The 144,179-nt window shown below is 43.4% G+C and overlaps 2 protein-coding genes and 1 non-coding gene across 5 annotated transcripts; 1 reads left to right on the top strand and 2 right to left on the bottom strand.

The window, feature by feature from the left end:
* Positions 1-22,779: 22,779 nt before the first annotated feature.
* SRP14 (signal recognition particle 14) lies at positions 22,780-25,703 on the top strand. The gene is made up of 5 exons (XM_039232701.1): positions 22,780-22,872; positions 23,013-23,085; positions 23,604-23,716; positions 24,802-24,834; positions 25,312-25,703. The coding sequence occupies exons 1-5, from the start codon at positions 22,849-22,851 to the stop codon at positions 25,399-25,401; spliced, it is 333 nt and encodes a 110-aa protein (XP_039088632.1). The 5' UTR covers positions 22,780-22,848; the 3' UTR covers positions 25,402-25,703.
* Positions 25,704-31,393: 5,690 nt separating this feature from the next.
* Positions 31,394-129,288, bottom strand: EIF2AK4 (eukaryotic translation initiation factor 2 alpha kinase 4). 3 transcript variants are annotated; one of them, XM_039232828.1, is made up of 39 exons: positions 129,096-129,288; positions 115,685-115,797; positions 110,726-110,828; positions 106,433-106,585; positions 103,716-103,796; positions 101,937-102,085; positions 98,788-98,903; positions 95,144-95,301; positions 92,823-93,358; positions 90,413-90,519; positions 89,655-89,812; positions 85,366-85,814; positions 84,777-84,843; positions 82,153-82,236; positions 79,788-79,910; positions 77,679-77,783; positions 75,207-75,261; positions 73,591-73,670; positions 71,126-71,227; positions 69,772-69,825; positions 66,540-66,776; positions 64,846-64,921; positions 64,230-64,351; positions 60,311-60,360; positions 59,189-59,357; positions 57,827-57,943; positions 56,603-56,668; positions 53,357-53,527; positions 52,650-52,784; positions 48,894-49,001; positions 48,153-48,281; positions 46,283-46,369; positions 39,767-39,879; positions 37,271-37,329; positions 36,314-36,411; positions 35,072-35,140; positions 34,517-34,561; positions 32,114-32,232; positions 31,394-31,625 (listed from the first exon to the last, which is right to left on the bottom strand). In XM_039232828.1, the coding sequence occupies exons 1-39, from the start codon at positions 129,237-129,239 to the stop codon at positions 31,568-31,570; spliced, it is 4,965 nt and encodes a 1,654-aa protein (XP_039088759.1). In that variant the 5' UTR covers positions 129,240-129,288; the 3' UTR covers positions 31,394-31,567. The 3 variants fall into 3 exon arrangements, with proteins under 3 accessions (XP_039088759.1, XP_039088760.1, XP_039088761.1); XM_039232829.1 differs by having other exon boundaries at positions 31,553-31,625; positions 32,110-32,232; XM_039232830.1 differs by lacking the exons at positions 31,394-31,625; positions 32,114-32,232; positions 34,517-34,561; positions 35,072-35,140; positions 39,767-39,879 and having other exon boundaries at positions 36,327-36,411.
* Positions 129,289-137,026: 7,738 nt separating this feature from the next.
* LOC120232313 lies at positions 137,027-137,133 on the bottom strand. Its single transcript, XR_005528539.1, has one exon. It is a non-coding gene; the product is annotated as a U6 spliceosomal RNA (small nuclear RNA).
* Between the last annotated feature and the right edge of the window lie 7,046 nt (positions 137,134-144,179).

The following is a 144,179-nucleotide window of genomic DNA, read 5'->3' as shown; positions in this document are numbered from 1 at the left end:
GAGCTGAACATCGCTGGGGAAAATTCTCAGCGGAGCTGACTAGCCGCACTTTACATTTCTGACCACAAACCTCAAGTGGGCACTCAGCTTGCCCAGCGATCCTATTGCGTTTCTCTACTAAATTCACTGCCCCACTTTCCAGATGAGTGTTTCACATCTTCTTCTCTCTTCTCCAACCCCCAACGCCTCCTCTTTGTTCCCCACTGTTACTAACCACCTCCCTTCTTACTTCACTGAGGAAATAGATGCGAGCGTATGAAAAGTACCTGTCTTGTCACCGTCGCCGCACCTGCCTTCCTTTCTCACAAAGGGCAGCCTCCTCTCCGATTTCGGGCCAGCCCCTCTACCGTGCACCAGATTCTAATCCCTTCATTCCTCCAGGACTTTGCCCCAAATTACCCTCCTCCTGCCTGTGCTCCCCAGCCACCCTTCTCTATCAGATCTTTCCCCTCAGTGTACCAGCATGCTGTCATCTCTTACACCTAAAAAAACAAATTCTCCTCTGACCCTCTTTTGCTACTGCCCCATTTCCTTCCTCTGCACATCCTCACCCCCATGCCCGCTTAGCCCACCCCAGCTAAGCTTTCGTCTCTGTCATTCCACTGAAACTGTCCTTGGCCAAGTCACCGATGGCCTTCTTGTCGGCACATCCGAGGGTCGGATCGTGTTATTCAGCCCCTCAGCAACATCTGCACCCTATAGAAATCGCTCCTCCTTTAAACCTTGGTGTCCAGTGTTCCACAGAGTTCTGGCTTCCTCCTACCTCGATAGCACCTCTTTCTCAAGCTCCTTCACTGGTTCCTCCTCTTCTTGATATCTCAGTGTTAGCATGGTGCGGGAACTTCTTCCCTATTTACCATCTCTCCTTCGTTAGATGCCATCTGAGTCTATGTCTTTAAGTTTTTTGGTTTTTGGGTTTTTTGATAGTGAGAGTGTGAGTGGGGGAGGGGCAGAGAGAAACAGGGACAGAGGATCTGACAGCAGTGAACCCAATGCAGGCTCAAACTTATGAACCATGAGATCATGACCTGAGCTGAAGGCAGACGCTTAACTGACAAAGCTACCCAGGCGCCCGAAGTTTACGTCTTCAAATACCATCAAGATGTTGGAATCTTTAAGAAGCCATGGGGAACAGGGTAGAGAATGACACAGCAGCTCCAGTTCTGGAGTTCTTGCCTGGGTGTGAATCCCTGCCCCACGATGATGTGCTATGTGACAAAGTTGTTCAATTATCCTCTGTGCCTCAGTAAGATGGAAACTTACATAGGCTCTCCTAAAAGCAGAGTCTGAGACAAAGACTTAAGTATGAGTAGTTTATTTTGGGGGACAGACCCAGGGAATGGAAGTGAGGGAGAGGAAGAGTGAAACATGGATAGAAGGCTGCTGATCAAAGGTACGGGGACAAGGTGGCCTTCTCTATTGGGTGACTGTTGCTTAATCCCGTGGGGCCTTCTGAGAAGCTTTACGAAATGTTTCAGAACCTGTGGGCAGAAGGAGGGTTACTTACCCATAGGCTCCTGCCAAGTTGCTCCATGGACATTAACTCCTCTGTACTTCTGGGTGGCTTAGGTGTCAATGCCAAGTGGGTTCCATGGACATCCCTCACACTATGGAGTCAGTAGGCAAGAAGCATGTGCAGGGACACTGTAAAGCTGCATTTGCACGACACTAGTCAAGGCCTGTGCAAAACTGGTGAGTGTAGCAGTGAGTGGAAACAGAAGTGACACAGCAGGGGATCTGAAGTTGTACCCAAGACATGCCCAGTACACAGAGGAACAATGACGAGCCCTTCTCATCGGGTTCCTGGCCCTTAACATTTGGCCATCTCTATGGGGGAGACTCTGACCCTCACACTGCCCCTGCCTGGAAGACATCTCAGAGGTCTGTCTCGTCCAAAGAGGGCTCTGATTCTCCCAATCCAACTTTTCTTCCAGTCTTCTCCACTGAAGTTTGTTTATTTGTTTGTTCGTTTTTATTTTTGAGAGAGAGAGAGAACACAAATGGGGGAGGGGCAGAGAGAGGGGGAGTAGAGAGGGATTTGCAAGCAGGCTCTGCACTATCAGGGCAGAGCCGGACAAGGGGCTCAAACTGACAAACCATGTAATCAGGACCTGAGCTGAAATCAAGAGCCGGGTGCTTAACAGACTCAGGCGCCCCTCCACTGAAGTTTAAATGACCTGGTTTCATCTCCCTCCCTCACTTCTCATGTCCAATTTCTTATCAAACCGTAGCTTTAAAATATACCCCCGTCTGACCTCCTCATTAACTTCGCTCACAAAGCCACCAGCCCAGGCCAAGTCACCATCCCCTTTGGCTGGCCTCCCAACTGTCTCCCGCCTCTGTTCTTGCTCCTTTACGGTTTATTCTCCCACAGCAGACAGAGCGATAATGTTACTCCTCTGATTAAAGCACCCCTTCCATTATCATTTTTAAATAACAGCTTTATTGAGATAAATTCACATACCATATAATTCACCCATTTGAAGTATACAATTCAGTGGTTTTTTAAGTATATTCACAGGATTATGTGACCGTTACCATAATCAATTTTAGAACATTTTCATCACTCCCCTCCCCTCAAAACCCTGTGTCCATTAGTAGTCACTGTTCATTTCCTCTTGACCCTTCTGGCCCTGGGCTAATCCACTTTAGAGACTAATCTAATTTCTTTCTTTCTTAAAAAAATGGTTTTTTAAATGTTTATTTATTTTTGAGAGAGAGACAGAGTGCAAGCAGAAGAAGGGCAGAGAGAAAGGGAGACATAGAATCTGAAGCAGGTTCCAGGCTCTGAGCTGTCAGCCCAGAGCCTGACATGGGGCTTGAACTCATGAACCGTGAGATCATGACCTGAGATGAAGTCAGACGCTTAACCGACTGAGCCACTCAGGCACCCCTAATCTACTTTCTATCTCTACAAATTTGCCTATTTTGGACATTTCACATAAATAGAATCATGCAACATGTACCTTTGTGACCAGTTTCTTTTTCTGGTTATTCTTAGGTTAAGACCCAAACTCGTTGCTGTGGTCTGGGGCCCACCTGAGGCTCCCCAGTTTGCTGTCTGCCTCTTCTGGCCCACCTCTTCCATCATCACTAATTGTGCTGTGAACAGGCCCCACTCCTTCACCCTCAGGAACCTTGACCCCTGCCTTGCCTTTGCCCCAAAATATCTTCTCAGATCCGTGAACAGCCTGCTCATGATCCAGTTGCCTGCCCACATGTCACTTCCCTTTTTTCAACAGCACCCACCCTTCTCCATTTCTACCCTTTCTCCTTACTATCTGAAGTGTTTACTTATTTGTTTTTCTTACTTGTTTACTGGCTTTCTCCTCCTCTAGACCTCCATAGTTCAGGGATTTTGTCTTGTTCACGCTTGTACACTCAGCACCTATAACAGCGCCCGGCACGCAGTTGGTGTTGGGCTTTTGCTGCACAAATGATTGGATAATGCTGAGGTTCCCACTGAGAGGTTCCCACAGTTCCTTACACTCACTAAAACTGCATGAGATGCCTTCAAAATTACAAGTTGTTCCCTAGGTCTCATGAAAACCCAGCATGCTGTAGTTTACATTTATTCTCTTTCTGCTGGGTCTTATGGTCCTCACTCATGTAAACCCCCCTCCTCATGCACACATGCCAACTAAACTCACTCCCCTCAGGCTCTCCTCGTGGAATCTCTTCCTGGAGTCCCTTGTTCTCCTAGAGAAGAGTGCCCTTTGTGTTGGCTGTAGGGGTTGTTCCTCCAACACAAATAAGGCACCACACGGCCTGGGCCACCCTGCCCTCAGCTATATGTGCACCATTGTTGGCCAAGTTTAGTGCTCTGGGCTCCTGCTCTGGACTTGGCCTTCTCCTTGCCTCGCTGCTTTAGTGTTCTGATATTGACTCCTTCTTTTTTATTTACAAATCTCAGCCTGGTGGGAAAACAGGCCTTTTTCCAAATTGCCGGCAGGAATGAAAATGGCACAACCTCTATGGAAGACATTTGCAATATTTCTCTAAATTACAAATGCACGGACCCTGGTACCGGTGTACGTCTGAAGGGACACATCTGTCACTGACTGACAGCAAAAGATTGGAGACTGACCACCCAGTGCCAGTAATAGAGAAGAGGTTTAGAACAAGAAACATTTGGGGCACCTGGGTGGCTCAGTCAGTTGAGCATCCAACTCTTGATTTTAGCTCAGGTCATGATCTCATGGTTCTTGAGATCAAGCCCCGCCTCAGGTTCCGTGCTGTTGGTGTGGAACCTGCTTGGAATTCTCTCTCTCCCTCTGTCTCTGCCCCTTCCCTGCCCACACATTCGCTCTTTCTCTCTTTTTCAAAAAAAATTAAATGAACTTAAAAAATAGAATAAGGAACACTTTGCAGCTATAAGAAAAAGATGGAGAGCCCTCTGTGCATGGATATAGTGCAATCCTCAGAACATATTATCCAGAAAAACTATGATTATACAGTAGTAAACTACCTATTGAATAATAAAGAGAAAGACTAAGAAAGTATATTTACATAAAGAAATACTGGAAGGATATGCAAATTTTTGCATGAGAAATAGGAACTGTTAGGGGAAAATTAGAAGGAAGACTTCTCATTGAGATTTTTTATGTCATTTTTATAGTAGAAACATATGAATGTATTACATATTTTAAATTAAAAAATGTTTATTTATTTTTTAGAGAGAGTTTATTTATTTTTTAGCACGAGCAAGGGAAGGGCAGAGAGAGATAGAGAGGGATAGAGTGATCCAAAGCAGGCTCTACACTGACAGCAGTGAGCCTGATGCAGGGCTGGAACCCATGAACCTCGAGATCGCCACCTGAGCCAAAGTCAAATGCTTAACTGACTGAGCCACCCAGGCACCCCTGTATCGCATATTTTAAAATAAAATCAATACATAAAAATGTATTGAAAAAAATCACAGTCTTATTTGCGGGGGGAAGTTCTCATCTAAGGACTTTAAGATCTTTTTTTTCAAGAAACTGAAAGTGCTCAGTAGTCATATTTGGGTGCCCATAATAACTTCCTCCGATGTCGGCTGTGACGTGAGCTCACCAAGGACAGGTCTTGTTTCAGTGTGTTCCCAACAGCGGCACAACGGCTGACACACAGTAGACACTCGCTCAATATTTGCCGAGAGAAATACAAAATAAACGCACGAAGAGAAAGATCCCTAACTCAGCGAAGGAGCATTTTGGTCTTGGAGAAGGGTCCAAATGAATGACTCGGAGCAAGGTGAAAAGCAATGCCGTTTACGTCAGTGGTCAGAAGGTGGCCCTCCAGACGTGTGGCGTAGTGCTCTCAACAACAGATTGTCCGGAATGTTCCTGACGCCTGGGGTCCGGATGCCAACGTGAGTAAACGCCGAATGGAGTGTAATAACAGCAATGAAAGCATCAGTCAATGAATAATGACCCAGTGGAGGCAGGACCACCTCATCATGGGCCTTCTCATGCCAGCTCCCTCTTCTCAGCTGAGTTCTCTCACAGGGCCTTGCCTCCGTATGCCCGAGGGCAAACCACAGTGGGCATCTGAGTCCCAGCCAGAACTCCCCGCTCGTGGCCACGTGGCGCTGCAGCCAACCGGCCAAGCGTGAGTCTGGAGCACACGATGGACTCCTGGCACGGGCATGGGTGGTTGGCACCGGCTATACCCTCTTAGGAGTGTCAGGTTACGAGAGAGCCAAGGGCAAAGCTTGCCTGGTGCCTGCCCGGCAGTCACCCTCACCTCCTGCAGGCCTGGCTGTCACCTTCCAGCAGGCTTCTCCCCAAGGTGGGGGACTGAGGGCCAAATTTGGGCTTCTTCTGGGCCCTCTGTTTCCCTCCCCGCCACGTCTGACTCAGGGGTTTCTGCAGATGGGTAGCTCTGTTTCCTTTCAAGCCTCCTTTGCCAGATAGCCCTCCCTCTTTCCATCCTGGGTGGAGGAGTCGTCTCCGAGGGGAAGCTGGGCCTTTCTGCAGACTGGAGGCCACAGAAGCCCTGAACCAGAGGCCACAGGGCCTCACAGGAAAGTGTCGAATTGAAACAATTTGCCTGGAGCTGGACGTGAGATAAGCCAGAGCCCTGGGTCCTGTCCCCGCCTGTGCCTATCAGATTCCTACCTTCCCATTCTTCCATCTGCCCAGCCTTGGCTCTGGACCCCAGCGAACAACTCTCAGCAGTTACCTGGAGTGGAGCACTCCATATGGCGTCAGCCAGATGTCCCCCTGGGATTTGGGTACATGCCCAGAGGCCAAGGGTAGGGCATTGGGCAATTGGGCAGGCTGTTAGCTCTGGGCTGAGCCTCTGGACCTTCTTAACTTGTCCTGGGAGAAATGTTCTAGCAGGAAAGCTCCCACACTTTTTGCCTTGTTGCCTCGCGGAGTCACGTTCAGAGGCGTCCCTTGAGCACATCTGTCTGGCCGAGAGGCCAACTGGGTATCTTCCCAGGTTCTGTGGCAACCTGCCCTTTTCTAGCCTAGAGAGAGGACAGGGACTGTGAGAGCCCTGGCATGGTGGGTTCAAGGCTGTCTTGACCAGCGGAGGCCTGGCCCTGCCAAATCTCACTTCCTCCTCTTCCTTCCTGTCCTTTCCTCTCACCTCTCACGCTCAGCTCACCCTGTCCTGCCTCCAGAGGGACTCTGCTCCTCCCCGCCCCCAGGGAGAAGGCCACGCCCACACTAAAGAGACCATCAGCTTCTTCAGGAAGTCAGTGGAACTGAAGCACGGGGAGGGGCTGAAAGTCCCTGTGGAGAGGCTCTTGGCCACCTCCCAAACTGGAGACCGTCCGTCCGTGCCTTTGGCTTTCTCGGGAAGCCCGGCAGACCCCTCCCAGGTTTGGTCACTCAACCAGAGCGGTCAGAGGGCTGCAAGACCCTCCCATGCCACCCCCAGCAGCCTGACCCAGGGTGAGGAGCCCCTCCCAGGCGCCTTAGGCCAGGGGCCTCTCAGGTTCCCTCCAAGGGAGGGGGCTGCTACAGAGCCAGCTGCAGCTGTGGGAAACCACACACCGCAGCCTGCAGGTGCAAGGGGCCTGGGGGAAGGGGAGAGGATTAACTATTTCTTGGGAGCAGGCCTTCTCTGTTCATTCCATTCCCAGACTGTGGCTTCCACAACATGCCAGGTACCATGTTTGGGAGCATGCGGTGGGTACACGATCACACAAAGCTCGAAGAACTTGTGATCCAGGGGCGCAAGAGAAAAAAACCCTGCCTCAGAGTCCTGGCACCCTGCAGAGCGAGGCCAATGCACCATCACTGATCTGGCCCAGCTTCAGAGGCCACTGAGAAACCTTGGGTATCATGTCCCTTTTCACATCGAGCTTCCTATGTCACGGGACCCTGCCTGGGGGGAGGGGAAGGGGACCCTCATCCTCCAAGCATGGCACACAACACCCCCAGCCTCTGGGTCTGCCTCAGGGAGCATTGGGCCTGGCCTCAGGGGAGGGGCCGGTAGCTGAGCTGGCCTGCTCTCTCTCAGCCCCGGGGTGGGGGTGGGGGGTCCAGTGGTACCCATTAGTGTCGAGTAAAACCATGGTTTGGACACTGCTCTAGGGTTGTCAAAGGGGCTGGAAGCCATTCAAGGGGAAAGCTTTCACGTGGTTCCCAGAAGGTTCCTTGCAGCTACCTACGCCTGCCTCCAGAGATTCGTGTGGTGCTTCAGGGTGCCTCTCTGGCTGCCCGCTTGCCCCGGTCTTCCATCCTGCCAGCCCCCCTGGCTGCTGACGGACGGAGTGCCCAGCAGTCTTCGGCCAAGAAGCCCAGAAGGTGCAGGATCCTGTGGGAAAGTCCAGCCTGTTTATAAGGCCCCTTCCCCCTTCTTCCTGGTATAGCTCATCCCTCTACCCCGTTAATCTTTCCTAAATCTGAGAAAGGTGACATTTTCTAGGAGGAAGTGAACTCATTCTGCACACAGGTCTGAGCACCTGCTACTGGTTAAGATGTGCTAAGGGTTGGGATGCAGAGATATATCCTTGTCCTGGAATAGACATTCATACTCTGTCATACTCTATTTGGAGCGATAGACATTCACACTGTCTTCACAGAGACAGGGCTCTTCAAGGGAAGGCACCCAGTTCTTCAGGGAAGAGGGGTGAGCGATGATAATGAATGTCTACAGGGAGCTCACAAATGTTATACAGGACACATAGCGCTGGTTGAAGCAGAAAGGGGTAAGGCAAGGTGCTTAGGATCAGACTGGGGAAATTATAATTATGTCATGACATAGGGCAATAGGGGACTGAATGACCCAGAAGGCATTTGGGATTCAGAGCATTGGGGAATCAGGGAAGGCTTCAAGAAGGAAGTGGTATTTGTTTTTGTTTTTAATTTTTTTTTGTTTTTAAATTTTTTATAGTTTATTTATTTTGAAACAGAGAGAAACAGAGCATGAGTGGGGGAGGGGCAGAAAGAGAGGGAGACACAGAATCTGAAACAGGCCCCAGGCTCTGAGCTGCCAGCACAGAACTCGACACGGGGCTGGAACCCACGAACCACCAGATCATGACCTGAGCTTAACCGACTGAGCCACCCAGGTGCCCCAAGAAGGAGGTGGTATTTGAACTGGGGGGGGAAGACAATAGGCTGAGTTGAGGGAAGGCAGACCTATGTCACACAGTCCTTGGTACCAGTGCAGAGACTGGAGGATGCCTTTTCTTTCTGGATGAAACACATTCGGGTAAACTAAGCTTATTAATTAAATAAGGTGAAAGATTGTCAGGATACTGAAGTCAGGGAGATGTCTCTCCTCCTTTTCCTCTGCCTCCACTTCCGTAGGAGGGAAGTGGGCCATTACTCCTCTCGTACCCATCAGTTTCTGACCTTATAAAAGGTCTGCCCCTTCCTACCTTTCCATCCTTAGCTCCACCTTATTTGCCCCACAGGAAAAGTCCATTATGACCTTGGTATAATAAAAAATATATTTTTGATCTTTGTCCCCCTTTCCTGGCACAGAGCTTCAAAACCCTTTTTACTTCCTGAGTAATAGGAGTGTCTTTTCTTTTTCTTAAGGAGCCCTTTCCACCATCCCTGTTTGTGCTAATAAGATGACTTAGGGTGGGCTCTTGGATAGTTTTCAGGGAGAGGCTCGGCTTGCCGGAATTGACAGCGGGAAGACCAAAGAGGTGTGACTAGAAGGCTGGAGATTTCACCCCCACACCCCCACTCCACTCCCGACCTCAGGGGAGAGGAAGGGCCTAGAGATGGAATTCACTCATGTGGTTAATGATTAAATTCGTCAAGCCTATGGAATGAAACCCCATATAAAAACTCTGGACACTGAGTAGCACCTGAGTGGCTCAGTCGGTTAAGCATCCAATACTTGATTGATTTCGACTCAGGTCATGATCTCACAGTTGGTATGATCGAACCCGGAGTAGGACCGTGTGCTGATAGTGCAGAGCCTGCTTGGGATCCTCTCTCTTCTCTCTCTGCCCCCTACCTTGCTTGCTTATTCTCTTTCTCTCAAAATAAATAAATAAACTTGAAAAAAACAAAAAACCTCTGGACACTGAAACTCAGAGAGCTTCCTGGCTGGTAGTGTGACACACCTGATTCCATGGAGGACTGCACCCCCACCCCCACCCCTTAGACCTTCCCTATATGTCTCTTTCCTTTGGCTGGCACTTTCCAGTTGTATTTTATAACAAAACTCTAATTATAAGCATAGCACTGTTAGTTCTGTGAGTCATTCTAGCAAATTAAGTGGGGTAGTGGGAACTCTGAACTTTTAGCTAAGTCCTACAAAAGTGTGGGTAGCCTGGGATCCCCGTTTACATCTGGCATCTTTGGTAAGAGCAGTCTTTGTGGACTGTGCCCTTTTTTTTTTAACTGCTTTTTTGTTTTTCAATGTTTATTCACTTTTGAGAGAGAGAGAGTGAGTGGGGGAGGGTCAGAGAGAGATGGAGACACAGAATCTGAAGCAGGCTCCAGGCTCTGAGATGTCAGCACAGAGCCCAGTGTGGGGCTCAAACTCACAAACTGCGACATCATGACCTGAGCCGAATTCGGATGCTCAACCGATCGAGCCACCCAGGCTCCCCAACTCTGCTCTTTAACTTGTGGGATCTGACGCTAACTCTGGGTGGTTAGCGTCACAACTGACAGACACTGAATTGAATTGTGGGACCCCCCCCCCAGTTGGTGTCAGAGATGTGTCAGAACTAAAGGGGGCTTCTTATAACCTTCCCTATAAATCACGTGCATTCCCAACCCCTCCTCTCGCCTGAAATGTCGCTCTCAGGTCTGGCTGTAATAGTCCAGGACTCTTTGTTTTCCCAAAGGCTTTCTTCCTTGGGAGTCCACCTCCTTCACACCTTGGTACTGGAGGAGCTGCCCAGAGGCCACCCTTGTAGCCGAAGTCTTCCCTTCCTGAAAGACAGCAAATATTTTGAGGTGGTGCTGGTGAATGCCTCGGGCAAAGGAGGGACTCAGTAAACGCTGCTTGGTGAATAGGTGAGGGCTGTACTGCAGTGAGGAAGGCTGCTGGCCTGGCCGGTAGTTCTAGAAGACTGAAGCCTCTGCTGCAGACCTGGTTACCTCGCTTCTTCCTCTGTTGCTATGAGAAGCAGTATTTGGGGATAGGCAGGAGCCTGGCCGCGGGAGGCTCTGCTCTGGAGCCCCGGGCACCATTGGCCTTGATGGTGAACGCAGTTTTCGGTATCTTCTTTTCTGTGATCACCAGTGCACACCCAGATGAACAAACACACCCCCTCTTGTTGTGCACGTGTGCACACATGTGCCTGTGTGGACGCACACGTGGATGCGCGCACACACAGGTGGGAGCATGCCAAGCCCATGTCTACAGTGCTCTGGGCCACGGTGGAGAAGCATAACACATCATCTTGGTTTGGCCTTCCTCCTCTCTCCCTTTGCTTTTTGCCAACATCGTTCTTGGCAGCGTGCGTCCCTGTAGACTAAAGGCCAGTAGAGAGTGGCGTGTCCCCTTCTCCCACCCCCTCGCCCCTTCCCTTCCACTGCACACACTCTACCCTGTGCTGAAGCTGCCTTCTTCAAGGGCCTAGGGTTGTGGTTCCTTTTGAAACAGCCCCAGGCAGAGTCTCTTGCACCTAAGCCACATAGGTGATCTGATGGGAGGCCAGAGAGCAGTGCTACCCGCCTCTCCCCAACCCCCCACTGGGAGCCAGCGGGGAGCAGACTCGTGGGAGCTCAAGTGGGCTCTTCTCAGGGGCTGCTGTGGCCTGGGAGGTACATTGTGGAGGGTCAGAAAGCAAACCAGACACATTTTGGAGGCCCAAGGCCTCTGCCACGTCACTGTCCACAGGGAACTGGTCTGAGCCAGTGGGCCTAGATCTGGCTTCAGAAAAAGCATGACTTCGGTGATATTTGGACCTCCCCTTCTCTTCCTCTTCAACTCTTCACCTCCTCGTAAAGCCTCGAGCAGCATACCCTGGGGCGGAGAAAGGTAGGTTCTTGTCAATTACACCATCATGAGAATTTAAATGCTCCCTGGCAAGATTTAGCTGGAACTGTGGCATGAAAGGATTGGTCCCCAGTTGAAGGAATCTTAAGGAGCAACTTATGTGGGGAAAAGCAAAGAAAAGCTGGGATCTTTACTTTCTGGTATCTTCACACCCCATCCTCTGCTCTCAAGCTGCCCCTCCTCCCAGCTCCTTCCTTCCAGATTGGACGTGAGGGGCTCTGGCACAGGGAGACCCCAAATTTTCTGGAAAGATTCTAGCTCTTCACCAAGCGTTGGGGAATCTTCTATCAAATTAGCTCTTCTTGAGGTATTCTCAGCCCAGCAGACCCACATCTCTTTATCATGTGGATCTGGGGAACCCAAACCATCCTATCTCAGGTCCTAAATTGAATCCGATTCCATTTTATGTAGGCCTCAACTGGATTCCCCTCCTAGTGTCTCTCCTAGCACCCCCAGCCCCAGTCACTACAGGAAGCCCACAGCCGTCTCGGGGTACCAGATTCTCATCGTTTAAAACTGAAAGGACCTCAGAGCTCACCAATTCCAACTCCACACGTTACAGGGAGGAGACTGAAGTCCAGCCAGGGGCCCTGACGTGTCCATGGTCACACAGCTACTAAGCGGCAGAATTAAGATTTGAACTAAGAGTTTTGACTCTTAGCCATTGTTCTTTCTGCAGACACTCAATTCAGAGTTGGGGACCTAGAGTTTAGGTCCTGATTATTATTATTATCTTTTTTTTTTTTTTTTAGATCCAAATTTTAGAGACATCTCTGGAAGTTCCAGGATGAGGGCCTTATTAAGAGTCAGTCCTGTTTCCCCACAAAGGTCTTGTTCTGGGTTTTGTTGCCTCAGTGAACTGCAGCGGGGCTCCAGGGGCAGGAGGCAGGGTGAGGGGGGCCGCTGAGCCGTGTCATGGCTCTGTGGAGCTCCCAGCCGGGGCTGATGGGGGCCTGTCCAAACCGACCTGGGGAGCAGGTGTGGGCCCTCTGTCCCTAGAGCGTCTCAAAGAACAGTTTGTTCTGCAGGGGCTGAACCGGGGTGGAAGGAGAGTGACAGACACCGGCACAGCCCTGGAGCCTGCCGCAGCTGCTTCCTGTTGTCAAAGGGCTTCTCCACGGAGGGGCTGAGCCCCCGGGCACCCTCACGCCCTGGCCAAACTCTCCGCGCAGTCACCTGCCTCTGTAGGCCAGTCGCGTCCCATGGACACAGAGAAGGACTGTGTTCAAGGAGTGAGAGCGCAGAGGAAGGAAGTAGCTCATGGCCAGGCACATTTCCAGTCTCGTTACTGTGCAGACAGGGGCCTGCCCCTTGAATGTCCATGTGCATTCCTGCCTTGTCTCCCCCAGCCTGTCTTGGAGACCTCTCCCACCATCTCCGCACAGCCATTTTCCCCCAACCTGCCGGCCCCCTTGGCCTTGTCCGTAGGGACTACTCCACCAGTCTTCCCACCAGCCGTACTGGACCGTCCAGCATGGGAATGTGGCCCCCAGTCTCACACTACTTTGTTTTGTGGTTTGACATTTTACCTGAGTTTGTTTTGTCTCCTCTAGCAGACTTTGGGTCCCTAACCACTGCCTCCTTCTTTAAACAAGATCCCTTATGGAGCTGAGCTCAGAGCTGACCCTGCTGTAAGGGCACAATAAATCTCCTTTGAAGATCCCAACGTCTCTGTCTTGATTCCTGCCTGAATCGCAGTCACCCTGGACTAGGGCCTGTTGGGAGGAGAAGGAGGACGACTTGGGTTCCCTTCTCTGGAATTTTCTGTCTGGTGGTCATGATGCCTCATTACAGGAAGCTGACCTAGTCCTCGTCCTTCTCTCAGCTTGCTCCCACGTTCCCCTCTGACTAACAGGAGAGTGTTATGAGCTGGTCTGACTGGAGCACCTCCTGCCCTACAAAGAGTTTCCCCAGCATGACTGCTTGCTGGTGCCTGGGAGAAGAAAGAAGGGTGGGCCGCTGCCAGATGGTCCCCATGCCCTGCTCCAAGGCACTGCTCCCAGAACTGTACCACTGGGAGCTCTCCAGTCTCCCTTCCTTACACCAAATCTCATGAAGGGCCTGGCTTGTTCTCCCCAGGGGGTCTAAGAGGGGCTGGGGTAGGGGTGGAGTGAGCAGTCACCCGGGACTCTCAGCCCAGCGTTCTTCCCCCCATTATGAAATGGCCTTGGATGAGGGCCAAGCAGGAAGCCGCCTCCTATAGCCTCTAATCTGAGACCTGGCGCCTGGGGGTGTGAGGATGGGCCCCAGGCTCTTCCCTCCCCAAGGGAGGACCTAGACTGACACGGAGCCCACCTGCCGGGAGACAACCTGAGCGGCCCTTGGCTAATCACATGAGGGGCCCATGCCTCCCCTCCTGCCCTCTGTTCCAACACCGTGGGGGCATCACAGGGGTATAAAGGGAAGTGCAAAACACACGGGCCTGGGACTCAGGGCTTCCAGCCTCTTCTCTCCCGTTACCAAACTTTGTGACCATGGGCAAGCCACATTCCCTCTCTGGGCCTCAGTCAGTTTTCTTTCTTGTGAATAACTGGATGGTAATGGGTTGGACTAGAAAGATCTTGGAACCTCTTGCAGTTTGATATGGTGACTCACTAAAGTCAGTGATTCATTGATGTTATTACCAGGACTTGGCTCGGATCTGACAGGGAGTCTGTTCATTGTGTCTGTCTAGGTTTCCCTATATAAATCTGCATCTGTTGGTCTGTCGGAGCGGTGGAGTGGGCTTCCCTGGACAATCGAGGATGGATGATGACAGAGGCCAAGAGATGAACAGCATCTGTTACTTTAGGGAATTAAGACACCTGGGTAATTTGTGCAGAAACTCTTGCTATATAATTATCTGTCCTTGACTTCCAGGCAGGAAATTAAAAATGTTGGGACCCGTAATCATTGTGTATAAAGGGGCTCCTCCTCCCACTCACTAGACCCATGGAGGAGGAGGAAGCCTGGCTGGGACTGATTGAGCAATAACCGTGCCTGCTTCTCTTGGTCCTGGTTTCCCCTGTACGGTATGGGGAGTGGCGGCTCCTCCTTCCCGAGGTTCCGAAAGGAAGGAAATTATTGATGAGAAGGGGGGAGCCTGTTAAAGGTTGCTGTTTCGTGAGTGCCATCACCCAGTTCTATACAAAGCAGACCTTCCAGGCACGTGGACCAGGGGCATAGTCCAGGGGATACTGGGAATTCTTCTACCTGTCTCCGAAGTCCCAGCACCTGAAATCCCACCATTAGAGTCTTGGTTTAATGTTGCCCAAGTTTCTCCCAAAAATGGAGTGTGACATATGTAATCATTTGTCATGAACCTGTTAGCTTGATTTAGCTACCAGATGGGTTGCTTCTGTGCAGATAGCTGAGGTCAGTGAGAGACTGGGGTTTTGGTGGGGGTGGAGGGGAGGGTATTTTGGAGGACTGAAAATTTGTACTCAGGACACCGCCTGAGTAGGAGGGGGAAATAATGACAAAACCCATCCTTCCTACCAGGCTTTCTCACTTATGGAGTGCTTTTATTTACATTGTCTCATTTAACTCCACCATAGCAGTGTGAGGAAGAGATTCCCATTTTACTGTGGAGGAAATTGAGGCCCTGGGGATCAAAGAAGTGACTTTTTCTTTAGAGAGAGCCAGAAAATGCTGAGTTGGGCCTCGAATCCAAGGATCAAGGACCAGAAGGGAGGATTTTGCCGGTGCCTGTGGTGGTGGGGACCCAAACCAACAAGAAGGGAGGGGATGGTGAGAGGTGGAGAGTAGAGTCCCAGGTTTTTCTACTCTGCCCAGAATCGGCCTCATTTCCAACTTCTCTCTCTTCTCACCATCTCCTGCCCCCTTCCCAGCACCTCTTGGGACATCTGAAAGGCCTTACCTCCACCTGGCTGCCTTCAAGCTGTGCTCCTTTGCCTCTTCTCCTGCACAGAGACTGAGTATCAAGGTGGGTGTCTCTGAAGGTAAAGGGCCCAGATTCAGATCTCCATTCTACCTCTTCCTAGTGTGTGACCAAGGCATGCCATTTTGCTTCAGCAATAAAATGAGTATATAAAACAATTCTCACCTCACAGGATTATTATGAGGGCTCAAGAGAGAATCTGGGTAATGCACCTAGAAGTGAACCTGGCACTTAATAAATTCTCAATAAATATGAGTGAGCTATTATCTGAGAAAAAAGTAATCCCTCCTCTAATGCAGAACTTGGTCTGCTTCCTGTGCCCCCAGCACCTAGAGTAGTGCCTGGCATGAGTGTGTGCTAATTCAGTCCTTGCTCAATGACTGATGGATGTTCGTGTCCATGCCACAGACACCTCTAGCCTCAGCAGAAGTGACTTTGAGAACTTTGGATATTCTTCTGGCCTGAGGTGATGGGACCAGGACTGGGAAGTCAGGACCGCCTGCAGCTGCGCTTGTCTGGCAAGGTCAGGGCGTCCCCTGCTGGCCCCGAATTGCCGCTGCACGCAGGGCCCAGTGGGGCTCTCTCGCCCCTGAGATGCCGCCTGGAGGGCGGGCATGGTGGCAGTGCCTACTTCTCTTACCTCTCCACGGGTAAGGGGAAGTCCAGTGCTAACCACTGACACTCTGGAAACTTCCCTGGGGCCCTTAGGAGAGAAGCAGCAGCTCTCATAATTTTGGAAGTAGAAGTGACCATAGCAATCAAGTCTAAGTCCTTAACCTAATGGTGAAAAATTTTTTAAAAATATATCTTTTTGGTGCTTACCGAGTCAGTCTCTTGCAAGGATTATCTCACGGAAACCTGAAAACAATCTTTTGGGGGTAGGTACAATGCAGAGGAAACTGAAGATAAGTAACTGGGTCAAAGTCCCACACAAAGTAAGGGACCAGTTGCTGACCCAGGTCCCCTGACTCCCAGTAGAGTGCTCTCGTGCTCTCTCTTCAGGACACTAAATCCAGGACCTCCCTGGAGTAGCACAGGAAGAGCAGAAGTCCCTGGAGTCCAAAGTCTCTCAAGAAGATACACAGTGAACAGTTGCTGATGGACTGACTGAAGGAAAGAAGAAAGGAACGGTAGCTCCAAGTGTCTGGTTGGATTCCATCCAGGGCGTGTGGTTGCCATGGCTATAGGGAGGCTATTTGTCACACTGGGCTCTACACAGAGTCCCAGAACACACCCTCATCCCCCTCTGGCTACCCCTGTGGCCATGTGTAGGATGCTTCCACCAGAGCTAACCACCTCCGACAGACTCTGGGGGGCTCCAGGCCTTAGGACCACAGTCCTGTCACCCTGAACCCAAACCCACCCAATTCCATTCTCTGCTGCATCTTCATGACTCCCTCTCTCCTTCCCTCAGGCTGAACTGACCTTAAAGGCAGCGCGCTGTGCCTACGCGAGGCAGTTCAGAACCTGTGGCCCTTCCTCAGAGTGACATTGGAAAACAGTCAAACTAACACAGCATCTGGCAAGGTGGGCATGGAGTCATGCGTGTTGTGTTGTGATCTACTTCTGTGGAATCAACCCACCTTGACAAATAGGAAGAGAGAACAGCCCCAATTCCCATCTTAGCGACTGGGGCGTAATAACGCATACCTTAGCTCATTTACTCCTCCCCATGGCACAGTGTGTTAGGCACCTGAATTATATCCCTATTTTGCTGGTGAGGAGATTGAGGCACAGAAGAATTTAAGTAAATTTGGAATAAGGAGAAAAAAAATAAATGCGGTATTTCCAATGGAAAACTATGTACTGTTTAGAGGCACACCCTTCGTGTGGTTTGATGATAGCCTTCCATTGTCTCTCAGCTAGTTCACGACTCTGTAGGCTATAGAGAACTGATGGCAAAGATTCTTATCTATGGATATGTAAATGAATTCTGTTCCACCGTCCTCTCTTGTGGAAAATTCAAATTTTCTTCCTTTACAAATTCATTTCAATATTTCTGTTCTATAAATCTCTGTTCTTTGGATTCTCCTTTGAATGGGTTGCAATATCTATCTGGTCCTCTCAGTAATAAGAAGATAAGTAGAGCCTGAATATGTGTGTGAGAGTCATCACTTCCCCTCCTTTTTTTTTTTTCACTTATCTTTGAGGCACCTGGGTGGCTCAGTTCTTAAGTGTCTGACACTAGCTCAGGTCATGATCTCGCGATACATGGGTTCGAGCCCCTCGTTGGGCTCTGTGCTGACCGCTTAGAGCCTGGAGCCTGCTTCAGATACTGTGTCCCTCTCTCTGCTCCTGCTCATAGAAATAAACATTGAAATTTTTTTTTTAAAAACTACTTATAAAATTATCTTTTAACAGGGGTCATGTTATTTGCCTCATGTCATTTAGACAAGGAGAGGTAGAGCTGGGATTCAAACTCAGGCCGCCAGCATGTAGCATCTGTGGTTATCACCGTCACTCTATATTCTATGCAAAGCTTCATTGCATTAAGTAACTACACCTGTAAATTAGTCAACTTTAACCTAATTAAGGCCCTTGACCGTAAGTCAAACTCTAGCCCTTTAAAATCTAATAAATAAAAAAAATAAATAAATAAATAAATAAATAAAATCTAATAAATAAAACTGTAGTCTGTCTGAGGAAAGGACACGTGTGACCAGAGCATTTTGGAGGGATGATCTTAGGTGGCACCAGCAGGACACCCACTCTTCCTCACCCTTGGGCCCTTATGCTGTGGAGGAACATGGGGGATTTTTCCCTCCCAGGTTTTTTTGTAGCAGCTAAGGCTGGTCAAGTAGATACCCGTGTTCTGTGCTAGGGAGCTCTGTGATGCTCTTGGTGCTGCCGGGACCTTTGCTGAAGGCTCCAGAATGTGGGAGGGGATTTGGGAGCCATTTTTATTTCCCAAATCTCCTGGGGTGAGGGAGAAAGAACAGGAAGGTGTCCGGCCACGTGACTTGGGGATGGTGACCCAGCTTCCTGCCTCACATGTTCCTCTGCTCCAAGGGCCAAAAGCCACCAACTTAGTTGCACGGTAGGATTTTGGGTGCTTGAAAACATTAAAATTTAACCATGTCTTGTTGACACAGTCTCTTAACTTCATTGTTCACTGGGCTGACTTCATTCCTGACTGACCATAAACAGTTCCATTTGTTTCTCATTGAAGAATTTGTTTTCAGATATATATTTTTATAAAGCAATTCACATTATTGCTTTTATTAATTGTTTAAAATTTTTTAATCTGAAGTTTTTCAATTTAGCCACATTATTTTGTTTCATAGTACTTATTTTTGTGCTTCATTATTTAATGATACTGGTTTTCCACTTATGAATATGATATTACATACACTTGTTTATAAAATGAGTCAACTTAAAGAAAAATATTAGCCAATAATACAGGTGATATTAGGATAATGGCAGAAATCAAGATGTGGTGTCCAAATGATGGAAGGTGGCTGTAAAGACAGTAGCACTATGGTTTATTATCATTATTGAGCATTCCTTACCTCCAGCATCAATGCTATTGACATATTCTGCAGTGCTTTCCAATAGAATCTGTGATAATAGAAATGTCCTATATCTACATTATCTAAGCCACATGTGACTATTGAATCCTTGAAATGTGGTAGTGAGATTAAATAAGTGAATGTTTTCTTTTATTTAATTTTAGTTAATTTAAATTTAAGTATCCATATTTACCCTACTACAGCAAGCCTAAGGCTCTTAAATTTAGCATTGTAAAAAATATTTATAACATCTATGGGTAAGTATTATTATTGTCATTTTGCTGATGAAGAGATCTGGAAGCTTGAGAGGTTGACTGAGGTCATGTATTCAATAGGTAGCAGAGGCAGGATCTGAACCCAGATCCACTAGACTTCAGAACAGGTGCTCTTAGTCACTTCCCAACAGAAAAATAGAGCCCAAAGAATACCCTGTCAGTAGCTGAATTGTACTGGGCCAAGTGCGATGCTAAAATGGGAAGACTTGGGTATTTCCCTTTCTAGAGTGGTTTGTTCTGTCATGGGACTGGCTTGAGAGTCATGCAGGACAGATGGCAGGACTGTCGACTCTCAAGTGGAACTGAGGTGTGACTGAGCCCACAGGAAGATGAGGCCCCAGATGAATAATGACCGTCAGTGCTCCTTAAGAGCAGGGCCATTACCTTCACCTGGGTGCCCCCATTGCCAACCTCATGGCTCTAAAGAACATTGCTCAATGTTCAGTGAATGATAGAATTTCAGAGCACAGTGGTCATCATTTAGGCCAACCCATAGATCAACACAACACTGTAACTGGTTCCATGTAAATTGATGACACAAGTATCAAGTGGGCCCTCACATTCCCTGGCAATCTGACAACACATCTCAAATATGTTCACTCTCTGATGATTTCACACTTTGTTTCAAATGTCCAGTGCCCTTTGACCACTTATCACCCTGGGCTATTGATTCTGTGTGGCAGACCTATGCTGGCTTTTGGTTCTCCAGGATCTGAACCTATTTGTAACCCCCAGTATGTAGGCGTTGGTGAAAACCAAGTAAAATAAGAGGGTCAGAGAGTAATTCTCTCCCACCTGCCCCCAGGACTTGGCCTCAAGCTTAGACCTACGTTTGGCCAAACTGGAGATCCCAACTAGGACTCTGACTTCTGAACCAGTGATACCAAGACTCAGGGCTTTTTAGAGGCTATTCATAGTGGCGGTCATCACAGAGTGATCCTGTGTGGGCAGCTCAGTCGGAGGGGTATTCACCAGACTATTCCCGTCTGTTCTAGTCTCATGGCATATGAAGATGACTCCCTAATTTTTATGTATAACATTTAACGCTCTGCTGAACTCTAAACATGTATATTCAGCTGCTTATTTGATAGTTCCACTTGGATATGTATGATGTCGTGATTCATAGGAAATACATATTTGGTCATTCATATGACCAGAATATACTTCTCAGATATATTTGGCCTTCATCCACAGTTCCTGAAAACACCTCAGAGTCATAAAGGTGAAATGTGTGTCTTATTATTAACATCTATCATATCCTTTAATAAACCAATAAATATGTGTTTCCTTGAGTTCCGTGAGCTGCTCTAGCAAATTTATCAAATCTAAGGTGGAGGTTGTTGGAATCTTTTGGGCTAGTGACTAGCATTTGAAGTGGGATGTCAGGGGACAGTCTTATAGGACTGAACCCTTAACCTGTGGATTCGGATACTATCTCTGGGTAAAGAGTGTCAGAATTGCTTGGTGTTGTGTGTGGAAAACCCTCACTGGCCCGGTGACACTGAAATCAGGTCTGGGAACCCTAAAAGAACATGTAATACATATCTCAGATATTACATGACCAACACAAAACTTTTAATCTTCTTAAAAACTCTTTACTTCCCAGGTCTTTCCTTTTTTTTTTTTTTTTTTTTTTTTNTTTTAATGTTTTATTTATTTCTAGGAGAGAGAGAGACAGCGTGAGCAGGGGAGGGTCAGAGAGAGACGGAGTCACAGACCGAAACAGGCTCCAGGCTCTGAGCTGGCAGTCAGCACAGAGCCCGACGCGGGGCTTGAACCCACGAACCGCAAGATCATGACCTAAGTGAAAGTCGGACGCTTAACCGACTAAGCCACCCAGGCGCCCCTTCCCAGGTCTTTCCTATCTTAGTCAATGGCCCCACCATCCACCCAGTTGCTCCAAACAAAAACCTCTGAGTCTTTCCTGATTTCTTTTTCCTTGTGATGTTCACTTACAATTGAGCATGGATCCTGTTGACTCTACCTTCAAAGTATATCCTAATTTGATTGCAAATGTGCTAGTACCTTGACTTTTGCTGTAACCTCTGTGGTAGCCCCTCCCACTCAGCAAAGGTGTCTGTGTCCCAATACTGGGAACCTGTGAGTATGTCACCTTATACTTTAAAAGACTTTGCAGGTGTGATTAAATTAAGGATCTTGAGACGGAGAGATTATCTAGAAAGGCCCAACGTAATCACAAGGTCCCTATAAAAGAGAGGCAGTAGGATCAGAGTAAGTAATAGGAGACATATTGGAAGTAAGAGGTTGTAATGATGCAGGGAAGGGACCACAAGCCAAGGAATGAAGGTGGCTTCTGGTAGGACAATGAAACAGATTTTACCCTGAAGCTTCCAGATGAAACCCAACCTTGCAGACTCATTGATTTTAGATTCCTGACCTCTGGACCTATTAAAGAGCAAATTCGGTTCTTTTCGGTGTTTAAGTTTGTGGTTATTTGTTACAGAAGCAATAGGAAACTAATACAACTCTCTTGTCCTTCCACAGTGCATTCTCCACACTACAGATGGGGGGGTTGGATGGGAATCTTTTAAAATGTAAATTAAGTTGTCACTGTCCTCTTTAAAACTTCCTTAACAAGAAGCTTCTCTTTGGGTTTGGAACAAAATCCAAACTGACATGGCCATAGGCCCTATATGATCTGGTCACCTGCAATCTCTCCAACCTCTCCGTATCCCTTCACTCCTCCTTGTGGACACAGCGCAATTTGCTTCCCTGTTGGGGCTTCTGTTCTAGCCTTTCCCTGTGTCTGAAACACTGTGTCCCCAGATCTTTGAATGGCTGTTTACTTTAGCTTTTGGCTCAAAGTTCTCGTCTAAGAGACTTCCCTGACCCCAACCTCACTCTCGTTTGTATCACCCTGGTGAGCTGTCTTCACAGCACTCATTATCTGAAGCTATTCTTACTTATTTCCTGCCTACTCTTTTACCTCGAGTTCCAGGAAACCAGGAACTTCGTTTATCTTGCTGAATCCCCAACCCCTACAACAGTGTTTGGCACAGGCAGGAGGCCCTCAGTAACCCACCTCCCCCCCTTGCATGATTAAATGCTTGACTTCACAGAAGGCCTATGGTTCAAGCTGGCTACTGGCAGCGCAAGGACTAGAACGCAGGTCTCCTGACTGAATTCAGAGGTAAAACCAGGACTGGGTTCCAATCCCTCAGGCTAGAGCTGGGGTCAGCCTTTATGGCCACCCAGAGGGGTCAAAGTAGAGGACGGCCTCTAGGAATTTATTGTAATGACGATAATGGAAACAACAATAACAAAAAATAGCTAATACTTATCGAGCACTTTCTGGGTGCCACGCACTATTTCTGGTAAATCCTAAGAAACTCATTTACCCTTCACAACCATACTGTGAACTGGATACCATTATTATAGGCTGAGGAAACTGAAGCACAGAACTGTCGTGTAATTTGCTCAACATACACTGAATATACAAAACTACATGTTTCCATCAAATCCCTCTTCCGGGCTCCCTCACTCCCACATCGTGGCCGGACTGAGAATTTCCGGTCACTAAAACCCACCCGGCTCCCGACGGCCCGACGGCCCTGCTGCCGGTTCCTCCCCGGGGAAGGCGGCGGTGTCCTAGAGCGCAGGCGCGGGCGGAGGGAGAGGCGAGGACAGAGGCAGGGATTGGTGGAAGAGAGTTGAAACCTAATAGCGGAAGTCCCGCCCAGCCTGGGGGAAGCTTCCGGCTCCAATCACTTGGGCCTTATGCTGACGCAGGGGGGATAGCGGCGCCGGAATGGTGCTGCTGGAGAGCGAACAGGTAAAGCCAGAGCTGGCTGGCCGAGGGACGGATGTAGTATGCGGCCTAGCTCGGGGCCCCTGTCTCCTACCGCGGGAGGGACTGGGACTTGACGGGGAGATGATTTGGGACTGCTTAACGGGGCCTGGCTTGTGTTCCAGTTCCTGACGGAGCTGACCAGACTCTTCCAGAAGTGCCGGTTGTCGGGCAGCGTGTTCATCACCTTGAAGAAGTGTAAGCAGCTGTCACGCGGCACGGCCAGAAAGAAGCTGGGAGGCCGAACGATGCCCCGGTCCGGGGTGCAGGCTGTTCCCAGTTTCGGGAGCTGAAGGCGGAGTCTGTCTGCCGCGCATCCCCTCCCTCCCCTTCCTTGTTTTTCCTGTTGTGTGTAACTTTCAGGGCTGAGGGGCGGGAGCATTAGGGATTGTGGTGCCTGCGACCCCCAGCACTTAGTCACCCAAGCTGGTTCTGGTTACAGTGTGCCCCCAGCAGAGAGGACTTTTTTTTTTTTTTTTTTTTTTTGGTCAAGGGTTCCAAACCCCGCCATTAGTGAGATTTAATCTTCTTTTCTGTTACTATGTTCCCGTCGTGGAAGTAGCGAGGTTTGGCCAAGCCTTTGGTGATAGTGGATGATGTAGTTATCAGAACTAGAGCATTGGAGGTGAATTAGTTACTGTCTTCGTATGCCTTCCCTACTCAGTTTTGAGTTAACGTCTGTGGCTGTGTTCGTCAGCTTGTATTTTTCAATGCAGATGATGGTCGAACGAAACCCATTCCGAGGAAAGGTTCTGTGGAGGGCTTTGAGCCCTCCGACAACAAATGTCTCTTAAGAGCTACTGATGGGAAAAAGAAGATCAGCACTGTGGTGAGTTGGATTCCTGGTACTACAGTTTTGGAGTGAGAACACTTGAACTTCACTGAGGATGGGGCATATCTGAGCCAGGGTTTTGCTTTTGTTTTAAATAGAGGCTTGTGTTTAGCTCCCCAGCTGTTTGGGGATCGGGGCCTTCTTTAATTACCTTAGTAGGAAATTCAAGAGCAAAACGGCATTGGAAAGGTCAGACACTCTACTGAAGTTTTCGTGGAGATAAAATTAGCAGATCGGTCCTTACTCATAGTGACATCGTAAGGAGGAATTGGCATAAAATTTTGACGCCTAATTCCCTTACTGTGGCCTTCTTGAACAGTTTCTTGGTACCAGATGATTTTACTTTTAAGCTGATTATTCCCTTCTACTTGTGATTGACTTAGCAAATATGTAGCAACAAGGCTTGCTGGATTCTGAATGAATACTTCCTTGCTGGGGCAGAACCACTTTGCCCTTCACTTAAATCAGTATGGGATCCTCCTGAGAATGTAGACCTAATTGGTTTATAAGTTTCGCTTTGTCAGTTATCTTGAGAGGACTTTTATAGTAAGCAAACTTGTGGATTTAAAAAGTAAACTCAGGTATCACAACAAGCACAAACCTTAGGAATCTTCAGAAGTAGAATTTCTCTTGTAGCTTGCATTTTGTTTAAATTAATGCCTGGATTAATGGAAGTAGGTTTAAAATAAAATGGGGAGGGAGTAGTTTAAATGGATCTTGCACAAAAGTTTAAAACGAAGTTCTCTGACATCTCTGGAATTCAGGGAGAAAGTCAGTGCCATGCATGTAAGAAATGTCAGGGGGGAGAAGTATAGCTTCCTTAGGAGCCCCCTTCTACGTCTTTCTCATCTTGGTACAATTCTCAGGTGGAAAAAAGTGCAGAACTGCTTCGCTTCCTCTGCAAAATAGAGTAGAAAAATAGCTCTTGGTTTATTACCCCTAAAATTGGATGGAGATTTTTTTTTTAGAGATTATGATGTTACGTTGTTTTAATGAGGTTGTTGAGTTGTTGCCTGGAGTGAGAGAGAGGATTCCTATATGAGTAATAAGGGTAGACCCTTTTTTTTTCTTCCCTTTTCCAGGTGAGCTCCAAAGAAGTGAACAAGTTTCAGATGGTGAGTTTCTGGTGTTTTCTATATGCCCTGTCTCAGGGCAAGGGCGAGCACAAATTGAACACTGGGTTAAGAATGATATTTCTCAGTTTTTACCAGTAATTTGAGTAAAACTGCCAGGCTCTGAATTTTACTTTCAACATTGGTATTGCCTTCTGTTTTAGTCTTTTAAGGTAGATTTTGCTTTCGGCTTCAGATATGTTCTTTCAGCTTCAGATATGTTCTCTACCTGTAATATAAACAAGAAATTGCCTGCAGTTTTCCCTTTTTGCTTAAAAAATGTCAGAAGGTGCTGTCATGTGAGAGTGTATTTTCCTCTTACACCGATTTCCATAGTATACAAGTGTCCCATGGTATTATGTGCTTTATCAAGTGGGCAGGCTTTTTGGTACTGACTACCCTTGATTCTTTATGGAAATGAGGCAGCTGCTCCACCAGTTTGCAACCATTACCACTAAGTGCGTGCTGTGTGTCTTTTAGGCTTACTCAAACCTATTGAGAGCTAACATGGATGGGCTGAAGAAGAGGGACAAAAAGAGCAAGAGTAAGAAGAGCAAAGCAGCACAGTGAAGGGCACCAGGTTTCGTGCTGTCATCAACTAACTGCCGAACTACTATTTTTCTTTTGGATTTTACTTTTGGCAGCAGAGCTAGGTTCCTGGTTCCCCTCTAATAGCTTTTCCTGGGAGATTAGGGTCATTTTGGGTGGAAGAAGAGCTGCAGTGTTTACAGGGTAGTTGTAAAAAGCCAAGTTTCTTGGAGAATTGGCTAATTGGTCTGTGTTACGTGGCTGTATATCCCGGGATTATAAAGTCTCTGCAGCTATCTGTGTGAAGAACAATGGATCATTAAACTTCTACTTATCCACACTGACCATATCTTCTTTCTTTTCCCACCCCTTGTTAATCGTCTGTGGCAATGATTACTAACCTGTGTTCTAGGTTATTGGAATTAAAACCTGACAGTTTTATAAAAAGTTGTGTTATCTCATGAGTAGCCTTCCCAACTGGCCGTATAACATAACATCGTGGTTCCTTCAGCAAATCTGAATGAGTTCTCATAGCCAAATGAGACTTTGCCTAACTGCCTTAAGGATAAACATATTACAGAATAGCAGGAATAATGATTCCAGGTTAAAAATGGTATTGGATTTCTTTAAGCCCTTTGGTTTGGACATTTTCTGGGGAGGGGAAAAAGGATATTTAATTTTTTCAAGAGAGTAAGTTACATGATGGGTATTGGACAACTTCTCTTTATAAGGTTTCTTAATATTTACCTGCATCCAAACAAGAAGTTTTGTAAAAATTCCAGAATGTAACATACAGAGTTACAGTTGTTTCAGGTGTACAGTATAGTGATTCAGCAATTCTATATATTACTTAGTGCTCATTGATAAGTGAACTCTTAATCCCTTTCATGTGTTGCACCCATCAATCCACCCCAACTTGCCCCTGTCAGTTTGTTCTCTGTAGATAAGAATCTGTTTTTTGGTTTGTCTCTTTTTTCTGTTTCTGTTGTTTCTTAAATTCTGCACCTGAAATCATATGGTATAGGTCTTCCTGATTTATTTCACTGAGCATTATACTCTCCAGATCCATGCATATTGTTGAAAATGGCCAGATTTCACTCTTTTTTATGACTAATATTCCATTGAGTATGTATATGCCACTTTATCCATTCATCTATCGATTGACACTTGGGTTGCTTCCATAATTTGGCTATTGTAAATAATGCCTCAGTAAACCTAGGAGTGCATGTATCTTTTTGAATTAGTGTTTTATGTTCTTTGGGTACTCAGTAGTGGAATTACTGGATCATATGGCAGTTCTAATTTTTAATTTTTTTGAGTAACCTCCCTACTGTTTTCCACAGTGGCTGTACCAGTTTGCATTCCCATCAACAGTGCAGGAGGGTTCCTTTTTCTCCACATCCTTGCCAACACTCATTTCTTTGATTTTAGCCATTTTGACAGGATTTTGATTTGCGTTTCTTTGATAATGAGTGATGTTGAGCATATTTTATGTATCTGTTGGCCATTTGTATGTCTGTGGAGAAATGTCTGTTCATATGCCCATTTTTAATTGGGCTGTTGTTTTGGTATTTAGTTATATAAATTCTTTATTTTGGATACTGACCCTTTACCGGGTATGTCATTTACAAGTATCTTCTCCCATTCAGTAGGTTGTTTTTTAGTTTTGTTAAATTAAAAAACTTTTTTTTTTTTTCTTTTAACCGTTTGTTTATTTTGAGGAAGGGAGAGACAGAGTGCGATCAGGGGAAGGGCAGAGAGAGAGGGAGACACAGAATCCAAAGAAGGCTCCAGGTTCTGAGCTGTTAGCACAGAGCCCAAGGCAGGGCTCAAACTCTCACGAACTGCAAGATCATGACCTGAACCAGAGTTGGATGCTTACCTGACTGAGTCACCCAGGTGGCCCTAGTTTTGTTAATTTTTTACCTGTGCAGCAGCTTTTTATTTTGATGTAGTCCCAGTAGTTTATTTTTGCTTTTGTTTCCCTTGCCTCAGGGGATATAACTAGAACAGTGTTGCTACAGCCAATGTCAGAGAAATTACTAGTTGTGCTCTCATCTAGGACTTTTATGGTTTGAGGTGTCCTAATTAAGGTCCTTAATACATCTTGAATTTATTTTTGTGTATGTTGTAAGAAAGCAGTCCACTTTTCTCAACACCGTTTGTGAAAGACTGTCTTTTTCCCATTGCATACTCTTGCCTCGTTTGTCAAAAAATAATGGACAGTACAAGCATTGGTTTATTTCTGGACTATTTTGTTCCATTGATCTATAGACCTATAGGTCTGTTTTTGTATCTGTACTATACTGTTTTGATTACTACACCTTTATTAAGTGTATCTTGAGATCTGCGATTGTGATATGTCCAGTTTTGTTATTTTTCACAGTTGCTTTGGCTATTTCGGGGTCTTCTGTAGTTCCATACGATTTTAGGATTGCTCTAATTCTGTGAAAAATGTTGTTGGTATTTTGATAGAGGTGACATTAAATCTGTAGATTGCTTTGGGTAGTTTGGACCTCTTAACAGTATTGGTTTTTCCAGTCCATAGGCATGGAATATCTTTCCATTTGTGTCATCTTCAGTGTCTTTCATTAGTGTTTTATACTCTTTTCTGAATATAGTTCTTTCACCTCCTTGGTTAAGTTTATTTGTAGGGATTTTGTTATTTTTGATGCAGTTGTAAACGGGATTGCTTTCTTAGCTTCTCTTTTCTGCTACTTCATTGTTAGTGTATAGAAATGCAATGGATTTCTGTACATTGATTTTGTATCCTGTGACCTTACTGAATTCATTAATCAGTTCTAGTAGTTTTTTCGTGGAACCTTTAGGGTTTTCTATTTATACTAGCTTCGTGACATTTGCAAGTAGTGAATAAAGTTTTACTTATTTCTTACTTGTTTGGATGCTTTTTATTTCGTTTTTTTATCTGATTGTTGTGACTAGGACTTTAGTACTATGTTGAGTAAAAGTGGTGAGAGTGGGCACCCTTGCCTTTTTCCTGGTCTCAGAGGAGATCTCACTTTTTCACTATTGAGTATGATGTTAGCTATGGGTTTTTCATGTATGACCTTTATTATGTCGAGGTATGTTCCCTCTAAACCTGGTCTGTTGATTTTTATCATGAATGGATATTGTACTTTGTCAAGTGCGTTTTCTGCATCTATTGAAATGATCGTATAGTTTTATTCTCTTCATGTGATGTGTCATTTGGTCATTGATTAATTTGTGAATGCTGCACCACTCTTGCATCCCAGGAACAAATCCCACTTGTGAATGATTTTTTTTTTTTTTTTTTTAATGTACTGTTGGGTTGTTTGCTAATATTTTGTTGAGGACTTTTATATCCGTGTTATTCAGAGATACTGGCCTGTAGTTATTTTTGTCTTGTCTTTATTTGGTTTTGGTATCAGGGTAATGTTGGCCTCATAGAATGAATTTGAAAGCTTACCTCCTTCATTTATTTTTTGGAATAGTCTGAGAAGAATAGGTATTAACTCTGCTTTAAATGTTTGGTAGAATTCACCTGTCAAATCCTCTTGAGAGTTTTTTCACTACAGGTTCAATTTCATGGCTGGTAATTGATCTGTTGAAATTTTTGATTATTTCCTGCATTTTTGGGAGGTTATATGTTTCCAGAAATGTATCCATTTCTTCTAGGTTGTCTAAATTTGTTGGCTTGTGATTTTCGTAATATTGTTTATAATCCTTTGTTATTTCTGTGGTGTCAGCTGTTATTTCTCCTCTTTTTCTGATTTGTTTCAGCCTTTCTTTGAGGAGTCTGGCTAAATGTTTATCAGTTTTGTTGTCTTTTCAAAGAACTGGTTCCTGGTTTCATTGATCTTTTCTGTTTTAGTTTCTATTTGGTTTATGTTTGCTCTTTATTATTTCCTTCCTTCTACTGGTTTTGGGTTTTCTTTTTCTAGTTCCTTTAGGTGTAAGGTTAGGTTATTTGAGATTTTTCTTCTTGATATAGATCTGTATTGGTATAATCTTCCCTCTTAGAACAGCTTTTGCACACCCCAAAGATTTTGGACCATTATATTTTCATTTTGATTTGTCTCCATGTGTTTTTTGGTTTCTTGGTTGAGCCATTCACTGTTTAGTAGCATGTTATTTAACTTCAATGTATTTTATGCTGTTTCCAGACTTTTTCTTGTGGTTGGTTGAGATCTAGTTTCATAGCACTGTGGTTGGAAAAGATGCATGGTATAATTTATTTCTTTGTGGCTTGTTTGTGGCCTAAATATGTGATCTTTTCTGGAGAGTGTTCCATGTGCACTTAAACAGAATGTGTATTTTGCTCTTTTAGGATGGAATGTTATGAATATATCACTTAGATCCATCTTGTCCAGTGTATCATTCAAAACCAGTATCCTTGTTGATTTTGTCTTGATTATCCGTTGATGTAAGTGGGGTGTTAAAGTACCCTACTATTACTGTATTACTATCCATTACTTCCTTTGTAATTACCTGCTTTTTATGTATCTGGGTGCTGTCATGCTGGGTGCATATTTACAATGGTTACATTTTCTTGTTGGATTGTCCCCTTTATTATGTGGTTCTCTGGTCTCATTACAGTCTTTGTTTTAAAGTCTATTTTGTCCAATATAAGGATTGCTACCCCAGTTTTCTTTTCACTTCCATTTGCATAAGTGCTTTTCCATCCCTTCACTTTCAGTATGGAGGTGTCTTTAGGTCTGAAATTAGTTTGTTGTAGGCAGCATATAGACGGGCTTTGCTTTTTTATTCATTCTTTCACCCCATGCCTTTCTTTTTTTTTTTTTCTTTTTAACTTTCTTTTAACGATTAGAGAGCAAACACGTATGCAGGCAGGGGAGGAGCAGAGAGAGAGAAGGGGACAGAGGATCTCAAGTGGGCCGTGAACTGACAGCCTCATGCGGTGTTCCATTTCAAGAACCATGAGATCATGACCTCAGATGATAAGCCAAAGTCAGACTGACTGAAGCACCCAGGGCCCCCCCCCCCTTTCTTTTTTTTTTTTGAAGTTTGAGAGATTTTGTGCGTGCGTGCGTGCGAGCGAGCTTGAGGGGTAAGGGAGTGGCAGAGAGGGAGAGAGAATCCCAAGCAGGCTCCTTGTTCAGTACAGAGCCCAATCTCTGCAGAGCTCCATCTCACAAACCAAGAGATCATGACCTGGGCCAAGACCAAGAGTTCACTTAACTGAAAGAGCCACCCAGGTGTCCCAACACTCTGTGTCTTTTGATTGGAGCATGTAGTCCATTTATAAAGTAATTATTAATGGGTATGTACTGCCTGTCATTTTGTTACTTGTTTTATGGTTGCTTTTTGTAGTTTCTGTGCTCTCTTGCTCTCGTGGTTTGCTGGCTTTCCTTAAGTCATACTCTTTACTTTTTGATTTGTGGTTAACATTAAGTTAGTATCTAATCTCTTATGCATATAGCAATCTATATTAAGTTGTTTTCCACTTAACTTTCCCATTTACTCCTCTCTCTACATTCTAGGTATTTGGTACCATACTTTACATACTTGTATTTTGTGAATCCCTTTACTAATTTCTATAGATACTTTTAATGCTTTTGTGTTTTCTACTTTTTTTTATGTCTATGTGGTCTTTCCTTTCCACTAAGTTCCCTTTAACACACCTTATAGGGCTGGTTTAGTGGTCATGATTCCTTTAACTTTTGTTTGTCTGAGAAACTCTCTCCTAGTTGGAAGGATAGCCTTGCTGGATAGAGCATTTGTGGCTGCAGGTTTTCTTTCAGCACTTTGATTATATCCTGTCACTCCCTTCTGGCCTGCAGAGTTTTTGGCAAAAAATCAGCTGATAGCTGGGGTTTCCCTTGTATGAAACCGTTTTCTCTTGTTCATTACTGTTTTCTGTTTTAATTACTATGTTTCTTGGTGTGGACCTTCTTGGGTTGATTTGTTGAGGGGTGGTTTGAGCATATTCCTGTGCTTAGTCATTAGGATTAAGGGAAAACATGGCTGTTTTCTTGTGTTCTAGCTCCACAAAACCTTCAGTGTTAACAGATTTGCAATTAAGAAGCAGAGATATATGAAAGCATTTATTATATCCAAAAAGATAAATTTATATATTACACATGAAAAACTTACAAAGCTCAACTTTGTGGGACACCTTCTTAGAATGAAAAAAAATTACATGAATGTACAACATTTCATAGTATAAGCTCCTGTCTTTGAACAAGATAATGACCATTCTTAAGGATTAAAATAAGATTCTGTAGTAGTCATCTCTGTAGCTATACAGGAATAGCACAGACACCCTGCAAAAGAGAAAAGGTAGGATCAATATAATGGGGTAAGAACAAAGTTAATAACAGATTTAGAACACTTGACGTAAGAGTTTTGTTTAATAAAAACAAGACGGAAGGCTTGTCACTGAAAAAAAACTACGTAAGTTTTACGGAAGCAGTGAGGGGCAACGGGCTGTATGTAGTACAGGATCCTACGTGAGGGGAACACCATGCCTTTTAAGCAGCGGGTAACAGGAATGACTGGCATTCTGAGATGAGGACATAATACAGCAAAGCAGTCACAGCATTTCCCTTTCATTTAGACATTCATAGGAGTTAGCTGGGTGATGAAAATTCTAGGTGGGATCGCTACCCCTGGGTTTTGTTATCAAGGGCAATTCCAACATAATTGCTTATCAGCCATCAGAACTCAACAAGACAATAATATACGCCATTTTGAAATCTCTCCTTCAGTTTTATCCCACGTTGAAACCTGCAATACCTAGGTGATAACTTACTTTTTTTCTACTTTGATGTTATAAATTTCATCACAGACTAATTTGAGATATCTTTGCTTTGGCAGGCGTGACAGCAGCTGCTTCACAGTTGTATTAAATGCCTGTTCATCAGCATCCCACTAGGAAAAATAGATAAGACTTAATGACAGGTACTAGTGTTTATTAACTTTTTTTCTGGGTCCCTAATGAAAGGCCAATGCCATTTAAGTGTACTGCAAAAAATCCATTACAACTAGAAGGGGTGGGGAGATTATTGGGGTTTTTCCTTTGGAGCACTGATTTTCTGTACAAGACTCCTTTTTTAGATCCTGATGAGCAGTGCTACAGTCGTAGTGTGCTACGTGACTTTAGACCAGTTATTACTGATTTATTTTGTGTAAAATGGAAATAACACCTCTGTGTGCATCCATTTGAGTGGAGCCTAAAGCAATAACTGCCAGCACAGTGGCAGTGTGTGGGTTTGAGCCCCACGTCGGGCTCTGTGCTGACAGCTCAGAACCTGGAGCCTGTTTCAGACTCTGTGTCTCTCTTTCAAAATAATAAACATTAAAAGAATGCTTATTCAACTTTAAAATTTTTTTGACTATTTGATAATAAAGGCTCCCATTAAAAAAACTTTTTGCGGGGTACCTAGGTGGCCCAGTCATTTGAGCATGTGACTCTTGATTTTGGCTCAGGTCATGATCTCACTATGAAATCAGGCCCACATCAGGCTCTGCACAGCATAGAACCTGCTTGGGATTTTCTCTGCCCTGTCCCTGATCATGTGCTTTCTCTCAAAACAAAAACAAAACAAAAAAACCCCTTTATCATGAGAAGTGTACTCTTAATCCTATTGACCGATTTCACCTGTTCTCTGCCCCTCCCCACCCCCACCCCCCACCCCATCGGTTTTTTTCTCTGGTAACCATCAGTTCTCTTTAACTATAGAGGATTTCTTAGTCTCTTTTTTTTTTTTCCCTTTGCTCATTTGCTTTGTTTCTTAAATTCCACATATGAACAAATGAAATGAAATTTATCTTTCTCTGATTTCTTCTACTTAGTACTATGTGCTCTAGTTCTGCTCCTCTTGTTGCAAACAGCAGGATTTCAGTCTTTTTTATGGCTGAATAATACTCGATTGTGTGTATGTGTGTACACACCACATCCTTATTCACTCATTCATCCCTGGACATTTTGGTTGCTTCCATAATTTGGCTGTCGCTGCTGTAAACTTTGAGGTGCATGTATCTCTCTGAGTTAGTGTTTTTGTATTTTTTGAGTAAATACCTATTAATGCAATTCCTAGATTATAAGGTAGCTCTATTTTTAACTTTCTCAGGAACCTCCATACTGTTTTCCACAGTGGCTGCACCAGTTTGCACTCCCACCAACAGGGCAGAATGGTTCCTGTGTTTCTCATATTGTTGATTTTAGCCATTCTGACAGGTGGTATGGTGGTATCTCAGTGTAGTTTTGATTTGCATTTCCCTGATGATGAGTGATGCTGAACACCTCTTCATGGGTCTGTTGGCCATCTTTATGTCTTTGGAAAAATGACTGTTAAGGTCCTATGTCCATTTTTAAATCAGGTTGTTTTTAGTGTTAGCCATAAAAATTATGTATGTATAAATAGACATTCAATTTTTGACTTAATTTTTATAAAAATATCTTTCATATAATTCTAATTCTACAAATAAGCTTTCCTAGTTGTAATGAAGGTCTGAGACAGCATTGTATGGAGGTGAGGAAGACAGATCCCATTTCTGCTAATTACTAGTAGGTTGACCTCAAGTAAGGTATTTAGTATCTCTGGGCACCTGTGTGGCTCACTCACTTGAGCCTGCTCAGCATGAAAACCTGCTGAAGATCCTCTCGCCGTCTGCCCCTCTCCCCTGCTTGCATGCTCTTTCTATAAAAAGCTTGGTAGGGTGGCTCAGTCAGTTAAGTGTCCTACTTCAGCTCAGGTCATGATCTCGCAGTTCGTGGGTTCGAGCCCCGGGTTGGGCTCTGTGCTGACAGCCAGCTCAGCCTGTTTCAGATTCTGTGTCTCCTTCTCTCTCTGACCCTCCCCTACTCATACACTCTCTCTCTCTCAGAAATAAATAAAACATTAAAAAAATGGGGAAAAAAAACTTTTTAAAGAGCAAGGCCTGCCAGAGCCTGATACACAGTAAAAATATGAGGTGTTGAAATATTCTTTGAAACTTAAAAGAAAGTCACTAGAAAAATATAATTCTCTCCAAGTCTGATTCAGTAATATATGTCACATAAAAGAAACAATGCTATTAAATTCCTGGAACTGCTAAAAAGTACCCAGTATCATCAAGAAAATAATGCCATTTTTAAATTTTGTTTTGGCAAATAAAATACCAAAGCCTGGGTGTTAAAAGGCCACAATGCACAAGAGTTCATCTTGCTTACCTCTAATGATAAAAACTGTAGGATGGTTTCTTTGGGTAGATCCACCTGTTGATACACAAAAATGTAGGTCATCTCTCAAGGAACCCAAGGCAGCACATACTGACTCGTGACCATGGTGTTGAGCATGGAGGGAGCTGGCAGAGTCTGGGACATGACTGTGCTATAAAATACAGCACACTTAAATGAACCATGCAGTGGAAAGAGATCAGCTCTGGCAAACAAATGTCTCCGGTCCTCACACGTTACACCCCAGGGGCTTGATGCTAGTTCCTGCACTCAGTATATTCTTAATGAGGCAAAAGTCTGAAACATTTTAGAAAAATGGTGACTTTGTTTTTATTCCCCCTGCCCTCCATCTTTCAGAGGAAGAAAACAGGAGAAACAGACATAGAACCTTCCATTTTTTCCTGCTTTTACAGATCTAGATTGCATGTGGTTCATATCAGTGATAAAAGGCCTACATCCCAATACTGTGCACACTGGGCAAAAATGGCCTGACCTCTGAGGAAACAGCTTGAACAGGGCAATTCTCAAAATGTTAAAGAAAGGACTTACAGCCAGAATTTCAATTTCACTGCTTTTCTGATGTAAGTTGGCAAGGGAGGTCTGAAGTCGGGTTTGTACCTAAAAAAGAAGAACTATCAGAACTCAGAACCTGCCAACCCCAACCATCTTTCTTGCCATTTCTTATTCTAGGAAAAGTCACAAGTGACAAACTAAGGCCTAGAAGGGCTCCCAAAGATTATCTAAGGACTTTCTCCTTAATCCACCCCAGAAAGATGATTGCCTAGGCTATCCTGATCTCAGGGTAAATGAGATTTTATAGTCTTTTGATAACTTAATACTCCACTTATTTATCATAAAGCTCAGGGCACTAAAACTGCATGTGGAAGCAGGGAAATTTTCATATTAAGCTAACTTTGGGAAAAAAAGGAAGCTGACAGCAGCGAGGACAAGGAACTGAAGGGGGATGAAAGTGGCAAAAAGATGTGAAAATGTGTCGCTATCCAACATCCTGAGAAACAGCTGGGAGCACATACAACAATGAGGTCTTTTATATTTCAATCTCATCGCATTTCTAAATAATGACTGCTCTCTAACACTCACCCACTTCCCAAGTTAGGCCAGCGTCCTGAGGACTGCCCTGATTCTTTTCCCCCCTACCTATTTAAATCCATCAGGGATCCCCTTCCGGAAGCCTTCATCTGTCATTTTCACAGACACTGCTTACCTCGCCCCTCCCCTGTGTCTGCAGCACGCTCCTACACTCCTGTTCAGTGTGTCTAATTCAGCATTCTGTGACTGCTTTGTTGTTCTCCAACTATATACTGCATATGCTTCTAAGGTTATATACTCTTTGAAGATTGGGGCCAAGCCATATGTCTTTTAAATTTTACATGGCATTTCACACAGAATCTGGCATCTAGCAGACACCAAAAACATGTTTGCAGGGAGAAACCTACCTCACGTCTTGGAACTGATCTCATATGCTTTGTTACGCAGAACAAAACCCAACCCCGTCTGCCATTAAATATAGATCAGAAAGTCTTTGTTTAGATCTAGTAGTTCTGACAATAGGTGCTTCTAGGTGCCTGCAATGCACACAGACGCCTCTTCACAGGAAAAATGGGGCAGAATCCTAACACCAGAGAGATGCTTTGTGTTGATGAAATTTTCAGAAGCCACCAAGTTAAGGAAGTGAGAAGGAAAATATTTCCAGGAAACTCTTTCTTATCTCCCTTTCCTATCTTCTTCCTCCTTTGTAGCTTACATGAGAAAGCTGAGGCAACTGTATACCTGAGTTTCATACCGCCTCCTCGTGTTGGCTGACAGCTTCTCTGGGGCGATCACACTCACAATGGGAACAACGGCAGCTCCATGGATTTCAAACAGACCTGAAACACAGAGTTTCAGAATTTATGGTCTTCCCTGATCCCACTTTCTATAACTCAGCAAAGTGATGGCAAGGATATTAGTAGAATTCACTCTAGTGTGATTCTAAGGGCTAGATTCTGTCCAGGCATTGTTTTCCATCTCTTCAACTACCGGCCTTTGACCTGGAGGAGACCAGAACCCTCATGCTTCTGTCAAAACTACCAGGCTTCTCTCCTAAGGTGGGAGGTGGGGTGGAAGGTGACTAAGGCACAAGAAGGCTGTATGAGTCACCAAAACCACGTGAACCTAAGAAAAAGAATCACATTTACTATCTCTCCAGCTCTAAATTCCTGGCAGAAAGTCCCTGCTAGCAGAAACAAACCAGAAAGACCCAGTTCTGGTAAAAGCCAAATATGTCGTCTTGTGGACAATGCTTGGGACACTGCTTTTTCAGTAAGGCTGGTAGATACGGTGACACTAAAGATGTAAGATCACCATTATTCCCTCTTGGCTTTCAGGAAAACAATGTATACAATGTCTTTCTCAAGGGATTTCAATATATTATTCCTCAATCTTCTGTGTGGGGAAAATTATCCACATTTAATCTGTATAATAAACTGAGTCAAAGGAAGATTAAACCAGATGTGAAAATAAGGCAGAAAGACAGGGATGTATTAGGATCAGAGGAATCAACAAACTTTCAGTCATTTTCTAGGATGTGGATTTCAAAGCACAAAGATCAATTCCAGTTGGTACATTTAACAGTATATGTTAAAGTTATTTCTGATAACAACAAGGAGTCAGCACAGTTGTTAGTGCTCACCGCAAATGTGCACGCACACACCGCACGATTAGGTTTACGTTTTAATTAGTAAATACCTGAAGCATTAGAAAATGACCCCTTCAGATTTTGCACTGCAAGATTATCCGAAGCTTCTCTAAAAACAAACAAAAACAATTACAAAACATTCAATAAAGCAAAACACAGATAAAGTGAGCCATTTTTTCTATTAAGTGTAAAAACCAAATATTGGTTATTAGTGGAAGAAAAATAACAAAATTTGAACTTAATTATGCATTTGGTCAAGAGCAAGTAAGAATTATAAAGGATGTCATTTCAAATTAACAAATCCTTTTTGATTTATTCAGCCATGTCTGAAATCCTGGCTCAACATAAGAAGCTAATTTCAGTGAAATATAATGGGTGTTCTATCCGCTCCCCTCACAATACAAGGAAACATTAGCAATAGCATGCCCCACCTTTATTACGGCAGCAACCTTGGTGATCTCCCTTGGGAGAACATTTAGTAAATAAGGAGATTCTTTCAAAAGCAGTGAATGGATGTTCTTTTAAAGACTGAATTAGTTTATAGCCTTTGGGAGACACAATAGCACTCTCTCTTGGGAAAACATGGAAGTAATCATGCACATGGATGAAAGATTTTAAACCTTTCCCTGCTAAAACTGAATCCCATCTGGACTTCTAAGTGTCTTAATGTTCACCTGTACTATTAATTAGTTGAGTATTTTATGCTTTCTAAACCTCTGTGGGTTTTTTTTTTTTTTTTTTAATCAGTAATCCTAGTATCTGGTGACTTCTAGAACATAATATTCCCTCATATAAAAAGCATGATGGTTAATTTATTCCAGCTCGGTGCAGATGGGAACGAGCCCAGTGTGAGGGAAGAAGAAGTACGAATGTTTATTTTCTGTAAGCCAGGAGTTTTCACTATGGCACTATTGACATTGTGGGCCAGATAATTCTTGGTTGGGGGTCTAGGTGGTCAGTCCTGGGCACTAGAGCAACAGCACCCCTGGTCTCTCCTAGATACTAGCAGCACCCCCAGTTCTAACAACCAGACATGTCTGCAAAGAGTGCCAAATGTCCCCTGCTTGAGAATCACTGACAGAAGCCAAAAAAGGTATTTTGGATTATGAGCATATATATAAACATTACACACTTATAAAAAAAAAAAAAAACAACCTAAAGAAAATTAGGATCCTTGTAATCCCACTAACCAGAAATAACTACAATTAAAAATGTGGTACATCATTCCAGCCTATATATGGGCTATGTATTTTGACTGAGAATGGACATCCTTCCATGTCAATAAATTCAGCTTTAACTCTAATTTATCATTTAAAAATTATTTTATTAAGTAAACTCTATGTCCAGTATGGGGCTAAAACTCAGGATTCCGAGATCAAAAGTCGCATGTTCTTTTGACTGAGCCAGTCAGGCCTGGCCCCTAGAATCATCATTTTTGAAGGCTGCATAACACTTCACTGTATTACTATAATCCAAACAATCTTATACCAGTGGATTTTGTGGTATATTAACTGAGAGATTCTCAAAAGTGTGGTCCTGGGACCTCTGGAAACCCCTGAGACCCTTTCAGAGGTCTGTAAGGTCAAGACAATTTTCACCATAATCCTAAAATGTTACTTCTTTTTTTAATGTCCATCCTCTCACAAATGTGTCATAGAATTTTCTGGAAACTGTATGATAGGTGATAGTACAACAGATTGAATGCAGAAGCAGATGACAATCTAGTTTTTTCTATCAAAGTGTTAAAGAGATTACAAAAATGGGGAAAAATGCATCATCTGTAAAAACAAAGTGTTGCTCTTCTTAAATTTCTTTGGTTTTAGAAAATAGTTATTTCTCATTAAAAATGTCAGATTACCATGTAATGGTAATCTTATTATTTTAAAATAAATATTTTTAAAATGTTCATTTTAATTCCTAACAAATTCCTAATAGATATGACCCACATAAACAAAGTTCTTTGGTGCCCTCAAACAATTTTTAAGGATCTAAAAAGGGGTCTGAGGCCAAAGAGTTTGAAACTGCTGTTATAAGCAATGCCTTTATAACGTCTTTGTACATACCCGCATGGCATAAGCTTTACTATAAATTCCTGAAAGTGACATTAATGGGTCTTTTTCTTTTTTTAATTTTTAAGGTTTTTAACTTACTTTTTAAAATTCCTATCTAGAAAGTTGAGCCAGTTTACATTTCCATTATGAGTATATGATATCTTTTCCCAGAATATATTAGATCTTTCAAATATATTGATAAAAGACTATCAGAATTTACTGAATAACAGACCAAATAAGAGAATTCTGGCTCCTGAGGCCTTTCAAACTGATTAAGTATTCTCTGACATGTTATGAGAAGTGAACATTGAAAGTATGATTAGTCTTATATAGGGGGTCATATACATAAACTGTTGAGTTCTTCAGAAGCAACAGAATGGTCCATTAAAAGTTATTCTGGTGAATGCTTATTTCCCAAAAGGATCAAATTGAGTTTTTAAAAAAAGGCACGAAGTTCTGCAGGTAGTCACAGCTGGGTTTCTGGGCCTTTGTTACCTGATAGTCCTTTCATCACTGACTTTAGTCCTGAGTTTCTGCACAACATATTCTATAAGATCAGACTCCAGCACGCATTTCTCTGTTTGCCTTTCCTTCTCAAAAGACTTAACCTTAAAAAGAATGAAATAGATCCATCAATTTCTGAAGCCAACAGGCTGAACCCGAGCATAAAACTAAGTCAACAGTTCAGGTTGGTGGTTCTTAACCAGGGACGATTTTGCTCATCACAGGACAGTTGGTGATGTCTGGGAACAGTTTTGGTTGTGACATCTACAGAGGATGCTACCAGCATTTTGTGGGTAGAGGCCTGGGATGCTGTTCAACATCCTACAGTGCCTGGGACGGCACCCCCACAATGATCTGGCCCCAAATGTCACTGTGGCTTTGAGAAATTCTGGTATAGACTAGAAAAGCTTACCATTGATGACAGAGTTTAAAAAGGGGCGGGGGGGGGGGAGTGCAAGACTAATTCAGCTCCTATTTCATTTGATTCTTTCACATATTCTTCCCCATAAACATCCCCTGGTCAGTCACCAAGTTTACACACCCCTCCATTCCAAACCTAAGTCCTGTCACCCCATTTTTATGATACCCGCCCTTTCATCTTCACTGGGCATGGAGCTGCCTTGGCTTACAATAGTCTTATATTCTTCCCACAGCTATCCCTGTCTTCGGTTTTCCCTCACTCCATTCCATGCTACACGTCCCTGCAGATTGATGTCCCTTTCAGTCCAAAACATATGCTCTAGAGTCCCTGAGACCCTTTCACACATCTCTAGCTGCTACATAAAGTCCAAATGCCTTGGTGGGCATTCTGCTCTCCATGATCTAGCTAAAACCACTCTCTCCTACTTAAGTACCCTTCTTTGCAATCCTTCTGCTTCACAAAGTAGACTTATACAGGATGATACCAAAATAGTTCTTTGCTGGCCTTCCTCTGACTTTGGAACAGGTGAGTCAAAGAATTACCAGTACCTTTGTTATTCCTTTAAAAGGTCCTTTCAGCACATATATGTATCTTGCCCATCCATGAGGGTCCAGCATAAACCCCACCTCTACCCTGAAGACTTCTCTGCTACTTCTGAGGTCATCGCCTGGGGTGATGAGCCCTCAGAGAACTTTCTATGTAGGACTCTCATGGCATTTAGCATTTTCTAACTCATGTACTAATGTGTTATGTTCCCTACCAGACTATAGGATACTTGACAGCAGGGCCTGAGGCCTAAATGTCGATCTTTTAGGATCTTAAATCCATCCCTTCTACACTGCGAATACTTAAAATGCATTTGTTGAATGGGTGGAGTGATGTCTTGCCCTTCAAATATGAAGATGATACAAGATTGAAAAGAGCTGGACAATGTTCTAGAATGAACAAGATCACATTTAACGGAGATAAACATGAAGTCCTGTAATTAAAGCCTTCATTGTAGGTGGCCAGCCAGATATGGCAATAACTGTGAAAAGGCCTATGAATTTTAAGTGGTAAGTTCAGTATAAGCCCAAGAGCCCCACGGTTGCTAACAGTTGACTAGTCAGCTGCACTAGAAGAAATCTGGTATCTGGATTCAGGGAGGTCAGAGATCATTCTCTTTTAGTCACAATATGCTTACTGCTGGGTAGAATTCTAGGATCACATTTAAAGGCAGACATTAACAAAGCCTGCCTAGAGGAGCTTAACTAGGAGGGTCAAGGATTTGGTAAATCATGTTATGAGAAATGGCTTGAGTAACCAGAATGTTTAAAACAGAAAAGAGGGAGTGCCTGGGTGGCTCAGTCAGTTAAGAGGCTACTTCGGCTCAGGTCATGACCTCATGGTTCGTGGGTTTGAGCCCTGCCATCGGGCTCTGTGCTGACAGACAGCTCATAGCCTGGAGCCTGCTTTGGATTCTGTGTCTCCCTCTCACTGTGCTCTTCCCCTGCTCGCTCGCTCTCTCTAAAATAAATAAATGTTTAAAAAAATTATTTTTAACCAGCCAAGAGGATAGAGTGGCATGGCAGTCTGTAGTCTCCTAGAATTTATTTGAAGGTAGTAGGGAGGGAGAAGGAGGAAGAATTAGGCTTGTTATGGTGACTACTGTAGAAGGCAGAACTAAGCCCACTGAGTGTTAAATTTTGGGAAGGAGACTAATTCAGGTTTTTAAAATTTGCTCATTACTACAGCAGTATCTTACGACATGAATTATCCATCAGAGGCTTGATGGTCATCTCGGTAATACTGCAGGAGTAATCACTGTTCTGGAAGAGGCCTGATCAGTCGTTCTTAGGGGCATTTATAATTTTGTGACCAGCCAGCAGACTGGTAGTGGGGACTTGCAAATCTTCCCTAAAAGGATGAACTACTCCAAGAACTGCCTTCCTGCCTTCCACAGCTAGAAAACCCGACAAAACACGTAAGATTTTTCAGACATTAAACAAGCAGCAAGTCTTTCTCTCTCAAAAATAAACATTTTTTTTTTCTTATTTGAGAGAGAGAGACAGAGCAAAAGTGGCAGAGGGGCAGAGAGTGGGAGACATAGAATCCAAAGCAGGCTCCAGGTTCCAAGCTGTCAGCATAGAGCCCGATGCAGGGCTCGAACTTATGAACCATGAGATCATGACCTGAGCCGAAGTCGGACGCTTAACCGACTGAGCCACCCAGGTGATATTGCCTTATTAGTAATAGGTTAACTGAGAGTTAGACTAAAGGCTGCCCTAACAAAAGCTTAAAACCAAGCCTGGAAAGGATCAAACAATTCAAAGATTTTAACTAGACCCCAGAACAAAGCCCAGCAGTATTTCTAGGAACATAAAGCTTAGCACCCAAAAATTTAAAATTCATAGTGTCCACAATCAATCCAAAATTACTGGACATGCAAGGTGGTAGGAAATTAGGACTCACAGCCAAGAGATATGATAGAAACAGACTGGGAAATATCTCAGAAATCATGGAATTAGTAGACAAATACCTTAGAATGACTATTTTAAATTTTATAAAAAAAAGTATAAAGGAAACAAAAACCATAAGAGAGAAATGAAAGACCTAAAGATACAAATATAACTTAGAATACCACACTGAGGTAAACCATATTCAAAGTGCAGAAAACCAGTGACAAATGAAAATCTTTTTTTTTTTTTTTTTTAAATATTTTTATTTATTTCTAGGAGAGAGAGAGAGAGAGACAGCATGAACAGGGGAGGGTCAGAGAGAGAAGGAGACACAGACTCTGAAATAGGCTCCAGGCTCTGAACTGGCAGTCAGCACAGAGCCCGACGTGGGGCTCGAACCCATGAACCGCGAGATCATGACCTAAGCGAAAGTCGGACGCTTAACCGACTAAGCCACCCAGGCGCCCCGACAAATGAAAATCTTATAAGCTGCCAGAAAATAAAGAAAGATTATATACAGAGGATTAGAGCAGACTTTAACAGAAACTATGATCAGGTCAGAACACAATAAAATACCTCTTCAAATTGCAAAAAGAAAAAAACATAAATCTTGAATTTTGTATCTAGTAAAAATGTCTTTCAAAAATGAGGGTGAAGGGGCGCCTGGGTGGCACAGTCGGTTGAGCGTCCGACTTCGTCTCAGGTCATGATCTCACAGCTCGTGGGTTCGAGCCCCGCGTTGGGCTCTGTGTTGACAGCTGGGAGCCTGAAGCCTGCTTTGGATTCTGTGTCTTCCTCTCTCTCTCTGTCCCTCCCTTGCTCATCCTCCGTTTCTCTCTGTCTCAATAATAAACATTAAAAAATTTTTTAAAAAGAGGGTGAAGACTTTCTCAGACCAGTAACAACTGAGAGAACTCATGAGCAGAAATATTAAAGGAAATTCTTCAGGCAGAAGGGAAATGAAATCAGAATGATGTCTGCCTCAACAAAGGAATCAACAGTTCCAGAAATGGTAAATATGTGGGTAAATATAAAAGATATCCACCCTTATTTTAAAAACCTCCCTAAAACAAAACAAACAAAAACCTCTTTAAAAAATAAATTAGGACCAAAATAGTAACAATGTACTGTGGACTTTACAATTTATGCAAGAAAAATATTTGGCAACAACAGCAGAAAGAATGAGAGAAGGGAAATGCAAGTATTATTATAAGGTTCTTTCTCAATATCTGAAAGGCATATAGTATTTTTTGAAGGTAGAATGTGTTAAGTTAAAGGTGTATACTGTAAGCCCTAGAGAGGTCACAAAAAAAAAAAAAAACTCACCAAAAACAAGAGTAAATGGTCAGTAAACTAATAGTACATATCAATCTAAAAAGAAGGCGTGAAAAGACAAAAATGGAAAAAAAAACAGATGGAATAATCAGAAAACAAATAGTAAATGGCAGGTATAAACCCAACCATTTCACTAATTGCATTACAAATTAATGGTCTAACAATTCCAGTTAAAAGGCAGAGATTGTCAGAGTGGATAAAAAAGCAAAACTCAACTAGTGAATGTCTTTAAGAAACTCACTCCAAGACAGAGGATAGAAACAGGCATGCCATGCAAACATTAACCGGAAGACCTCAGAGGAAGAAATACTATCAGGGGTAGAGAAGAACATTTCATAATGATAAAAAGGTCTATTTATCAAACAGATATAAAATTCTAAATGTGCATTCACCAAATAACAGAGCTTCAAAATGCAAAAACTGACAAAACTAAAAGAAAAAGAGGCCTACAATGATAGTTGGAGATTTCAGTACTCCTCTCTCAGTAACTGATTGAACAAGTAGACAAAATGATTAGTAAAGATATACAAAACTTAGGCAATATCATCACACAGCATGACCTGGTATTTATCAAACACTCCTAGCATGCAGAATACACATTCTTTCCAAGTGTACATGAAACATCACAGTAACAGACCATTATGCTTTACTTTCAACCATGACTCAGTAAAATTACAAGGACTGAAATCATATAGTAATTGTTCTTTGATCACAAAGGAATTAAATCATTAGAAATCATTAAAGAAAGATAGCTGAAAAATACCCAGATATTTGAAAGTAACCTATGGATCAAGAGAAATCACCAAAGAAATTAGAAAGTATTCCCAACTATTAAAAAAATAAAATAAAAGGGGCCCCTGGGCAACTCAGTCGGTTAAGCATCCAAATCTTAATCTCAGCTCAGGTCTTATTCTCAGGTTTGTGAGTAGGCTCCATGCTGAATATGAAGCCTACTTAAAAAAAAGTATTCTGAACTAAGTGAAAATGAAAGCACTACATATAAAAATGTGTGGGATGCAACTGATACATTACTTAGAGTGAAAATTTATAGCATTAAATACTTATATTTAGTAAAGTTAAATCTAAAATCAGTGGTCTAAGCCAGGTGCTTTTTTTTTCTTTTTTTAACATGCAAAGACTCAGTATTTTAGGCTTTGCAGACCAAACAATGTCTCTGTCGCATACTATTTTTTTTTTCTTTATTTTTAAACAAAGAGTTTGAAAAAAGATTTGTAGCTTAGCACAGGCCATACGAAAATAAATAGGCTGTGTGCCAGATTTGGCCTCTGGACTGTAGTCTATCTACTCCTAATCTAAAATTCTGCCTGAAGAAACCAGAAAAGGAATAAACTAAATCCAAAATTAGCAGAACTGAAAAGAGTGGAATCAATGAAATAGAAAACAAATGAACACAAAATAGAGAAAAATCAGTAACCTAAAACACTGGTTTTCTGAAAAAAGACAAGATTGATTGATAAACCTCTAGCCAGGCTAGAGGCTTTTTACCTCACCAGTGGTTACAAAAAAAAAAAAGTGGGGGCTGGTTGGGGGGTAAGACATAAATTACCAGTATCAAGAATGAAAGAGGGGATTATTACTGCATCTCCCACAGACAGTGAAAGATAATATTGGAAAATTTAGATGAAATGGAAACATTCTGGTAAAGATCTACACTACCAAAACTTATCTATTCAGAAACAGGCAACTGGAATGGCTTTCTATCTGGGCCGTTGTGGCTTTATACTGGGGAATCTGACCAAATATTTGAGGATGAACTAATACCAATTCTACACAAAATCTTCCGTAAAGCAGAAGAGGAGAAAACACTGTCTAATTCATTTACGAAGCCAACATTACACAGATACCAAAACCTGACAAAGATTTAAAAGGGGAGAAATGTGTTAATTTTTTTTTTTTAAAGAGAAATAAAGATTAAGAGGTGGCATATCTTTGAACTTTGTAAGTTAAATGCAACAGAGTAAAACTGATTAGGAAGCAGCCAGAGGCTGTGCCAACCAGCCTATCAGTGCAGTTATTATTCTTGTTTTCTTAGATGGAAAAGAGGAGCAAAGGGAGAAAAGTAGGAAAAAGCGACTGCCACTGTTGTTGCATTTTTTTATGCTTGAAGGGAAGGATTCAGATTCAGATTCTCTCTTACGCTGTAGTCTCTCTCCCAGAATAGGCCCAGCCAGTACAATAATGCATTTCCACCCACGCCCAAGGCCAGGGCCTCAGTGGGAAGTCGGGTGCTCCGCAGTTAACACACAGTTGGGAAAATCTGTTGAACTGGGAAAGATTTCCTTGGGTCTGTACCTTGACATAGCTTCGTGCTTTATCTGAGACAAGTGCCACGTAGGTGATTTCGTGATGTCTGCAGTATTCCTGTAGTTCTTCTTGGGACTGAAACCAACAAACCACAGCGTGTGAGATAAACACAGAACACCTAGAGTGGCTTCAAGTAATTAAAGAGACTGAAAACACGGTGTTCAACTGCATTTTCAAAGTGAATTACTAAACATGCCGACTCCATGAGATACAAATATTAAGCCAGAAGAGTATGAATTCAAAGGAGAAAAAAAACCTTGCTTTTCTTAACATTCACTATGTCCTAAGGGGCCATGAACAATCAATGTGGTCAGGACACAAAAAGAGGTTTTTAAAAGCTTCAAGTCTTGATGGAAGGTGCCAAAAATTGTACAATACACGTATGCATAATGAAAAGGCCTTTGAGGAAAGCAGAGGCAGCAAGTATAGGGGACGATGAAAAGCAAGATTGAAACATCAAGTGAGCATCCAAGCGGAGATGCCTGCAGCGTATGTCACTGTGCAGGACAGAAGTCCCTGTTTCTGTAAGAGCTCTTCTCTTAACAATTTATGAAATAAGGAAACCAGTGGAAGAGGCTGCTTGGTCAAACGATTCAAAATTATTGCCCAACATATTTCTAACATGGGGTTTCTTATAACGTGCACAAAAATGGACTGCAGCAGCCTCGGAAGCCTCATGGTAGGCGATGTGCATGCAGCAGGAGTAAGGGTGGAGGCTCCGTTTCCCTGGGCATCTCTTCTCGCTCTGGGGCACCCGAGTGTGGGTGAGCAAGTGAGCGAGTGTATGACTTGATCACCTGGGAGCACAGGCCCATCTGTGATCTGCTGGTGGCGGTGCAGATGTTCTCTGAAGGCCCCCTTTCTGAAAGGCCCACAGGTTCTGGGTCCCGCTTCCCTCACTTCCATCCCACAGGGCAGGCTGCTGTGGGAGGTCTGAGGACATGTAGTGACATGTAGTGACATGAAATGCCTTTGAGAAGTGTGGTGGGCTGGGTAATGCCTCCGCAAAGATGTCCCAGCCTAATCCCTGCAAACTGAATAGGTTGCCTTTAATGGTAAAAAGGAACTTTGTGCTATGGATGTTGAGATAGGGAGATTATCCTGGATAAGGTGGGTACAATCAGTGTAATCACCAGGGTCCTTGTGAGAGAAAGACAGGATGGGCAGACTTAGAGATCTAAGGACAGAAAGAGAGGTAGAGAGGAAAGGAAATTCGACACTGCTGAGCTTGAAAGTGGAGGAAGCGGGGCGCCTGGGTGGCTTAGTTGGTTGAGCGTCTGACTTTCACTCAGGTCATGATCTCTCGGTTCGTGGGTTCGAGCCCCGCGTCGGGCTCTGTGCTGACTGCCCGCTCAGAGCCTGGAGCCTGTTTCAGTCTGTGACTCCCTCTCTCTCTGACCCTCCCCTGCTCACACTGTCTCTCTCTCTCCTAGAAATTAAAAAAAAAAAAAAAAAAAGAAAGTGGAGGAAGGGACTAACAGCTAAGGGATGATGCAGGAGGCTCTAGGAACTGAAAAAGTCAAGGGAATGGGTTTGCCCCTCTAAAGCCTTCAGGAAAGAACCAGCCCCAGCAGCACACCTTGACTTGAGCCCAGTGAAACTGGTATCAGCCTTGTGAATGCCAGAAACGTGAGGTAATAAGCCTGGACGGTTGTAAACCACAGTTTACATGTGGTAATTTGCCACTGTAGCAACGAGAAGCTAACACAGGAAGGAACTAACCAGAGAGAAGCAGAGTTGGAGAGAACTCTACCATAAGGCTGGAGGGCACAATTTGCCACTGCCGCCGCGACTGCACACACTCAACTCATGGGCGGGGTTTTTTTTGTTTTTTGTTTTTTGTTTTGGGTCTCATTACCTGCGACCAGTCATACATGATCTGTGCTGTGATTCCCACTGTCCAGAGTTTCTGCGTCAGGTTGATGGCCCTGGACATTGACATCTGGCCAACACTGACGACCAGGAGATCGCAAGAGCTGATTGTAACCTGGATCAGAAACAGAGTGGTTACATTTAGAGGAGCGAGACCAGCACCGGGAGGGAGGCACTGCTCGGGTGAAAAGAGAACCCTGTGCTCTTGTACAGCAACATATGTGCACAAGGATTGGCTTCAAAATGGTTTAGTAAAAAAAAAAAAAACCCACAAAAGAAAAAAATAGCAGTCAAAAAAATTGTATTAGCTTTTTTAGAAAGAAATTTTTTCTACTATCCTGAGCCATCAGGAAAGTCTTCTTTTCCTCTGGGAAAACTAATCTTATCTGAAACACAAAGGAAGAAGAACCATTTATAGCTCTGTAGAGTAGAGCAGGATTTCTGAACAAGGGGCTTTGACAAGGAGTCTGCTAACAGCTGGAACAAGTCACATTTACACAGCGTGTCACAGTTGAGAGTGAGGCCAGGAGAAGACGGATGAGCTGTCTGAGGTCCCTTGGCTACAGCTAAGAACACATACACAAGGATGGATTCTAAGTCTTGGGCTTGTCTATTGTGGCAAAGCATCAGGCTACTGCATATGCATATATGCACCCAGGGCTGCATGTAAGTGACTACAAGGTGAAAAGACCACTCAAAGCCCACTGGAAAGCAAAAGGGAACTTACAGGTTCTTCCATATTGAGTATGGCAGCAGATATCTTGTCTATAGCTATGCTGACCCCAACAGCAGTGGGGATGGGCCCCAGAGCCTGCGGTCCTCTAAACTGGGGAATCTGTGAAGAAAGATGCACCTCTGGTTAGGAAATAGACAAGAAACTGAGGTCACGAGCAATGACTGAAGGGCACACACTTGTCAGCAACTTAACATTAAAGGGTTCAACAGAAAAACGCGTGTGTGTGTGTGTGTGTGTGTGTGTGTGTGAGAGCGAGCAAGCGAGAGAGAGAGAGAGAAGAGGGGACAGGAAGGGAAAGATGGGAACAAGCACACATGCCATTTTAGAAAGTGATTTAGATGTCTGATTACATGTTGAAATAGTATTTTCGGTATACTGGGTTAAATATAAGCTGAATGCAGGGAAAAAAGTAAAATAGCTTAAAATTTTTGATTCTGTGTTGGATAAGAGATACTATTAAAATAAATTCCACTTGTTTCTCTTTTTTTTTTTTTCTTTGAAGCAGGCTCCATTCCCAGTGTGGAGCCCAGCACAGGGCTTGAACTCATGACCCTGACATCAAGACCTGAGCTGAGATCAAGAGTCGGACACAACTGGCTGAGCCACCCAGGCATCCCCCACGTGTTTCTTTTTACTTCCTTCATGTTGTTAGATAATTTAAAATTACACATATAGGTTCTGATTCTGGACCCAAGATGGGTAGGAACACTTCTATTTGTCCTGCTAAGTACAGCTAAAAATTCTGGACATTAACTTCTAAAACAAACCTAAGAAGCCTGTCGAGTGGAGGGAGGGTGGCAGACTGGCCAGGGACCATAGGATCTGAGGAATAACATGGTGCTGAGCTCCCTGGATTCGGTCTTTGCTTCACGTTTCTTGGATTGGGTGCTGGAGAAACTGACAACCCAGAAACACCCAGGAGAACCAACAGAGACGCCCCCAGGGAAACCTGCTCTCTCTAGACCAAAAAAGGGGCACCCTGGGAGGACAGGAAGTGTTTAAAAAACCCCTGTCCTGCCCCAGCCAAACACCACAGGAAAAAGCATAGGCCCACTCCCACCAACAAAGGCTAAGCAGGGGCCTACATTCACCCAGATGTAAGGAGCCTCCTACCAAGTCCCAGCGGGGTGGCATCAGAGAAGGCTAAATGGGAGCCAGGACTTTATCTGCCTGAGGTAGTGTGCCGCCGTCCCCCGCCCCCCCCCCCCGGGTCATTGGTGGAGGCCAGGAGCCAAAGGATTTCAGACCCCCGCCTCCATCCAAGCGGTAACAAGGCCACCCTTCCTGTAAGAGTGGAGCAGGCTGAGTCGGAGACTGGAACTTTCCCTCCTATCCAGCAGGAACAAGGTGGCCTGTAGAGGCTTGTGGGAAACAGTAACGAGATACCCCTCCCACCCTAGGGATGTGGGAGCAAGATGAGTGAGGAACCTGAATCTTTACCCTTAGCCAAGACTAGCAAGCACCCGCTGCCACTGCCGTGTGCTATCAGAGGTGGCCTGCTAAACCAGAAGGTCTAGCTAAGCTCGAGTCTCATAAACTAATACTTCAAATATCCAGAGTACAAGTGAGAATCATGCATCATGGCAAGAACCATGAAGATCTCAAAATGTGTAAGAAAAGACCATCAACAGCATGCCTGCGTGACTCAATTGGTAAAGCAACTCAGTGTAGCTCAGGTCATGATCTCATGGTTCTTCAGTTCAAGCCCTGCACTGGGCTCTGGGCTGTCAGTGCAGAGCCCACTCTGGATCCTCTGTACATCTGCCCTCTCCTCCTCTACTCCTGCGTGTACGTGTTCTCTCTCTCTCTCTCTCTCTCTCTCAAAAATAAACAATAAAAAGGGAAAAAAGAAGACAATCAGCAGGGGTGCCTGGTGGCTCAGTCAGTTAAGCGTGCAACTGTTGATTTTGGCTCAGGCCATAATCTCATAGTTCATGGGATCGAGCAGGACATCTGTCAGCGAAGAGTCTGCTTGGGATATTTCCTACCCGCCCCCCCCTTGCCCTTCCCCCATTCATGCTTGCTGGCTTGCTCTCTCTCTCCCAAAATACACGTAAAAAAAAAAAAAGAAAAGACAACAGACACCAACACCAAGATGACAAAGATGTCAGAATTACCTGACAAGGATTTTAAATCAATCATCATAAAAATGCTTCAACAAGCATTATGAACAGTCCTGAAACAAACAAACGAAACAAACCAAAAAACAAAGTCTCAGCAAAGAAGTAGAAGGTAAATAAAAACTCTAGATGGGCTCAACAGCCAGAATGGGGATAACACAGGAAATAGCCAATGAAATTGAAGATGACACAATAGAAACGACTCAATCTGAAGGAGAGAGAAAATGGACTGAAGCACATGCCCCAGAACCTCAGGGATACGCCAAAGCCTCAAACATTTGTCATCAGAGACCTAGGAGAGGAAAAAGGCTGAGACTGAAGAGATCTTAGAATAATATGCTTGAAACATTCTCCTCTGGTGCTATGGTGAAGGGTGGGGGATGGGAAGTGGCAGGAGACCCTGTTACTGCTGGATTACAGGTCGAGTTCAGCCTCCCACTCTGCTTTCTCCAGCACCCCTCCCACTCAGAAGGTGGCCTTGTTACTGCTTGGGTGGAAGCAGGAGTCCGAGACCCTTCAGTTCAGGGAGCACTGCCCAGGCAGATATGAAAGTCCCGGCTCCCACATTGTGGTGTCTGATGCCAACCCGCTGGGGTCTGTGTGGGGATCCATGCTGGAAAAGGACATAAATCTCTAGATTCAAGAAACAGATAATCCCAAAGAGTATGAATCCAAAGAAAGTCACGCCAAGACATGTCGTGATCAAATTGCAAACTAAAGACAAAGGAAAAAAAAATCTTAAAACATTGAGTGAAAACCAACCTTCCCATAGGGGAAAATTCAAATAACAGCACGCTTCTCGTCAGAAACCAGAAATCCTTCTCCTCTTGAGTTTCTCAAGAGTTTGGCAGTTGAAGTAAAAAGCGTAACACTATCTGACGTGGATCTCAATGTATGGAGAGGAAATATTTAAGACATTTATATTATAAATGGGGGGATGGGTATAGGGACTTAAAGGGAGGCAAAGGTTCTACACTTCATTTGAACTAGTAAACGTCAGCACCAACAGATCTAGGTGTGACACAACAGCTCTCTATCTCAATTGTGGGGGTGTTTACGGGACTCTACACACTTGATAAAATGGCAAAGAATTATACCCATACTGCGTACCCATGTCCATGTCCTGATTTTGGTATTTTATGATAGTTATGCCAGATTTAACCATTCAAGGGAATTGAGTTCTCTCTGTACCATCTTTGCAACTTCCTGTAAACTTGTAGTTCTTTTAAAAGTTAGAGGTGCCTGGGTGGCTTAGCTGGTTAAGTGTTCAATGCTTGACCGAGGCTCGGGTCATGATCTCATAGTTTGTGGGATGAAGCCCCACCATTGGGCTCCGTGTGGGATTCTCTCTCCCCTTTCTCTCTCTGCCCCAAACCCCACTTGTTTGAGCTCACACATACACACACACTCCCTCTCTCAAAATAAACAAACATTTAAAGATAATAATAAAAATTAAAAACACTACAAATGTGATTCACAGTATATTTCTGTTCCTAGATAAAAGGCATGCAGGTGTTCACTTGTACCACTGGTTCAGTGTTTCTGAAGGTTTGAAATATTTCAAAATCACAAGTTAAGAAATGAAATGATGCCAGAGTAAGTCAATTAACAAAGGGCAGGCTCTCACCAGCAGGTCATATCTGCCACCAGCCGCAAGGATTTCAGATATAGCCCTCTGCCTCCGTTTGATGACCGCCACAAACTGGAAGATGACTCCGTTGTGCTGCTGCACCTTGTAAACCAAGCCCAAGTTGATCAAGACCTGTGAAGTGCAATTGCACGCAAACGTGTCAAGGGCAGTGTTCTCCATCAATAGCATCACAGCAATCAGTAGGATGTGGTACACAGTATAGCCTGCCAAGTCTGAGAAACTCTGCTCTCTTCAAAAATCACCACTTTGGGGCACCTGGGTGGCTCAGTCCATTAAGCGTCCGGACTTTGGCTCAGGTCAAGATCTCCCAGTTTGTGAGTTCAAGCCCCGCATGAGGCTCTTTGCTGACAGCTCAAAGCCTGGAGCCTGCTTCAAATTCTATGTCCACCCCCCGCTTCTCTGACCCTCCCCTACTCGCGCTGTCTCTGTCTCTCTCAAAAATAAACATTAAAAAAAAAAAAAAAAGAATCACTACTTTGCTGAAGCAGAATTGCTATTCAATAGGAATCATGATGCGTGCAAGGAAATACTCACTTAAGCCAAAATTACTAGATACCATAAGTTCCAAAATATGGAAAGCAGAATTCTGGAAAAATAAAACCCTTACTCACATTAACTTAAAGACCCATCTCTCCCTCGTGCTAATGCTACAAACCCATACTAGAACCCTACAGTTGCCAAACCTGTAACTTTATGCCGAAGGTCTTCAGAAGTCCAACAATCTCCTCTAGATCTTTTAAGCCATACTTCACCAACTGGGCAACGCCTGTTTTCTGTTTTATTAATGAATTTATTGCTGGCATTAGATCTTGCAAATCTCCCTTCTGCTCAATAAATTTGTAGAGTCGATACAGCTGGGAAGCAAAGAGGCACATTTAGCTTCCAATCTGCGTTAGGGAAGACGCACTTTGCAGGGTGTTTCAGACACATGGGGGTCATGGCAAAGCTTCTGCACCTCCACGGGGAGGGATTTCTGTGGTCAGAGGCGATTTTAGCCTTTACTAGGATCCTAAGATTATTCTTTTCCAACATTGGAAGGACCTCATCCAAGTGTTTCTGGCACCTGCTCCGAGTTGATGCTGACCCGGCAGAGCAGAGCCTCGCCCTCAGGAGAGCCACCATTACAGATATGCAAGCCCTTCCTCATTCTCAGTCACTCCTGTTACTGCAGAAATGGGGGTTGGGAAGGTAAAGTCTGAGTGGTTCTCATTCTACTCTGAAACAGCCAGAAATTCCTCCTCCCTTTGCTGGAGTAAGTCTTGTTTGTTTGGAGCCCTGGGGCGCAGCTCAGGTGTCACCTCCTGCAGGCCGCCTCCAGATCCTTCCCTCCCTTTGACTTACACCGCCACCCCAGCTCCCAGCCGCTGCACCCATGATCTTCCACAGGAGGGCAGTGGCTAGAGATTTTCTATGGGCCCCTCCCAGTCCCTGGCACAGCAGGTGGAGGAAGTAACTATGGTCACAAACCAGAAAGAAAATTCCCACTTTTGCTTCTGGGAGTTAAATAAAATTCTAGCTATTTTAAGACTACAGAATTATAACCTGGTTCAAAACTAAACTGGCACATGGAAACTAAGAGCTGAATGAAGACTCAGCTTAATCCTATTTAATATAATAATCATATGGTGCTGCCACACTGGAAAACAGTATGGAGGTTCCTCAAAAAATTAAAAATACAACTACCCTACAATACACCAATTGCACTACTAGGTATTTATCCAAAGGATACAGGTGTGCTGTTTCAAAGGGGCACATGTACCCCCATGTTTATAGCAGCGCTATCCATAGCAGCCAAAGTTTGGAAAGAGCCCAAATGTCCATCAGTGGATGAATGGATAAAGAAGATGTGGTTTATATATACAATGGAGTTTTCCTTGGCAATCAACAAGATGAAATCTTACCTTTTCCAACTACATGGATGGAACAAGAGGGTATTATTTATGCTAAGCGAAATTAAAAAAAGACAAATCTATGACTTCACTAATATGAGCACTTTAAGATACAAAACAGATAAACATAAGGGAAGGGAAGCAAAAATAATATAAAAACAGGGAGGGGGACAAAACATAAGAGACTCTTAAATATGAGAACTGGGTTGCTGGAGGGGTTGTGGGAGGGGGGATGGGCTAAATGGGTGAGGGGCATTAAGGAATCTACTCCTGAAATCATTGTTGCACTGTATGCTAACTAACTTGGATGTAAATTTTTAAAAATTATTAATAAAAAATATACAATCATAAATTACTTGTTTTTTAAAAATCTAAAAAGCGTTATAGTCTCAATTTCCTTACTAGATTTTTTTTCTTAAAAGACTATTTCTTCTCAAATTTTAACAATAAGTTACACCACGAATAAGCTACAAAAGCAGTAGAGTCAATATCCCCAGATCTGGCTCCTTCACCCCGTCATCAACAAACTCCAAGTGATTTTGAACAAGTCACAAAATCTCTTTGCGCTGGACGTACTTCATTGGTAAAACCACAAAAGTGGGACAGACACTGGCTTGCAATATTTCGACCTGCTTTTCTAATATCCTTAGAGTTTTATTTTTAAATAATGAGAGCACTAAATGTCTTTATTAAGTGCTAATTCCTCCCCTTTTAAGCTAATCAAGTGTGTAACTTCAAATCAAGTAACCAGAGATTTAACAAAAAGAGGCTGATATTTGGGCAACTGATGCAGCTATCATCACGTTTGAGTGTGAAGTAGTTCTGAGATGTGACATTTAGTTCTAAGAACCTTTGGGCCTGAACCTTCAGGTAAGGAACTGCTGGCTTGGGCAGTTTCTTGAGTACATTCTTTGTGCCATTTATCTACGGGATTCTCTCGGCTCCTCGGTATGTGCTGTGTACGTGGCCTGCAGCATTACGTACGTACTATGCTTCATGTCAAAATATTAATTATAGCACCGGTCACTTTGTGTTTCGTGGATATCTCCTCCAATATTTAACATCTAAAAGTAAAGCTGGCTAAATTAATTTCTAGAACTCCTAGAGCAATATAATCTAGTTTACTCTCCCTACAACTGCGAACTGTGTGCTGACTGCTTTGCGCTGTGGTCTGGGTGTGCCCCGTGTGCGCAAGTTGTGTTGGACAGCCATGGGTAGTTATACGCTGCACAGATCCCCTCATGGCCAGTATGAAGTGGGTTGACAGCAGTGTGTGGACTCTTCCCATGACTCCTTTATATCCCCAGCGCTATGCCTGCCTGCCTGCCACACCGCAGGGCCCCAAAGAACGAACACCTCTGCCCAGCCTGTGTACCATCATATTTTAATCTATCTCATACATGAATTTGCTGGTCATCACAAGCTCCTGTAACTGAGTGCCTGACCAAGGTTAGAGAGGTTCTAGGAGAAGTTGAAAGAAGCAGCTCTTCTTGTACAAATATTCAGAAAAATGTCAGAAACCCCTATTGTCTTATTCAGTGACTCCATGAAGGGGGGGGAGGTGTACGGTGTCAAAGATCAGAGACCCATCCGAAGCCTGTGAGAGAACAGGACAAACCTGTATACCCCATGAGATATACTGCCACTGTGATCAAATGTTAAGGTTTCAGGAGAAGGAAACATACTGGGAAGGCAGGAGCTTTAACTCAACTCTGAGGTGTTAGGAGACGGTGGGGGGGTAGGGGGACGGACCCAGAAGGATCTGTGCACAGTGAGCGAGCAAAGCATCTGGGGATCAAGAAAGAAGGGGACGATGGTGGCACATTAAGCAGCAGCATGGAGAAGCAGGCTTGGGTCACAGAGCAAGGCTCCCTTCCCCTGACCCGGGAAGTCACCATGGTGCCTACTGACCCTCAAGGGAAACCCGTCTGTGAGTTGACAGGGAGCGCCGCTGCTTCGCGGCCGCGAGAATTTGGGGACACTCTCTGGTATCACAAAGTTACAGAGACAGATGGAGTAACGCCATGACAAGGTACTTACACTGTTAGATGACAAAGACAAATTACAAAACTTGGCTTCCACTTCCGTCCTCGTCAGCTTTTCAGTCTAATGTGGAGAGAAAGGTTACAGTGAGAGTCACTCAGTTGGGCCCTGAACAAGATACAGTTTCCAGGCTAATGCTGACAAGGATAGCCTCAGTCCAGACAAACTGCACTCTTATCATGAAGGATGGATTACTCCTGTGATCAGAAGAAACTTCTTTTTTCCAGTTCCCATGAAAGAATTAAAAGGGGGAGGCTGCGCCTGCTGGATGGCGAGGCAACCCCGAGCTGGATGGGCCGAACCGGGGTGTGTCTAGATGGCCCGGGAGTAACTGATCCCTGTTCCCCAAACAAAAGCCACGTGCAGCCAGGCTGCGGGCATCGCGTCCCGTGCCGGCAACGAGGCTGTGGCTGTGGGATAGGAACAGGAATGACATGGGGCTCCCCTGCACAATCCTGGGGGTTCCTGCCAGTGTCCGACTGATGGAGTATGCCTGCTACTGCCCAGCAGCACCAACACTTGGGGGTAAAGCACCACTGGGAAACGGACAGTAACATTAGGGCCCTTGACGCATACCTGTCAGATAACAGAAAAGCTAGTTAGGCTTGGGATGGAGGGTTGGGTGGGGGGTGGGGGTGGGGAGGGCGTGCCTGGGAGGCTCAGTTGGTTGGGCACCTGACTCTTGATCCCAGCTCAAGTCATGATCTCACGGTTCACGAGTTCGAGCCCCACATGGGGCTCTGCACTGACAGCACAGAGGCTGCTTGGGATTCTCTCTCTCCCCCTCTCTGCCCCTCCCTTGCTCATGCGCTCTCTCTCTCTCTCTCAAAATAAATAAACTTAAAAAAAAATCCTAGAGACTAATGAATACTACAGCGCAGCTAAATAAGGAAGAGTAAATGGATATGGTGCTGCCCCAGCCCCAGAGGAAAGAGGTGCTAAAGGAGGCCCAACTGAGCTCAAGACCACTCTCCCCAATTCAGCTGGTCCAAATCTATAAGCTGACTGAGAAGTATGGGTGGGTTGGAAGAACTAAGGGCAGAGCATCAGCCTTTTCTTCTCAATACAGACACTCCAATTGTTGTTGTTTTTTTTAACCTTAGAGCAATGAGGGAAGGCGATAAAAGTCATAAAAATTCAGATTTATGGTTACATCACCAAGAAAATACTTATGAACTACCATTACCCATCAATCTCAAATCGAAGTAATTAAATGCTTACCACAGCATCATACAGAATAACATAGACTTGACTCAGTTTATCTTCTGGGATCCCACAGTGTAAGAGGATTGCTTTCAATAACATGGTATGGTTCAAGTAAATACTGTAATTTCTTTCCTAGGATACAAGAGAAAAAAATATTAGTTTCATTATGAAGGTAGTATAGGTACACGACCAAATCCAGAATCTTATCACCAACTTACCATCCCTGCAGGGCATTGTGGGAAGACTGAATTTTGGCATACTGCCTTCTAGTTTAATTTTTCATTAACACTGCTTTTACATTGTCATAATCAGAGTATAATATAATCAAACACCTTTTTAAAAAATGTTTATTTTTGAGAGAGAGAAAAGAGCACAAGCAGGGGAGGGGCAGAGAGAAAGGGAGACACAGATCCAGAAGCAGACGCCAGGCTCTGAGCTGTCGGCACAGGGCCTGACGTGGGGCTGGAACTCACGGACCGTGACATCATGACCTGAGCTCAAGTCGTATGCTTAACATACAGATCCAAAATACTTTGGTTTTCAGCCATGGGTGAAAAGCTTAAGTGAGTTCACACAGATTTCAAAGAGGGAGAGGATCTGGTTCAATAGTAATGGACGTTTGAGGAGGGCTGGTGGAACAGATGTCGTGACTTTTGTCCACCTGAGGTAATTAGTGAGCGTTCACAGAGCCGTGAGCTTCGTGCGGCGGGGTGTACAGAAAAGCGGACACAACAGCTCTGCCCTGAACCAGCAGGTGGCGTCTCACCTCGGGGGCCGTTTGGGTTGAGAAGGCAAGGTGGCTGGCCAACCGATGAGGGAACAGTCCCGCCTGTCTGCACAGGAGTGCAAATGACAGCTGGGAAGAGAGGTCTTTCTAGACAACGAACAACACGACTGGCACGGAGGTGGGGGTGAGTGGGCCCGTGTGTGCGACGCGGAGGGAAGGCCTGAGGAGAGCAAACATTTATGCCAGGAGCAGTCTCTACTGGCGAGGGAGGATGCAAGCTCGATGAAAAGTGAAGTTGAGGAGCTGAGAGACAGGGTGGGGTGTAGGAGAGTCACAGAGGGTTCTGAACCGGGTGAATGCACTAAAAGCACCCTACGTACTAAAAGAATCCTAGGAATCCTAGCCGATTTCTTGCATTTTCAAAGAATGGGCAGAGAAACAATGCCCTTCCCTCAAAAGACAGCAAAACAAAACCCATTCCTGTCAAGGCAGAGGGAAGAGCCTGAGAGAAACCCAGAAGTAACTTCATCAAACTCTTAGTGATTTCATTAAAACATGAACCCCCTCCCCTTTCCTGGCGCAAACCGCCCCCCACCAGGGTGGAGGAATCCAGCAGGATGACCTGGGCGCGTTAGACTCTGGAACGTCACCTGAAGCGCTGGGAGCTCCTGGATGATTTCACACATCGTGTAGATGATTTCTGCGGTGGGCAGGGAGCTGCTGGCGGTAGACGTGACAATATCAAACGCACATTCCAGAAGCTCTTTGGGATGAAATCGGTCTAACTTGCGAGGTCTGAACACACGTTCTATGCAGTATCTGGAGAGAGAAACCCAGATTTACAAGGTCCCTGCTTCCTGGAATCAAACAGACGTAAGAGGTTGTGGAACAAGAGAAAAGAAATACGAGGAAACGAACCAGTGGTAGGAGCAGGAGGCCTTAAAGAGAGATTCAGGGGCCACTTCCTAGGGTTGTTGCCACTATTAAACTACGGGGCTTCATTTGTTTTTTTAACATCTGAAATAGAGATGAAGTTGCACGCAAGAAATAATGTTACCTTTAGTGCTCGCTTTCTGCACAGTGAGCACCATAGGACCCCGTTAATGAATTGTTCGCTTGCAGCTGAGAGTAAAAGCATGCGTAAAGGGCCCTGACGTCCTGTGAAGAAAGGCGCTTTAAAGCAGGGTGCCTCGTTGGCAACGATACCGCTCTCGTTTACGAAGATCTTGCTGTTTGACCCCCATGGTATCTGAATGTAAAGAAACCCCTTTTCCGCTGCCAAGTGCCTGGAGGTCCTCGGCGTTGTGCATTCCTGCTGGCTTTATCCTTCTCTACAAGCACCTTTTGTTCAGTTACCTGCGTAGGCAGTTTTCACACAAAGACCACTAGCCGTTTGTCCCTCCAATTAAGGTTTACAAGGGGCCATCTGTGATCCAGAGCCACCAGATGTTTTTGTCAAGCACCCGTTTGTGAAAATAATTAGTTATGTTGCTTGGGGACATTTGAAGGCTCGGAAGAGACTGAGGGAGCTTTGGGGAACCTACCCAACTGCTACGTTTGTTCTCAAGAGAAGGCTGACAGCCTGTGTCACCCTTTTATTGAAAGGGGGTGCTGTGGCTGGGTATTTTCATCATACTCCAAGCTCATGACTTTAAACGCAAAATTCAAGCCCCATGTTCTTTGCTGTATCAGGAGCACAGATGATAAAACATTCTCCTTTGGTTTCTTTCCCACATCCACCAAATGAAACCAAAACCCCCATTGTTTCGTACCGTTTCAAATTCAATATATTGTTTCTCGCAACGTATCTTGCAAAAGGAACCTGAAAAGCAAAGTTTCAAAGGTCGATGTCAAAATGTGCCAAAAACCACTCTTTTGGGGTTTTTAAGAACAGCTTTGTTGTGATATAACTCATACTATGAAGTTCACCCTTTTAAAGTGTGTGATTCAGTCAAAACATGAGAGACTCTTAAATATGGAGAACAAACAGAGGGTTACTGGAGGGGTTGTGGGAGGGGGGATGGGCTAAATGGGTGAGGGGCAGTAGGAATCTCCTCCTGAAATGACTATTCCACTATATGTTAAGTAACTTGGATGTAAATTAAAAAGTAAATTTAAAAAAAGAATAAAGTATATGATTCAGTCGTTTTCAGTATATTCAGAGTTGGGCATTGCTCACCATTCACATTTCTTGAAATGTTCCTGAGTCGGTCAGTCAGCAGTAGACCCTACTGAGGGATCTGCTACCAACCTTATTCACTGTGACATTTCTTAGGTTTTTAAACTTGAGGAAACTCACTTTTTTAAAAAATGTATTTGAGAGGCTGGGCAGAGAGAGGGAGCAAGTCCCAAGCAGGCTCTAGCAATCTCAGCACAGAGCCCGATGTTGGGCTTGATCCCACAAACCTTGTGATCATGACCTGAGCCGAAATTAAGATTGGAAGTTCAACTGACTGGGCCAACCAGGTGCCTGGAGAAAAACTCACTTTTAATCAAATCCACTCTGTCCAATTTTATGATGCCACGTTACATTCAGTAAGATCAGCACAGGTTACACAGTAAAATCTTGGTTCATGAGCATAATTAGTTCTGGAAACATGTTTGTAATCCAAAGCACTTGTATATCAAAGCAACTTTCAAGAACTATTGTGTCAGTTGTGATCATGTGACATTCGGCATCATATATTACTCATGTTGCGAGACATCACTCATTTATAAAGTTAAAATTTATTAGAAATGTTTGCTCCTGGGGCGCCTGGGTGGCTCAGTCAGTTGAGCAACTGAATTCAGCTCAGGTCATGATCCCGTGGTTCGCGAGTTCGAGCCCCACAATGGACTCTGTGCTGACAGCTCAGAACCTGGAGCCTGCTTCTCCCTCTCTCTCTGCCCTCACCCCTCTCCCCATCATGCTCTGTTTCTATAAAAGAAACAGAGAGAGAGGAAAGGAAAGGAGAGGAGAGGAGAGGAGAGGAGAGGAGAGGAGAGGAAAAGGAGAGGAAAGGAAGGTTGGTTTGCTTGTATTGTGGAACATTCACAGAGCAAGTTACTTGCAATCCAAGGTTTTACTGTATTTGGCTACCTATGATTTTTTTTTTTTCCTTTTATCTATTTTGCCCAAATCTCCGCCTTCTCCTCTCCGGGCTCCTTGGCCTCCCTGCCTCTGGCAATCACCAGTTTAGTCTCTGTATTTAACAGTTCTCTGTATTTAAGAGTTTGGTTTTAGATTCACATTTAAGTGAAATCACATGGTATTTGTCTTTCTCTGATGTATTTTACTTAGCATAATCTAAGTTCCATCTAAAGGCAAATAGCAAGATTTCATCTTTTATGGATGAGTAATATTCCACTTTATGTATATATCACATCTTCTTTATCTACTCAACTATCAGTGGACACTTGGGCTGCTTCCATATCTTGGCTAGTATAAATAATATGAATTATATAAAGAACTGAATGGTTTTTTAAAAATTAATTTATTTATTTGAGAGAGAGAAAGCACAAGAGAGAGAGAATAAAAGAAGACAGAGAGAGAATCTCAAGCAGGTTCTATGTTCAGTGGGGAGCCCGATGTGTGGCTGGATCCCATGACTCTGGGATCATGACTTTGGCCAAAATCAAGAGTTGGACTCTCAGCTGACTGAGCCACCCAGCACCTCTAACTGAATGTTTTTAAAGTGTCATTTATAATAATGCAGTCAAAATGGATCTAATCTCTTTTGATGAACTCCCTGATTTTTTCCATGATCTTCTGGAAGTTCTTAACCACCCACTAATAATAACCACAACTTATAAAATCAATGTCAGAGGCGCCTGGGTGGCTCAGTCAGTTAAGCATCCAACTTCAGCTCAGGTCATGATCTCACAGTTCATGGGTTCAAGCCCCACGTCAGGCTCTGTGCTGACAGCCAGAGCCTGGAGCCTGCTTCAGATTCTGTACTTCCCTCTCTCTCTGACCCTCCCCTGCTCACGCTGCCTCTCTCTGTCTCTCAGAAATAAATAAAACATAAAAAAAATTTTTTTAAATAAAATGAATTTATTTATTGCCCCAAGAGATCTGATCCAGGACCATTAACTATGGATCAAATTTTCAAAGGTACTCACTTTTTATTTGGGAGAAATGAGTATTAACTTACATAAAGGGAGCTCAAGTTTAAAAATCTGCACTGTAAGAGCACCTGAGCAGCTCAGTTGGTTAAGCAACCAACTCTCATTTTGCCTCAGGTCATGGTCTCACTGTTCCTGAGTTCAAGCCCCACACAGGGCTCTACACTACTAGCACAGAGCCTGCTTGGGATTCTCTCTCTCCCTCCCTCTGCCCCTCCAAAGCTTGCTCTCTCTCTCAAAATATATAAAATGAACTTTATCATTTTTAAAAATTTTTTAGTGTTTATTTTTTGAGAGACAGAGACAGAGCACAAGCCGGGAGGGGTTGGGGGGTACAGAGAGAAATGGAGACACAGAATCCAAAGCAGGCTCCACGCTGTCAGCACAAAGCCTGACGTGGGCCTTGAGCTCACGAGCTGTGAGATTATGACCTGAGCTGAAGTCAGACACTTAAATGACTGAGCCACTCAGGCGCCCCAATAAAACAAACTTTAAAAAAGATCTGTACTTTAGTCTCCTAATATCTACAAAGTAACTAGCCAGGTTTTTTTTATTTTTAATTTTTTAACATTTATTTATTATTGAGAAACAGAGAGAGACAGAGCATGAGCAGGGAGGGGCAGAAAGAGGGGGAGACACAGAATCCAAAGCAGGGTCCAGGCTCTGAGCTGTCAGGACAGAGCCCAATGCAAGGCTCGAACCCACGAGCGGTGAGATCGTGACCTGAGCCAAAGTCGGATGCTCAACCGACAGAGCCACCCAGGCGCCCCGATAACATAAATTTTAAAATAAGATCTGTACTTTAGTCTCCTAATATCTAGAGAGTAACAGCCAGTTTTAAGTGTAGCAATTTCAATATTTTTATCTTCTGTTGGGTGAAATTGAGATAACTGTTCTTTGCATTTCCTTATTATGCAGGAGGCTGACCATCTTTTCAGAAGTTCACCAGCCCCATCCATTTTCTCTTCTGAGAACTGACTGATTACAGCCTTTGCTCCTCTCCCTACTTGGCAGTACTTTCTGTGCAAGAGGGGAGTTACTGTGGTCTGCCTTAGGCATGTTCAGAGCTGCAGACGGCTTATCAGCAGCCAGCACCATCACCCGTAAGAATGCTGTCAGAGGGAGCCCCGGGGATCAGGAGCAAGCGAGCATGAGCAAAATTCAGCACACCTAATTAGCAGACGCACTGGCAATTAGAATTTAATTGTTCTCCACATTAACATGTTAAGAATTTAGTGATGATCTAGTTAGGAGGTAAAGAAAAAAAATCTGCATTTATCTGTCTGACTTGGCCAGGTCAACCTGCTGCGGTCACTCGGCAGAGCTTGACACTCAGGTGCCGATGTGGCATCCCAGGGTCAAATGCACTTGCTCTACAAACGAGGTGGACGTTCACAAGGTCAAACGTGTACTAAATTCCAAGAATGCTCTTACCCCAATAACTCCCTGAAGAATGTGTTTCTTAAAGGTGATATTTAGAACAGAAGCCTAGGGGAAAACATGATGGGCAAGGATCAACCTGTAACACAGCTGCCACCTGTGACCAGACATGACCTCCAGCCTGTCCCAGGGCCTTCCCAGCCTCACCCGCAGGTCAAAAGGAAGCATCACCAGCATCCCACTGTGGTCCATGAATAAGGCGGCTTCGTTGTGCTCATATATTTGCCTGTTTTGGGGAAGCAGGAGTGGCGTGCACAGCTGGACAGCTCCTACATCAAGTCAGAAAAAATAACTAAGCATCATGTTCTCATTCTTCCTAGGAGGCAAGTGAAAACGAACGCGAACCTGACAGGTAAGTACTAGGCTACTGGCCACTGAAACCAGCACCAAGCTGTCTCTGGTTCTCTCACTTCCCTCACGGACAGCTCATCTATTAAGTTTGTTAACGTAGACTTCATTCTTTCTTTTTTTTTTTTAACATAATCTTATTTCTGACGCCACCAACCAACAGTATTTTAGTAGCAAGGCTGTAATATTCAAATTGTAATTGTTCAAATGTTCTCCTCTCAGTAAGCTGAGTGTTAAAAATAAGCTTAAGTTTCACATGATGTCGAGTGCCTGTTACTGAATTTAAAAATAAAATATAGTCGCACCCAAATCTATTAACAGTATTTTTTTTTTAATTAACAGTACTTTCTAATGATGAAACAGGACACTTTTTGAGAAGGCCTAGGGTTTTTTTTTTTTTTTTTAAAGGACGTACCGTGTCTTTTAAAGATGCGGACGATGGTGTCACACACATGTTGCTGTATCTTGGCTGTACGGATGGAGAAGCTGCCCTAAAATATGACCAATTAATACATTATCAGAAGCCAAATCAAAAGATTCTCTTGGGGGCCTAGGAATAAGCAATGTTGATGGTTACTGCAAGCTACACATACACGTTTAAAAGAAATGTTGAGGGGCGCTTGGGTGGCTCAGTTGGTTGTGTCTGACTTTAGCTCAGGTCATGATCTCATGGTTTGTGAGTTCGAGCCCCACGTTAGGCTGTGTGCTGACAAAAAGTCTGGAGCCTGCTTCAGATTCTCTATCTCCCTCTCTCTCTGCCCCACCCCTGCTCATGCTCTGCCTCTCTCTCTTAAAAATAAATGTTAAAAAATTTTTTTTATAATGTATAAGTAAAAAAGATGTTGATAAGTGAGTCCCTTTGTGAGCATGCTCAAGGAGGGAAGAAAATGGCCCATCTCGAAGACGGCCACCTACAGGTCAAAGTCCAGACTCTTAACCATGCTGAACTACACCTTTCAGAGAGAGCTAACCAAACAACACTTTCTCCCCAAGGATTCTCAGGGATGCAATTCTCACAGAGCCATCAAACACGTAACAGCATCTGGCCCCCTCCCACATACTAAGGTGATCCATGGTGAGCCCCTTGAAAGCTACAAGGCATTTCTCTATTTTATAAAAAGCTTTCTTTTCATTTGTTTCTTATGAGGCAAGTAACACCATTTCACTAGAGAAAATTTAGAAACAACCAACAAGCAAAATGACAAAAATATCAAGCCACCTATAATCCTGTAAACAGCTTTCTCATACTGCCAGCCAGCAAAAACAGGTTTGGCCCGTGAGGAGTACACTCATCTTCCACAAACCTCACCACTACTTTCTTTACTGCTCTACTTCTTTCAAGCATGCAAAAACATACAAAGGATTTACCAAATATGTCATTCATCCATGCAACTTCTTCAAATTTTAACATTTTGCTGTTTTGTTCCATACTGGTTTTGTTTTTAAACAAACACTTGGAGGGCCTGACATCTGGAGATTCCAAGGCCCTAGATCAGATGCTGGGCCCTAGCGTCGGAACTGCCCTAGCAGCTCTCAGGTACACCTCCAGGTGCAGCCAGCATTGGGAGCAACTGACCCCGTGATATGGATTTGAACTGGTTAGATGCTTTTGGCTTTGGGCAGGTGGGCCAGGGCTCAGTGTCTAAAAGCATGCTGCTTCATCTCTTAGGTGGATGGAGAGGGGAATGGGTCGGGAACTCCGTACAGTTAAGTAATTACAAGTATGGCTCTTTCCAGGGGCGCCTGGGTGGCTCAGCTGGTTGAGCATCCGACCTCGGCTCAGGTCATGATCTCACGCCTCATGAGTTCGAGCCCCGAGTCAGGCTCTGTGCTGATAGCTCAGAGCCTGGAGCCTAACTCGGATTCTCTGTTTACCCCTCTCTCTCTGACCCTTTCCCACTCCCACTCTGCCTCTGTGTCTCTCTAAAAAATAAAACATTAAAAAAAAAAAAAAGTGTGGCTCTTCCCAGAATAATGCATATGCACACATTTTGCATATACAGACCTCCGAGTAAGAACATACGCTGGAGGCATTAAAGGAATCCATGAAAACTAAAGTAACCAAGCTGAGCTCTCTTTCGGAAGCTGAGCTCAAGCCCTCAAGCCCACCTTTAGCATGTTGCTGTCATAGGTATAATCAATGGCGGGGGAGACGCGCTGGGAGAAGATCTGGGCCATCATGGTGCGGTAGGCCTTGCCGTCCACGTTGGCCAGGGTGTGATGCAGAACCTCGTGCAGCTCCGACTCCTCCATCTGGGGTGGGGGCAGCAGCTCACTCTTGAGCAGTTCTGTGGCCGTGGGCCGCTTGGCAGGATCGTGGTTCAACAGCCAGGAGATGACGGATTTCTGCAATGAAACCCAGGCACGCTGGTGACCGGATGCCACAGATGATGCTCCGGAACTGTGACGAGCTGGCGGTGGGTTCAGGTCGAGAAAAGACACCACACTTCTTGCACTGAGATGGTGCACTGTAAGTGGTAGTTGTGAAATCTCTCAATCTGTCATTTCTCCCCCTGCACCGCATTATGGCCACAGAGTTGGGAGACGGAGTAATGGGAGTGTTTCTCCAAAGGCAAAGGCCCTTAGTATACCTTACTGTTATAAACAACCAGCAGATCCTCAACTCAGCAACAACACAGAGGCAGAATTTAGGCCCTAGGTTAGCCACATACACCAATTACCCCCAGATGCCTAATTTTAGTCAAAATGATAATGCGTAGTACTGCTGGGATCCTTACGTCTTGTTCTCATTTTTCTTTCTCCATTTATGTTACCTGTATTAACATCATTCCCTGGAATTCTCTTGATTTGTTACTCATTTATTATGACCTCACAGCCACTACCTCATTAAGTAGGGAGCTATTTGAAAATACCCTGAACCTTGAAAGGTTCCTTCATGAGTCCTTAATTCTCTAATTTACACTAGGAATTATAAAGAGAGGAATATTTGAGATCAGAAAAATGTCAATTTTTAGATGAGTCTTATTAAGCATGTTTTTAATTACAGATTCTTAATATATTCTCTCTCTGTGGCCCTCTCAACTCCCCCCTCTGTCAGGCTGAAGGAAAAACACATGTAAAGAAACAAATGAACAAAAAAAGAAAGAAAGAAAAGAAAGAAAGGAAGGAAGGAAGGAAGAAAGAAAGAAAGGAAGAAAGAAAGAAAAATGAACAGACACCATTTTTATGAAAAGTTAAACTGGTAAAGGGGCACCTGGGTGGCTCAGTCCATTAAGCATCCAACTTTGGCTCAGGTCACAATCTTAAGGTTTGTGAGTTCGAGCCCCACATTGAGCTCTGTGCTGACAACACAGAGCCTAGAGCCTCCTTCAAATTCTGTCTCCCTCTCTCTCTTCCCCTCCCAACTTGTGCACAAGTATGCATGCACACACACCGCTCTCTCTCTCTCTCAAAAATAAACCTTAAAAAAAAAATCTCTTGTAATTTAAACTGGTAAAAACAATTCCCTATTCAGCAACCCAGACCCTGTTACAATGCTCAATTTCTGTTGTGTGGCAACAACTGTGCTATATCAGTACACACGCATTTTCTATGCTGTCTTCTTTCAGATAAAAAGCAACAGCTATGGGTGGCTCAGTCGGTTAAGCGTCCGGCTTCAGCTCAGATTATGATCTCACTGTTTGTGGGTTCGAGCCCCGCGTCGGGCTCTGTGCTGACAGCTAGCTCAGAGCCTGGAGCCTGTTTCCGATTCTGTCTCTCTCTCCCTCTCAAATAAATTTAAAAAACATTAAAAAAAAAAAAAAAAAAGCAACAGCTATGATGTGGGGAGCAGCAGGGGCTGCAGTTCGGGGACCATGTTTATCCGGCCCAAACCCAGATGCTCTAGGGTACCGAATACGTACCCCTGGGAGGCAAGCGATCACTGCTGAGAGAGATGGTTTGTACAGTTGCTCGTATGTCTGGAGTTTAATAAAACAGACCCCACGGCTGCCAACATGTGGAAATACTGAATAAGACTGACCTTGTTACAGGGAAAGGGTAGGAAATAAATTTATTTACAACATCCAGAAACACAGGAAACGACTCAGTTCAAACCAATCACAATAGCTAACAAAGGGAAGAGAAACACGACGCAGTGTATTTCCTAGCGGTCCTTCACCAATGGAACAGATAAGGCAGAACAGGCTCCTCAAGCCATAAATAAATGTCCTGTTAAACACTATCAAATTACAGAATGTTAATGTTGATATAAATAAAGGGCACTTACTCCTTTTACTTGACAGTTGAGGAAAATCAAAATCTAGATCAGTGACTTGTCCAATCAGATACATAACCAATAAGCAAGAAACAGCAAATGAATACCATGTTCTAGCAAGACTCCTGTTCTCAACATTAATAATTTAAATAAGGGATTTTGCCTTGATAATAAAGAAAAGTCAGTTTCAGGATAAACACCCATATGGCAGGAGTATCAAACATGAAAGGCTTCACCAAGGTAAACCACCAAACACTAAGAAGAAATGCACACCAGAAGCACAATACACAAGTTCACTAATCATTACTCATTCAAATCAGCCGATGCCAAATAACCCACGACATGAGTTACATATACACATAGTCAGATATTTACAGTGTGGAGGAGAAATTATTTTACTTTAAAATACTATTGGGGTGCCTGGGTGGCTCAGTCCGTTGAGCGTCTGACTTCAGCTCGGGTCATGATCTCGTGGTTCATGAGTTCAAGCCCCACATCAGGCTCGATAGCTCAGAGCCTGGAGCTTGCTTTGGATTCTGTGTGTCTCTCTCTCTGCCCCTCCCCTGCTCATGCTCTGTCTCTCTCTCTCAAAAACAAATCAAGATTGCACTGTCTCCATCTCTCTTTTTCAAAAATAAATCAAGATTAAAATTTTTTTTTAAAAAATTAAATAAATAAAATAAAATAAAATACTATCAACATCAGACTGTCTAGTCTTCCCCTTTACAATCCGAGCTACTTTAACTACAAAACTGAACAGAATTTTAGTTTTAAGTTGTACTTTCTTTTTAAGAAGTTCCAAGCCTTATCTAAAATAATGAAGTCTAAAAGCTTTCTCTTTTTTTCCAACAGCTAAGCCACGGTTCCAAATAGCACTTCAAAAGCACAATGAACCACACAAAAGAACCCTGGAGCTGGTTAATTTTCTGTGCCAGGCCTTGGCATTTTTATGGTGTATTTTAAGTCTAATAACATTTTAAGCATTTCATCTTTTGTTATTTTCCCCCCACACTGTTCCCAGGGCACGAGAGAATGAGTGGCAGAAGAACACTAATTGAAAAAGAAGAAAAACAGTAATTAAAATCCAAGAGTGAAGACACAGTAATGAAAGTGTCAGAGAATTACCTGCTTTGTATGCTCTCCATCATCGAAGTCTTCTGGAAACTTAGGCGACGTGGGCTAAAAGAATATTATATTCAAATCATAAAGTGCTTGGCGAACTGCCACGGTGAAAAAGCATTTATTCAACAGAAGTAAGAAAATCAAGTACAAAAATGAACACAAGACTCAAGGGACACTTTAAGCCCAAGGCCCCATTGTTCCAAGCCCATAAATATTATTCTAATACAAATTTTACCCAAATGACAGCTGAGTGATACAAAGTGCCTCATCTGAGGACAAAGTATTTTAAAATCTAACGGTTTTAGAGGAAGACAAAGTAGCTTTATTAAACTTAACACAGATGAAAAGAGGTAAAAAAAAAAAAAAAAGCATTAATACTGAAGCCTATATCTACTGAAAAGTGCCCACTTTTCTGGTAAATAAGATGTCAATCATAACATCAACTTGACAGCTTAGATATTCTTAAAACGGGGGAACAAACATGAATTTTAGACTAAAGAAAGGCACTTCCTCAAGGACATGATCCTGTAAGAGCATTCCAAGCCAAGGCAAGGGCATGGTAATCACTGTATTTACTTCGTGGTTCATGCTGTACTAGCAATAAAGTAATTCCAGTTTTCAAAATTATCTAGAGGAATATTCTCAGTTATGGTGTATAGGATTTGAGCTCAAGAAAAAAGAAGGCTCTTTGCTTTGCTCATGAATATGCAAATCGAAGCCATTCTCATTCCCCTTACTTTCTCCAATTCGTCCTAAAGCTGTTTGTAATGGGCATCCTTGCCTCATACACTGTTAACATTAGTCCCTTTTACTTTGGGCAAGAGCTGAGGCAAGGATAAATCCACACAAAGGGAAAATTCACCGGGGAAAAAAATTCAGGTGGCTGCTATCTTCCCTACCCTAGACCCTTTTTAATTTCTGGTCACAGGGGTATTCCTTATGCATTATTACCATGTCCTTTTGGTTGGAACCTTTCATTTCTAGAACTAAATCTCCATTATCCTTCTAACCCATTCCTTCCATTGCAACTACATCATTATTATGCAAAATTTTTGGATTCTTCTTTTGTTTTAAAACCAAGAGTAAATCTCAAGGAATAATTTTTTAAAAGTAACTATGACCTATCAATCTCTCCAAGTAGGATTTCCAAGAACAAACAAAACTGGGGAAAGTTTCTCATCACTGGAAGGGTCTAAGCAGAGGTAGATTTCCTTCTACTAGAAATACAGACTATCGTGAAACTGCCTCTTCCATTTTATAAATACCAGGGTATTATAAATACCCTGCATTGAATTCTGATGTCCAAGCTAAAATTTGGGTTCCCGGAACTTGAGGCATTAAAACATCCGATACATACATCTCTGAGTTGGTTGAGAACAAAGATCCTTTCTGAGGCCGTGACCATGGGGTGATAGCACATCTCAAAGAAGATAATTCCCAGGCTGAAGAGATCCACTTTCTAAGGAGTAAAAAGAACTGTATTTAGGCAGCCTTGACACGAACGTGTTATTGACCAGGGAATTATACAAGGAGCACTGTTAGCTGGAATAAAGTTTGCATAAGGGAAAAACAAGTCACACTCGAAAAAACTTGCTTTCTTCTAAAAAATTATAGGTATAAAGCACAGATAAAATACTTGTCGTGACTTCTCAACACTTTCCTTAAAAATTCATTGAAACTGGTTTAGCAATATACACAGAGACCACTGAGGTATACACACTGGCTAACCACTGAGAGTGATCATTCAAGAGCAAGGATAAGTGAGATCCCGCAAAGGGATATGCTTTGCTTTGCTTCCTTACCCATCATCTCAAAAAAGTGAAATGCAGACCAGAATCTGCTGATGATGGCAGAGGTCAACTACTCATTGCAAAGCCACACTGATGAGGACAGAAAAATGGCGCCAACAGAAAGATCATGCGAGTAATCCTAACAGAATATGGAGGTGCAAATAAACCAGAAAAAGGGCAAGTAAGTGTGGAGGGTCTCAGGTAGGGAGCTGATAAGGGGACGGTGGGAGTGTGGAAGGCACTGTGCCCGAAGCAGTTGGGACAACCTTGCCCAGGGGGAGGCTGTACATGGCAAATTGCACACAGGCCCAGAAGCCACTTTCAAGGGCAACTCTTGCATGAATCTGGACTCAAGGATTAGTAGGGGAGACTCTAATTCTTACCAGTGATCTCCCAAGTCTTAAAAACAAACACTGGCTGTGGCATTTCCTACACGCTGGCTGCAGAAAATATGGAACATGCAGAAAAGCACCAGGAAAAACAACAATCACCCCTAATCCCACTGCTCAAAGAGATTCACTACTAATGCCTAAGACATGCTCTGATGTGAACAGCCCAATATATTTTTGAGATTTAGCTCTACAGACTTGCCCTAAGTGATCCCATCCAGTCCCGTGGCTTTAAGCCCCTCTGTGTGCTGAGGACTCTCACATGTATACTCCTGAGTCTGACCTTTCTTCTGAACTCAAGTCCTGAGTCTTCAAGAATCTACTGGACATCTCTAACTGGATCTCTCATCAGGCATTTCCAACTCAACATCCCCCCCGCCCAGGTGGAATTTTCCTGCTGTCTCCTCCTTTGTCTTTGCCCATCTCGGTCAGGCTAGCCTTCCCCCGGCTGCTGCAGCAGAAACCCGAACACCATCCTATCACCCTTCCTTCTCCTGACCCAACATCCGCTCAGTCAGAAGCCTGTCAACTGCCCTCCACAGTGTGTCTTACAGGAGCACACCTGTCCCCACCTCTACTGCTCCCGCTCCAGTTCCAGCTAGCAGCCACCCGCCCCTGACTCCTGCGAAGCTTCCAGCAGCAGCTGCAGTGAATTCTCTTGCTCCAGACCCTTCAGTGGCTCCCTGTACACACTCTTCTCATGGCAAAGCTGGCCCTCCAGCATCTGACCCTGGCCTTCCTTTCCAGCTTCACTTCAGGCCTCTCTCCCCCATAGCTCACCAGCCTATCCCCGTATGGACGATCTTTCTGTCTCAAATGTGCCAAGCGAGCTCTCACTCAGTTTTCTCCTTATGCATGCTAGTTCAAACTGCTGACCCTTTTCTTCTCTCAGCTCCCAGCTTCTGGTGGCTTGTCCCTGATCCTAAAAAAGCCATCTCCTTGGGGAAGCCTTCTGTGGTCAGTTTATCTAAAGAGGATACCCCCTACTGTGCTCTGGTCACGAGAGTCCATTTCTTTTCTTTACGATTTGTGACTCTTTCCTTTATTTTTCACTTGTTTATTTCATCCACCAAAGGATAAGCTCCCCAAGGGCTGGAATAAGGCACGTGAGTTACTAGTCGACCGTTACTGTTCCCTGTATTCCTGGGGCCTAGCCCAGGACGAGGTTAGTGCAAATCCTCTTCAGATGGATGAGCTCTAAGGTCCTTGACAACAACAGTGCCAGGGTCCGTTACTGTCCGTGGGCACCGCGTATGCCATGTGGAGTAGTCAATGCAACAGGCATGTGGATACATAGCAAGGGAATGGTAACCAAACCCCAAATGCTGTGATCTTCATGTTCTTACTGATGGGGCACCTGGGTGGCTGGTTGGTTAAGCATCCAATCTCAGCTCAGGTCATGATCTCATGATTCGTGAGTTCGAGCCCTGTGTCAGGCTGTGTGCTGTCAGCTCAGAACCTGGAGCCTGCTTAGGATTCTGTGTCTCCCTCTCTCTCTCTCTGCCCCTTCCCCACTCACACTGTCTCTGTCTCTCAAAAAAATGAATTAAATGTTAAAAAAAAAAAAAAACCCCAAATTTGATGTTCTTACTATTACCTCACTCTTGAGACCTTTATTTCTCCCCAGAAGGCTTCCCCTTTACCTGGTTGTACGTAGGTCTGGTGCTTCCTTGGACCTCTGGGCTTACATACAAAGCAGTGCCCACCATCCCAGTCAAATGACCTATGTGGAAGAAGGCAGAGGGAAGGCTTTCTAACAACAGGACTTAGGAGTTGGGCAAATTTTTGTTTAAAAAAAATAAAAGGTTTCTTAAGAGCAAGGCACGATCTGTTAACTATTCCCTGTATTTGGAGGAAGCAGCAGCTTGCACTTCCCCAAGGCATCATGCCTAAATCATGTATGGCCACACATTTTGTTCCACACGGGAAGTCTTGGCTGTTGCAGAGTGGCGGTGCCCGAAAGAACACCCCAGAATGCCCAGGTCATGAGGTAACCTCACATTGCCCTGTGGGGTAAAGTGTAGCTATCTATCTGTCGGAGTTAATTATGCTAAGGAAACCTCTAATTTCTCAGTCCAGAAGAAAATAATTATAGTGAAAATGGGATACAATTAAAGCATTTTCATGGTTTTGTTAAATTAAGGAGTAACTAATTTGCTTTAGAATAAAATCTTTACAGATGAAAAACAGGCTTCAGATTAAGAAAGTTTACACTGTATAGTATACTTAAAGTTCTCCAAAGAAAGTAGGTATATCTTAGAAGATGAAAAAATGATAATTATTATTTACAATAATATTATTTAGGGGCACCTGGGTGGCTTAGTCGGTTGAGTGTCCGACTTTTGCTTAGGTCATGATCTCGCGGTTTGTGGGTTCGAGCCCCGCATCGGGCTCTGTGCTGACTGCCAGCTCAGAGCCTGGAGCCTGTTTTGGAGTCTGTGTCTCCCTCTCTCTCTGACCCTCCCCTGTTCACGCTGTCTCTCTCTATCCTAGAAATAAATAAAAATATAAAAAAAAATAATAATAATAATATTATTTAAAATACCTTATTATAATAATATTATGATGATGATGATAATAAATAAGAGGGCAGGAGGGGTACCTGGGTGGCTCAGTCAGTTAAATAGCTGACTTCATCTCAGGTCATGATCTCAGTTTGTGAGTTCAAGCCCCACACCGGGCTCTGTGCTGACAGCTCAGAGCCTGGAGCCTACTTTGGATTCTGTGTCTGCCTTTCTGCCCTTCCCCTGCTCACAGTCTCTCTCAAAAGTAAATAAACATTAAAAAAATAAAAATTACAAAAAATAATAGGGCAGGAGGAAACTTGGAGGCTACAAATATGTTCATGACATTGACTGAGATGATGGTTTCATGGGTATAAATAAATGTTATCTCCAAACACCTCAGGTTATATACATTATATTTGGACCATGTTTTGTATTTTAAAAAAAGAGAGTAAATGGGGCGCCTGGGTGGCTCAGTCGGTTAAGCGTCTGACTTCGGCTCAAGTCATGATCTCACGGTTTGTGGGTTTGAGCCCCGCATCGGGCTCTGTGCTGACAGCTGGCTCAGAGCCTGGAGCCTGTTTCAGATTCTGTGTCTCCCTCTCTCTCTGACCCTCCCCTGCTTACACGGTCTCTCTCTCTCAGAAATAAATAAAACATTAAAAAAAAGAGAGAGAGAGAGAGAGTAAATACGGGATCAAAAACCTCTGTGGTCTGTTTTTTAATACACTACATATACAGTCTTCTGGATTTACCTGAAGGGTCTGCTTTAATCAAGTGATCTGCTGTATCATCTTGCTTGCCGTCAGCCTAAAAAATAGAAGCAAGCCAAATATCACTCTTAAAAATGTTAACAGTATTCCACAGGAATAGCTTCTCCATTTCTAAATGAAGACTAACTGAAAAATTACACACAGAACACAGACTAACTAGAATAATGCTTTTTCCGAGCTTCAAATATCTTTTGTTTCGTTAGCCTGTTAATGCAGGACTTGATGGAAACCCAATGAGATCAAGAAGAGCATTTCGCTGTAGAACTCTTTCTTCATGGCAGAAAGCTCCAATAGCTTATAGAAACCAATTATTTTCTCATTGCAAATTCTGAAACAAAATTTACTAGGAAAATTAAGAGTATGTTACCACCACCAACAAACTCACTTTAACTTTCCCACTGCTACTTCCTTACCTGGGTCAATTTTTACTCTTCTTTGCCAGAGGCTGGTCACTAAATCTGTTCCCCTGCCACCGCGAGCACCTCTTAGAAAGCCTCACCTTTCTCTACTGTGCCTGTGAGAGCACCGTCTCACATGTCACCCCTAAATCAGTGTCTTCTGGTATCACTCCACAAGTTCCTATTGCAGGCACCACCATCCATAGCAGCACCTCTAACATGACTATTAAACTTCCTTCCCCAAGAGGGGAATGTCAGGCACTGCTCCAGGCGCTTTATCTGTATTCTCATTTTCTCCCGCCAGCAACTCTCTGAAGTACATACTAGCTTTAGGTACATTTTATACAGGAAATACTGAGAGGTTAACTAATTAACCTGCTCAAGATCACGCCACAAGGGCGTGGCAGGGAAAGAATTCTAGCCCCAGTCAGGGGGCCGCCAGAGCCTGTGCCCTTGCTCACTATACTATAGTCTCCAGATGCCGAGTTACATTCTTTCGCTTGGAGATCAAGACGCCATCATCTGGACCTTCCTTGCCTTAGGGCTCTTCAAAATGCCCGGCTGCTGGGGCACCTGGATGGCTCAGTCAGGTGAGCGTCTGATTTTGGCTCAGGTCTCTCATAGTCCGTGAATTCAAGCCCCGCGTCGGGCTCTGTGCTGACAGCTCAGAGTCTGTCCGGAGCCTGCTTCAGATTCTGTGTCTCCATGTCTCTCTGTCCCACCCCTACTCGTTCTCGTTCTGACTCTCTCTCTCTCAAAAGTAAATAAACATTAAAAACTTTTTTTTTTAATTTTTTTTTTTTAATGTTTTATTTATTTCTAGGAGAGAGAGAGACAGCGTGAGCAGGGGAGGGTCAGAGAGAGAGTGTGTTTTATATTCTGAAACAGGCTCCAGGCTCTGAGCTGGCAGTCAGCACAGAGCCCGACGTGGGGCTCGAACCCACGAACCGCGAGATCATGACCTAAGCGAAAGTCGGACGCCCAACCGACTAAGCCACCCAGGCGCCCCAAAAACATTTTTTTAAAAAGTGCCACTGTTCTCCTCAAGCTGATACCTTCACTGTCCCCTTCTGTTTCCTCCTGCTTCTCTCCTAACCGCCCCTTCTAGTTTTGCTCCTATAGTTGGGAGTTTTGCTCCTATAGCACCGCTGATCCTGTTTTTTTTTCTCTGACCACCCTGAGAACTAACTGTATGCACTATAGATTTTGTGCCTAGCAACTCTGGCTTATGATACTTAAGACCCTTTTCTGGCACTTAAGACTTGCCAACTAGAAGACTCCCCAGCTTTCCAGCATTGTCAGTGCTCCCCTGTGCCTCACAGCTTTAACCAACCAGGCAGCACACTGGCCTCCAAACGATCATGTCTGTTCACCCCAGGGCCTTTGCTTATGCTGTTCTCGCTCTGGGATCCCTACCCTGGTCTGCCCACAATCTCAGCCTGTTGGACTCCCACCCACCCTTTATCTGAAATGCTCATTTCTTTATACCCCCTTTCTGGGTCCTCATAACTATACATCAATTTTCTCATGCCTTTGGTCTTATACCACTATTTCTCTTACTACACATTATTTCAGCTTTGCATGTTAAGTAAGTACTCTATAATATTGTGAAGAATAAAATAAATACCTTCTGAATTACCTGTTGTCTAGGACTTGTTCTTCTCATGTTTGTTGTGTGATTTGCATTTTTGTTTTGCTTAACTGTGTTTCCTTAAATTAACTAAAAGCCCCTCAAGTGTAAATCATCTAGCCTAGTGCCTGGCATGGTAGCCCAAATGACCACAACATTTCATAAAGCACTATATGCCTCTGACCTAAGTCACATCCATAAACCAATAATTTCATGTCTCTCAAGTGGAGCATCCTTGCTAAGATGTAGTCACTCCTTCAAAGCCTACGAGGTCATTGGTAGCTTGCCCCGTCACACTGGCAGAATTTCTGGAAGATTACACGACAGAGTTCAGTGAACCTCATAACCACGAATGTGCCACAAGACAGGACAATCAAGGCACAGGGGGCCATTCTTCAGGCATAGTCTAATCTCATTAATACTCACCGTGAAGGCTAGATGGTCTGTCGCCAAACCAAAATCACCTATTTTCACGTGGTCATCGGAATCCAAAAAAATGTTGACAGGCTTCAAATCCCGGTGAATCATTCCCTGATGGAAGAGAGCAAAGAACAGTTTCCTAAACACCGTCTATAGTTACTCCTGTTTCCTAATTTCAAAGGCCAGGCTAGTGATGAGAAGCAGATGAGGTCTTTCGCCGCAGACCACACCGGTCCGGGCCACCTGGCCTCTCGTGCTCCCTCTTGACTGTCCTGCCAATGACCTTGCCATCAGCTCCTAGTCTACCTCCTGGTGGTCCTGGATCAGATCAAACCCAAATGTTTCTCTGGGGCATTGAAGGAACTAGGTTCCTAATCCTTCTTGCTTTGGCACCACAAAACCCTTGCTCTCCTCGGGGAGACACACACCATTTTTATCCCTTCTGCTATTTTCTTCACTATTTCTCCTGTCTGACTTGTTTCCTCCACTCATCTGAATTGTGCCAACAATTCTAAGGGCCAGCTTACCCACGGAGCCTTCCACAGCGATTCTAATTCAACTTGCGTCCCCAGCACACACCTAAGTGCTCAATGATTATCTGTGAGTGAACTCGGCCTCCTCCCCTTCCTAATGGCGTCCTCATGATGCTTATTGTTTCAGGTACCACAATAAAGGAAATAATTAGAATGTAATAAAAACCCTTATTGTATGATCTCTTCACTGGTACGTGAAGGTAAATTTTGGCCCTTTCAAAAACCAGCGAGTCCCTTCACACACAGGGTTTGTCATATCCATGTGCCTGTCTGCATTTCGAAGTGTGGCACAGTATTACACACCCAGCAGGTGATTAACAGAAGCAGAACAAGTTAGATGGAGAGGAGGAGAGGGCTTGGCACAAGCTTCTAGGAACCCAGGTGATCTCACAGCAAAAGAGGTCTAATGGCCATCATTAGAACTCATTTCTATTTCCAATCTTGCCAATCTTGCTGCACCATATCATTTATAAACTAGATGCATAAATTACAGTCCTGACTTTTCAGTATAAATAGACTACAGTATACACATTTTAAGTTAAAGAAATTCGAAGCAAAGGAAAAGTACTTACACTGACTAATCCATTAGATAATCCCATTTTCAAAATGTAAACAGTGTTTCATCCTGAAGCTAAGTCCATTAGCACTTACATTGACATGACAATTTTTAACTTTCTAAAATGACACTTTATACCATGTGGCGAAATATGTTTCTCAGTCTCATTTCTCCCCTTGCCAGGTGGCTTTCTGGTTTCTCCAGGTTCCTAGGAAGGACAGCACTAAGCCAACTGGAATCAAATAATGGAGCCTGTATTAATCACACCCTTACTTTAAACAACTCAAGGAATAATCCTTGCTTTTGATATGTGTTCAAATATTTCTACTTAACCCAGAGGTGGCAGGAATCCTGGTAAAGGGCCAGATAAATATTTTAGGCTTTAGGGGCCAGTCAGTCTCTGTCACAACTACTCAAACTCACAACTGTAGCACAAACACAGCTATAGGCAATATGTAAACAAACAATCATGGCCCTGTTCCAATAAAACTTTATTGGTGGACACTGAAATCTGAATTTCACAGAATTTTCTGGTGTCATGAAATACTCTTCCTCTTTTGATTAAAAAAATTTTTTTTTTGAGAGAGAGAGAGAGAGAGAAAGAGTGAGCAGCGGAGAGGGGCAGACAGAAATAGAGAGAGAATCCCAAGCAGGCTCCACTCTCAGCACAGAGCCTGACATGGGGCTTGATCCCACAACCCTGAAATCATGAACTGACCCAAAATCAAGAGCCAGATGCTCAACCAACTGAGCTACTCAAGTGGCCCTCTCTTTAAATCTTTTTTTTTTTTTTACAACCCTTTAAAAATGTAAAAGTCATTCCTAGCTCACAGGTTGTATAAACGCAGGTAGAAGTGGAATTTGACTCCCTTGCCCCAATGTGCTGGCCCCTGAAAACACTTCAGTGTTTTCTTTGAACTTCGATACTTTATACCCTCTTTCTAATTTTCTCCCATCTCACAATATATTCTGTCATAAGTTTTACACAAATTGAAGTTTTCACGTATGAAATGTTATAAAGTTTACTTTCTCATGGATATAAGCCAATCCATCCAGAATCTCTCGAAAGAGTCTCCAGAGTCTGATGGTATCCTGATACAGCCCCTGGTCAATGGTGTCCCGCAAAGTGCTCTTCTCACAGTACTCCATCTGGGGGCAGGAAGAGAACAGGCAGCATCTGACTGTACAGGGTTTCAGTTAAGGACAGTGGCAATTACTGTAATCTTCCATTTCAAAACGTGTGACGTGGATTTTAAGTAATTAAAGGAAAGCCTTAATTTTTATATAATTGAAAACAAAAACCGACAGTATTAAAAAATTGTGGGGAAAGAGCAATAATCAGAGCACTCCAGCAGAACCATTTTAATCTTCACATTATTGTTCACTTAGAAAACATAAGACTTGTTTGGAAACCTCATGATAAATAATTTCATTATTTTTCAAATGATGAACAAACTGAGAATTACATAAAATTTTATTTGTTTGACAAGACTGTTTCCAAACCCAAATTTCCAAGAAAGGCTAATTAAAAATCTAATGATGTCGTTAGTTTTTCTCATTTGTACCTTTTTTCAAGATTTTATTTTTAAGTAATTAACCCAACGTGGGGCTTGAATTCACAACCCCAAGATCTGGAGTCACATGCTCTTGCAACTGAGTCAGCCAGGGGCCCCTCTCATTTCTACTTTGGATTAATGGCAATGACCTTCAAGTCTAGAGCAAAGCATTACAAGTATCAAGAGCCAGGGCTCTTTCTCACCCTTCCTTATGTATTACTGCATCAGAAACCAACGGAGTTTCATTTAAATATCTTAGATCAACACGTAGCATTTGATTTATGAAACTAGCCTATCGGTTTCAAGCCAGTGCCAGAGTTAAGATTTTTCATGAAGAAGGATCTTACTGTTTGTAAAGAAGGGAACATGCCATTTTTTAAAAAAATGTTTTATTTATTTCTGAGAGAGAGATGGGGCACCCGGGTGGCTCAGTCGGTTAAGCCTCTGACTCAGCTCAGGTCATGATCTAGTGGTCTGTGGGTTCGAGCCCCACGTTGGGCTCTGTGCTGACAGCTCGGAGCCTGGAGCCTGCTTTGCATCCTGTGTCTCCCTCTCTCTCTGCCTCTTCCCTCATGCTCTGTCTCTCAAAAATAAATAAATGTTTAAAAAAAATTATTTCTGAGAGAGAGAGAGAGACAGCGTGAGCAGGGGAGGGTCAGAGAGAGAGGGAGACCTAATTCAAAATAGGCTCCGGGCTCTGAGCTGTCAGCACAGAGCCCGACGCGGGGCTCGAACCCACAAACCATAAGATCATAACCTGAGCCGAAGTCGGGCACTTACCCGACTGAGCCACCCAGGCACCCCGGAAACATGCCATTTTAAATGAGAGGAATACACTCTTGTGTTCAGATTAACTGCCGACAGATTCTGATGCCTCCTCTAGTCCTCACGAGGGCCTGAGACTCCCAGACCATGATCTGACCGCACCTCGGATGCACCTCCCTTATGTGACTTATAACTGTGTGGAGACTAATGGCACATATTATATACTTCACAGTTAGTGGTTTGAGGGACAAATGCTTTGTCATGTGAGTGGTACCTTAAAGAAATTTATGTTAGGGAATACTTAAAACCAGCTCCAACTGTAGGGAAGCAATCACCTAATTAGTCTCTTTGGAAACATGATACTTCTGGCACACAGGATGCATCTCACACTTAAAAAGATCGGCCTACTTAAAGATACGACTTAAAATACTAATAATGACACACGGCCCTATTCACTTGGGGAGAGTCAAGTTTTCTACGTTGGTACGTGGCTGCCGCTCTGCTGTGTGAGCAGGCTTCAGTTCAGTGAAGCCTCACTGGAACTGGTGTACCCACAGCGCCTGTCCCCCTGAGGTTCCGGGACACTATGCCTAGAGCCATGTTGGTGTTTCTTCCTCACACGCAAGGATGTGTATGCGTCACTCCTTATTTGTCCAGACTCAACTGGCTAGGGTGGAATTTCTGTCCGTGCACAGTGTAGCATTTATAGAACTCAGATGGTTCTAATTACCCTAGAGATGTTATTTCTTTAATTTTTCACAAGTCACTGAGACAGCCAGATGGGGAACTGGAGGCACAGAACGCGGAAGAAACTCGCCTGAGCTCACACAGTTGTGACTGAGGGATCCAGAAGGAGCCTGAGACACAGCTTGAGTCCAGAAACCTATGCCGTCTCCTGCTATGGGACAGAAAGCAGGAGTTCAAGGCTGGGGGGAAGCCCCCATGTTAAAATCCTCTCTGGCCAGTTAATCTTGGGCAGTGCTGGGGAGCCCTCTTCTGCCCACCGTCTTACTCCAGCCTCCTGGAACATAACTGCCATGTCACCAAGACGCACGCGTGCCAGGCCCTACCTGGATATATAAGTAGTGCACAGCCTCGGTGGTCGCTGACGGCTCACTTTCATGGTAACTGTCCTTCCCATTGCAGTCTTCATCCTAGACCAAGAGGAACACGTGAGGTCTCAAGAACGGGAGCTGAAACGGAACGCGAGCATCACCACCATCAAGGCAGTGGTGCCCACCCCCACCACATGCATAGACATCCTGTTGCCTTTTAAGGGGAAGGTCTGAGTGGACACAACCACTGTCCTTTAGATACCTAAGAGCATTTAAAAGGCAACTGTGCTATTACCAGAATCTACCGGATAGTCTGCATGTCTGTCACCATACAGAATCGTGACGGGGACAATAGGGAACAGGCAGGTGTTGAAGCTGTGCCATCCGCAGAAAGATTCTAAGTCAAGTCCATTCTTTCTTACTGAAATCGGATGACTAATCGACTGAGCCACCAGGTGCCCCTGAAGGTTTCCATATTTTAATGGTAGGCTTACTTTGGAAACCGAAGACGAGAGATCCATCTTTAGCTACAACAACTTAAATGTGATCTTACCATAAGGCACATTGCCTCGGGGCTATGACACCGAGGAGAAAGCACCAGCTGCCCCTTACTGTGGCTTGATTCTGTAGACGGCTTTTCCACAGAGTTATTTTCTAACTCTGGGCCCTTTTTAAGTTCTTTTTTTCTTCTAATAAATGTATTTAAATACTTCCCCTCCCCGCACCACCTGGGGAAACAGCACTGGCTGAAGAAAAAGCATTATGTAGCAATTGACTGTTTCTGATTTATAGTTTGCTTGTAGGAGCATTTTTCAACATTTTTCCTTCTTATCAAAGAGAAAAAAAAAAAACCCCCGACCTCTGTTCTGCAAACCATCCGGTTCTACTCCTGAATCATTTATATACCCTGAGGATTATCTACAGGAGACTGTTAATCTCTTGGAGGCTTTTACTCATCAAGTAGAATGCTCCTGGCACACTGCCCTTAACCAAGCAAAACCAGGATTTAAATTTGGTGCTCCCGTAATAATTAAATGCATGACTAATGCTAAAACCAAAGCAGGAGGTTAGATTACCTACGTTATTATTCCCAGTTAAATTTATAATTTATAACTTTAAACCAAGAGGAGTTAGATTACTTATGCTATTATTCCCAGTTAAATTTATAATTTATAACTTTAAACCAAGAGGAGTTTAAGGTGGTTTGAATTAAAAAAACAAAACAAAACAACGAAGTACCTAAAAAACGTTGGCTCATGCATTCAACCCTCCTTCAACTCAACTTAACTGCTTATTTACAGGGCCTAAATATAGACTTCTTTATCTACACTGAATGCACCCTTATAACTGCTTTTAATTCTATTTTTATTCCTGGAAAATAAAGTCACGGCACTGGACCCCCTACTGTCAAAGTTTCCTCGCGCCAACAACTGATAGCTCTAGTTGTTAAAAAGCCTCCTTCTGCCCTCCATGCGCCAGCATTCAGGAGCTCTGCTGGCCTGGGTGGAGGAAGATGCAGAACTGAGTGGGGTTCAAGGCCTGGAACAGTTTTTCAAACTTTACAGACCATGATTCCCATGAAGAAATAGGTTTAGCACACCCAGTTCACATACTCACGGAAGACACATTATACAGCTCATCTTTACTAGTGCAACGCACTTTGGTATTCCCTACTCTTCTCTACAGCATTCAAAATTAAGCAGAGTTGGTTGTGGCCCTCAAAATTGATTTCATAACCCGTAACAGGATCATGACTCTGTGTTAAAACACTGTTCTTGAGGATGGCTTGTGAGAAGAAAATAATCAAGATTAACTGGTCATAGAGACCAACATAAATTCACAATTAGGCTATTTAATTATTCAATTGAATCGTCATCCCCAACCACATCAAGTTTCCCCAAATCCTCTAGGAAATGGTTTGTATTAAATAAAAAACAAAACAAGGGGTGCCTGGGTGGCTCGGTCGGTTAAAAGCGTCTGACTCTTGATTTCGGCTCAGGTCACGATCTCATGGTTTGTGAGACTGAGCCCCTTGTCAGGCTGGACGCTGAGAGCACAGAGCCTGCTTGGGATCATCTCTCCTCCTTCTTTGTGCACAAACACAGTCTCTCTCTCTCTCTCAAAAACAAAACAAAACAGAACAGAACAAAATAAAAACCAGCAAGTCCATTTACTCCTCTCTTCTACAAGCAAGCATGTTTATGTGGAGAAATTAAGGCCTATAAATAAAGACAGGAGTGACAAGTAAATTAAATCATCGTGTTTTAAATCATGCAGTTTGTGGATGTGCATCTCGGAGTAGGCTTTCTTATTCCAGCAGAGGTTTATAACATCAAACATTAGTTTCCTTACATGCCCACACCTGATAAAATGGTGTAATTTCTTTTTTTTAAACTTTGTTTTACAATTTATTTATTTTTTAGAGACAGAGAGAGGCAGAGCACAAGTGAAAGAAGGGCAGAGAGTGAGGGAAAGACAGAATCCGAAGCAGGCTCCAGGCTCCGAGCTCTCAGCACAGAGTCCAACGCAGGGCTCGAACCCACAAACCATGATATCATGACCTGACCCGAATTCGGACGCTTAACCAACTGAGCCACCCAGGTGCCCCAAAATGGTGTAATTTCTATTTACATATTTACCTGATTCTGACTCTTACTGTTCTCGTCATCTTCAAAGATGATATCACTGTCAGAATCCGAGGCAGGTCTTAAAAAGAGAAACACGGAAGACATCAAATTCCCAGTTATAAATTCAACAGCTAAGACTTCTAGTCAACTGTCTCCAACTGGATAGAATGAAATCAAACCAGGAAAGTAACAGATGACCAGGGCAGCTTTGAGATGCATCAACTTCAGGATGGTAAGTATCGGTTTGGTTGCCCCCCCCCTTTTTTTTTTTTTTTAGAACTGCAGCTGCCCCATGTCAAAACTCTAGGTTCGTTTTTAAAAGTGGGAAACCCTTATCCAAAAGAACGCTCTCTGAAAAAAACTTTCAATCAAATGTACTAAGATGAGGTATTAGGAGGAATTTCTATTTTTCCTTTCTTCAGGGCCTGGATTTTGGAGATTTTTTTGTCGGCAATGGGGGAAAAACACCTTTGGACTGAATCTGGTTACTTTTTCAACATGCACACGTCTGTCTGTGTTTGTCAACGCGGTGACAAGCCCGGGTTTCTTACTGAATCCCCTTCCCCCGGGGTGGGCCTGGCACCCCCGCGGATGCTCTTACAGAAAGGGCTGCGAGAAGACACCGTCGTGCTCATCCTCCTCATCTTCTTCGTCGCTGCTGGAGCCCGGGCCTGCGGCGGGGAAGCGGGCGCTGGCCGAGCGCTCGCCCGAGGTGCTCCACTCCACCGAGCTGAGGATGGGCGGTGGCGCGGTGGCCTCCACGCTGCTGGGGCCGTCCGGGCCTCTGTGGTGTGCGGGCGGCCGGGACAACCCTCGCCCGTCCCGGGCCTGGGGCGTCCCCGGGCCAGACTCCGAGTCCAAGGACGGCGTCCCCAGGCCCACGGGCCGCTCGTATCTCTCGATCCAGGCGTTGTAGTAGCGCACGATGTTCTCGTGGTGCAGGCGCGACAGCAGGGTCACCTCGCCCTTGATCCTGCGGAAATGCCTGCTGGCCGGGTTGATGGGGATGCGCTTCACCGCGTAGCAGCAGCCATCCAGCTTGTTCTGCACCTGCAGCGAGAGGAGTGGGAGGAGCCCAGGGCAGGTCAGTGGCTCAAAGCCAATCCTGTACCTCCTCGCCCCACCCCTCCCAAGGTGAGCCCGCAATTCTGAGTGAGGACAATAGCTACAGTGGCGAGCCACCTATGGCAACCTCTTGAGCTGAACAAAGTCTTGACTGCCAAAACACATAAAAAATCTCACCTCAAGTGACAGGTGTACTTAGCTTAATAATGAGAGACCTGGAGAAAATATGATCTCCATTTGAATCATTAATTTTACTGACAATCATAGTCCTGCTTTCCCGATTTCACATCTGCGATCTCAATTTCTAAGAAATTGTTGAATACTGGGGCGCCTGGGTGGCTTAGTCGGTTAAGCGTCTGACTTTCACTTAGGTCATGATCTCGCGGTTCGTGGGTTCAAGCCCCGCGTCGGGCTCTGTGCTGACTGCCAGCTCAGAGCCCGGAGCCTGTTTCAGAGTCTGTGTCTCCCTCTCTCTCTGACCCTCCCCTGCTCACGCTGTCTCTCTCTCTCTCTCTCTCCCCCCTAGAAATAAATAAAACATTAAAAAAAAATTTAGAAATTGTTGAATACTGATTATTTTCCAGATGCCTGGGTGGCTCAGTCGATTAAGCATCTGACTCTTGATTTTGGCTCAGGTCACGATCTCATAGTTTGGGAGTTCAAGCCCCAAACTATAGAGTCTGGCTCTATGCTGACAGCATGGAGCCTGCTTAGGATTCTCTCTCTCCCTCTTCCTGCCCCTCCCCTGCTTGCACTCATGATCTCTCTTAAAGAAATAAACTTAAAAAAAATAAACTACTCATTATTTTCTAAAACCAGTGTAACGTTTCAGAATTTTAGTTTCTCTCCAAGTTTTTTTTTTACGCTTAAAGTCACTAAACACAAACTAAAGTCCAAAAATGTTAACTTGAATGGAGATTCAAAGTCTCAACTTATAAAGCTGTGTAAACTTGGTCAAATGACTTAATTTCCTCCTCTATAACATGTCATGTATACCACTTCTCTTACCTCAAAGGTGACTATGCATATGGATTAAGTGAATGAGGTGAGGAAAGCACTTACAAGCAAGGCCTTATGAGAAAGGTGCTCAGTAAAAAAAATAATAATAATTGGTTTGAACACAATTATTGCTCACTGATTTTATGAAGACTTATAATTGAGGAGTGCTTGAGTGGCTCAGTTGGTTAAGCGCTATGACTCTTGGTTTTGGCTCAGGTCATGACATGATCTCTTGTTTGTGGGATGGAGCCCCATATTGGGCGCTGCAATGACAGCTTGGAGGCTGCTTAGGATCTTCTCTCTTCCTCTCTTTCTGCCCCTTCCCTGCTTGCTCTCTCTCTCTCAAAATAAATGAACATTAAAAAAAAATTATGACTGACGACATGTATTAAGACTAGAAAAATGGGATTAAGAACACAATGAAATAAAAACAAGAAAAGTACAAGAGCAGGTTTCAAAGTCAAGTCTCTACATCCTGCGCAGAGGTGTCTCTTCACAGCTGCACTCTGCCGTTGGGTTGACTGAAGTAGCTTTTAAAAAATTTTGTTCACCAGAACATTCCAGACCCAACATGCAAGTGAACTGAGGTGATGAAAAACAACAACTTGGCCATGGGCGGAGGGAGGAACTAGTTGATTATAAAATATAAAACAAAGCCTCATTCTCAGGTTCAGATTAGTATAATAAATAACTTCTAGGAAAGAGCAAAGAGTACTATAAAATGGTTTCAGATTTCCTTTGTGTGGAAAAAGTGGCAAGAAACATGCTTTTGAGTAAAAAAGATCTAGGCTTTTTTTCTCTTTTTGCTGGCTTTCATCTCTTTTTAAAAATTTTTTATATTTTTTTAACGTTAATTTTTTATTTTTATTATCTTTTTTGAGAGAGAGGGAGAGAGAGAGAGACAGACCACCAGCAAGGGAGGGGCAGAGAGAGAGACACATATCGGAAGCAGGCTTCAGGCTCTGAGCTGTCTTGTCTGCACAGAGCCCGATGCAAGGCTTGAACTCATGAACCAGGAAATCGTGACCTGAGCCGAAGTCAGATGCTCAACCGATTGAGCCACCCAGGCGCCCCAGGTTTTCATCTCTTAATGCATGTACGTAACCTCATGCAAACTTTTCTGAACAACACTTCCCTCATCAGAAAAGGGGGATTAATACTTATTTCGTAACAATGTCATGAACTGAAAGATAAGGTTTGCGAGCCACTTACCACACGACCTAAAATACGAAATTTGCTCCAAAAAGCTCTAAGTAGCCCTGTGTTGTTTTACTGCCATGTTAATAGAGTAGAAGACCGTGCAAAGTCTTCGGATGGTCTTCAACCTCGAGTCTCGGAACATATCATGAACACCTGGAGTCATTGACCAGGGTGTGGAGCTCGCAACACTGCATACTTCCAGGAATTCACTTATTAAAATGGAAAGGTGCATAAACCATACTCGAGCCAACAGTTACTGAAATGCTAGATCACTAAACAGAATGCCCTACCTTAACCCGGAAATAGAGATGTAGTATGAGGACTATGGCCTCTGGGAAGGAAAAACCACAAGAAAACTTAGGGGCTTAAATTACTAGATGTTATTATAAGAGCCTACCCATTATTAAAATGAAGCTCGGTAAGGTTTGTGTTCAAGAAGCTAAAATACAAACACATTAAAGGGCTCGATCAAAATTATAATGGGAGTTAGAGGAACAACATATACATCAATCATCTACTCCCCTGAAGATCACTGTGATTATCCAATCAGGGTATCTGCCTGATTTAGATGGTCTATTCAACCATCCAACTAGAGTATCTATATTTTCATGAAGAAAGTTGGCCATTTTCCATGAAATTCTAACTTCCTTTCGGAAAACTCAAGATTGTCTTTCTGTCCCTGATTACCACAGAAAAACCTATTTATTTATTTATTTATTTATTTATGGGAGTGTAAAAGGCCTTCCACAATAATCTTAGTAACCCTTCCTAATAACTCTCTCAGAATCCTAAAGAGGCATATGCCTTCTTGATGGCAGGCCATTTTACTCTGTGAAAGATGGCAGGTCTTATAAGGATTTAATAGCGTAATATTAGCCTGGGTCTCCTAAAGTCAAAATGCCAAAAATGGGCCATTTTATTCTGTGAAAGATGACAGGTCTTATATGGATTTAATAGCATAATATTAACCTGAGTCTCCTAAAGTCAAAATGTCAAAAATTACATAAGAGCAGCTGAAATCTCTTTCTCAAGGGGTAGGTAATCATGAGTCTCCCAAATAGACCAGAAAGCAGAAGAGAAGACTTAACAATAGGGCACCCTCATAACACACCATTAGTTTTCTCTCTCAGGAGCAGCTGGAAAATACAAGCCACTGGGGCCATTTCCCAGTGAACTCCACCTCAGTGCTAACCTCGCAGCCCTTTTATCCATAGCACCTCTGAGAGGCAGATGGGACAAAAAAGACAATTTTCTTTCTGAACCAAAACACAGTAAAATGGTCTTCACGGAGAGGTCCTGGCTCCACTTGAAATGGCGTTGTATCACGTTAATGCGGTTATCACGTTAATGGACTGCATCAGGCAATGGAGGAGGCACGATACATTCTTAATGCATCCAGAGTAACTTTCAAGCCTTTGACTCTGCAAAGGTCATGATGATCATAGTTTCAAATGGCCGTGCTCACTTCTCTCCCTACTCTCAAAAAAGAACTTCCTAGAGAAAACCCCAAACCAAAACCAAAAACCAAAAAATGCAAACAAAACCCAAAAAGCAAAAAAAATCCCTGTGTGCAGAAATGAACAGAGGATGAGCTCTGAGGACCCCGGACACAACTCTGTACCACACCTTGATGACGGCCCCAAAAGCTCCTTTGCCAAGAAGCTGTAATTCTTCAAACTCGATGAAATATCGGGAAAACTGTCTCTGTGTCTCAGTGAAGAAGGCCGCACTGGGTAGCTGCTTCCTAGGAATAACGGTCTCAACATAATCTTGGCCTCCGGAGTCTGAGAGCAAACAAAACGTGAGAGGCAAATGAGGCATTAGGAAAATATCAAGGATGCAAAACCCAGTCACGAAGCAAGTGCTGGAAGATGGGGACCCAACCAGCAGTGTGATAAAATACCTCACCCCTGGCATAGATCCTTGAACACTTTTCCCCCACCTTGTAGGGTGAGGTGGGATACATATGAGCCCACATTAGAGGTGGGGATGAGACCGGCAATGAGGAAATGACTACGCGATAGAGCCAAAATCCAAACTCATGTCCACTGACCCATCCCCGGCTCTGCCAAAGATCCCTAATCGGCTACTTGAGTAGCAACAGGGACATCTGGTTGCACAGCAGTAAAGTAACGTGACAAGAAGGATTACCCAACATGAAGAGAGGCTGCCCCAATTAACTCTTTAATTGGTCGAGGCTGGAAAAACCAGGAGAGCAAAACAGCTCCATGTGCACAGTACACATTCCATGAACGGATTTATGTACAGCTCACAGTAAAACAGGTAAAAATCTAGGATCCATGCAATCCGTTCCAGTTTTAGGTTTACTTTCAAAATAATGAATGTCAAGCTCGTTTTCAAAAAAAGAGTGGTAACAGACTCACCTTCAGGACTTTGTTCCAGTAAAGACATTTTTGGCTGAGGATTGATAAAGCTGTGTTTCAACAACTGCTGGGGACTCCATCTTTCCTTGTCATCCAAGCAAACACACCTCAGGGACAGAGAAAACAAGCACTAAACTCGTTAACGCAAGGTGGTTTCTTTAAATGGATTTATTTTAAAATAAATACACATTAGAGAATTCATGTTGCTTATGGACCAAAATGCACTCATAAGAGAATACATGTTGAACACCAGGCTGGGCTGAGCGGGGAGTCAAAAAAGATAGAGTCTCGGGGCACCTGGGTGGCTCAGTTGGTTAAGCATCTGACTTCAGCTCAGGTCATGATCTCATGGTTTGTGGTTCAAGCCCCACATCAGGCTCTGTGCTGACAGCTCAGAGCTTGGAGCCTGCTTCAGATTCTGTCTCCTTCTCTCTCCCCCTCTCCTCCACTCACGCTCTCTCTCTCTCTCTCTCCCTCAGAAATAAATGGACATTGGGCGCCTGGGTGACTCAGTTGGTTACATGGCCAACTTCAACTCAGGTCATGATCTCGTGGTTCCTGAGTTCTAGCCCTGCGTTGGACTCCGTGCTGACAGCTCAGAGCCTGGAGCTTGCTTCAGAGTCTGTGTCTCCCTCTCTCTCTCTTTCTTTCCTTGTTCACGCTCTTTCTCTCTCAAAATTTAAAACATTAAAAATTAAATAGATATTTTAAAAAAATTTTTTAAAGCTGAAATTTACTAAGCCACTAATTTTGGCACCATGGTAGTCATAAGTGGCAGAGGCAAATGTTACGTCCAGCTCTGAAAAGGGATGAAATGTCTGGAAGCGGACTATTCTCCCTGCTAAAGATGGTGCTAACTAACAAAATCTCAGCACAGGCCACGTGCTGGGTGTGAGCTCACTTAATCTTCTCAACCACCTCCTGAAGGAGGCAGTGCTATTATTATTAAATCACAAAATGAAAAGTAAATTATTAAATTAAAATGATCCATTTTACAAGGACAAAACTCCGGGTGGAGAACGGAAGTACTCAGCTAATAAGGCGGAAGGGAGGGATCTGAATCCAGCTGTCTGGCTCCAGTCTGGGCTCTTTCCTATCACAGAGACTGAGATGAACAAAGTCTTTCCCCAGCAGATTCACCAGTAAGTAAAAAAAACCAACTACAAATGTACTGTAGACATGCTGGTGCCATTTGTGAATGACTTCTTTCTTCTTTTAACTGGGGCTGGATGGCAAAGAAGTACAGCATGTGCAGCTCCTTCTTCACCGAGTGGTCCATTAATCCAGTCTAGGATGATGGAGGAATACCCCAAAATTCTAAAGGACAACCATGTTAAAGAGTAAGAAATAGGGGCACCTAGGGGGCTTAGTCGGTTAAGGGTCGCCTCTTGATTTCACCTCAGGTCAGGATCTCAGATTCATGAGGCTGAGGCCCTGCATCGAGCTTTACACTGACAGCACAGAACTCTCTTGGGATTCTCTCTCCCTCTCTGTCCCTCCCGGGCTCACACTTGCGCGCGCTCTCTCTCTCTCTCTCAAAGTAAACAAACACACATTAAAAATATATATAAAATTATTAAAAAAGAAGAGAAATGTGGGGAGTGGATAAAAGTGAATGGTTGGAAAAAAGAAATACAGTGAGAAACAGGACAGAGTGCAGGAGAGGGAAGAAGCCAATCCAGGTCAACTTCTGCGGGAAGGCAGGACCAGGGGACTATCGAGAAAAGTGCAGACTGAAGGGATCTTAGTTCCCGTTTCACAGAGAAACCGAGGGCACCTAGGTCTGGCTTGGACACAGCACAGAGGCAGGGCGAGGCTGGAAAGTACTAAAGGGAAGGACTCGGACAAAACCTGTAGGCCCTTGGTGAGCCCCTCAGCAAGGATTCTCTCAAAGCAGTTAGACTTGGCTCTACGGTGAAATGTGCACCTGGAATTTCCAAGTACTGGAAAATCCCACTGCAGTCTATGGCTTGGCTGAATGACACAGTGACAGTGAAGAATGGTTGTGAAGAACAAGGGGCAGAGGCACACTTCCACGTGGAGGAGGCCTGGTCGTTGACCCTTTAGGAACCAGCAGCAAAGGCAGATAGAGAGGGTCTCCCACTGGGAATACTTGGGGCCCTTCTCCCTGTTAACTTCCTAGATATACCGGGCTGTCCCCAAAAGCAGTTTGAAAATCTATTACTAAGCCCGAGCGAATTTATGAGAATGTGTGAGTTAAGGGAATGAAAATCATAAGCAAGAAAACAGAACCTATGTGGCTGGGAAAGAATTGGGGGGACAAAGAACAAACTCCAATCCTGTTCCTCACTTTTCAGCTTAAACACATCCCTCAGATGGTGAGCACAGTCAGGCAGAGTTCAAGGTTCAGGGGTAAAGTGCAATGAGAGAGGACCTCAAGGATACTCACTTCTTCAGAAAATCTTGGAAGTCAGCTGGTAAGTCACGGGGGATGGTCACAGGGTACTCTCCACATTCTCGTCCCTGGCTGAGGGAGAGCAGCAGAAGGCCAAGACACCAGACATCTCCCTTCTTCCCAGTTTTATAAGGCAGGGCGCGGTCACTAAAGCTAACTCCGCTTTGCTCAAATACGTCCTCCTTGCAAAGGTCTGCTAGGCGCTTAGAAATGCTGTAGTCTGTAATCTTGACGTTGCCCTCTGCATCCACCAAGACATTGGACGCGCTCAGAACCTTGTGTACCACGTCATTGCTGTGCAGATAACTGAGGCCCGACAAGAGCTGAGCTGCGTATTTGCGGAGCTGATGAACGGGGATGGGACCCGAGTGGCTCAAGTGTGCAGCGAGGGAGACCCCGTTAATGTGCTCCAGTAAAATGTCCACCACGATGGAGTCATCTTGCTCTTTGAGATTCATTGCCAAATAGCGTACTATGTTTGGATGGCTCAGTTTTACCAGTGAGGTGAATTCCGTTTCTGCCCCTTGAATCTGATAAGGAAAGACACCACTAAGATAATATTGTATTGGACAGCATCGACTGGTATTTCACTCCAAAGGTAAAATATTTAACAGAAAATGTACTTTCAAAGGAGAAAAAATATGTTCTCAACTGCATCCTCTCCTAAATTATATGGCCAACCTAACGGTTCATGAAGATGAAAGCAATTTATCAACTTCTGTGATCTCAAAATCTAGTACACAAATTACTATAGGGGCGCCTGGGTGGCTCTGTTGGTTAAGTGTCCGACTTTGGCTCAGGTCATGATCTCGCGGTCTGTGAGTTCGAGCCTCGCGTCGGGCTCTATGCTGACAGCATGGAGCCTGGAGTCTGCTTCAGATTCTGTGTCTCCCTCCCTTTCTGTCCCTCCCCTGCTCAGTCTCTGTCTCTCAAAAATAAATAAATAAAAACATTTTAAAAATAAAATTAAATAAATAAAACAATAAACAAATTACTATAAAATTGGCGAACAGCTCTTAAAAGCAATTTATTTTGCCATAAGACCAGCAGAAAAAAAAAAGAAACACTAATTTAAAAACAAAAAACAAAAAACTTTCCTGATTAGGGTGCCTGGCAAGCTCGGTCAGTGGAGCCCCATTTGGGTATAAAGACTGCTTAAAAAGAATTCTTTTTTTTTTTTTTTTTAATTTCTTTTACCGTTTATTTATTTATTTTTAATATTTTTTATTTATTTCTAGGAGAGAGAGAGAGAGAGAGAGAGAGAGACAGCGCGAGCAGGGGAGGGCCAGAGGGAGAGGGAGACACAGACTCTGAAACAGGCTCCAGGCTCCGAGCTGGCAGTCAGCACAGAGCCCGATGCGGGGCTCGAACCCACGAACCGCGAGATCATGACCTAAGTGAAAGTCGGCACTCAACCGACTAAGCCACCCAGGCGCCCCTGCTTAAAAATAATTTTAAAAATCATTTTAAAAAATGGTGGCAGGGGCGCCTGGGTGGCTCAGTCGGTTGGGCGTCTGACTCTTGATTTCAGGACCTGTCATGATCTCATGGTGAGAGCCAGCCCCAAGTCAGCTCCGACCTAAGCATGGAGCCTGCTTGGGATTCTCTCCCTCCCTCTCTCAAAACAAATAAACATTTAAAAAAAAAAACACAAAGAGTAAAAAATAAAAACAACGGGGCACCTGGGTAGTTTGATCAGTTTAAGCCTCTGACTCTTGATTTCAGCTCAGGTCATGATTTCTTGGTTCGTGAGTTTAAGCCCTGCATGGGGCCCTGCACTGACATGGTAGAGCCTCTCTCTCTCCCCCTCTCTCTGACCCTCTCCCACTCAATCTCAAAATAAATAAACACTACAAATAAAAACCAAAAAAACCCCACCATTCCTGATTATAAGGATTCAATGTCAACATTTTAATAAGTACTAACACAAAAAAGAAACACTCACAAATTATCTAGATGGTCACCACCCAAAGACAACCATTATGACTTCAGTGTATTTCTTTCCAGTTTTTCTATCATAAATACACATTCCTTTTCCTTGGACAGGGCTATTAATACCATAATAGAAGGTGAGAACGGAGGTGCAGAGAACAGCCTTGAAGTCATGACCACGTTGTGAGAGTTGTGCCAGAGTCAGCAAGAGGGCTGAGGAAACTCTGGAAAGGGGGCAGGTCCCCGACCATCCCCTCTGGTTTAACGGATCTCAAACCACTTTCTGTCATCTTTGCTAGCCAATCAAACGCACGGTTCTTTTGTTCTGTCACCTCCTCATTTTGAGGTGACGCCTCTGCTCAGGGGCCCCCTCAGATGCCCACCTGCTTTTTGCACTTATCAATCTTCTCCTTCTCTTGACTGGTAAGGAACGGACCCATTTTTCTCTGCCACTGAAGGACCCACTCATATAACAAGACAAAGTTGCCAGTGGCCGATTCCAAAGCATTGTAAACTAATTTTCCAAGCTGCTCGTCACTGCCTGCACATTAAAAGAAAATAAAATGAAACCTCAGTGGGATATTTTCAGTGGGGGTAAAGAAAGGGGATATATCTTCATTCATTCAACAGTGGACATACCACGTGCTAACTATAAAAAATATGATTTCATGGATCACATACTCTTTTGTAACCAAATTTGTAGTATTTAACAACATACTCTGAACCCTTAAATATTAATTTTTATAAAGGGAAAATAAATGAGATTTTAATATCACATCAGTGTTTTTACTCTACTGGCCATTACTCACAATGTTACTTTTACAACCGTTTCACTTCTGATGATTATGCCTACTGGGGCGACAGCTATTAATTTGACAGAAGGAATCTGGAAATAGGAACACCCCATCAAGATAACTCGCTGATGTAGATAAGTGGGCACAGTAAAAATAAATTTTAATTTGGAAATTTTAAGAGATCAATGACCTTCTTACTACAAAATTTGAATATGTTCAGCAAATACAAACTGGCCAATGGTTTTGAGGGAAGGAACCAGAAATGACAGTTTAAATTTGAAGTTAGAAAGAGAGACACATTTATTTAGTGATTAGCATATGGTTTCCACTTGTGCCTGGGGAAGCTAAATTTCTGTAACACCAATTTTCATTAAAGATTATAACAGGGGCGCCTGGGTGGCTCAGTTGTTTAAGCGTCTGACTTCAGCTCAGGTCATGATCTCGCAGTTTATGGGTTAGAGCCCCGCGTCGAGCTCTGTGCTAACAGCTGGCACAGAGCCCAGAGGCTGCTTCGGATTCTGTGTCTCCCCTTCTCTCTGCCCCTTCCCTGTTCATCCTCTGTCTCTCTGTTTCTCAATAATAAATGTTAAAAAAAAAAAAAAAAAAAAAAAAAAAAAAAAAAAAAAAAAAAAAAAAAAAAAAAAAAAAAAAAAAAAGACTGTCATAGAAAATTACCAAAAAAATTGGAAGTGGAGAAAAGGATCACCTACAATATCACCATTTTGGTTTTTTTCTTGTTTTTTTTTTTTTTTCTCTTCCTACACCCTCTATTCTTTTTTCTCCTAATCTACCAAATTAAAGCATATGTAACAGGGTTTCTCACCCTTGACACTGTGGACATTTTTGACTAAGATCTTTTGTTGAAAAGGGCTGTCTTGTGCACTGTAAGATGTTAAGCAGTAGCCCTGGCCTCTACCCACTAGATGCCAGCAGCATCCCTACCATAATCTTAACCATCAAAAATATGTCCAGGCAGCACCAAATGTCCCCCAAGGGACAAAAATGCCCTCGGTTGAGAACTGCTGACATACAGTATTTTCTCTTTTTCTTGTAGTGTATAAATAATATCTTTCCATGACACTACACTGTCTTCATAAATAAAAAAATGTTTTAAAGAAAAAATAATTATTTTTTTCCACTTGAAAATGAAAAGTAACCTGTATTTACAAGACAAGTGGTCTTAACAAAGGTAACTAGTTCACCTAGACTTTTTATCTGAGAGGCAGTTTTTATCTCATAGAAATGCTGACAATTTAAGACATTCTAATTAAAATATCGGTTATGTTGGTTATAAATAATTCATGACATTCTCAGCCTAAGAAGGAAAATGACTTTGATGTTTGAGAATTTGTCAACCAAAGGAAGCAACCTATGGGATACACATTGGGAAACACATATTAAAATGTTTATGGGATGGAGTGTGATGTTATTGACACAAAGTCTACTTAGATGTGTGCATTACTCGGTACAATGTCTTACAATATTTGCCTCCTCAACTGGAACCAGGTGGGTATCTCATAATTGCTGGTTGGAATTTGTAGTTTTTGGAGTATAATTTTGTTATCACCACTCTCCTCTTGTCACTTTTTTGTGACGGGGGTAATAAAATGGATAAAAGAACACACTGCAATGAGGCTAAAGGTAAACAGGTTACCAGCAGAATTCCCACTGAGCCTCTATTATGTGTTAATGGTCATTTGTACAGACGATTTCTATAGCTTTATCCCTCAGCATTCTCTGCTTCTAACAGCTTTAAGTTGAAAACAAATGCCAACTAGTTCACGTTTTATAAAAACATTTCATAGAAAATCAGGATACATTTTAAAAATTAGACCTGTTGTGGAAAGCAAAATAAATAATTTACTCAATGGTTTTATATAAAAACGTTCTGATTGCAAAAGTGTCTCCTAATGAGGGTATTAACCAAGGTATATCGGTCTAATGGGTACCAGTGAGACCGAGCTAAGGTAATAAGCAACTGGATTAATTTGCCTTCCTGATTTCCCCAGATTATTGAAAGCATTGAGTTTTATGTTGCCAGTTTGGAAGTCTAAAATGCCTGAGTCAAGGGCGTCTCAGGTTCAAGGTCGTGAACCTGCCTAAATGGCTTCTTTGTGTGAATATGGCACGCTCTGTGTCCACACAGTCCTGTGCGGTTCAGGCTGCGTTCCGTCACCCAAGGTTAAGTGTCCAGTTCACAGACTATTTGGATATTCTGTGTTTTCTCCCTATATCTGCTGCCTGCTCCCTGGGGACTACCCCACTTATCTGTAGCTCCTTAAAGGGAAAAGGACACCAAAAGAAAGTAAACTCCATTTGGATAATTTGACTATTAGCTTCAGTTAAGAATACTCATGAGACTAGGGGCGCCTGGGTGGCTTAGTCGGTTAAGCGTCCGACTTTCGCTTAGGTCATGATGTCGCCTTCGTGGGTTAGAGCCCCGCGTCGGGCTCTGTGCTGACTGCCAGCTCGGAGCCTGGAGCCTGTTTCGGAGTCTGTGACTCCCTCTCTCTCTGACCCTCCCCTGCTCACGCTGTCTCTCTCTCTCTCTCTCCTAGAAATAAATAAAACATTAAAAAAAATATATTCATGAGACTCAAGTAACCAGTCGCGAAGTAACCGCTTGAGCTAAAGCCGACCCAAAAATATTCATGAGACTGAAAATTAAATTGTCAGATTCACTGTATGCCAGTGATCCCTACACCAAGTAATGGCTGTATCTGTATGGCTGATAAAAGATTTATATTTAGGGCAAAAAAGTAGATAATGAAAGTGTGACTTTAATATAAACAATTGCCAAGAGAAACATACTATTCAGATGGATACCATCTTTAAAAACTTAGACTTGGGTCATGAAAGTTAAGGGGCACTAGAACGCATTTTGTTACACACATCTTATCAGCAACTGATGTGCAGGATACAAAATTCTACTGATTCACAGTTCAAGCGCTTTGGTTTCAAAAAGCTCAACTCATTATAAAAATGACAAATTTTACATTATCTTGAATCTAACAACATTTCTAGGAGATTAGGTCTTTTATTTCCATCGGACACAAAGGGAACCCTGACTGCTTTCTCATTTTGGTCATTAGGTGATGGGAACCAGCATGACTTACGGACTTAATAGACCTCCTTGGACCACACTGGTTTAGACGACACATTCCATTCTACTCTGTTCTTTCATGGTGAACTTTTGTTAGAATAACTAAAATGAACTTAGCAAGCTTACTCACCAGTGCATTTCCCTTTGTAAACCATGAGCTGCTCAGGACCACCCACAGAAAAATACAGGACTTCACAAGGGCCAGGAGAATCTTCACTACTGCATACAGAATACTGACGTTCTCGCCTTAAAAAATAAATGTGGTCAACGATTTCTTGTAACCTAAGATGAACACAGGAAGTTCTTGCCCTTTCATTTTCTTCTGTTTACTAGCCCATTCACTGTCTAGCGTCTATCTCTACTATGAATTCAGGTGAAGTGCTAATGGGAATGTTGTTCAACCCCCACCCCCACTCCATTGAGGTCTTCTCCATACGAACTCTACAAACCCAACTTGAGATCTGTGCTGTCCATTATGGTAGTTACTAGCCACATGTGGCTATTTAGATCTAATTAAAATGAAATTAGAAATTCAGTTATTCAACTGCAGTAGCCAAATTTTAGCACTCAACAGCCACAAGTGACTAGTGGGCTACCATCTTGGACAGCACTGACAGGGAACGTTTCCATCATCACAGAAGTTCTACAGCCGTGATTTAGCTCAGTCCCACACTGACCCCACATCTCTGCATTCCCATACACCTGCACAACTGGAGGAAGCTGCAGACGGGGTGGATGGAGCACTACAAATTCCTAGCCTCCAGCTGGGTCCCCAACCACTACATACTCTCACTCATTGTCTCACTTGTCTTTGATAGATACGCTCAGCCAATCCCCTTTATGACTTCTCCAAAATGTTCAAAGCCCACCATCTTTCCCTGCTTTCTTTCTGAGCAAGTAATAGATGGGGTGCTAGATTATAACACAAAAATAATAATCGGGACATATAAATATAAATCAATCAACTGGTAGATGCTGCAGGAAAAGAGGCAAAGGAGAGACGGTCAGGATTAGACACCTGTACGAAATGCTTTGACGAGGCACAAGGACAGATCTCTGGAAAGTGGCCTCTTGTGCAAAGCAATGAGCATGACCTTGACTTCTACCTTCACCAAGAACACAGAGCAATGAGCAGTGAAGCCCACTCTATCATCGCACCTATAATGCTTCTTGGCATCTGCACTGTTCTTTCTTTTTCCCAGGTACTGAAGGACAGTGACTCTGTTCCTCAGTTCCATTCTCTAGAGTCTGAGATCGTGGTCCATCAGCTCGTCGCTCTCTCCTCTATGTTCAATCTGCCCCTCCATCTAGGCTCCTTCCCCTCAGACTAGAGCTCTCTCCAAGGTCCACATTCCTCTTCCTCAATTCTGCTCCCAACCCCTCTGGTTCTTCCCTTTCAAAGGACTACACTTGGCTGTCTCTACTTCTGTGCCTTCTCTTTACTCCTCATGCTACTGCAAATTCAATAAAACTGCCATCACTCTCCCACCCACTCCAGTCTGGTTCTTTTAGTCTCTAGTCAGAAACATGTGAGCCTCCCCGAGCCCCTAGATCTCTCAAGTGTAGTGGATTTCCGAGTGCCAGCCTCTCCTCTTCAATTCCCCTGCCCTGTCAGGTCATCACCAATGTTCTCCGAGACACACGATACACTCCTCTACATGACTTCCCTACTCCCCACCCCTCCCACACTGCTGACAAGACCTATTAAGATTGGAGCCTCTCATATCACATCTGTGTCTTACAAATTCTAAACACTAGGGAATGGCAGATACACTGCACTTCTGTTTAAATGTCTACTTCTAAAGTTCTTTGTGCAATCAAGGGCACACTGAAATTTAGGGAGAAAAACATAAAAGCAAAGGTTTAAAATGTGATGGTAGGCTTTTTAACATAAATTATCCTGGAGCACCTCTACATTTGCTCTCCTCCCTCCAACAGATGGTGCTAACAGACATCTTAGCCTGGGTCATCTTTAAGTTGTTTACAGTGTGCAAATGCTTGGTTTAAAGGTGCTTTAGAATGTTAATCATCACATCATGACTGTTGAGTACAAACACAATGAGAAGGTTACGAGTTTTAGTAAGAAAAGATGTATCATGAGGATTGAAAGAAGAATAGAGATAACTTTAAAAGTGAAAGTGTCTAGGGCGCCTGGGTGACTCAGCTGGTTAAGCATCCGACTTCGGCACAGGTCATGATTTCACAGTCCTTGAGTTTGAGCCCCACATCAGGCTCTGTGCTGACAGCTCAGAGCCTGGGGCCTCCTTCAGATTGTGCTCTCTTCTCTCTCTCTCTCTCTCTCAAAAATAAAATAAAACCATTAAAAATTTTTAAAAATAAATAAAAGTGAAAGTGTCAAGAAAACAATAAATGTGGCACAAACAGAATAGACTGTTTAACAGCAATAACAATCCTGAAAGACAAAAGGTAAATCACACAAAGTTCTAAGAGAAGGGATAAATAGGAAAAATCCAGTGTCATTGATGGTTCCTGTTTTCACCCCAAGAGATGTCTATATACTGGGTGCTCATACTGTCTAATTTGGACTTGTCCAGCACTGAGGTGTTTTTTTAAATGTTTTATTTATTTCTGAAAGAGAAAGAGCGTGTGACACCATGAGCAGGGGAGGGTCAGGGAGAGAGGGAGATACAGAATCTGAAGCAGGCTCCAGGTTGTGAGCTAGCCGTCAGCACAGAGTCCAACATGGGGCTCGAACACACGAATCCTGAGATCATGACCTGAGCCAAAGTCAAACGCTCAACAGACTGATCCACCCAGGTGCCCCCCAAATGTTATTAACTACGTCTTATAAAAGACGGAGAGTTAGAGACAATTCAATTTTAGAAGACTAAATCAGGTGTCTAAGCCCTTGATACCTGAAAAAAGAAGGAACGATGATTTAAAAAAAAAAAAAAAAAAAAAGCCAAGTAGCAAAGTAGCAATGGGGCCCCTGAGTGGCTCAGTCAGTTAAGCATCTGATTCTTGGTTTCAAGTCAGGTCATGAGCTCATATTCCCTGAGTTCTAGCCCCACATTGGGACCTGCACTGACAGCATGGAGCTTGCTTGGTATTCTCTCTCTCTCCCATTTTCTCTGTCCTTGTTCCACTTACCCTCTCTCACTCTCTCTCAAAATAAATAAACTAAAAAAACCAAAAAGATTTACAGGTTTTGAAAGAGTTACTAAAACTCTTATGTGAAAATTCCAACACATGGCACTACAAGTTATTTTCTTTCTTCTACAACCTTCTCCTTCCAGATCAGAAATCCTGGGGACTTACTTAGACCTTCCAGAGGAGTTGGTCCGAGGTTTACCATTTCCCACGAAGTCGGGAGAGCCTCCACGTAGAAGGGGCCCTGTTTTATGTCCTCCTGGGTCTTTCCTAGAGTTTTGATCCTGGTTTGACAAACTTGCAATTTCCAAACGCTCCTAGAACATAGAAAAGTAAAACCTACATTAGCTAGAAGTCATAAATAAGAGACAATTCCTGTACCTAATCATTAATTCAGCAGAAGAGTACAAACTTTATTTAAGCTGAATGCTTTCTAGTGGAATAAAGTTGAACTTAACTTTTAAAAATTTAACATCCAGGGCACCTGGGTGGCTCAGTTGCCTAGGCATCCGACTTCGGCTCAGGTCGTGATCTCACGGTCCGTGGGTTCAAGACCCGCGTCAGGTTCTGTGCTGACAGCTAGCTCAGAGCCTGGAGCCTATTTCAGATTCTGTATCTCCCTCTCTCTCTGACCTTCCCCTGTGCACACCTGTCTCTCTGTCTCTCTCTCTCAGAAATAAATAAAACATTTTAAAAAATTAAAAAAAAATTTAACATCCATATATATACTGGTTCAAGAACTGAAGGCCAGGGCTATAGTTTCAAGAGAAGGTGAACTTTATAAATGAATACACTCAGACTCTCAGAAGATGCATGAAAAGTTAGGGAGAAAAGCAAGAGGGGGTAAGGAGGAGGAGATATTCAGAGAACGCTGGCGGGCAGGTGGATTGGAGCAAGACAGAGCTGGAGGAAAGAGTCCTATCTTACATTTGTGTACGGCTCTGTACTTTCACAGAGGACATTTATCTCTGGGAATAACTACATGAAAAGGAAGGGAGGCATCATCAGCCCCATTTTAAGGGATGAGGAAAACTGAGTCACATTTGTGCCACCTGTCAAGGTCACAGAGCCGGCAGTGAAAATGCCAAAGCTTTAAGCCAGGTGCTCCTTCCTTACACATCAGTGCCTCCTCCCAACACCCCCCACAGTTGTCTGTAAGTAAAAGGCCCCAATTCTACATAATGGAACACATAAACTTTTCTCTGGATTTCTCCAAATGTGTGAAATTGGTTTTGTGACCAAGTTGCATTCAGGAAAAATCGAGGGAAAAGGGCTTTATCCTTTTCCACCACTTGCTTTCTCAACCTGCCCTGTGGGATCCTTCTTTTCCATCACTGAATGAAATCTCCAGCAGAACCATATGATTTCCACTCACTCTACAGTTGAACAGTTGTATTTTCCAAGTACTTATTAAGAATTAAAAAAGAAAAAAAGCAATTCCAGTCTGGGTTAATTATCAAAGCTTTGATCTCTGCTCTCCCTGGACGAACTTGATAAAGTATTCCATCAGCCCGTGTCATCTACAGGTAACACACAACTCTAAGTTTTGCTTCCTCTTTGGGGAATCTACAATACACAATGGGAGCAGCCTGGTGTCTCAGCATCCAACGCTTGATCTTGGCTCAGGTCATGACCTGGCAATTTATGAGTTCCAGCCCGCTTCAGGCTCTGTTATGATAGTACGGAGCTTGCTTGCGATTCTCTCTCTCCCTTTCTGCCCTTCGTCCACTCTCTCTTTCTCTATCTTGAAATAAACAAACTTAAAAAAAAATAATAAAAAATAAAATACACAATGAATACTACTTGGGGGATTTTTTTTTTAGTGCTTCATTTTCAGCTTTACTACCATTACTAACACAGGAGAAGAAACCATCATCAATGGAAATGACAACATTTCACGTTTGACAAAATGTAGAATGTTTTACTATGGTACAGCTGATAGAGTACCTGTTTAGCCATTTCTTTCCTTTTTCTCTCTTCTTTCATCTCCTCTTTCCTTCTCTGAATCTCATGAAGAATCTCACGTTGCTGAAAGAAATCACACTGCTATCAAGATCTCTGAAACCCAGATCCTACAGCCACAAAAAAACCTTTTGCATTTCTGTCATTCAAGCCCTCCTTTCCTAAAAGGCTTGAATATGCAGAACCTGACCACAAACTGTAGTTAGGTCGGTTTTAGCAGGTCTTAGGCAATTTCAAGACCATGGGAGGGGCAGGGACTCCCACACTTCATGTTTCCATGGAGAAAGATTTCCACTACAGCCTCGCCATTGGCCTCCCACTTCTCCCCACCTGGACCTAGTCCCTCCTCTTTGCTGTCTGCCTGTCCATGGAGAACATGCATTTGGGTCTGCCCTCTACCACAGGGGTGTAGGGCCAGCGTGGTGGAGGTGGGCTGAGCTGTCTTCAGGGCCTTGAGCAGGGATAGCAATGGCCCAGGCACTCTCCCCACCTGCTATATAGACCTTCAGCTGCATCTCCAGTTTGCTCACTATTAAAAGTGGTATTTTGATCTTCATCCATTTGACTCCTATACCTATTGCTCAAGTGGATCTGAATTAAGGTTGAGAAAAATAGTGGGTATTTTTTTAAGAGTCCCCTAAAATTCCAGGTGTAGTGAGTTCAAACCCCACATGGGGCTAGCTGCTGTCAGCATAGAGCTCTCTTCACATCCTCTGTCCTCCTCACTTCCCCCCCCTCCTGCTTGTGCTCTCGTCTCAAAAATTAAACATTAAAAAAATTCTCTCTCTCTCCCACTGCCACTCTCCCCTACTTAAGCTCTCTTTCTAAAATAAAAATATTAATATAAACAATAAACAATATATAAAATTCCAGTATAGATATCAAAACTGTTAAAAGACTTACCAAGAACTGTATCAGCAATAATACAAAAGGAAAAAAAATACCAAAACTTATAGGTAAACAGTATACCAAATTAAGATTGTTAGCTCAATATTCACTATCTAATAAAAATGTACCTTCCTAAATGATAACTAGGCTACACAATTATTATTATTTTTTTTTTAATATTTTTCATTTATTTCTAGGAGATAGAGAGAGACAGCGTGAGCAGGGGAGGGTCAGAGAGAGAGGGAGTCACAGACTGAAACAGGCTCCAGGCTCTGAGCTGGCAGTCAGCACAGAGCCCGACGCGGGGCTCGAACCCACGAACCGTGAGATCATGACCCAAGCGAAAGTCGGACGCTCAACCGACTAAGCCACCCAGGCGCCCCTACACAATTAAATAGGAGGTAAGAAGTAACTAATGGTGTTAACATAAGCACAGGATGAACAAAATGAAGGGGGAAAAACTCCCAAAACCAGGAGTAAGAACCTAAGAAAAGCAAAATAACAAAACCCTAGAAGTAACTGCAAGAAATAGTAGTATCAGGGGGCGCCTGGGTGGCTCAGTCCATTAAACATCTGACTTCGGCTGAAGTCATGATCTCATAGTTCGTGGGTTCGAGCCCAGCATCAGGCTCTGTGCTGACAGCTTAGAGCCTAAAGCCTGCTTTGGATTCTGTGTCTCCCTCTCTCTCTCTCTGGCCCTCCCCCTCTCAAGCTCTGCCTCTGCCTCTCTCTCTCAAAAATAAATAAACATAAAAAAAAGAAATAGTAACATAGTAAAATCTACAGGAAGAAAACTAGAAAGCCTCACCAAGAGATAAAAATAAATGGAGAAGAACATTCCTGGATAGGAAGTCTGAATACTGTCAAGACGTCACTTCTTCCTAAATGAATATATAAGTCTAGTGCAGAGAGTTTGTTTCGATAGTGAGCGAAAAATTCTGCAGTTCACCTGTAAGGTAAGTGGGTGAGAATGGCTGAGGAAGAAAGAAAAGTATACATAATGGAAGATGAAGAAAGGGGGGATTGACGTTTCAGATATTAAATTATTATAAAAGATACAGTAATTCAGAGCGGTAGGGGCTCGCAAAAAAAAAAAAAACTGAACAAAATACATAATTCACAAATAGAACTCAGAATAGAACATATAGAGTTAAGGCACACTGTAAAATGCTACAAATCAACTAAGAAAAAAAATGTCTGGAGGAAAAAAAAACTTAGGACGGTCGTTTTTATAACCCACACCAAAATAAGTTCTAGGTAAGTTGATTAAAATACTAAATAGAAAAAAAAAGTTAAAAATCAAGAAACTTAGATATGTATTATTTTCTTTGATTAAAAGATTTTAAAAATAACACAGGAATGTATATACTTGTGCAAAGAGATTAAAGAAAAAAGTACAATTAGTGAACATAAAAAAATTCAATCTCTGGCTTTTGCTACTCATTTGGGCAGGGGATACTTGTCCCACAGAAGAAGAAAATAGCCTATAAACTCAGTCAATTCCTAGGGCGCCTGGGTGGCTCAATCGATTAAGCGTCCAACGTTAGCTCAGGTCATGATCTCACGGTTCGTGGGTTTGAGCCCCACGTAGGGCTCTGTGCTGACTGCTGGGAGCCTGGAGCCTGCTTCAGATTCTGTCTCCCTCTCTCTCTGCCCCTTCCCTGCTTGTATTCTGTCTCTCAAAGAATGAATAAGCATTAAAAAAAATTTTTTTTTTTTAAATAAAGGTAAGTTGTGTAGGCAGAGACAGAGGCAGAACACAGAGGGGCTCGCAGACTTCCGGGCTCAGCCGCCGGTAGGGACAAGGGTCTTACCTCCTGCTCCACCTTCTGCTTGGCCTCCAACAGCCTCCGCTGTTCCTCCTGAGCCTGCCTTTCCAGCATTTCTTCATGGAAAGACTTGGGAGGGGGCTTGTTATGCTCGCTGAGAAACGACTGCACGTGGTCGGCCAGTTCGAATATCATCACCTAAACATGCAGATGAAAATCAACCACAAATGGTCAACTGACCGGAAGCCAGGGCCCAAAGGAGACAACAGAAGGCAGGCAGACATCAGAGGCCCGCTGACAACGGTGACACTCACTTTGTCAGGCCATGTTCTGAATTAGGTGTATACGATGCAGCCTTGGCAGGAGAAGCTTTCACGGAGCTCACAAGACAAAGAAAAAGCTTCACTTTTCTTTTACAGTCCTATTCGACTTTATTGGCATTTTCTGTATAATAAACCTGATAAAAATATTTTTCTCTACAAATAAATCTGATAAAATATTTAACATTGCATGAAAATAAAATACCTTCCCAGCTAGAAAACCTACCTACATAATGACAGCCGAAAAATCAATACCAGCTTGAGAGCCTTCACGTGTCCATACGGTGCACTGAAAACATTCTCTGAGGTACAGGGGCAAATACTTCAAGGCCTCACTCTCTCCCTGCTAATAACAGGTCAGTGGGAGGCTGATCAATACTAAAAAAGCATTTCATCCCACTTAGGGAAGCATTCATGGATAGTACCAGAGTGAAAAATGCTCCCCTCTCAGACACTCTTTATGCACGCACAGGAGCCACTTTCCTGTACCTCCAGGAGTCATAAATCACACCGAAGGTTGGTAAACTCACAGAACAAGGGTCTCTGGGACCCCACACTAACCACACCAACCCCAACCCCAAAGAGGTCAAGAATGCCAAGCTCCTTCTGCAGATGAGGACTACCACTCTCGAATTTCTTTTTCCTCAATTACAATAAAGCAGTTTAAACATTCTTATTTCTAAAGGGACTTGAGAGGGTGATGATTCGTAATAAGTCATCGTACACAAGAATATAAAGTCAGTTCACTTGAGGTTCATTAACCTTTCTCTCGAGGGTCAAATACAAAGACACCACAGCAGGGGTGCCTGGGTGGCTCAGTCTGTTAAGCCTCCGATTTCGGCTCAGCTCATGTTCTCGCAGTTCATGGGTTCGAGCCCTGCGTCGGGCTCTGTGCTGACAGGCAGCTCAGGGCCTGGAGCCTGCTTCAGATTCTGTGTCTCCCTCTCTCTCTGACCCTCCCCTGCTCATGCTGTTTCTCTCTCTTTCTCAGAAATAAATTAAAAAACATTAAAAAAAAATTTAAGAACCCGTAGGGGCACCTGGGTGCCCCACTCAGTTAAGCATCTGACTTCAGCTCAGGTTATGATCTCAGTTTGTGGGTTCAAGCCTCATGTTGCATATTTGAGCTGAGAGCTCAAAGCCTGGAGCCTACTTCAGACTCGGTGTCTCCCTCTCTGTCTCTGCCTCTCCGCTGCTTATGCTCTCTCTTTCTCTCAAAAATAAACAAACACAACCCTATATGTGAATCCTTCAACAGCTTTATTTTTAACAGCCAAAAACTAGAAACAACTCAGATGTCCTTCACCTGGTGGATGGGTAAATCAACAGTGATATATCTATACCATGGAATACTACAAAGTAATAAGAAATAACAAATACTGATACATGCAACAATCTGGATCTCCTAGAGAATTATCCTGAGTGAAAAGAAAGCCAAGGGGCACCTGGGTGGCTCAGTCAGTTAAGCAATCAATTTTTGGTTTCAGGTCACGTCAGGATCTCACGGTTCACGGGAGACCGTAATGCCAAAGGGCATCAAAAGCAAAATTCACCAAGTGGGACTCTATCAAATTCTAAAACTTCTGCACAGCAAAGAAAACCATCAACAAAAGGAAAAAGGAACCTATGGTATTGGAGGAAATATTTGCAAATCACATAGCTGATAAAGAGCTAATACTCAAAATATATAAGGAACTCATACAAATAATCAGCCAAAAGAATCCCAAATAATCCATTTAGAAAATGGGCAGAGGATCTGAATAGACATTTTTTCCAAAGACATCCAGAAGGCCAACGGGTACATGAAAAGATGCTCAACATCACTCATCAACAGGGAAATGCAAATCAAAACTACAATGAGCTATCACTTCACTCACACCTGTTAGAATGGCTGTCATCAAAAAGAGCAGAGACAATAAGTGATGTGGCGAAAACGGAATCCATGTGCACTGTTGGTGGGAAAGTGGCTCAGAAAAACAGTGTCATAATTTCTCAGAAAAAAAAAAAGACAACCAGAAGTTCGAGATACAGCAACCCCACTTCTGGGCACCAAAGGAAATGAAAATAGGATCTTGAAGAGATATCTGCACTCCCATGTTATTGCTGCATTATTCACAATAGCCAAGTTTTGAAAACAATCTCAGTGTCCATCAAAGATGAATGAATAGGGGCGCGTGGGTGGCTTAGTCGGTTAAGCGTCTGACTTTTGCTTAGGTCATGATCTCGCGGTTCATGAGTTCGAGCCCCACGTCGGGCTCTGTGCTGACTGCCAGCTCAGAGCCTGGAGCCTGTTTCAGTCTGTGACTCCCTCTCTCTCTGACCCTCCCCTGCTCACGCTGTCTCTCTCTCTCTCCTAGAAATAAATAAAACACTAAAAAATTTAAAAAAAAGATGAATGAATAAAGATGTTACACACACACACACACACACACACACACACACACACACACACAATTTGTCCAAGAGAAAGGACACCCTGCTATTGGCAACAACAGAGATGGACCTTAAGGGCATTATTCTAAATGAAATAAGTCAGACTGAGAAAGATGAAAACTGGGTGATCTCCCTTATATTTGGAATCCAAACAAGCCAAACTCCTAAAAACAGACACTAGAGCGGTGGTTGCCAGGAGCTGGGGGTAGGAGAAGGGAGGACACAGATGTTGGATAAAGGGTACAAACTTTTGATTATAGGATGATGAAGAAGTTCTGGGGGTCCAGTGTATAGCTCAGTGAGTCCAATTAATAGCACTGCCTTGTAAAGAATAAAGCAAAAATATTTTCCAAATTAAAAAAAATCACACATCATGGATCCAAGAAACCAGAAGATTCTGTAGTTGAATTTTCAATATAATTCCACATTATTTTTCAGTTAGACATCAGACTATTTAGAAAAAACTTTGGGATAATTCCCAGGGACTAGTGTTTTATCTGGATGTTCTATAATCACCCCTACAGGTCAACAATCACTGAAGATCTTGGAAACAGTACCAGGGTGTGGGGTGCTGCTGTGACTTGCTGTGTTATAGAACATAACTGGAAAACTGTCCAGTTTACCAGAAGTCCAAAAGAGACACCGAGGCCTGGGATAAGTCTCTCCTTAACTCTTCTCAGTTTTGACAGGATGGGATACTTAAGCATGAGCTGCCTAGGCACAAACACTGAGTGATTTTATACAAATGCAAGGAAAAGATGGGTCATACTTGAAGGGAACTGGTCTGGGTTAAGAAACCCAGAGTAACGGGCTGCTCTAAGAAGTCACCCAGAGAGACCTACCACCAGAGGGGAAGCTCATGTATACGCTGATAAACAGAAGATTAAAAGAGAATTAGTACTGAACTAAATGGAATTGCTCAGATACAAAAGGGATGTCAATGTAGTAGAGTATACTGCTAATCACTAAGAAGGAAAACAATCAGCTCTTTGGATATGAAACAGGGAGGTTGCAAGGTTTGGTTAGAAATTACTTGTCTGGGGCACCTGAGTGGCTGGCTCAGTCTATTAAGCATCGGACTTCAGCTCAGGCCATGATCTCATCCACAACAGGCTCACTGCTGTCAGCCTATCAGTGCAGAGCCCGCTTCCAATCCTCTGTCCCCCTCTCTCTGCCCCTCCCCTGCTTGCGCTTTCCCCAAAATAAGTTAAAAAGAAAAAAAAAGAAATTACTTGTCTGCAAACATTTTCCAACGTAAAGGTTCAAGTCAAGATCAGGTTATGATGCCAGGTCCAAAGTGTGCGAACTGGATGGCCAGGGTCAAATGGACTCTTTTCAGAAACATTCTGAAGCATCAACATACACACACTCTATGACTTATCATTGATAAAAACTCAATTAAAGAAACACAGTTACCAATGTTCCTCTTTGTACATACCAATAAGAAATAAAGCACTGGAGTCAAACTGGAGTTTGAGGTGCAGCGCAACAGCCTCTGAGCCAGTGAAAAGGCAGGAAGGCGAGCGCTAGTGAAGTGGATGAGAATTCTACTGCCCTCGTACAAGTCCAGTTAAACATATCTTACCTCTCCACAGTGTTTTTTGGCCACTTTCTCTAGGTGGGATTTTAACAAATGAACACTCTCATTTGACAGGCCTTTAGCATTCTTTAACTCTATTTCTGGGACTCTGGAAAAGAAAAAGACAAAAAGGAGTTACTCCAAAAAAGGATGGCCTCGTTGCGTTCGGATCTGCTAAGTGCAGCCTTGGGGTGCAGGGCGTTCATACAGGTCTCTCCACCCCCAGCAGTGTTTCCCTTTGCCTCCAAGGATTTCAACGGTGTCCCAGCAACTCTGCTGACACAGTGCTTGACATGGGGTCACCTGTGGCCCCTGGGAGAGAAGCAGGAACCCCAAGGGAGCCAGACTTATTGGGCTCCATCCTGACTTGCCCCTAACAATTACCCAGCTCTCACAGTTCACCCGCAAAAGAGTCCAAGTGCTCTGGGCTCGTTTGTGTGCTCTAGCATAAAGCAGGCCAAGCACAACCAGGCAAGAAGAAACCTCAGGTGGGGCGCCTGGCTGGCTCAGTTGGTAAAGCATGTTACTCTTAACCTTGGGGTTGTGAGTTTGAACCCCACGTTGGGTGTAGAGACTACTTAAAAATAAAATCTTAAACCCAAAAAGCTGATAATGAAGCCTCCGTGACCCATCCAGCACCCCCGCTATGTGCCCTGTTGTGTCACTCCTTCTGATTGCCAATGAGCTGGCAATGCTCACTCACACACATGTGAGTCTACCTGTGTGTGCTCTGCACACTCTGCTACCACAGGGATGCCCAGCATGCCCTTCGTCCCCCTGCAGAGTGCAACCGAGACTCAACACTCTCTGTGCGAGGTACACAGCCACCTCTCAGCTTCCCATTGGTTCCCAGTCAAGAGATATCGAATAACAGGGGTGCCTGGGTGGTTCAGTCAGTTAAGCCTCTGATTTCAGCTCAGGTCATGATCTTGTTATTCGTGGGTTCGAGCCCTGCGTCGGGCTCTGTTCTGACAGCTAGCTCAGAGCCTGGAGCCTGTCTTCGGACTCTGTGTCTCCATCTCTCTCTGTCCCTCCCCTGCTCACGCTCTGTCTCTTTCTCTCTCAAAAATGAATGTTAAAAAAACTTTAAATAGATATCCAATAATAATTCACTGACATCAGACTTTAATTTTACTGAAGCTGACTCTACTTCCTACCAAGCATTTCCAAGTAACCGATGGTATTTTAGTCTAGCAAAGCCTTTACTATTTCACTACCTCTGTGTTTTCTCAATGCTTTGATGTGCTAGGTTTCTACATCACTATTTCCTTGGATAGATGGACATCTGAGAGAAAGGAGTTTAATACATAGGGGAAAAGGAACAGAAAGGCTATATCGTTCTGAGTATGCTCCATCTAACCCAGGACTCTCTCACAGTGGCATCAAAGACTATTTTGCAGAAAAAGAAAGGTTTTCCTGTACTGCATCATCGCCAACAATAAGAATGCTCCCTTAAGTCGAGCCTTGCATAACTTCTTTTTAATTCAACACTCTTTATATAGCAATCAATATTAACAGAATAATTAAAAACTCATCTACAATACTAATTAAACTTTAAAAATTTTGTAGTGCCTGGGTGGCTCAGTCGGTTAAACAGCCGACCTATGCTCGGGTAATGATCTCACAGTCTGTGAGTTTGAGTCTGGAGCCTGCTTCACATTCTGTGTCTCCCACTCCCTCTGCCCCTTCCCTGTTTGCTATCTGTCTGTCTCTCTCAAAAATAATAATTAAAAAAATTAATGTTTATTGTTTTTTATGCCCTTGACAGGTAATTTAATTTATAACTTTATATAGCTGATATTATAATGTCTACTTTATAGCTCTTTTATAATCATTTCCATGTTGTCGTTGCTGTTTTTTAAATCATCCCAGGGCACCCAGGTAACTCTGTTGGTTTAGTGTGTTTTTAAAATTTTTTTTTAATGCTTACTTATTTTTGAGAGAGAGAGAGACAGGGAGAGAGCGCACACAAGTGGGGAAGGGGCAGAGACAGAGGTGGGGGGTGGGGGGTGGTGGAGCAGAAAGAGAGGGTGACAGAGTATCCGAAGCAGGCTCTGCAATGACAGCAGTGAGCCCTACCTGGGCTCAAACTTACAAACTGTGAGATCATGACCTGAGCCAAAGTCAGAAACTCAACTGCCCGAGCCATCCAGGTGCCCTGAGTGTCTGACTCTTGATTTTGGTTCACGTCATGGTCTCACAGTCATGAGATCACACCCTCCAGTTGGGCTCCATGCTGGGCATGGAGCCTTTTTGAGATTCTCTCTCCCTCTGCCCTTCTCTTACTGGCACACACGAATGCTCTCTCTCTCTCTCAAAATAAAATCAATCAATCATCTCATAGTATTTTTATCAATTAGACACATCAAGATTTACCAGAATGGTCCCCTAGCGCAGTGGTTCTCAATCAGGGGTGACTGTGCCCACAGGGAATACCTGTCAGTGTGCAGAAGGCAGAGAAACTCCATAAGCCTCTCTAACCTCCTTGCCTATATACCTCTTTTGTTTGGTGGGTCCTTACTATCCTTTATAGTAAGCTGGAAATTAACAGAGCAAAGTGCCTTCCTGCCTTCTACAAGCTGTTCCAACAAATTCCCAAACCTGAGGACAGGGTTGAAGGAGCTCCCATATTTATGGCTGGTTGATCCGAAGTACGGTTTCAAACTGGGGTTTGAAGTTATGTGGAGCTGAGGCCTTAACCTGAGGTCTGCAATAACCATGGCTAGTTTGTGGGGCGCCTGGGTGGCTCAGTTGGTTAAGCATGTGACTTAGGCTGAGGTCATGATTGCACGGACCATGAGCTCGAGCCAGCTCCGGGTGCTTGTGCTCCAGCTCAGGTGAGCACGAACCCTGCTTCAGGTGAGTGCAAGCCCCACATCAGGTGAGCCCTGCTTCCCTCTCTCTCTCTCTCTCTTTCTACCCCTCCTTTCTCTTTGCCTCCCACCCATCCCACTCACTTGTGCCCTCTCTCTCTCAAACAACAACAAAAACAACAACAACAACAAACCATGGCTAGTTGTGTCAAAACTAAACCAAGCTGTCAGAAAAGACACCACCTCTTTAGTGTCAGGCAAAATAAAACCTAGACAGATGTTGCCTTATTTTTCTTTCATAAACTTAACTGCCCTTTAACTAATTCATTAATTAACTTTCTAAAAACCTACTTATATCTACTCCAGGCACAGTGTTAGAGGCAAAAGTGGGTTACTAAATTCAAGGTCATCTTTTTTTTTTTTAATGTTTTTTATTTATTTCTGAGAGAAAGAGAGACAGCATGAGGCAGGAGAGGGTCAGAGAGACAGGGAGACACAGACTCTGAAACAGGCTGCAGGGTCTGAGCTGTCAGCACAGAGCCCGACGTGGGGCTCGAACCCACGAACCGTGAGATCATGACCTGAGCTGAAGTCGGACGCTTAACCAACTTAGCCACCCAGGCGCCCCTCAAGAAGCTCATCTTGACCTTTTGATATTTTCATCATCTCTGTCACCTGTGTGGATAACAAATTCCCATAAATTTACCACCCACTCTGTGAGGCGCTGCCTCCTTTTATTGGTCGCTTTCCTTCACTGGATCCTGCACAATAAGCTCAAACCACAAATATCACCCAAGCCAATCTGCCTTTCTGTGTGGAATGTCTCAGGAAAGATATACGGAATATACATATACTCCAAAAAGACAATACTTAGGGCACCTATGTGGTTCAGTCAGTTGAGCGTTGGACTCTTGATTTCAGCTCAGGTCATGATCTCAGGGTTGTGGGAGTGAGCCTTGCATTGGGCTCCATGCTGACAGCTTGGAGGCTGCTTGGAATTCTCCTCACTCCCTCTCTCTGCCCCTCTCCCACGTGTGTGTGTGTGTGTGTGTGTGTGTGTGTGTGTGTGTGTGTGTGTATACACGCACGCGCTCTCATTCTCTCTCAACAAACATTTAAAAAAAAAAAAAAAGACAATACCTGATGACTGACTGCCAATGCTTCTGCTCTAACAGTGGTTCTCACCCAGAGGCACTACACTTCCAGGGGAGTTTGAAAATGGGTGGGGTTTTGTGGTTGTCTCTCAGACTGAACAGCACTTCTAGCATCAGTGGGAAGGGTGAGGGATACAGCACACCCCGCAGGGCGTGGGCCAGCCCTGCAGAGCAGAGACTCATCAGCCGTGCCCTAGTAACAGGGTGACTCAGAACTCCTTTTTCCTCCAGGGAGTAAAACTCCTATTAGGCCCAGAAAGCTACTGCTACTCTAAGTTTTTTCCAACCATATTTTATTTTTATTTTATTTTTTTTAATGCCAACTATATTTTAAAACTAAATATACAAGGGCTCTACTGATTCTCACACCTTTATCTTTTTTTTTTTAATTTATATTTATATTTTGAGAGAGACAGAGCATGCGTATACATACACATGCAAGCATGGGAGGGACAGAGGGCCACGGAGGGAGAGAATCGCAAGCAGGCTCTGCACTCAGCCCAGAGCCCGACATGGGGCTCAATCTCACAACCATGAGATCACAACCTGAGCTGAAATCAAGAGTTGGACGCCTAACCGACTGAGCCACCCAGGTGCCCCTATCCTTTTCTTCTAGACTATTCCTCTTTCCAATATAGTAAGAATTAAACAAAAATTAACATATCACATTGTGCTCGCTTTGGCAGCACATATACTAAAAATTAACATATCACAAAAGAAAAAAATTAACACAAGAGAAAAAGAGAATAATTAGTCATGGAGCAAATATTCATTATCTGAAGTGACTTCTTCAGCTATAAACAGACTTACCTGTTTTTATGAAACAGGTTTCATAGAAATGTTTATTGCTAATGTAGTTTTGATGAAATATAGGTGATAGGAAATGAAATTTTAAATGGAATGGAGGCTGGAAGGAGAAAATACCATTAATGTCAGTTTCCATGACATCACAACAGAGAAGTGGTGTCACATCAAAAGGTGTTTATAAATGTACTCACACGTCTGGATAGGTTGGTGGGCATTTGACTCTCAAATCCACTTTCACATATACTTCTTCACCAGTCAGGCCCTGAGGGTACAGAACTAAATTGATTTCAGGGGGCTCATTGACCTAAAAGAGAAAAAGAAAATGTTTTTTCCACCCAAGAGAGCCAACCATTAGCATTAAGATAATGATCATCCAGCTCAAATGTTCTACTTTTTAAATATTATATGTTGTCATACTTTTATATAGGTATTCAGTAATCTTTTCCTAAAGTGTGGTTTATTTTTATTTTATTTTTTTAATTTTATTTCTGAGAGAGAGAAACAGGGTGAGCAGGGGAGGTCAGAGAGAGAGGGAGACACAGACTCCAAAGATAGGCTCTAGGCTCTGAGCTAGCTGTCAGCACAGAGCCTCACGCGGGGCTCTAACCCACGAACCGTGAGATCATGACCTGAGCCAAAGTCAGATGCTCAACAGACGGAGCCACCCAGGCGCCCCTCCTAAAGTGTGGTTTAAAAACAAAACCTGTGCCAGAGAGACTGCATTTTCCCCTTCCAAAGTTATCTAAGGAGTGAACAAAAACATTCCATGTAGCTCCCATTCATTCAATAGACATTACTGAGTGCCGTTCATATGATTATGCATGAGTACTGATCTAGAGGTTTGGAGTACAGGGGTAAATTCAGACAGACATGCGCCCAACTGGCCAATATGGATAAGAAGGCAAATGAGTGTTCTCAGTAGTGATGAGTGCTGGAAAGAAAATAAGGCAGGGGCGCCTGGGTGGCTTACTGGTTAAGCATCCAGCCCCGGCTCAGGTCATGATCTCGCAGTTCATGAGTTCTAGCCCTGCATCAGGCTCTCTGCTATCAGCACCAGAGCCTGCTTCAGATCTTCGGTCCCCCCCACTTCACTCTGCCCCTCCCCTGTGCGCTCTCTCTCTTTCAAAAGTAAACGTTAAAAAATATATAAATATTTTTGGGGCGCCTGGGTGGCTTAGTCGGTTAAGCGTCCGACTTTCGCTTAGGTCATGATCTCGCGGTTCGTGGGTTCGAGCCCCGCGTCGGGCTCTGTGCTGACTGCCAGCTCGGAGCCTGGAGCCTGTATCCTGTTTCAGTCTGTGACTCCCTCTCTCTCTCTGACCCTCCCCTGCTCACGCTGTGTCTCTCTCCCTCTCCTAAAAATAAATAAAATTTGGGGCGCCTGGGTGGCTTAGTCGGTTAAGCGTCCGACTTTCGCTTAGGTCATGATCTCGCGGTTCGTGGGTTCGAGCCCCGCTTCGGGCTCTGTGCTGACTGCCAGCTCAGAGCCTGGAGCCTGTTTCAGTCTGTGACTCCCTCTCTCTCTGACCCTCCCCTGCTCACGCTGTCTCTCTCTCTCTCTCCTAAAAATAAATAAAACATTAAAAAATTTTTTTAAAAATATATAAATATTTTTTATATTTATATAAAAATATTGTCAGGTGTTGTCAGGGGCCTCTTGAGCTGGGGGAATTTCAGTTGGAATTTGAATAATGAGATACTAACAAGTGAAAACCTTATCATGGAAATCTGATGCCTCTTCTAACTTGGACACTCTTTCACTCGACTGCTTTTCGCCAAATAACTTAATATTCTAATTACTGTTCTTTAACTTATTAAATGTGCTTTTTCCACATACGGTCTGAGGCAGCTGATAGTATCTATACATCCTGCGAGAAGGGACGCTGAGGGAAGAAACGTGTACTCTCCTGGTCCGGGCACCTCACCGACTCTGTCCGGCAAGCCCCATCTCCGTTCTACAGAGCAGGAAGCTCAGGCTCAGAAAGTTTCCGTTTTCTGCCCAGAGATATAGAGCAACAAGGCTGGATTTCAGATCCAACCCTGACTCCCAAATCTGTGTCTCTTTCCTTAGCTGCTCCCTTGTTAGTGCCAATCCTGAGCTGCTGTGTGAGCCTTGACTTGGTCTTGAAACATACAGGGAGCCAAGGCAAAAAGGGAAAATGTGACATTATCCCACATTTCCCAGAAAAGGCATAAATATTCTTTTAGGGGCAAGAAAGCTCTCAGCAACACTAAATTCTAACATATATTTACAACCTACGATACCCTGAATTATTTAATAAACAAAATTCTCATCCACTCTCTGTATGTAAGGTTAGTTTTCCCTGTAGCTTTATCCGAATCCTTGCTGAAGGCTGCATAAAGGCTTGGGAAAACACAATTCTGTGCACGTGGTCCTGGGAAGGGTTAAACACCCCGTGAGTCAGGAGGTCTGTCATCTACTCATTCACCCATCGCGCCTCATCACCCACTCTTATTGGGGGCTGCTCTGTCGGGCGCTGCTGGCACACAGAAGTGAGGAAACAGACGTGGTTGCTTTCAGGTGTCACCGAACTCGGGAAAACAAACTATAAACACGTAAATTCAAGGTCAGAAAGTGCGGCTGAGGAGGTGTGATGTCCTTGAAGGGTGACGGAATAGGCCACCCCAAAATACCCCACTTTGGCAGAAGCATCAGTTTGAGCTAAGGATTCTTAAAAACAGAAGGTGCAAGAAAGGCCCTCCAACCTCTTTTCTTCCAGAAATCAGGCGATAAAACTCTCATGTTAAAGATGCCCTCCTATATTGAGAAGAAGGAAATCTTCTCATTACCAGAGACAAGAATATCGAGGCTGAGAGATTTCTGTACAAACAGAACTTGGTTAAATGACTCTTGTCTTTCTTTAGTCTGCCCAGATATGTTAACTAACATTTCCCACATCTGCCTCTCTGTTCAGCCTACCATCTAAACACGTAGGCCTGGCCACTTCTTGGGGTCTTTGTTTACCTATGGGGTTTCCTGTCTACATGTAAAAATCTGTATGCCATTTTTCTGTTAATCTCTCATCTCCTACCAATTAAATTCTCAGATCTAGCCAGAGACCCCTGAGCGGACAAAAGTAAAATCTTGTCTCCCTACACCCTACACTCTAATTAGAGAGTGACCGGCAGTGAGAGCGTGAGGGAACATACTTGGACGTGTCGGGCATGAGGAAGACCTATATGAGGAAACCGCACTTAAGCTGAGACAAGCCAGAGACGGAGGATTCCAGACAAGGGAAGGGCACGTCAAGAGGTTCAAGGTGAGCAAGAAGTTGATGTGTTCCAAAAACCAAAGGGAGGCCAGCGCGTCTGGAACATAAGCGGGAGAGGGGAAACCAAGTCAAACAGGTGTGATGGGTCACAAAGGGCCTTGTCAGCCGGGTAAAATATCTGTCAGGGTTTTAAGATGGGAATGATAGGACCTAAGATATATTTTGAAAGATCACTTTGGTGGCTGAGTAAGGAATGAAGAAGGTAGAGTAAGAGCACAAGCCAAAAGCTACTGTAACAATTGAGCCTGTGTTGGGAGCAAAGGAGAAAGAAGGTGTATTTGAGATAAAGTGGACAAAAAGACTGGGCCTCCAGGGCGGAAACAGAAGGGAAGTGTCTTGTCCAGATGCTCCTGAGGTGGAGGAGGAGGAGGGCCGAGAGCATCCACTGCTGGCGTAACGCGGGGCTGTAGGTGACCTTGCCAAGAGCAGACTCCACAGGCACCGAACGCAGATCCTGGTGTGATGAGGAGTGAACGCGAGGTGGGAAGAGGACTTGGTAAGTCTAGACAAGTCCTTCAATGGGGTTTGGGTTTGGGCATTAAGTGCACAACGAACGGGGCCACAGACAGAGGAGGATGTGAAGTCAAGGGAGGAATCTCTTGCTGTGTCTCTAAAGAGGAGAGATACTCGAGCATGTGAGATGTCCACGGGAATATTACAGAAGAACTGGAAAGAGACAAAATTAGGATCTGGCGGGGGGCAGATAGCGAGGGCTCCTGGGCACAAGAGAGACACACCGGAGAAGGGGCGCTTCTTTAGAATAACAGAGCGACCTCTTCAGATTTCTTAAGAATTGTCTGAATTGTGTTCTGTGATATTAATCAGTTTTGAAGGCACATGGTGCTCTGCTTTAGATTTATTCCATATGCTATTGTTTAATATTGGGATTTATGTAACTGTTTTACTGCATAGTATTGAACTGGTGTCCTTTGTACATTTAGCAGTAAATAAAACTAGCATTTAAAGTTGCAATAAAAGAGGGGCGCCTGGGTGGCTTAGTCGGTTAAGCGTCCGACTTTTGCTTAGGTCATGATCTCACGGTTCGTGGGTTCGAGCCCCGCGTCGGGCTCTGTGCTGACTGCCAGCTCAGAGCCTGGAGCCTATTTCAGAGTCTGTATCTCCCTCTCTCTCTGATCCTCCCCTGCTCACGCTGTCTCTCTCTCTCTCCTAGAAATAAATAAAAATATTTATAAAAAAAATAAAAATAAAGTTTCATTAAAAGAGAGAGAGAGAGAGGAGACAAAGCAGGGAGAGGCTGGTGGATTTCCTCGAAGGAGCCTCAAAGGTTTGAGCGTGAGACTGAACTAACAGGGCTCCAGGCCTCCTGGTCCCCCTCTAACCAGGGCTGGCCAGCCGTTCCCTGCTCTATATACCAGACAGAAGAACTTTGCATAGGAAGCATTTAGCTGCTAAATGCAGCTAAGATACTTAGTTGCTAGGAAGAAAAGGGAAGAGTATTGCCCTGACCAGTCAGTCTTTCTTACACACTCACTTTTGGAAAAACTTTTTATTGTGGACAATTTCAAACAAGAGCTGGTAACGATACAATGAACTCCATGTGCCTGCCATACAGTTTCAACAGTTGCTTATTCAGGGTCAATCTTGTGTATCTATATGTTAACCCTACCTGCAAACACCAGCTGAAATTATTTTGAAGTAAAGCTTACCAACCAGTCTTTGCTGTGTTACTGTTACTAATTTTCTAACAAGAATCCAGCACAGTAGGGCGGTTATAGATCTCCATTTTACAGACGTAAAAATTGAGAGAAAGGCTAGACTAACAATTTTACCAGTGCTTTTTCCACCAGATCGAGCCATCACAGCCTTTCTCATTTCACAGGCCACAAAGTTTGGAGAGACAATATAATCACTAACATATTTTGCCAAAAGAATACTTTTTGGGGGGCTCCTTGCTGGCTCGGTCAGTAGAACATGCGACTCTTGATCTCAGGGTCGTGAATTCAAGTCCCACATTGGGCATAGGGAGCTTACTTTAAAAAAGAAAAAAGAAAATACATTTTTACTCCCTCTTTATTATATACTAAAGAAAGCTTCAGTATCAAAAGTAGGAGGGGGATCAATTTATTTTATATTAATAAATCTTCAAAAAAAAAAAAAAAGAAGAATATGGGGCACCTGGATGGCTCAGTCGAATAAGGAAGGGTCTGATTTTGGATCAGGTCATGATCTCACAGTTCATGGGCTCGAGCCCTGTGTCAGGCTCTGTGCTGACAGCTCAGAGCCTGGAGCCTGCTTCGGGATTCTGTGTCTCCCTCTCTCTCTGCGCCTCCCCTGCTCATGCTCTCTCTCTCTCTCTCAAAAGTAAACAAACAATAAAAAATTAAAAAAAAATAAGAATAGAAATAAAAACAATAAATCTTCACTTACAGACTATTCTGCCTTTCATTTTTTCACTTGGCTGCTGACCAGTGAAAATTTTATTTCAGAACAAACCAGTGAGAATATTACTCTAACTCCGTACTGACTGACAGCTTACAAGAGGCAAAAAAAAAAAAAAAAAAAAAAAAAAAAAAAAAAAAAAAAAAAAAAAAAAAAAAAAAGTAAGGTAAGAAAATGAGGGGAAATGCTACATATGGTTTTCTTAAAGTAAAATACTGACCACCTGACCAGCCCAGTGTACAACACGTAGGCCAAGAAGTTATAATGCAAGCACACCACCTTGGAGTTAACAGCAGATCTTCTGTTTTTGAAGCAACAAAATTACAGTAGCCCCCTGTAGCTTCAAGGGACAAGAATTAGGTCAATATAAGTAGAACTAAAATGATCAGCAAGCTGTATAAGTAGAAACTACAGCTGCACACCAAAGGGTAGGTCTTTCCTGGGCCCACGATGGAAATGAACTTACAACCTACAGACAACATATGAAGTGACAGACAACCACATGAAGTGAGGTATCCCCGCAAAGGTAAGATAGCAAATCTGGCTTCACATGCCCTTTCATCTTCAGGTAGGAAGTGGAAAGCATATGTGAAGGTAACCAGGCCTTCCAGGAAATGGTACAGAGAACCCTTCACCGTATGCCCACAGTCACGGGAACAGGAAGCAAGCTTCAGAAAGAAGAGGCCGGCTGGGGGATTACACATGTTGAAGATATTCTTTACTAAAGGGAATACTTCCTAAAGCACAGTGGATCCGGGTAAGGATTGCTGGCAAGCCTCAGCGGAGGAGGCTCCTGGGCCAGTCCCTGGGACCACGGGGCGGGGACATCGTATACCGATCACTGGGGCCTAAAGAAGCTGTAAGCACCCTGCAGACCTTCCTAGGCTGGACCAGCCAGAGAACACCACGCAGGTCTAATGTTTCTGTTATTTCCACAACGCGACACAGGCAGCACGGCAGTGGTAATGGTGATCAGCCCGGGTAATGCCAAAACAAACTGTAAGGAAGGAGGAAGGAGTTTTGTAGCAAAGTGAAGAGACTCCTGGATGCGTAAAAGTTGCTGAGATTTATGAGGTGCATGAGCCCAGAGATGGTGGCTTGAAAGAAGGAACAGACCAGGCCACTGAGAAATTACATACTATTGACAAAACCTAACAGCCTGTTCTGGATCTGAGTACCAAGTGAAGAGCCAAAAATTACGTCCTCCATTAAGAGAAACCTCAAGCTGCACGTAGCCCCAGTCCCAGTCCCAGGAAAAGCCTCAGACTGTTCAAGGCTAAAGCCATCCTCGGACCGCCCTCAGTTCAGTTAATCAAAAAGAAAAAAAAAAGAAACATTCCTATGGTCTGAGTCAAGGCTGGGAACTGCAGATACAAACTAGCCAATTTCTCACCACTTGTCTGAACCCCACATGGGCCCTTTGAACTCACTTCACAATTGTTCATTTTCAAAAGATTCTCAAAAGTCATGATTGGGTCCCACCAAAAGTAATGAACACCTCACAGATACTGAATGGTCAAAGCTGTAATTGTAATTAGTGCTTATGTGATGATGCTACATGTACTGTAACATCCCCATCCCTTACTCCTTAAAAACCCTGTTCGCTATTGTTCTTTGCTTCACCTTGCTGCCATGACACCAGCAGGCTGGTAAGCCCCTGCTCGAGCTTGTAATAAAGACCCTTTTGTACTTGCATCGGTGCTGGCTCCTTGGAGGTCTCTGGGACTCGCGATTCAGGCACAACACAAGTAAAACCAGCTCAAAGAGCGGGACACTGAGCTACCAGAAGTCTACTTTTTTTTTTTTTAAGTTTTTTTTTTTAAATTTTTAATAGTTTTTGGTTATTTTTGAAACAGAGAAAGACAGGGGCACCTGGGTGGCTCAGTCAGTTAAGCGTCCGACTTCGGCTCAGGTCATGATCTCACAGTTTGTGTTCTTGAACCCCATGTTGGGCTCTGTGCTGACAGCTAGCTTGGGAGCCTGGAGTCGGCTTCAGATTCTGTGTCTCCCTCTCTCCCTGACCCTCCCCTGCTCACACAGTCTCTCTCTCAGAAATAAATAAAACATTAAAAAAATTAAAAAAAAAAGAAACAGAGGGACAGAGCATGAGCGGGGGAGGGGCAGAGAGAGAGACACAGAATCTGAAACAGGCTCCAGGCTCCAGGCTCTGAGCTGCCTGCACAGAAACTGATGCGGGGCTCAAACCCACAAACTGCAAGATCATGACCTGAGCCTAAGTCAGACTTAACCAACTGAGCCACCCAGGAGCCCCTAAGTTTATTTTTTTTTTTATTTTGAGAGAGACAGTGAGAGTGCAAGCAAGGGAGGGCAGAGAGAGAGAGAATCCAGAGCAGGATCCACACTGTCAGTGCAGAGCCCGACATGGGGCTCGAACCCACGAACTGTGAGACATGACCTGAGCTGAAATCAAGAGTCTGGTTCCCCAACCAACGGAGCCACCCAGGTGCCCTCAGGTATCTGGTCTTTATCTCTGGCTCACAATTAACCGGATCAGAATGATCTTCTTCTCCATAGGACATAAACTTCAGGGTATTTCTCAGCAGACTGTTAATTGTTACCCCAATATCCATTCTCTCCTTATTTCTTGGCAATAGAGCCCCTGATTTTTTTTTTAGCTGGAAGCCGTTCCTTTGCAGCTGAGTGTGGACACTGGGTTAATCTCCGGTCATTAAGATGAAAGAACTATAAAACATGCAACTTCTTCATCCCTATCTCCTTCCTGCTGACTGGAAAGCAGATAGGATAGTTGAAGCTCAGACAGTCCTTTTGGGCGATGAACAGCAATTTAGAAAAAGCCCTAGACCCCAGACTTCTGCATGTAGCAAACCAAATTTTGTCAAGTTTTCTATACGATGCAGCCAAACTTAATTTTTTTAAGAGAAAAAGAACAGTTAAGAAACAGTGACTTTAGAGATAAAAACAGACTATTAGGTTTTCCTTCAGCAAACTGAGAGGGCTCTCAACGTGAAAAGAGGCTTTTATACAAGCTATGTGTAGGATATCAAGCATCAGCTCGCGATAGAGCATTCAAGAAGTCCTGGAGCTGAACAGGACTCCATTAACAATGATGTTACAATCAGGATGTGCTGGGGAGGGGGTAGGTAGGGCTCCTTCATGCATCTGGAAGATAAATGGTTATTAGAACAGTGTCGGTCAAATTCTCTGACTTAACACACAAGGAAATAACGAAATCCTGGAATATCTGCAGGCAAATAAAGGGATAACCAAAAAAATTTGAAAGCCCTAAGGAAGAGGAAAGCACAATGGAGAATGTATCAGATACAAAATATACAAAATATAAAATATACAAGAGAAAAAAACCAATTTGTTTCAAAGATTAAAATGCAAGGGAAATGAAAGCAGCATAAAAAGATCTCCTGGGGATCTGGAAGCCAGACACTCTCCTACAATGTTCTAGAGGAACCCCCAGCCATGTCCCCAGACATCCCCACCGCGGAGTCTGAGGTGCTTTTCTCTGGCCACTTCCTAACATTCAGGCCCACCCAAATAAACTGGTTTAACAATGTGTCTCTTTTCTCCTCATTAAGATAAAAAACTTCTGCACAGCAAAGGAAACAATCAACAAAACTAAAAGGTAACCAAATGGAAAGGGAGAAGATATTTGCAAATTGAGGTATAAAGGGTTGGTATCTAAAATATACAAAGAACTAACATTAAAAAAAAAAAATTAAAAAAAAAAAAAAAAGGGGGCGCCTGGGTGGCTTAGTCGGTTAAGCGTCCGACTTTCACTTAGGTCATGATCTCGCGGTTCGTGGGTTCGGGCCCCGCGTCGGGCTCTGTGCTGACTGCCAGCTCAGAGCCTGGAGCCTGTTTCAGTCTGTGTCTCCCTCTCTCTCTGACCCCTCCCCTGCTCACGCTGTCTCTCTCTCCTAGAAATAAATAAAACATTAAAAAAAATTTTTTTAAATATACAAAGAACTTATCAAACTCAACACCCCAGAAAACAAATAATCCAATGAAGAGATGAGCAAAACACATGGACCCTTTTCCAAAGATATCCAGATGGCTAACAGACACATGAAAAATGCTCAACATCACTCATCATCAGGGAAATACAAATCAAAACCACACTGAGATACCACCTCACACCTGTCAGAGTGGCTAAAATTAACAACTCAGGAAACCACAGATGTTGGCCAGGATATGGAGAAAGGGGAGCACTCTTGTACTGTTGATGGGAATGCAAATTGGTGCAGCCGCTCTGGAAAACAGTTTGGAGGCTCCTCAAAAAATTAAAAATAGAATTGCCCTATGACCCAGCGATTGCACCAGTAGGTATATATCCAAAGGATACAAAAGTGGTGATTTGAAGGAGCACATGCACCCCAACATTTACAGCAGCACTATCAACAATAGCCAAATTATGGAAAGAGCCCAAATGTCCACTGACTGATGAATGGATAAAGAAGCCTGATAAGGGAGCCTGATTTGGATTCTCTCTCTCCCTCTCTCTCTGCCCCTCCCCACTCTCAAAAATAAATGAGTAAATAAATAAAATAAAAAATAAGAAGCAAGTCATTAAAGAATTAAAAGAAGGGACACCTGGGTGGCTCAATTAGTTAAGTGTCTGATTTCAGCTCAGGTCATGATCTAGCGGTAGGTGAGTTTGAGCCCTACACCAGGCTCTCTGCTGTCACCTGGGAGCCTACTTCTTGTCCTGTCTCCCTCATTCTCTGCCCCCTCCTCTCAAAAATAAATAGAAACATTTAAAAAAAGGAATTAAAAGAAAACCTTGAAGACTTCATTTTTTGGTAATACTGGAGTGGGGAAGTCTTTTCAAGAAAAAAAAAGGGGGGAGAGACTATAAAACAAATAGGTCATTTAAACTACATTAAAGGGGTTTTTTGCATAAATTACATAAATATCAAAATGTACATGGTTCATTAGAAAATATTTGCAATATATGACCTATAATGCTAATTGTTAAAACATAAAAAAGCTGACAAATGAATAAGAAAATAAATAATACATAAGGTGCCTGGCTGGCTCAGTCAGTTGAGCGTGTGACTCTTTTTTTTTTTTTTTTTAATATTTTTATTTATTTCTAGGAGAGAGAGAGAGAGACAGCGTGAGCAGGGGAGGGTCAGAGAGAGAGGGAGACAGACTCCGAAATAGGCTCCAGGCTCTGAACTGGCAGTCAGCACAGAGCCCGACGCGGGGCTCGAACCCACGAACTGCGAGATCATGACCTAAGTGAAACTCGGACGCTTAACCGACTAAGCCTCCCAGGCGCCCCTTGAGCGTGTGACTCTTGATCTCAGGTTTATGAGTTCGAGCCTCACACTGGGCATAGACATTACCAAAAACAACAACAACAACAACAACAACAACAAAAAACCCCAATAATAATAAAAAATAAAATAAATTAAAATAAAATAAAATAATACAATAAAATAAAATAGACAACAAAGCAGGAAAAGATGTTTCATCCACCTACTGGCAAAGATGAAAAAGCCTGATATGAACAATATTGGTGACGATATAGAAAAACAAGGACCCTCATATACTTACTGGGAGGTCCAGAGACAGAAGCAAACTGTTGGGAAGAACTTTGCAGTAGACAGATATCAAATTATAAATAAACAGACCTTTGCTGACATGGAAAATAAGCCAAAGTAATTAATAATAAACTTATAAACCTATAACTCTAAATTAAATTTTAACCTAGTAGTATCCAATCTTTAGTATATAAAATAATTTCTAGCATTCACTCCCAAAATGTTTATTTAAAAGCAATATATATATGCTCGTAAACTGAAATCTACATAAGAACACATCCCCCAAAAGACTTAAAGAAACCTGAATCTTATTCAGGCCAATAAATTCTGCTGCAAAATTGGCAGCAAATTGGCAGCGGGACATGAGGCTATTAAAAGGCTTTATTTATCCCAGTCAGTGTGAATAGTTGAACATTCACTTTTCATTGTGTTTAATTTTGGATGCTGGCCCTGCCACTCCCCACACCAAGTAAGGTGTTAGGTAAGGTATGGAATGTGCACACAGGGACGTGACACAAAACACTTCTGAATTTTGAAACCCACAGGTCTCCAGGGTTCTGGAGAAAGGCCTGTGGACCTGCATAAACCTTCCCTGAAGCCTGGCAAACAGCAGGTGATAACAAGTACTTGCTGAATGACTACACTTTTGATTCTTGTTAATGGCCATCAGTTATTTGCCAGCAACGCCTATGAAAGTATAGAGGCTGTTCACTATGGGCGAGGAGCCGCACATCTGTCTGAATTCTTCTCCCAACCTTTTATTGTTTTTGTTTGCTTTAGTTAATCTTCTATCTTGTTACAGAGACTACCAACTGTAAACTCTGGGATAACTGATATCCACACACACAGCAGCTCCTTTTTCCTTTCGTTTTTCTGAGGCCTTAGAACTTGATAATTAAGCATGTATAGAGTAAATACAGTAGCTCTGAAGAGAAGTCTTACAGGCTTTGCCTGGAGTCCAGGGGGTACACTTTGTAACTCCCATTTTGGCTGTTAAATGGGCCTACTTCCTGATTCTCAGTGTTTAAAAAGACAGCTTACCAGATCTCCAGAATGTTATGTTATAATTTTACTATAAGGGGGATAGTTACATATTTACTACTTCAGTTTAAAAACAAAGTCTTGAAATTAAGCACTAGAAAAGTAAGGTCCCTGTGGTGCCCAGGTGGCTCAGATGGTTGAGCTTCTGACTTTGGCTCAGTCATGAGCTCAGGGGTCGTGAGTTCAAGTTCTATATCAGGCTGGCTGCTATCAGCAGAGCCAGCTTGGGATACTCCGTCCCCCTTTCTCGGCCCCTATCCCATTCACACCCAAGCTTGAGGCGCTCTCTCTTTCTCTCCCAAAAATAAACAAACACTTAAAAAAGAAAAAAAGTAAGCTCCCTGAGGACAGGTTTGATCTATTTTGCCCTGGGCTGTTTACGTGATGGCTGGAACAATAAATATTTCATGAAAGAAGAAGCCCTTTGAGAGAGAGGGAGGTTTGGCTCTAAAGGCGGCAGAAAAAATGTTTGCTAAGGCAGAAAAAATGTTTGCTAAGGCGATCCTGGATGTGTCCATAAAGCGGATGTCAAATGCAGGAATTACAGGCAGATGAAGGAAGGTCCTACTTGTTAAATGACAATATTCAGAGATAATTCTCCAAAAACGGGGGAAACACCGTCAGTGTCAACAGCTTATCATGAGCTTTTAGTCCATGACAGAAAGGGAAATAATATTTTAAACCAAATGTCATTTAAAAGGTGTAAAGCAGCACACTCCTTCTGCACTCGCCTTACACTAAGATGAATATATTCTATATAGTCTCTGCTAAGTGCCTTCAAGGAAGTTCCTCCACCTCGGAAACAGTGAGGACACCTGGGGAGTACAGTGGGGTTTAACACGGTTTATAGTCTCGAACACAAGGGAGGGTGAGACTTAAAGGGCATTCTAATTAGGGGGATCAGTAAGGTGTGTGCAAGTCCCCCAAAGCGTTCCCAGAACAAAGTTGCAATTGATACGCTATTGTATCAAATTCAAGGGCTTTCAGGGGCAAAAAAAGGACAAGACTGGAAGCAGGCAGAGATGTTACAGGGTGTCAGTGGAAATGAGAAGCAGTGTCAGGTAAGGGAGGGGGGAGTCGACCTGGGGAAAAGGCTGTGAAAGAATTCGGCCCAGGTGGGGATTCCGGAGACCCGCGAGCAGCTGAGGGGGCAAGGACGAAACGTAAGCGTGGGTGGGAGTCGCGAGAGACGAAACGACTGAAGAATCCCAAAAAATGGCCTGTGGCTCGGCGTCTGCAAGGTAGGGCCGGGCCTGCACGGGGGGAAGTCAGGGAGTAAAGGCTGGGCCGCAACACGCCAGCACCGCCCGGACCAGCCACGTTCCTACCGATTTGCACGCGTCCGGCCGCAGGTCCTGGAAGTCGGCGCCGTAGATGGCCTCCAGAGCCTGCAGCTCGTGCTCCTGCCGCTGCGGGTAGCTCTCCGGCGGCTCGTCCAGGCCGCGCCCGGGGCCCCCACGGCCCCCAGCCATGGCGACGCGGAGGCCCAGGCCGGGCGGCCGGGCGGTGGCGGTGGTGGGCCCGGGGCGGGCTCCAGGGCTGAGCTGGGATGGGCTCCACTGACTAGCCAGTGGGCGGGGCTCTGCCGGGGGCGGGTCCGTAGGCGGGGCTCTGCCGGGGGCGGGCCCGGGGCCGAGCGAAGCGCCCCGAATTGCCTCCAGCTGCGGGAGGAGCCCGAGAGAGAGAGCGAGCCAGGGAAAGTGGCCGCTATGCGGCCTTGCACCGGTATGGCGCGAGAACTAGAGCAAAGAAATCTGCAGGGACGTGGACTTGAGAAATCAGTGAGAATGAAATGATAAGGCCAAATGTTTTCACGAAATAAGTCTCTTTAACAGAAATGCCTAGGACTTCTTTTTATAATTTTTTTTTAAATGTTTTTCTTTATTTTTGAGAGAGAGAGAGACAGCATGAGTAGGAAGGGTCAGAGAGACAGGGAGACACAGAATCCGAAGTCAGGCTCCAGGTTCTGAGCTGTTAGCACAGAGCCCGACGCGGGGCTCGAACCCACAAGTTGCGAGAGCATGACCTGAGCCAAAGTCGGAGCTTTCACCGACTGAGCCACCCAGGCGCCCCAGGACTTCTTTATCCTAGCACAGGTAGTGAGAAGAAACTCAAAGGGCAGACTGTGATGGGTTTTCAAGTTACTTGGGGTTTAACCTTGAACCTTTCCAGGAGACTACTAGGAGTAAAGATCTTGACCTCTACTCCCCATCCCCTCAGCTTCATGCCCCCAAACTCATCCCCTTAACGATGGATTCAACATGCCATGCATGCCCTCTGTCCCTACATTCCCATCTTTAAGAATCTCCAGTACCATCCTGCAATTTCAATTGAAAAGTTCCTTTCACTCAGGCATCTCACAATCCCATGAGGAGAATTATGTCCTATGGCCAGTTTACTTAATGTGGATTTAGGAGATCTTTCTATTATATCTAGCCTCTAGTCATATTTGTTTCAAGTTTATATGATAAACTATCTACCCAGACATTGTCATCGAACTTCATTTTCATTTGCCTACTAATGCTGCACATCAATTAAGAATAATCAATATTAGGGGCATCTGGGTAGCTCAGTTGGTTGAGATTTGGACTTTGGCTGAGGTCATGATCTCAAGGTTCCTGAGTTCCAGCCCCCCATCTGCCTCTGTGCAGACACCTCAGAGCCTGGAGCCTGCTTTGGATTTTTGTCTCTGTCTCTCTCTGCCCCTCCCCTGCTCATGCTTTGTCTGTCTGTCTCTCTCTCTCTCAAAAATAAATACACATTTTAAATTAAAAAAAAAAGGAATAATCATATTAGGGATGTCTGGATGGCTCAGTCGGGTTAAGTCTCAGACTTTGGCTCTCATGTCAGGATCTTGTGGTTCCTGGATTCAAGCCCTTCATCAGGCTCTGGGCTGACAGGTCAGAACCTAGAGCCTATTTCAGATTCTGTATCTCCCTCTCTCTCACTCTGCCTGTACGCAGCTCATGCTCTCTCTCTCTCTCTCTTTCTCTCTCTCTCTCTCAAAGATGAATAAACATTAAACAAACAAACAAAAAAGAATAATCATATTACCTCAAGTTAGGCTTCAGGTTTTAGTGACACTTCCTTTATATACCTTTCCTACCCCTATACTGTTTGCTAAGTAATCATTCCTTAGGTATCTTGCTGTCATTTATGCACTCAGTTCTGGCCTAAATAGCACCCATATCTGGCTCAGATAATGTGATAACACAAGTGCACTCCTTTGACCCAAGTCCTCTTCAAACCGTCTTCTCCTTCCTGCCCTCTGATTATTTTTTTTCTTTTCTTTTCTTTTCTTACCCCCATTGCTGTCTATCTAGGTAAATGGTGCCACCTTGGCCACATTGGGCCAAGCCAACAAAGTGGGATTCTGTGTTCCTTTTCTCTCAACTTTCACATCCAGGTGGTCTGTTTCTTCAGTCTATCTACTCCATTCCCTCCCATTACCACTTAGTTCAAATCACTATCATCTCTTCCTTGAATTACTTCCATAGTTCAAAAAACAGCCACTGTTTTCATTCTTCCCCCACTTGAAGCCATTTTTTCCTATTGTACAAACATAGTATCATCCTTACAGCTTAAAAATGTAACAATTGTTTAACATCATTTAATACTCATCCATGTTCAAAATTTTCTATTTGTCTAAAATTAGAATCTGTACTGGATGGGGGCACTTGGGTGGCTCAGTCAGTTGAGTGTCCGACTTCAGCTCAGGTCATGATCTCACAGTTCATGGGTTCCAGCCTCATGTCAGACTCTGTGCTGACAGCTCAGAGCCGGGAGCCTGTTTCGGATTCTGTGTCTCCCTCCCTCTCTGACCCTTCCCTGCTCTCTCTCTCTCTCTCTCAGAAATTAAAAAAAAAAGCATCTGTACTAGATGATGGACCTATAAATGACATAATCAAAACAATCAGCAAAATTTGAGGGGGGTGGTGTTTGTAGATTAGATGGCGGGAGTGTATTAGTATTCATTTCCTGACATTAATTGTACTCTGGTCACTTAGAAAAATGCCCTTGTTAATAGGAAATTTGCACTGCAGCCTTAATGGGTAATAGGAATATGCAGTTAGCTCTCAAATGATTCAGAAAATAGAGGGAGAGATGATAAGTCACAGGTAGAATAAGGACTATTGGGGAATTTAGTTAAAGGACATATGAAAGTTCTTTGGATGATTCTTGTAACTTGTATGTAAGTTTGAGGATATTTCAAAGTAGAAGTTTCACAACAAAAGAAACTGACAGATCATTTTCCAAAGCGGTTGTACCATTTTATATTCCCATCAGTTTATGAGAGTTCTAGGTATTCTACATCCTTGCTAGTAATTGGTATTGTATAGTTTAAACATTGTAATAGATGTGTGGTAATAGTTCACTGGGTCTTAATTTACATTTTCCTAACGACTAATGATGAACATCTTTTCATGTGCTTATTTTGACATTCATATATTTTTGTTCAAATCTTCTACCTGTACTATTTGTTTGTTTGTTTGTTTAAATTTACTTATTTTAAGTAGACTCCATGCCCAGCAGGGAGCTCAAAATGGGGTTGAACTCAGGACTCTGAGATCAAGACCTGAACTGATATCAGGAGTTACATGCTTACCTTGACTGAGCCAGCCAAGGGTCCCTCTTCTGCCCATTTTAAAAATTGAGCTATTTGTTTTCTTATCATTTTGTTTTGAGAATCCCCTATATATTCTCAAAGTAAGTCCTTTATCAGATGTATGATTTATAAAGCTTTTCTCCCAGTCTGTGGCTTCCCTTTTCATTCTCTTAACAGCGTTTTACAAAAAGCGTTGTTCTTTACATTTTTTTTTTTGTCTTCCACCTCCCTTCCATGTATAGTTCTTACTTTTGAGGAAGTTCAGATTTATCAATTTTTTCTCCTATGAATCGTGTTTTATAGTGACAAAACATTTTTGCCTAACCCAAGATCACAAAGATTTTTCCCTATATTTTCTTCAAAAGATTCTATAGTTTTAGGTCTTACATTTAGGTCCTATCATGGAGTTTTAGTTGAAAAATTAAATATATACCCACCATAGGACACAGCTATTCCACTCTTGGGTTTTTAACCCAGAGATATGAAAGCATGTATATATTAATGTCCATGACACCCTAATCCCCAAACTGGAAACAATCCAAAATGCTTATCAACAGCATTTGAAAATAAATTGAGATACATCAATACAGTGGGATACTCTCCAGCAATAAAAAAGAGAACACTATCCATGTGGTAATAAAATAAATGAATCTCAGAGTAATTGTGCTGAGTGAATAATGCCAGACATTCATACACTATGCTCCATTTATATAAAATTCTAAAGAAAACAAATTTAGGGGCGCCTGGGTGGCTTAGTCAGTTAAGCGTCCGACTTTCACTTAGGTCATGATCTCGCGGTTCGTGGGTTCGAGCCCCGCGTCCGGCTCTGTGCTGACTGCCAGCTCAGAGCCTGGAGCCTGTTTCAGTCTGTGACTCCCTCTCTCTCTGACCCTCCCTTGCTTACGCTGTCTCTCTCTCTCTCTCTCCTAGAAATAAATAAAAAGCATTAAAAAAAATAAAGAAAACAAATTTAGTAATAGAAAAGAAGTGATTGGCTGGGATAGGGATGCTAGGGATAAGCCAGAGGGAGGGATTTGAGAAGGACAAGAAGAAACTCTTAGGGCTTAAGAATATAGACATTATTTTGATTGTGGTGATGGTATGCTGTCCTCAGCAGCGCGAATACTAAAACTGGAATGATTGTGGTGATGTTTTCACAGATGTATCCATATATCACTGCCAAACAGTACGATGTGAGTATATTCGATTTATTATATGTCAATTATACTTTAATAAACTGTTCAAAGAAAAAGGTCATTGTTTTACTTAGTTTTACAGTGTGTTTGGGGTTTTTTAGTTTTGTTAATTTTCCACATCAAGATCTAAATAAAGTCCACACTTTGCATTTCGTTGCTCTCTGTCATTTAGTTAGCTCAGGAGGCTTGGGATGTACAAACTCTGTATCATGCAAAGGAAAGACTGGCCCTTAGGTCAACCCTGGGAGATAACTTCTGAGTTCTTGGAGCACCCAGCCTGTTAACAGTATCATTGTATACGTGGGGTTTACAAAGAACTTTTCAGAATACTTCCAAATTTTCTTATTCTCCAGACCTTCTCTAAACCCTTAGATCAATTCCTCAAGGAACAGTGTCTGCTCCCCCATATACTCCCTGCTTCCCCAAAGTACCTCTCCTGATCTTACCATTTACCTTTAACTTCCCAAGGAAAAGCTCGCAGATTGGCTGTTGTACCCCAAATCTTAAAAACCACAATCCCTTTTCCCTTCATTCCTTAAGGTTATTTTCACTGGATGGTGAATTCTGGGTCAATAGTTCTTTTCTTTCAGCACTTGAAACCTGTTTTGCAACTTCCTTCTGACCCATACAGTTTCAATGAGAAATCTGCTGTCATTCACATTGTTTTCACCCTATAGGTAATGTGGTATTTCTCTTTGGCTACTTTCCAGGTTGTCTCTCTTTTTTTTCCTTTCCTCCTCCTCCTCCTCCTCTTCCTTCTCCTTCTTTTCATTTCTTTTTTTTTTTTTTTTTTTTTTTTGCCTTAGTGTCCAGAGTTTGACTATGGTGTGTCTTGGTGTGGATTTTTGCTACACCAAGCTTCTCGGATCTCTAGATTTTTGCCAAATAGGGGAATTTTTTTCAGCCATTACTTCCTTGAATACTTTTCCTGCTTTGCCTTCTTTCTCTCCTCCATCTAGGAAGTAAAAGCACTTATTTGTTCTTGCAGCTTGGTGACCTGGCAGCCAGAAACAGGAGAGGTAATGTAGCTCCTGCTGTTCAGGAAAGTATGAAATAAAAGTTACTTAGTGACTTTTAATTACTTTGTGGGTATTTGTGTACATTTACACATGTATATACCCTAATGAAGCTTGTCCTTTAAATTCTGGAGTAAGCTAAGTATATACTTTTATTCCAATCCTGTGCCATTAATTCTTAGTCAGACTATGAGTCATAGTATTTGATAGTCATATCTCATCTTTTAGCAAAGAAGATATTACTATCTTGATCATTTAACTCATCATAATAGGTCCTAGGTAACTTTTGACTCTTTCAAAAAAAAATCAAATTTATTCTTAAAGGATATATTTGTTATGATCAGGGATATAGGAAAGAATGTGCCAGCTTCTGAAGTCACAAAGTGATGTTGGAGTCACAAAAAGATGTTGAGAAGTCCTGATAGTCTTCAACAGCTAAACAGCTTCCAAAAGTGATTCCTTTAAAGGTAATAATACTCATATATATATATATTTTTTTTTTTAATGTTTTATTTATTTCTAGGAGAGAGAGAGAGACAGCGTGAGCAGGGGAGGGTCAGAGAGAGAGGGAGTCACAGACTGAAACAGGCTCCAGGCTCTGAGCTGGCAGTCAGCACAGAGCCTGACGCGGGGCTCGAACCCACTAACCGCGAGATCATGACCTGAGCGAAAGTCAGACGCTTAACCGACTAAGCCACCCAGGCGCCCCAATACTCATATATATTTTAATTTGGGCATATTTGCTATTAAATAACTAGTTAGGGATTTTTTTATGACTACTTTGTGGATGTGCATGTATGTGTGAAATTAGTGAGGCTCTCTGGGGGAGGGGAGTATTAAAGCTTCCACCTCCCAGATATTCTTTATGAATTGAATAGCAATTTATTAAATAATAGTGCAAGGACTATTACAAATTAGGAAACTGAATTAGATATATTCATGATTCATATCAGTAGAAAACCATTTCCCAATCCACATATTGTGATAATTTACAATACATGGGAAGACTATCTTTTAAACAGATTATTGCTTTGATGGTAATTTAGCATACTAAAAACTAAGAACCACAAAGTAAACATGTTTAGCCTAATAACGTAAAGGCAAATTCTGGACTTCTAAATCTTCAAGTAAAATTTTCCAAAGCCACACTGTCCTTTGCTAATTGCAAATTAGGTGGTTCTCACATTTTTTGAAATACGAGGCTTGTTTGGCAGTATTTCACGTAAATATACAAAGAGAATTATTTTTCCCCTTTGATATTGTTTTCTTTAAGTGTAACTAAGCAGAAATGGATCTTATATAGTTAACTTTTATTGATTTCCTATAATGTGCCAGATACTGTTAGAGGTTTTCATTACTTCAATATTTTATTGTCCACAAAATAACCTTACATAATAGACATTTTAAAAAAGTAATCTCGGGGCGCCTGGGTGGCTCAGTCGGTTAAGCGTCCGGCTTCGGCTCAGGTCATGATCTGACAGTTGTGGGTTTGAGCCCCGCGTCGGGCTCTGTGCTGACAGCTAGCTCAGAGCCTGGAGCCTGTTTCGGATTCTGTGTCTCCCTTTCTCTCTGACCCTCCCTGTTCATGCTATGTCTCTCTCTCTCTCAGAAATAAATAAAACATTAAAAATTAAAAAAAAAAGTAATCTCTACATCCAACAAGAGGCTCAAACTTATGACCCTGAGATCAAGAGTCACATGCTGTACTGCCTGGGCCAGCCATATGTCTCCCAAACAGGTGTTTTTATCCTTATTTGGTAGATGAGGAACTAAACTTAGAGAGATTGTGTTAACTGCCCAGTGTCACAAATGGAAATGGCAGAGTAGGCATTCAAACCCAGATCCAACTGACTTCAACATTCATGCTGTCCCCTTTGCCTCCACTATACTAGAATATTTTATCTTGAGGGAGTTGGTAGGTTTGCCGATATAAAGAGACAATCTGGTTTCCAGGAAAAAAATAATTAGATTATCACATGCACTAAGCTTAAGTACTCTCCAAATGACATAAATTTGTTAGAAACCAATGTGGTTTTGGACATGAAAAAAACCAATAGTTCAATTTAAAGATACCCAGAGGCTTTATTATCAGTCACCAGTTTTATTTTACAAGGATATGGGATATCCTTATTGCCACTACCAATATACACAAGGATTTTTAAAATTTATTTTGAGAGAGAGACAGAGAGAGAGACATAAGAGACTGCAGGAGAGAGGCAGAAAGAAAATCCCAAGTAGGCTCCATGCTCTCAGCTTGGAGTGTCGTGCAGAGCTCAAACGCATGAACTATGACACTATGATCTGAGCCAAAACCAAGAGTTGGACACTTAACCAACTGAGCCATGCAGGTGCCCCTATATACACAGAGATTTTTTAAAGTCCTGATTCAATACTTTCCATTCCTCAGGAATAAAATAAAGTCTGTGCTTTTTTTTTTTTTTTTTAATATGGAACACTTTATGAATTTGTGTGTCATCCTTGTGCAGGGGCCACGCAAAACTTCTCTGTATTTGTCTAATTTTAGTATATGTGCTCCCGAAGTGAGCACAAGTTTGTGCTTTTTTAAGTATGCAGGCCCCAGTTTTCGTAATTATATCTGGCAGTATAATCTGGGTTATGCTATGATACTGAGCAGTTCTAAAAATCTTGGTTGTTTAGTATAATCAAGGTTTATTTCTCACTCATACAAAATTTGTTGTGGGCCTGGGTGGTTCACCAGGACTTTCCTGCCCTCCCCCAATCCTCCATGATGATTCAGAAATATAGGTTACTTCTGAGCCCATGTTTTAGCTTTTCCATTTCAAACCCAGGCCCCTTCCACTACTGCAATGACAGGGCAGCAGAGAGACTTGAGGATCACAAACAGCTTTACACTACCATGGCCCAGAAAGGATTTGTCACTTTTGCCCACATATCGTTAGTCATAATAGTCACATGACCCTGCCCACTTGCAAGGGCAGCTTGCAAAGAAAAGAAAAGTAGTCTTCTGTGTATCTGGGAGAAGAGAGTAAGATAGTGTTGAAACCCAATAAAAGTAACATAATAATGTGCATCAGGCATGTCGTATATAGGCACAGAAATAGCCATGTGGAAACAGAACGACTGGTTCCAGGTGGGTAGCCTGGGGCCATATGGACCCTTTACTAGGCATGCTGCTGCTTGGGCTTACCAACTCAAAATACTCCTATTTCTCCAGTTTTTCTCTTCTCTTTACCTTTCATGAGAGGCCACATGGGTTGTGTGAGGCTATGGGGTCAGGGACAAGAAGGAGGAGGCGGAGGAGGAGATCCTCACTGAAGAAAGGAAAGGGAGAAAGGAGGAAAAATAAAATAATCCCAGGCTCCTCTTCACTTACCCCCACATTTTGGGCTTTGTAATTATCCTAAATCCTATTCCATCTATTCTTCCCCCTATCTAAGCCCCCTCCTGCTTGCTGTTTAATAAATGCCCAAGAGGGGGCCCTGGGTGGCTCAGTTGGTTGGGCGGCCGACTTCTACTCAGGTCATGATCTCATGGTTAATAGGTTCAAGCCCCATGTCAGGCTCTGTGCTGACAGCTAGCTCAGAGCCTGGAGCCTGTTTCAGATTCTGTATCTCCCTCTTTCTCTGACCCTCCTCTTCTCACGCTGTCTCTCTCTCTCAGAAATAAATAAAAAACATTAAAAATAATTAATAAATGCCCAAGAAAGTTGGAATCTGGGAACTCTTTTGAAGATAGATGAATCATATTTTAAAAAAATTTTTTTAACATTTATTTATTTTTGAGAGACAGAGCATGAGCAGGGGAGGGGGAGGAAGAGAGGAAGATGCAGAATCCAAAGCAGCCTCCAGGCTCTAAGCTGTTTGTTAGCATAGAGCCCCAAGCGCGGGGCTTGAACTCAGGAACCATGAAACCATGACCTGAGCTGAAGTCGGATGCCCAGCCGACTGAGCCACTCGGGCACCCCGTCTATATATATACATTTTTTTTTTAAACTTTAAATTCAAGTTAGTTAACATACGGTGTAGGTGTAGTCTTAGTTTCAGGAGTAGGACCTAATGATTCATCTCTTACATCTGACACCCAGGGCTCACCCCCAAAAGTGCCCTCCTTAACGCCCATCATCCATTTAACCCAATCCATTCCCCTACCCTCCACTCCTCCAGCAACCCTCAGTTTGTTCTCTGTATCTAAGAGTCTTTTTTAGTTTGCTTCCCTCTCTATTTTTATATTATTTTCCCTTTGCTTCCCCTATATTCCTCTGTTGTGTTTCCCAAATTCCACATATGAGTGAAACCATATGATACATAGATGAATCCTATTATAGTCTGTAAGTATGGAAAGATTTGTTATCAGCACCCACACGCAAATTTTGCCTATCACTACACCATAGTTATAAAACCAACAAACAAACAAAAAAAAAACAAAAACAGAGCAGGAAATAGGCTTTTAAAAATGATCTATTACCTTTTTTGTTCTAGGCAGACTTTAACTAATCGGATGAGACCCACCCAAAGTAAAGACAGGACTCTCTACTCAGCCTGCAGATTCAAATTTAAAAAATAATTTTTTTGTAATGTTTATTTATTTTTGAGAGAGAGAGAGAGAAAGATTGAGCATGAGTAGGGGAGAGGTAGAGAGAGGAAGACACAGAATCCAAAGCAGGGTCCAGGCTGTCAGAACAGAGTCTGATGCAGGGCTTGAACCCACGAACTATGAGATCATGAGCTGAGCTGAAGTCGGACACTTAACTGCCTGAGCTATCCAGGCACTCCTGGGGATTAAAATATTAATCTCACCTAGAAACACCCTCATAGACAAACCCAGCATAATGTTTGGCCAAATATCTAAGCAACTCAAGTGGTCTAGTCAAGTTGACACATAAAATTAACCATCATGTCTATTTCACATGGTTACAAGAAGGAAAATCCCTAAGCAAATTCCAGTAGGTATATGATTGAGAAAGGTGATTGGAGAAAGCTATGAGAAACTGTTGTATTCCACACTATTGTATTCCTGCATTCCCAGCACAGAAGCATTAACATTTGTTAAATGAGTGAATTACTGGCATAGGAAGAATTGCTGGCTCTTTTAAATGCCCTGGAGACTGAAGAAGGTAGTCCTAAAGCCTAAGTAAGACCTCCTTGGGAGTCCTTAATCTCTAGAGCCTCTCACTCCCTCTTTTTGTCCTCACTCTTTCTGAGAGCCCTATCATTATGTTTATTATTTCAGCCAGAAAATGGACCCTGAGTGCTAAAGAACTGATTTAAGAACTTTGGGAACACAGCTGTTTTTAAGTTGGGACAATGCCTTAGTTATATTATTCATTATGGGAGAGGAATATTGCTTGTAACAGCATTATCTAAGAGCCAGAGGTTGCTCATTTTCTACTCCATTTCCCATTAAGGCAGGGAAACTGAAAGACCCCATAAAAGACGGCTTTTTTGTTGTTGTTGTGTCTATTCCTGCTAGGATCTGCACCCTGCCTTACATATGCCTTACTGTAGGTCCCCTTTGTTTTTTTAATTTTTTAAGTATATTAAATTTTTTAAATGTTTATTTTTGAGAGAGAGACAGAGACAGAGCATAATTGGGGGAGGGGCAGAGAGAGAGAGACACAGAATCAGAAGCAGGTTGCAGGCTCCAGGCTCTAAGCTGTCAGCACAGAGCTCGATGTGGGACTTGAACTCACAAACCTTGAAATCATGACCTGAGCTGAAATTGGATGGTTAATGGACTGAGCCACCCAGTCACTCCACTGTATGTCCTCTTTGTAAAGGTCAAGGAGTTAATGATTACTTTGGAAGCTTCCAGCACAATAGACAACATCTAGGGTGACTCATCAAGGTCATCATGAATGTTTTCCAAGACCATGGACTCTCTACACCTTGATGCCGAGACCCCTAGCTCCAGGGTATAAGTGACTATGGAGGACACTTGAGCACTACTTGTTTTGACCAATGCCTGGGTGACTGAGAGGACACATAAATCAAACCACCATCATCAATTAACAAAAAATCAACAGACCCCAAACAAAGACAAGACTCTTTTTCTTCCCTTTCTGAGTCTCTGAGTTACTCTATCTGTATCTTCACTCTGTATATATCTTCAATTAACACTACTCTCACTCCCTCTTGGCTAGTGTTTGATTTCCAACCTGTGCAAAGCCAAGGACCCTCCTAGCTGGTCCTGTAGAAGCCCCTCTGGATCCTCAGACTCAGCTAGCCTGCATCACCATTATGTGACTTTACTGTAGTTCCAGAAATTTTTGGATAAAAATGAGCCTACATAAATGTAGGCTGGTATTCCTACCACCTGCTTTTAGCCATGGCTGTGTACCTGGCTGTTGTCTGGTATTAATATTGACCAGCTCATATTTATATAACACCTGTACACGGTTAAGTAATTGGAGCAGGCTCCAATTAACTTGTTTTTTTTTTTTTTTTTTTTACCTCTTCAGGTTTAATTCCAGAGAAAATATATTGAAAATGAGACCTTTTGAATGATTTTTTTGGGGACAAAATTTTCCTTAAGTGGCTACGATACCTCTCATTCCACATGTTCTTCTTACAATATAATGGTTACTTCTCCCATTAAGTATAGTCACATTCTCTCCCCTTAAATGTGTGTGTGTGTGTGTGTGTGTGTGTGTGTGTGTGTGTGTGTTTTACTGCTTCAACAAACAGAGCACAGTGAAAATGATGTCATATGACTTCTGACATTAGGCCATGGAAGCCAATGAATCTTCTGCATTTGAAAGAGGACTTCTAACTACTTCCATTTTGATCTCTAACTTTCTAGTTAAGTTCTTTCTAGCTTATTTCTTAACTCACGCAGCAAAAGACCCTCAGCATCCCCTGAGGAAAACTGAAGCTACTCCCTCAAGCAGCAAGGACTGCCCAGGGCCAGCAAGACTCTGCCCATAATAGACTTCAAGGCAATGATGGACCTGACCGCCACTGCCCACCTGCACATACCAGCTGACCTTTGTCCTGACAGTTTCCTTATATAAACCTGGAAGCATTTTCAGCACTTTGGGGTCAGTCCTTGAAACTCTAGTCTGCTGTCCTCCTGGTACTGGCCTCACTGAAGTAAATTCCTTTCTTGTCTCACCACCACTCATCTCTTGGTCTTTGGATTTGGTGAGTGGCCAATGGCTGAACCTGGTCTGTTTGGGACTCCCGGAGCTACGTGCTCTTGTACCCCTGTGCCCCAGCAATACCTTGTCCTCTTGGAACTTTCTCTTGGAGTGCTCCCTTTTGGAACATAGCTGCCAGGCAATGAGGAAGCCAAGCAACCCCACGGAGGGGCCACGTATAGGCATTCCAGCTCGCAGTCCCAGCTGAAGTCCCAACAACAGCTAGCATCAACTGCCAGGAGTGTGAAGGATCAAGCCTTCAGATTCCAGACCCTGGCCTTGATTTTGAGCTGCCCCGGCTGATGTCATGTGGTGCAGACAAGCTGTTCCACTGAACCTAGCCCAAATTGCATATCTGTGAGCAAAATAAAGGATAGCTGTTGTTTAGGCTACTAAGTTTGCAATAAGTATAAATAACACTACTATAGACACAATTTCTATTTAGATCATATCCAATCTCTTCTATCAATCTTATTTAAAATTTTTTAAAAATGTTTTATTTATTTCCGAGAGAGAGAGACAGTACGAGCAGGGGAGGGTCAGAGAAAGAGGGAGACACAGAATTTGAAACAGGCTCCAGGCTCTGAGCTAGCTGTCAGCACAGAGCCCAATGTGGGGCTTGAACCCACAAACTGTGAGGTCATGACCCAAGCCAAAGTCAGATGCTTAACTGACTGAACCACCCAGGTGCCCCTATTCTATCAAACTTAAATTCTCCTGTTCTTGATGGAAAGTTCACAAAGCACACAGCCCTAAGAATCATGCTACGCTATTCCTGTCCATGGTCCTATATTTTCACAATGCAATCCATCCCCAAGTCTGGGAATCATGATGAACTCAGCTGATCAGGGTTTTTTAAATTAAATTAAATTTAATTTAATTTTTAAGTAATCTCTACACCCAACATGGGGATCAAACTTCAACCCTGAAGTCAAGAGTCACATGCTCTACCGAATGAGCCAGGTGCCCCAAGTTAATTCTTGATTCAACTAACCCTATACCCTAACACTGTCATCAGCTAGATCCCAAGACCTGACTTTTATTGCTCATCTGCTTGTAACTACCAATCTTCATCCTACGGTTTTCCTTAAACTCTTCTTTCCCAAGTTATCTCCTAACCAAGCAAAACACCCTACAGGCATAGCATCCTGGGAAGGAAACCAAAACTACCCATCAAGGAATAATGACTGCCCTGACAAAGAGCTGGCCTAGACCACCAAGACCAGTTTGAGCTTAACCCTTGACTTATGCCTGTGCAAATGAACCATGGAGTGACCCATGGAACAATCAACAGTTACCTTTACCTCATTATAATTCTAAAATCTCCACCCAAGGAGGAGCACGAGCCTTATTTATATAACGTACAGTGTACGTATAGGCATGTTTTCTTAAGATGCACTGAGACCTTATGCCTGCCTCTATATGGTAGTAAGACTTCCCTATCTAAATATTCCTCTTAACCCTAGATAGAAGGAACCTATTCTTCCTTGCTTGAGAGGCAGGCTTTGGAAGTTTTTCCCCCTTGATCTCCTTTTTTGATGCAAATAAAGTTTCTTTTGTGTGACAACTCACCTGGTGTAGTTTCTATTTGTGACTCACCAAGAACCTAACTCAGTTTAGTTCGGTTATAATACCAGTCTAAGGCCTGTAAAGGGTTTACTGGTATCTTTTCAGAATAAAAAAATGAGAAGTTTCTTATTTTACTACTCTTTACATCTACAAAACTGACTCTTTCCTACATCTTTATCCCCATTCTTCCTAGCAGCTTTGAACAGGGAGTTGATGAGGGAGAGGGGGGTAAACTGGGGACAAAGTGCGGCCTAACAGCACGTGCCCTCCCCCCCCCCCCCCCGTGGGATTTGTGTGATATTCCTTGAACACTCCTGGCTACTCAAAAACAAGAAAGGACAAAAACCAAATGGTTAAATTGAGAAGAGTCTCCTTCAGTTTACCAGAAAAAGGCAATCACATCAATGACCTAAAATCCAGTAACTCCCTACTGTCTTAATGTTAATGCTTTACTAGAGGGAAAAATAACCTTGGTTTGACAATATAGGCCTCCAGTAAGTCTTTAGCATGTGAAAAACCCTTTTGGAAACTCCCTCCTGACTTTATTTCCCCAGCCTCCATTTAAAAAAAACAAAACAAAACCGGTTGCCCCTCCCACTCCCTCACTCGCAGGCAGTGTAGCTCTTTCTGCCCAAGGGCCTTGTTCCCGAGCCTTTAATACAATCACCATCTTTAAGAATTCTTTCTTGGTCGATGGCTCCGGACCTCACGAACCTTTCCATCATCCCCAAACTTCATCAGTGGCAGGTCAAGAGGTATATTTACAACTGCTACTGAACAACTCATTTACACACAGTCTTCCGCAGCCCTTCATGACGGAACATGCCGGATGTTGCCGAATGACTACTACGTTTTGTTAAGTAATGATTCTAGTGAGGGGGTTTCATCTTAAGACTTTAGACTCTCAA

This window comes from Hyaena hyaena, unplaced genomic scaffold (genome assembly GCF_003009895.1).
Source record: "Hyaena hyaena isolate Hyena2069 unplaced genomic scaffold, ASM300989v1 scaffold_70, whole genome shotgun sequence".
Classification (NCBI taxonomy): Eukaryota; Metazoa; Chordata; class Mammalia; order Carnivora; family Hyaenidae; genus Hyaena; species Hyaena hyaena.
This window is presented reverse-complemented; position numbering and strand designations above follow the sequence as displayed.

What these genes read in the sequence shown, in the direction of transcription:
- EIF2AK4 (XM_039232828.1), bottom strand. Translation starts at nt 129,239, where the DNA reads ATGGCTGGGGGCCGTGGGGGCCCCGGGCGCGGCCTGGACGAGCCGCCG. An exon ending in CTTTTGGGGCCGTCATCAAG is followed by an intron (nt 85,815 to 89,654) that starts GTGTGGTACAGA and finishes CTCTCGCTGCAG; the next exon opens with GTGCAGAACAAGCTGGATGG. An exon ending in GTCATTTTCTAATGCTTCAG is followed by an intron (nt 36,412 to 37,270) that starts GTATTTACTAAT and finishes TCTGTGTTTCAG; the next exon opens with GTCTGTTTGAAATCCATGGA.
- SRP14 (XM_039232701.1), top strand. Translation starts at nt 22,849, where the DNA reads ATGGTGCTGCTGGAGAGCGAACAG. An exon ending in AAAAGAAGATCAGCACTGTG is followed by an intron (nt 23,717 to 24,801) that starts GTGAGTTGGATT and finishes TCCCTTTTCCAG; the next exon opens with GTGAGCTCCAAAGAAGTGAA. An exon ending in AAGTGAACAAGTTTCAGATG is followed by an intron (nt 24,835 to 25,311) that starts GTGAGTTTCTGG and finishes TGTGTCTTTTAG; the next exon opens with GCTTACTCAAACCTATTGAG.